General features: G+C 44.1%; 4 protein-coding genes across 17 annotated transcripts; 2 read left to right on the forward strand and 2 right to left on the reverse strand.

Annotated features, from left to right (window-relative positions):
* The first annotated feature begins 555 nt into the window (after positions 1-555).
* On the forward strand, positions 556-48,918 carry RHBDL3 (rhomboid like 3). 2 transcript variants are annotated; one of them, XM_047831589.1, is made up of 9 exons: positions 556-695; positions 2,220-2,243; positions 16,901-17,059; positions 20,981-21,205; positions 24,137-24,285; positions 26,598-26,710; positions 32,146-32,246; positions 42,104-42,164; positions 45,352-48,918. In XM_047831589.1, the coding sequence occupies exons 1-9, from the start codon at positions 585-587 to the stop codon at positions 45,621-45,623; spliced, it is 1,215 nt and encodes a 404-aa protein (XP_047687545.1). In that variant the 5' UTR covers positions 556-584; the 3' UTR covers positions 45,624-48,918. The 2 variants fall into 2 exon arrangements, with proteins under 2 accessions (XP_047687545.1, XP_047687546.1); XM_047831590.1 differs by lacking the exon at positions 2,220-2,243.
* A 2,384-nt stretch (positions 48,919-51,302) lies between these two features.
* On the reverse strand, positions 51,303-62,010 carry CE1H17orf75 (chromosome E1 C17orf75 homolog). The gene is made up of 10 exons (XM_047831802.1): positions 61,798-62,010; positions 61,021-61,101; positions 59,817-59,942; positions 58,798-58,941; positions 58,501-58,558; positions 56,375-56,494; positions 55,583-55,647; positions 55,293-55,429; positions 54,066-54,169; positions 51,303-53,455 (listed from the first exon to the last, which is right to left on the reverse strand). Exons 1-10 carry the CDS (start codon positions 61,935-61,937, stop codon positions 53,240-53,242), a joined length of 1,191 nt encoding a protein of 396 aa, XP_047687758.1. The 5' UTR covers positions 61,938-62,010; the 3' UTR covers positions 51,303-53,239.
* A 4,207-nt stretch (positions 62,011-66,217) lies between these two features.
* On the forward strand, positions 66,218-90,775 carry ZNF207 (zinc finger protein 207). Of its 13 annotated transcripts, none has more exons than XR_007146686.1 (14): positions 66,218-66,415; positions 67,800-67,926; positions 71,967-72,105; positions 73,469-73,639; positions 73,765-73,840; positions 74,352-74,399; positions 75,465-75,535; positions 77,563-77,720; positions 78,873-78,965; positions 79,983-80,225; positions 80,826-80,985; positions 81,119-81,302; positions 84,390-84,444; positions 88,250-90,775. XR_007146686.1 is itself a non-coding variant. In XM_047831794.1 (14 exons), the coding sequence occupies exons 1-13, from the start codon at positions 66,375-66,377 to the stop codon at positions 84,398-84,400; spliced, it is 1,485 nt and encodes a 494-aa protein (XP_047687750.1). In that variant the 5' UTR covers positions 66,218-66,374; the 3' UTR covers positions 84,401-84,444; positions 88,250-90,775. The 13 variants fall into 13 exon arrangements, 10 of the variants coding, with proteins under 10 accessions (XP_047687750.1, XP_047687751.1, XP_047687748.1 ...); XR_007146687.1 differs by having other exon boundaries at positions 88,253-90,775; XR_007146688.1 differs by lacking the exon at positions 88,250-90,775 and adding an exon at positions 81,520-81,602 and having other exon boundaries at positions 81,119-81,265; positions 84,390-84,430.
* A 36,488-nt stretch (positions 90,776-127,263) lies between these two features.
* On the reverse strand, positions 127,264-127,691 carry LOC125151968 (40S ribosomal protein S15a-like). The gene has a single exon (XM_047833554.1). It carries the CDS (start codon positions 127,654-127,656, stop codon positions 127,264-127,266), a length of 393 nt encoding a protein of 130 aa, XP_047689510.1. The 5' UTR covers positions 127,657-127,691.
* Between the last annotated feature and the right edge of the window lie 15,060 nt (positions 127,692-142,751).

The following is a 142,751-nucleotide window of genomic DNA, read 5'->3' on the forward strand; positions in this document are numbered from 1 at the left end:
CCCCCCCCCCCCCCCCGCCCGCACATCCCCCCCCTCCGCCCCGGGCGGTGCAGCCACTTCCCCGCCAGCCCCGCCGCAGCTCTGCCCCCTCTCCTCCCGGGGCCGCGCCGCTCTGACCGATTTGGCTCTGGTGGTGGCGCCCGGGGGGGTGGGGGCGGGGGACGGCGGTCCCCGGGAGCAGCCCCGCCCCCGCCCGCGCGCCGCCCCCGAGGAGTCCGCGGGGAGGAGGAGACTCCGGCGCAGAGCTGGGGCCGCGGGAAGCGGGAAGGGAGCGCGGGGAGCCGCGCGGCCGGGGCCGGCCCAAGGGCGCCCTCGCCTCTGAGCCGGGCGTGGGGGCCTGGGCGGAGGCCGGCGGGGCCGCGAGCGCGGAGAAGTTTGGCGGCGAGGGGCCGGGCGTCCCGGGGTGGCGAGGCGGCGACGCGGGGGCCGGGGCCATGGGGGCGGGCGCGGGTGGCGGGGCTGGCGCGGAGGCGGCGCGGTGCGCACAGGGCCCCCGGAGCGGCGCGGCCCGCGCCGCGCAAAGTTAGCCCGGCGCGCCGGGACGAGCCCCACAGCCGCCCACCGGCCCTGGACCCCGCGTCGGCATGGGAGAGCACCCCAGCCCGGGCCCCGCAGTGGCCGCCTGCGCCGAGGCGGAGCGCATCGAGGAGCTGGAACCCGAGGCCGAGGAGCGGCCGCCGGCGGCGCCGGAGGACGTGAGTGCCCCCTCCCCCGCCTGGGCAAACTTTCTGGGGGGCACTGTGGGGGAGCTGCCCCCGTCTCTCCCCCGCGGGGCAACTTGGAGGTTTCAAGGTGACGGCGGGAGCGCCCCGGATTGGCCGGGTCCCCGCGGGCGGGAGAGGGCGGAGGGACCGGTCTCCCCCAAACGCGCGCGCGCCACCCCCCTGCTCGGGCTCCCGCCGTTTCGCTGCGGGACACAGCCCCGCCGCTGCGCTGGGGACCCGTCTGCTGCCGGAGCCCCATCCCCGCGGCTGGTGCAGTGCCCGGGACACGGCGTTTTCCCGCAGAGGCGGCCGCGTCACAGCAGTGACTCCCCCTCCCCTCCCACTCGCGACCTGCGGGCTCCCTGAGCCCGGGGAAGGAGCGGGCGCCGCAGAGTCCCCGGAACCCGGCAGCGCCGACCGGTCTGGCGACCCCCTTCTTCGCTTCCGGATTAGCTCCCTCCCTGCACCTGCCCTGTCGCGACACTGATTGAAATTCAAGCCGGCCCCAGCCCCCGAACCTGGCCGGAGGAGGAAGAGGGGGAGTACTGGGAGCCCAGGAGTCCCAGACCGAGTCGGTGCCTGCGACGGTCCCCCGGGCGAGGATGGGGAGGGGCTGCCCCAGAGGGCTTCCCTGCCATCTGCCGCCGGAGTCTCCTTCCCTTCGGTTCGGGGAGCCAGCGGCGGAGCCCGCGCCGGGGAGTCCTGGGAACTGGAATTTCCTAAGCTACTCCCTCCCCAGTTTAACCTGCAGACAGAGGGGAAAAACTGGGCAGACGCTCTGCCCTGCCTTAGCCCTCTCTCAGAGTGGGAAATGGAGGTGAAGCCAGGCCCCCCAACCTACTAAACCTAAGCCGGCAAGTCTGAATGAGTGTGCCCCAGGGGAGCTTAACATCCTCCCTTCCCTCTGGCTCCCGCAGTTAAACCTCTCACCAGCTTCTGGCCCCAAAGCCCGGTACTCACCAATTAGACTCAGCCTTGGAAGGGACCACTTAGATTTCAGTGCTTTCCAGAGACCCCTCCTCCCAAGCTGCAGGCAAAATGCTAGCGTTTGTGCAGGCTGAGGTTTCCTGAGTAGGGGTCTCTGGCCCCTAGCACGTTGGGACGGTTCTGGCGGGTCTGATGGGATTGCACCTGGGTCAGCTTTCCCAGGTGTGGGAATAGACACGGCTACAAGCTTTAGGTGTAAGTTATTAGAGGCCCTTGGGGAGAGTTGAATGCCTTTATTTAGTAATTGTTGAGAATCACCCTTGTTCTGTTTATCCCTTTCTGCGTGTCTCCAAGTGAGGGACACCCCCCACCCCCAACCTGAGTTCCCTCCCTTTGCTTAGTGCATATTCACTTGGGGAGCTCTTCCCACATTTCCCCTGGTGTCCTGTGGCGGGTCCCTGAGTCTGGGCAGCAACTGGGAGGCAGTGTCCGAAATCTCAGGGGGGCTAGAGAGTCCTTGGTGATAAGTGTGTGTTTCTCTCTCTCTCTCCTCTTCCTCCTCTTGTGCATGGCCTCCCTCTCTACCAGCACTGGAAAGTCCTGTTTGATCAGGTACGTGAGCAGTTAAATCCCCCCCCCCCCCACTTCCTTCCAGCCCTCCCCACAATCAGTCTCCCTGCCTGCGTGGGCTTCCCTAGCTCTGCACTCCTGAGATGCTGACGTGGGGTGGGGGCGTGGCTTAGTGCATCTATGAGACCGAACACTGCTCTCCACTGCTCTCCAGGTTTCAGGAGTAGGCGGTGGGCTCCCCTGAGAGATCCTTGCCTCCCTCCTTCTCCCAGCTCCGCCTCACCAGAGCCAGGTTTAAACCACATAGAAATTGGACAATAGGTATCGAAAGCCAGGGACATTCTCTATATGCCAGGGGATTGCAGTTGGGGCTGAGGAGGTGGGGGAAGGGCTGAGGTTAACATCCCCTCTCCTTTCCTACCTCCACCTTCAGAGATCCACGTGGAGTCAAATCTCTACCCTCCTTGGAGGATGACTCACAGCATGGGCTCTTTTGAAAGCTGTCTCTAACTTTGCGGCACGGATGAGAGTTAGGGGAAATAGTACGTGATTGTTTGCAACACCTAGCGTCTAGGTGTGGGGGGTGGATTTGGAAATGCCACCTTTGGAATCAATTGATGGACAGTTGACCTTCGGCAAGGAAACAGTTTCTTCTTTGCTTGGTACTCCTGTTGAAAGCTTTTGTGTATTTCCCTCTCCCGCTCCATTCCTCGATGCAGAGGATAGGCAAGGGATGTCCCAGTGCAGGGGGAGTAGTGAACGCTGTGGTCCCGCGGTAAGCATGATTGTGCCACGAAGTCTGTGCAACTTTAAGAGCCCTGTCTGGTCGGGCCAGAGGGCACCTGTTGGATTGGAGAATGAGATAGAGCTTTAAAAGTAGCTCGGACCAGACCTTGTCCTGTTGCACGCAGGGGAAGCTTTTGAAAGCTTTTTTAGTAGGGATCTGAGCAGTGCTTTGGGAAGGTCCTGTGTGATAGGATGGAGGCAAGGTGGGTTGCAGGCATGAGGGAAAGTAGTCAGGGGTCTGCCTCAGTGACGTAGTAGACGTAGACGAGGTAAAAACGGAAAGGAAGAGGGATGTGACCGCGGGGGAATTGGAAGGCTTACTGCCCCTGAGTCAATGAGTGAAGCACATAGATAAGTTTGAGATTCTGAACCTGGGAGGAAAAAGGGAAAGTCAGGGTGGGGGTCAGGTGTTGGCATAAATGACAGCTTTGGTTTCGGACCAGTTCGGTTTGGGGAACCCACTAAACGCAGGTGCCCAAGTGGGACTGAGACTTGGAATTACAGCTGAAAAGTCATGGCAGGCCTGGGGTGGGGCTTGGGGGGTGTCATCCGCTTTAGCATGAGGCCTGGCTGTGGTCTGGGGAGCATCCACTCGGCTCCTGTCCCAGTGGGGTGGCACATCTCTCCCTCTGCCCCCACATGCCACCCACTCTCCCTCCAGTTCCTAAGAGCACAGCCGCTGCTGGCCTGCCGCCCTGAGGCAGGAGGGGCCGCCTGCTGTCACCCATACTAAGACCAGCAAGCTGCCAGCCCTTCACACCTCCTGCCAGATTTAGAATCAGAACCTAGAACAAAGTGTTTCATTTTTTTCCCTCTGTGTCTCTTTCTCATTCGATTAGTTTTCTGTGTGTGTGTGTTTACATTTTAAAAGGAACTGTTTGGGTGAATGGAGGAAAACTTTTAGTAGGAAGACTTTGGAGCCGGGAGAGGGGAGGCTGTGCAGAGAGCAGAGAGGATGTGTAGCAACTAATAGCGGGTGGTCTGTGAAATCCATTTTCTCCTGCTGGAGGGAGGTCCCTAGTGTCACGACGAGGAGCATGCCCCTACTTCTGGGAAGGCCCACCCAGAAACCTTTCCAGACAGACAAAATTAATTCTAGGAAGAAAACTCCCAGACATACTCAGGGCAAACCATTTTTTCTCACAGTAATTTCTTCCCCATCCCTCACGTGACATTAGAAGCCCATTTCTGTTGCCTGCCTTCCTGTGGGTGCTTTGTGTTTAAGGAGAGCCGCTCCTGGGCAGGGCTTGACCTCTGGCAGATTTCCTCTGTGTTCCTTCTCCCTCCTTTGTGAAGCTGCCTGGGGCCATTCCCGCACGGGGCTAACTGGAGAGTAGGTAGGAAGCTTCACAGAAGGATGCGGAACTTCAGGATGCTAGGTTCTTCAGAAAGCTGAAGGGTTTTCCCCCTGCCTCTTCCTGTGGGCCTGCTTAAAGGTGGGACTCCAAGGATTGGTGAACCTGGTGCACTTAGGAAAGAATGTTTGGCTGGGGGTTGAGGCAGCGCCCCAACCATCTCTTACAGATCTAGACAGCCCTGGAGCACCTGGATGGCTTGGTGGGTTGAGCATCCGACTCTTGATTTCAGCTCAGGTCATGATCCCAGGGCTGAGGGATCAAGCCCCACATTGGGTTCCATGCTGAGCATAGAGCCTGCTTAAGATTCTTCCTCTACCCCTCTCCTCCACTTGTGCACGCATGCTCTCTCTCTCTCTCTCTCAAGTTGAAAAAGAAAGGGAGGGAGGGAAGGAGGGAGGGAAGGAAGGAAGGAAGGAAGGAAGGAAGGAAGGAAGGAAGGAAGAGACAGCTCTGACCAGTTGAACTGTGGTGGCGTGGGGCACATGACACCTATCAGAGTCCCTCCAAGCTGATGTGTTCACCTTCCAGAGGTCGATGGGATGAGAGGCTGGCCCCAGTCAGTCCTCCTTTCCCTCCTGGGTCACGGAAACACCAGTGAGCACCCAGTTTCAAACTGGGACCTGCTGTCTGGTTCTTTAGCACACAGAGTAGCTTTGACCCAGCATGAAGCTAATTAAGCCCCAACGACTGAAGCTGTGCCCTACGCCTGTTGGTCCTGTGTGGTCACCCCCCAACTAAATGGCCAGGATGCCTTTTGTGGGAGTTCCAAGTGAAGAAAACAGGTGACCCCTGTCCCTTGGAGGTTTCCCTGCCCCACCAGGTGTTCTGGGAATCTGGCCCGCTCAAGCAGGAGAGTAACGTGTTCTCCCTCTTCACCCCACCCCTGGTTTCTTCCCCGAGGGTCCTGGAAGTTCTAGTGGGCAGGACACCTAGACATCATCACTCCAACCCCTAGACGCTCCATATACTTTCTTTCCTATGTGTACTTCTGCTGAGGGAATCGTCTTCTTATGTACTTGGGATTTTAATGGTTTCCCTAAATATTAGATTTTAAAGTAACCTAAATATGAATCTGTGGTTATAGTGTAATATGCTGTAAAGTGTCTTATTTTCCTATAGTTGGATCTGTTGAGCTTTTCCTTCATGATTCTTCCTATTGCTTTGGACCCGAGACAGTCTTCATCTGTCTTTATTTTATTTTATTTTATTTTATTTTATTTTATTTTATTTTATTATTTTTTAAAAGTTTATTTGTTTAGGGGCGCCTGGGTGGTTCAGTCGGTTAGGTAGCCAACTCTTGATTTTGGCTCAGGTCATGATCTCACGGTTTGTGGGTTTGGGCCCCGGGTTGCGTTCTGCACTGACAGGGCAGAGCCTGCCTTGGATTCTCTCTTCCTCTCTCTCTCTCTCTCTCAAAATAAACCAATAAACATTTTTTATTTTATGTTTTTTTTTAAATGTTTATTTATTTTTGAGAGAAAGAGCGCCAGTGGGGGAAGGGCAGAGAGAGAAGGAGACACAGAATCGGAAACAGGCTCCAGGCTCCAAGCTATCAACACAGAGCCCAATGCAGGGCTTGAACTCATGAACCACGAGATTGTGACCTGAGGTGAAGTCAGATGCTTAACTGACTGAGCCACCCAGGTGCCTGATTAAACATTTTTTTAAAAGTTCATATACGTATTTAGTTAAGTAACCTCTACACCCAACGTGGGGTTCGAACTCACAACCTTGAGACCAAGAGTCACTCGCTTTTCTGACTAGGCCAGCCAGGCACCCCATTCTTCATTCCTTCTTTTTTAGATTTTATGAATATGCACTTGTATTTCCTACTACTTTTTCTATACTAAAAAAATCATCGAACCCTTGACTCTATCCAGACCTTTTTCCTATCCAGTTATGCCAGCATCACTTTTTTTAAAATTTTTATTTTTTAATGTTTATTCTTGAGGGAGAAAGAGACAGAGTATGAGTGGGGGAGGGGCAGAGAGAGAGAGGGAGATACAGAAACTGAAGCAGGTTCCACGCTCTGAGCTGTCAGCACAGAGCCCGACGCAGGGCTCAAACCCACAAGCTGTGGGATCATGACCTGAGCCAAAGTCGGACGCTTAAGCAACTGAGCCACCTAGGCACCCCTTGCCAGCATCACTTATTAAGAAACACTTCCTTTAGGTGTTGTTTGGAAAATTTGATCACTTGGTAAATTTTTATTTGTGGTTGGATTTATTCTTTTTTTTTTTTAATGTTTATTTTTGAGAGAGAGAGAGCACGCACGCATGTAGGGGAGGGGCAGAGAGAGAGAGGGAGACACAGAATCTGAAGCAGGCTCCAGACTCTGAGCTGTCAGCCCAGAGCCCGATGCAGGGCTTGAACCCAAGAATCTCAAGATCATGACCTGAGCCAAAGTCAGACACTTAACTGACTGAACCACCCAAGCGCCCCAGGTTTATTCTTTATTTCTCATCTATTCCCCTGATATTTGTAATTGTGCAGGTAATGTACCCTTCAGTCTTTGCTTTACCTTATTACATAGGTTCCCTCCAGGCTCCCTTTTTTCAGGTGACGCTTGGAAAGTCTCACTCTCAGTCCCTTCCTGAACCCTGGGGAAGTGCCCTCAGTGGTCCAAGGTCAAATAGTGAGTCAGTGGCAGATAGAGGACCCATGAAGGGCTTCCAGGCTGGGAAAACCATTTTTGGGTTCATCCTTAAAATGCCTTCAAGATTTACAAATGTTTAATGAGCAAAAGTGTTTGGGGGCAGAGTTCTGCTAAGTCAACAAAGCACAATTATTTTTGAGCACAGATGAGCAAGAAGAAAAGGAAAGATTGAAAGTAATTTGATTGTGCTTGTGTGTGTTCTCCCCCTTCCACTGAGAGCGTGCATTTCTCAGAACCCCCAGAAGAGCCCCAACTGCTAATCTCCCAGAAGGAAAGCAGACAAGTTTTGACTGTCCCACCACTGAAATTATAAACATGCTGCAACCAGCTTGAAGAGCAACTTAGGCAGCCTCTTGGGTCCAGAACCCTGGATTTGGACTCACAGAGACCTGGCTTCAAGCCTTACTGACTTTGTGATTGGGGGCAAGTGACATTAGTGCTCTCAGCCCGATTTCCTCATTTGTAAAACAAGGATAGTAATCTTTTAAAAAAATTTTTAATGTTTATTTTTTGAGAAAGAGAGAGAGAGGGAGAGCATGCACAGGGGAGGGGCCGAGAGAGACACACACACATAGAACCTGAAGCAGGCTCCAGGTTCTGAGCTGTCAGCACAGAGCCGGACATGGGGCTCCAACTCATGAACCACGAGATCATGACCTGAACTCAAGTTGGACGCTTAACCGACTGAGCCATCCGGGTGCCTCAAACAAGGGCAGTAATCTTGAACTCCAGTGGAAACTGTGGAAATTAAATGGAAATGGAGACTCTTCATAATGTCTGATACCCAGTGGACATTTGACAACTGTCTCTTGACTGGGACTCAGACTTTACTAGAAGAAGCCTAGGGCTGCTTCTGAGATCCAGGCCCCCACCAGGAAGGCAGTGGCCTCCCTAAACCAGCTCCTTTCCAATCTGGTCTCCTCGAAAGAGAGCCACTTCTGAGTCCAGAGGACTTTTTTGCTTGCTCTCCCCAAGTATCTCCCCTGCTCAGCCCCCTTTTCTCCAGCTTGGGGTCTTCCCTTGGCCTGACCCTAAAGCCTACCTCATTTGCAATTCTCCCGCACGCTGGCTTAAGTTCTGGGAGTTGAAAAGAGGTTCACACGGGGCTACTGAATGGATTAGTGAGGGGCCATGGAGAAAACACCTGCCCCAGAGACAAGGCATTGATGGCGGCCCCCGGAACACATGATTAGCCAGCAGAAAGAGGTTCCCAGAGAAGGACAAAGCCGTAGATTTGACTGGAGCCCTTGCTCAGGCTCTGTACCTCCACTCCATTATCAGGTGGCCTCCAGAGCCCTTGAGGCTATGGAAGTCCCTCCACCACAAAGCCAGCTTCCCTACCCTGCTCCTGTCCCAGTGACCCTGGCAGTCATGCTGAATTAACCCTTGTATCCCTGACCACTCACAGAAGTACATGTGGTAGCAGTTGAGCAGTGGGGCCAAGGGATCTGAGACTGTGTGCTGCCTGCCACATAATAGGCAGCCGTCCTGTCAGAGCTGGGACTAGAGCCCAGCTCTGCTCCCCTCTGACCTGTGTTCCCACCACCAGGCCATGCAGACTTCCATTTGCTCACTTGGCGTCCTGAGTGACTAGGACAACGAAGAGGACACACATCTGGCTCAAGTCCCAGTTCTCCTGCCAGCTGCGTGGCAATGGGCAAGCCAGGCAACCTCTCCAAACCTCAGTTTTCTCATCTGTAAGCTGCCTAGAATAATATCCTTCCCTCAGGGTTGTGGTGAGGCTCCCGAGAGTGTGTGTGTGTAGCACTTGGGGCAGTAGGGGCAGTATGCAGGGAGCACCTGAGAAACCTGGCAGTTGTATCGTCTTACTGGGACTTAAGGAAATGGACACTGTTTTCATTTCAAAAGAACATGTGACGTGTAAGGGTCACAGGTGTGGAATCAGCATTCAGATCCCCAGGATTCCGGTGGGGTTCATCCTATCCTATCAAGCTGGCTTCAGGGCAGGAGCTGGACATCCACATTCCTCCTGAACTTTCCGCAGGAAAAGAAGAGAAGCTTTGGGACAAAGGCTGGCTGGGGTGGGGATGATGCCCAAGTGTCCCCTCTGGTCACTGCCTGGCTGCCTGCGTGGCTGAGGGTGAACGGTCCCGCCAGTCAGGTGACCAGAGCCCAGAGCCAGCCTCCTCGACCTGGCAGTCCACTGTGAGAATAGGGCACTTTTCTGTCTATGTGTATCTTGAGTTGTGAGCGCCCCAGGGGGAGCCACCACCTCTGCCCCCCCAGCTTTCCTGAAGCACGTTGCAGGTTTGAGTCAGTAAGTATTTCTTCAAGAGAGCAGATATTGAGTGCCTACTGCATGCCCATATCTCCTCATCTCATTTTGATCTCTCAGCCACCCTGTGAGGTGAGTGGTGCTAGACCTTCTTTACAGAGGAGGAAACTGAGGCCTGAGGGGGCGGGGCCTGCCCAGAGCCTCAAAGCCGAGGAGGATCCTCTGCAGAAGGGGTTGTATGTGTTTCTCCACAAGGTGGCTTCTGAAACAGGGTGGAGGGCCCAGGAGGTGGAGGAGTTTGGTGACCCTTTATCCTACCTTATCCTAGCTCCCCACCCCCACTCCCTCCTCTGGGTCTCTCAGCCTTCTCTTTTCTGGGAAATGAGGGACCAAAGGGACTCTTTGGTGGCTTCTAGGAGCAGCAGGAAGTGGGTTTAGGCTGAAGGGAAGGGAGGGATGGGACAGATGTAAGCCCCTGCCCATACCCAATCCTACTGCACTGACCCCCCCTCACCCCGCCTGTGACCTGTGACGGCCCCCCCTCCCTGCCAGGATGCCCGTCTTTGTGGCTGATGCTGTGACTCAGCTTCAGTCCCCAGGCGGCTGTGATGGCTGTGCCTGGATGAGTCAGCATGGGCATTATGTCTGCTCCTGGGGACCCAAGAGACCTGCCTCTGAGTCACAGCCCCCAGCTGTCTCCCCTGCCCCCCGAGTCTCCAAGGCCTTCTTTGGGGGGCTCTGAAAAAGAAGCAGAGTCTTCCAAGGGGCTTTCAGGGTGGAAAGAGACAAAGCCTGGAGGAAAGAGGGGCCCCACCCCTCATTGCCCTCCTAACCCCAGCATCCTGCATCCCAGGGAAAGTCTGGGAGCGCTCCCCCTCCAGTCCAGGTGTTGAGCACATTGGATGGTTTCTGGAAACATGCCCATTATCCAGCGACTCAGCCTGGACTCAGGCCAGGATGCCCGCTTCTCTGCTGAGGGAAGGGTGTTCTAGCTCCCTAACCAACCTCACAGCTCCGTTCAGCTGTTTGACTTATGGGGAGGAGGGTTGCTCAGCGGCCCTCCTGAGTGACCCCCCAAGGGGGGGGGTCTGGGCAAGCTGTTTATCTCTGTGTCCCTCAGTTCCTATGTCTGTTAAATGGGACTAATCACACTCACTCCAGGGTTGACGTGAGAAGAAAAGTAATAAAAGATTTGTGAAAATCAGTATTTCAGAGTGAAGAGAAGTCAGGGGAACAGTGTGAGGTAGTTTTCTCCCTGAGAATTAGCATCCTCGTTTGCAAGGAGGGAAAACTGGAAGAGAAAGCTGCTAGTCCCATAACCTCACCTCCTGACCTCAGCAGCTGCAGGCCTGGACCTAATTTATGGGGCAGTAAATATCCATAATGGGCCCAAGTTCCCTGGTGAGCTCTGGCTGTTGGGTGGGGACAGCTCTGCTGAGCATAAGCCCCTAGGTTGCCTGGTTAATTGTGCAAGGACCCAGCAGATGAGCCTTGGTAACCGCCCCCCAAGTGAGGAGGGGCAGCTGTTCATATTTTCCCCTGCCCACCCCGCACGCATGCCATGTGGTCATTTCCCAGGGCTCCTTCTGTCTTGAAGGACAGCGAGGGCACGCAGTGGGGCCAGGGATGGGAGCCTTCCCTAGATTCCAGGTCCCGACCTTCCAGACTGCAAGGCACTCCGGATGCTGCCTTCTGTGTCCTTGGAGGTGCCCACACCCTTCACTGGCATCCTGGGGCTCTCTAGATCAAGGAGAGGGAGAGGGTCGTCCTAGGAGCAGGAAGGAAATTCGAGTGCTGGGAACAGGGACCAGACGTGTAATTGTCCTGGAAATGCAGTTTGTACAATTCACACATACATAATAGATAGAAAATAAGTGTGTGTGAGCCTTTCTTCTTTCTCGGATTCTTTGCTGCTGCTGGGTAAACTCTGAAACCTTGGCCTGGCTCCCCAGCCAGCATGAGGGGTGGGGGGGGGGGGGGGGGGGAGGGAGGAGTGGCGCCGCTGTCCTGGGTGCTGAGCAGACAGATCCTGGCTCCCGCAGGGCTGTTCTCTGAGAGCTCAGCCCAGCCGTCCCTTAGGCCAGTCCTTGATTCTTCAGCCTCTCCCTGGTGACACCCCCCTTACCCCTTGGGCTGTGGCCTGGGTCCCGCAGATTTCTAACCGCTGGGGGCCTCCAGACAAAGTGTCAGTTGACTTGAGGGCCTTTGCCACTCAAGTGATGGAGGTGACAGGCTGGTTCGGAACCATGGACAGGGGGTCAGGTTCCACAAAAGGAAGAAATTACTACTCTGTAGTGGACTCATGCGTTTTTCCCAAAGGGTGTCTCATGGAGTGTTGGTGTGAAAAATATGATGCTCAAAGGTCCAGCAAGTTTGGGAAATGCTGTGCTGAGCAAAATCAGGTCTCTTCACTGTGACCCCTTAGTATGCTTTTATGCATCAGGCCCTTCCAAAAGTGTTTCCCAAACTTACGGGACCTTATTTGAGGCACCATCTTGGGCCTGATGTTCACAGAACCCGAGCCAGAGGCTATATTTCGCATGCAGGATGGCACAGAGAGACAAGGAAGGGCAAGGCTAGAGCAGGTTCCCATGGAGGAGCCCAGAACTGTTCCTGTCTTGACCACTAAATCACTCTGTAACCTTGGGCTACTTTCTTTTGCTCTCCACACCTGTGTTTCCCTGTCCAGGAAATGCGGTGTGGTGCCTGGCACGTAGTCGATCCTTGGTAGATATTTGTTAAATGAACCGAGGAGAGGATTAGACTGGGCTCTCTCACGCTTTTTTTTTTGTAGCTACACTGTCCTAATGATGGGAGAGTGCAGGCTCTGGGCCCCTTCGCCCGGACGTGAATCCATCTGCACCAACGATGGGCTGTTCAAACTTGGCCAACTCAGCTCTCCACCTGCTTCGTTTTTCTCCCCTGTAAGATGGAGCTCATGATAGTGTCTACCTGAGACGGTTGTTGTGAGGGTTAAATGGGGGACTCTATATAATTTATCATCCAAATTGGGACCATTTTGAGGGGGAAAGGGGCGCTGGTAATAATCATGCTCAGACAATAGGTATAAGCCTATTGACTGTCTCAGCCAAACCAGGACATAGGGTGACCTGAGGTTTCAATGACGTAGTGCCTGAAACCTAGCAGCCATTCTACATATGTAGCTTCTATCATGTTGTCGTTCAACAAGTGCTGTGCAGAAGGCCAGGACAGGAAACAACTCAGAGTGGGGTTGCCCTAAGTTTCTGCAGAGCAGTTTGAGAACCATAGAGATTCCTTTCAGCTCTGCTGGGCCATACATTATGATCCCCTGGCCTGCTGCCCTCCTCCCCAATGTCCCCGGGTCTCCCTGACAGCAGAGACCTCACCCCCTCCCATGTGAGCTGCCTCATCCTGATCCCAAATTTCCCATCAGCCCTTTGACGGAGCAAAGATAGAAGACTGGCTGCCTCTGTGTGCTGTGTGGGTTGTGGATTTCTCTTTCCCCAAACCTCATTTGCATATGGTTTGCTTATATGTGCAGCCATGGGGATGGACTTCCTTACATCACCCTGAGAAGGGAGAGTTCCTACCATGTGACTGGAAGAGAAACTGAGGCAGTGTGGTTAATGATCTGCCCAAGACAGCGCAGCAGGTGGGGCAGGGCTCCTTTTGAAACTCCCCCTACTCCTTTGCCCCAAAGAGGGAAAGAGCCTTAGGTGGTACAGGACGTGATTCCCAGGCTTTTTCCCAGCCTAGGTCGTAAGTGCACAGGAAGGGATCCAGGGCAGGAGACAGGGTACATGACAGAGCGTGTGTGGGGCCCCGGGCGGGGGAAAACTGGCAACCTGGGGGATTAAGGGGCCAGAGGGCTGGGTGCTGCTGGGATTAAATGTCCCTGAGGAGCCTCTGGCAGCTCTTTTCATGGCGGAGGCAGGTGGGCGGGGAGCCTGTGGGAGGGTCAGCTCTCAGTCTGTGCCTTTCTCCTCCCCCTGCTGCCAGCATCCTCCACTCAGGCTGAATGTGGACTTGGCCTGCCCCCTCCCTCCGCAGTGCTGGGGGCCCTATTCAGGAGGCAGCTGCGAGGATGCTCCTGACTCCTGGCTGCCTGCTGGGCCCCTGCAGCCCTTTCACAGCCACTGCCCCCCATGGCCCCCACATCAGCCCCCCCCCCCCCCCCCCGTCACCGGGAACCCACCCAGCCAGACCTCATCCAGAAGGCGACCCACTGCTAACAGTGGATGAGTCCAGGGCACAGGGCACATGGCAGGGGGGAGCTTTGGGGTCCTCAGTACATTATTAACAGGGAAAATTGCATGTGTAGGGTTTATTTTCCCCAAAGCTCCAGACCATGGATCTTATCCCCCATACCTGGCCTTGAGGGAGGCCCAAGGGCAGGAAGTGAACCCAGGAGGGGCAGCCAAGCCCCCTGACACGGGTGCCCCCTGCTTCGCTCTGAATGAGGCAAGTAGAAGTGGACACCAAGTCCGTGAAGCCCTCGGCCCTGGAGAGCGGCTGCCCCCACGTTTGCTTTAACCTACTACAACCTGAAAGGACATTAGTCATGCTTGATAGATGGGGCAATTATGGCTTGAGATGTTTACCCTAAATTATATAAACTAGTTAGTGGCTGAAACAAGAATGGGATCCCTCGTTCCTTGTAGCCTCCTTTCAAAGCCCTCGGCTTTCTCCTGGGGCATCAGGACCTACCTCTGTCCACCTTCTGCTTGTGTCTTCTCTCTGTGACTGTTTCTCCCTTTGTCTTCCTCTCTCTGCACCACCCCCATACCCCATGCCCACTGTCTGCCTCTGCTGTCCTCTTCCCCAGGTGGTGGAGGTGGGGGGCAGAAGGCATCCTTTGTGGAGCCAGCCCCTTCCCTGTGTCTCTCTCCCTGCTAGGCACCCTTCTTCATCCCTGAGGCGTCGTTATTAGGGTAGCGATGACCCCCATTGTCTGGCTTGTCTGGCCCTGGCATGAAAGGTAGAGTTTTGGCAGAGAAGGAAGACTCGGCCTGTTTCCAGCTCATTCTCAGTAGTCTGGAGGCTGTAATGTGCTTGGGGCAGGACTGGCAGGGGGTGGGGGCTCCCAGAGCCACAGGGCAGCCCCTGTCACTAGGACAACAGCAGGGAGCCCTGGAGGGGGAGGGAGAGCTGGGGAGCAGGTGGTTCTTTGTCTGGAGCTGAAACAAGGGAAAGGGGCCCTTGCCTGATCCCAGCCCCTCCACCCCACTGCCCTCCCAAGCCCCTGGGAAGCAATTGGTGTCACTGCTCTTGAATGAGAGGGCTTGCTCCCCCCAGACCATGTCAGGAGAGACTCTATCCTATAAGCATATCAGTGCCCCCCCCCCCCCACCACAATGCTCATAGAGGGTGGCAGTGGGGAAGAGTGGATGTTCCCAGGACACAGGGCTGCTTCTCAACTTCCACCCCTCATCCCTACCATCAGCCCACCTAGCACAAAGGGGCCTGTGTGAGGCCAGGCTGGCGAGTCAGATGTCCTGCATCAGCCCTTGGGGATGCAAGGGGTCCCAGGCATCAGAAGGAGACCCTCGCTGCCTGTCATTGCCACTTTCCTTCTGCAGGCCTCACTTTCCTAGCCGAGCAATAAGGAGGTCAGAACTGTTGCTATGTGAGGCTCTGTCCTGCTTTCAAAATCTTTGTTTAGGATGGGGCCGTGAGACCCCTAGAGCCCCCTCCTCCCCCTCCTCTCACCACGGTGATCCTTCACTTTTGCTCCAGGGCAGCCCCTGGAGGCTGAAGGTCAGTGGCCACCAGTGCTGCTAAACTGTCTGGGTGGAGAACACCGCCTGCCAGGCACATCGTCTAACCTCTCTGTGCATCCCCCTGTGCCTCTATTTCCTCCTCTGTCCTATGGGGATAGTATAGTAATAAGACCTCCTTCAGGAAGGTGTCATGGGGGGGGGTGTCAAAGAAATTATACACATAAAGTGCTTAGGGAGGTATTTGACCCCATGAGACAGTCAGCAAACGTTAGGTGTTTTCATCCTTAAAGATCTTTGTGGCGCAGGGAGTGGCTGAGTTTCCTGAAATACTCAGTGGTGTGAACTAAATAGGTGTCATCCCTGGAACCTGGTATTTGGACTTCAGGGTGGGGACACAGGCAGATTTTTAAATAGACCTCTTTAGAGATGTCCTCCCTCGTTGAGTTCTGGAAAGAATTGAAATAGCCCATGACTTGTGAGTCTGGGCTGTTTCTCTTGGATTGTCTTAGAGGTACTGCACGCGGGAACAGCCTTCCTAAAATAGTCTCCGTTGACCTTATCTAGAAAAGGGGGAGAGGTGCCTGGATGGCTCAGTTGGTTGAGCCTCCAACTGTTGATTTCGGCCCGGGTCATGATCCCAGGGTCGTGGGATCGAGCCCCACATCGGACTTTGTGCTGGCAGCACGGAGCCTGCTTGAGATTCTCTCTCCCTCTCTCTGCTCCTCCCCTGCTCACGCCCTTTCTCTCTCTCTCTCTCTCAAAATAAATAAATTTAAAAATGAAAAAAAAAGGAGTAAATGTGGGTTTGGTCACCTGGACTCCCCTGTCGCACACACACGGACGCCCACTGTTTGCTTTCTAAAATCTAAGCAGCTCACCACAGCGTGTGTAGGCACAGCGAATTCATGTGGGGAAGCACTCTCTGAACAGGACAGCTCTCAGCAGTGGCGACAGACAGTTGGCATCATTCTCTACCAGGGCGTGTGCTGTGCGGGGGACCCCGGGGCGGCTCTGTGAGCAAAGAGGGGCTGTGGAAGAGGCACGGAAAGGCTATGGGCTTCTCTGGGAGAGACGAAGAAGACCGATAATACCTTCCCTGGAAGATCAGTACCTGTCTGTCCATCCCAACACCCACTATTTATACACCCAAGAAATGTTTGCTGAGTGCCGATCATGCCCGACTCCTGCTAAACGCTGGGGTACGCGGTGCGGCCGGTGCCAGTGACCCAGCAGCCCGGTGAAGAGACGCAGGGAGGAGAGTGAAGGGCCGGGGGGGCTGGCGGCCCGAGGTCTGTCCGATGTGCAGGGGGCCAGCAAGAACAGCCTGCGTCCCGGGGAATCCCGAGACTGCACGGAGTAGCTGGGCAGGGTGAGTGGGAGTCTCCCTGGGAAACGAGGGTGGAAAGGGACCCCTGGGAGGGGGGGTGCAAAGCTGCACCGGGTCTCTGGGGAGCCCCCACCGAAGCCCATGTGTATGGCTGTAGGTGTGCCTGCATGCAGGTGTGAGAGGCGCCTGCAGTCAAGTGCAGGAGGATTTGCAAGGCTGGGCCCCTGCTCCCCAGGCCCGGGGCCTCAGCATTCCCCACTGGAGTCCCTCTGGCCCGCACGCCAGAAGTTCCTCCTCTTCCTTCCCTTCTTGCCTTTTCCTTCTTGCTTTCCTCTTGTCCAGCGTCAGGATTAGGGGCGGACAGGATGGAGCTTGACCTCTCTGAGCCTGTTTCCCTGTCCATGCATGAGATGGTTGGGTTGGGCGATCTCCAAGGGCTCTGGGGCCTTCTAGGACTTTTAAGTGGTTGTCCATGCCCTGTTTGGATGTTTCCTCTGGGGGCCTTGGAAATGTCCCAGAGGCGTCCTGGGCCTCTGTTGGCAGAGGGCTGGGGATAGGAGCCCGTGCATGGGGATGGAGGTGGGACACCTGCAGGGCCCCACTGACCCCACTGCTGTGTGTGCTTCTCCCTCAGTTTGACCCTGGGAACACAGGCTACATCAGCACAGGCAAGTTCCGGAGCCTCCTGGAGAGCCACAGCTCCAAGCTGGACCCACACAAACGGGAGGTGCTCCTGGCTCTCGCCGACAGCCAGGCGGATGGGCAGATCGGCTACCAGGATTTTGTCAACCTGGTGAGCACTCTGGGGCTCTCACTGCTGGGAGGGACCTGTTTGGGGTGTATGGCTTAGAAGACCAGGGGTGGTCCTGGGTGACTCAGTCCGTTAAGCATCCAACTTTGGCTCAGGTCATGATCTCATGGTTTCGTGAGCTCAAGCCTCACTGCCGACTCCGTGCTGACAGTGTGGAGCCTACATGGGATATTATGTCTCTCCCTCTCCCTCTGTCTTTCTGCCCCTTGTGGGATTCTCTCTCTCTGCCCCTCCCTCGCTCACTTGCACCCTCTCCCTCTCAAAAAACAGAAAACAAAACAAAACAAAAGATCTTTTTGGGCAACGAAAGGGAACTGTTGACTTGCAACATTGAAAAAGTCCAGGCTTCAGAAGGTGGAAGGACATCTCTGAGGACCTGGTTTCTCATTGTCACTCGGTTCTGCCTTCTGCAGCGTCAGCCCATACTCAAAGAAGCCCCTGGCAGTTCCAGACTCTCCATGTGGCAGCAAAGTGGCTGCAGCTGTTCCAGCCCTTACACCCTCAGGCCCTCACCATGCAGAGGACGAGAGGGACTCTTCTGTTCCCGCACAAGGCTTGGGATTTCCTCCCGCCTATTGGCCTAGATTGGGTCAGTGGGATGTGTTGATTGACGTAGGCCAATCGGTGCCCATCCATGGAGCTGGGGGTGGGGTCAGTTCCACGGAGAGGAAGGGCTAGGAGTAGGAAGTGGGAGGTTATCATTGGAAGAAGAGCTGGAGAGTGGATGCTGAGAGCAATGGGGCACTCGGGTGAAGGCCAGACCTCGACAGACCTGCTGGCTGGGTACCTACCGTCCTGGGTAGTCGGAGGGGCTGGAGACAGGCGGCCTGTGAGCCCTGCCCACTGGTCCAGTGTCTTGGAGTAGACACTTCTCCCTCAGTAGGAGGTACTGCTTTGCTGTCATGGGGGCCACTGTGGTGGGGTTGGAATGGCATTCAGGGGGGCTCAGCAGGAAGCATCCCAGCAGGGATGCGGATGGACAGGACAAGAGTAGAAGCTGTATGAACTAGCTGGGTCAGTACAAGGCCAGAAGCCTCCTCCCGGTTTCCCTGTTGGTGAAGTGAAGATAGTCACCCCTTTTCTTGCCATCCGTGGAAGGGCAAGAGTGAAACGACTCTTGCCAGGGTGAGCGAAGTCCCCCAGGCTCCTAGAATTCAAAGGCACCGGTGATGGGGGGTCAGTACTGCCCGTGCCTGCCATTGTGCCTGGTGAGCTCTCTGACGTGGGTGTCCAGGCTTTGGGGCTATTTTAATTGCCTGGTGATGGAGACCTGCCTTTGCTCGGAGGGTAGCATGATTGCAGGGAGCAGCTGTAGGGTTTTTAGGGCTGTTCAGAGTGGAGCCAGAAAGCAGACCTCTGACAGGGTGGGGGACGGAGCTGAGCTAAATGGAGGAGTCAGGATTCACGGGATGGGTGGTGGGGGTGAGCCCTGTGACCTGGAGCCCAGCAGTGGCTCGGGCCAGTCCTGCGTGGGCCCATCCACATCCACACCCGGAGTGCCAGCACGACTGCCACATGCCCTGCTCAGTCTCAGGCCAGAGGGAAGGCTTGGCTGGGCCCACGAAATGCTTCTCTCCAGCCGAGGATCTGTGGGTCTTCTGCGTGAACCCCAACGGCAGATTGCTTGTTGCTGTCAGGATTTCTGTGTTCACGCTCTAAGCCGGAGCAGCCAGCCAGAGCCTGGATTTGTGTGAGCAGGGCTGCCTGGAGACCGGGACTAAGGGGGGGCTCGCCAGGAGGGGAGCTCTGGGTAAGGCAGCGTGCCCAGAGAGGACCTGGGTCCTGCTCCTGCCCCTGCCTTTGCCACTCACCGAGAAAGATCCTCTGAGCCTGTGTTTTCTCATTTGTAAAATGAAGCCAAAGGATACCTTCCCTCTTCAGGATTGTTGCGAGGATTAAATATCCTGGAGTATTAGAAAGATTTTGTTATCTCTAATGTTTCTTTACCAGCTAAACCCGCCTGCATCCTTTGTGGGCCCTTCCCCAACCCAACCCAACCCAGGTAGAATGAACCCGCCTTATCCAGAGCCCCCACAGTGCTTTGCCCAGGCCTCTCTTCTAGCACAGACCACGTTGCATTACACCTGGGTGGCCAGGGTTGTCGTGTACGGGTGTGCAGCTTGTGTACTGTACAAGGATGCCTGCCAGTGAGGTGAATGGGGACTGCAATCCGGCCTGGGTTTTGTTCACCAAGGCCTAGAATGGGTTCATCCACCTGGAAGAAGCGGCTCCCTTATCTAACTGGCACAAAATGGACTCTGGAGTCAGATGTAGCTGGATTTGAATCCTGACTCTTTGGAGAAAATCCTGGTGTTTGGGAAAATTACTCACCTCCAAGCTTTAGTCCCCATCTTCGTAACGTGAGGATAATGCTGTGCACCGAATAATTCACATGTGCCTCTGCTTGTAAGCTCCATGAGGCCTGAGACGCGGGGTGGCCCTAGACACATCAAGGGTGCGGGCGAATGGCGAGTGTGTGTGCGCAGTGCTCGTGCTGAGCCCACGTTGCCCGGCTTCAGGGTGTGGCTGTGGGTGTGCTGTGAGTATGTGTGCTGTGCCCACTTGGGGATTGGGAGAGAGGATGGTAACGGGGCTACAAAACAGTTTGACAACGTGATCCTGTCTCGGGTTTGCAGTGAACACGAAGCCCCAAGATTGCCTCCATTTACAGAACTCCTGCACCAGCGAGAGGAACCAGATCCGAGCTTTGTAGGCATGGAGGGGATGAGAATAGGGGATCAGTGGGAGGGGTTCATCTGGAAAGGCCTCCTGGAGGGGGTGAGCTTTAAGCCAGATTTTGAAAGCGAAAGACCGTGGAACCCGGGAATGGTGCAGGGGTGCTGCAGACAGAGGCTCATTCTACCTTAAACCCCTGTGCCTTGGTCTGGCCTGGTTCACCAGCCAGCCCTCCCTGGGCTTCTGCCATCAGGTTTAGCCAAATGTTCCCTGATAGGGCCACAGTCCCAGGAATATGTTGATAACCCCCACCCCAGCTACCCAGTAGGGGTACTGGGGGTGGGAGAGCTTTATCTCCCCGTAAGAAGGATCTGGAGTGTGGTCCGTGGAGGACGGGTGGGATGCCACAGAGGCCCCAGGAGCCTAGAAGTCAGCAAGGCTGGCCGCCTGGTTTCTGGGAGTCAGGCTGACCACAGAGCGAGGCCGCCAGGACTCCAGTGAGGATGCATCGGGCAGCCTGAGGCTGCGGACAGTAGGGCCGGTCCTCAGACAAGGCTCTATGACCAGTCCCTTGGCGCGCCAAGCATTCCAGGCACTCAGGAGTGATGACCTTCCACAAACACAGCTCTGGGTTCTCGTTCTAGAGACCTCTCTGCAAACTGGTCCACCTCACCAGGGCTGCCCACCTCTTCCCAAGCTGGCATCTCTGAGGACTCGAGCTCCTTCTCATCCTTCAGTTCTCGCTCAGTTACCCCCTCCTCAAGAAAGCCCTCCCTGACCACCGTGGGACAGGGCTGGGCTGCCTCCTGCGTGCTCCCCCAGCAGCCTTCACGCTGAGCCGCGATTGCTGGTTTCTTATTTGTCTTAAGCACCATTGTGTCCTCTGTGCCTGGCAATGTGTTGACACTCACTTGTGACGGATGGATGATGGGTAGGTGGGTGGAAGGAAGGTACGGTGATCATGGGTACAGGTTCTGAGTTTGAACTTGGACTCCTAAACCTCTCTCTGATTTTGTAGAATGAGGATGTTCACCGTCCTTATCTAACAGGTAGATTAGTTAAGAATATCCGAGGAGCCCAAAACAAGTTGCTTTAGAACATCTGCCACGTGGGACCCCAGTGTAGAAGAAAGAGAAACGTGGGATGAGGCCTGGTCGGTCCAAGGTACGTGCTGAGACCCCGAGACCCCAGTTCTGAGCCCTTCCCCCCGCCCTGTTTCCCACGCAGATGAGCAACAAGCGGTCCAACAGCTTCCGCCAGGCCATCCTGCAGGGCAACCGCCGACTCTGCAGCAAGGCCCTGCTGGAGGAGAAAGGGCTGAACCTCTCCCAGCGGCTCATCCGCCACGTGGCCTACGAGACCCTGCCCCGGGAGATTGACCGGAAGTGGTACTACGACAGCTACACCTGCTGCCCCCCGCCCTGGTTCATGATCACGGTCACGCTGCTGGAGGCAAGCACAAGGGTGGGGAAGGGGCTGCCCAGCCCTGGGGTGGGGGGCGCGGAGCGGGTGGGCAAGAGGGTGTCTGAGATCAAGACAGGAAGGGCAGCGTCTCCTCCACCACAAGGCGGCGGGTGAGGCCGAGTTGCCAGTCAGGCCGTGTTACAGGGCCTGTGAGTGTTGTTAGAACCCCGGGACCACAAGGATATTCCGAAGATTATTATCGCTGCAGCAAAATCCCCATATGACCACCCCCTACCAAAACAGCAGCAACAAGAACAATGTCCTAAGCTTGTTGACATGGGGGATTTGGCCAGGCTAACTCCTTAAAACTAAGTTATTTGAGTTCCTCCCCGGTGAGGAACGTGGACCAGTCGTTTGCTCCCCCAGGACTCCATCCCCCCCGCCCCCCGCCTCCCGTAGAGCAGGGATCACCAGGCCCGCCTCCTCCCATAGAACTCCTCTATTTAGCGCAAGAGTGCCTGGTGGCGCTTTCTGAACACAGAAGCATTACTCAAAATGCATATGGGAGGGAGTGTTTATGAACAGGTAAATGTGGGCTTAACGTATTTTGAAAGAGCGTTCTCCCCTTAGGGAATCATCCATCCCTATCGTTATTCTAAACGTCTCCTGCTTATGCAGTAGAAGTCAAAGGTACCGTTTTCTGAGCGTGTGCCCCTGTGTGAGAGACTGAATTCTTTTGGCTGCTGAGCCTAGAACCCGTGGGCCCCCAACCCCAGCTCCTGAATGGTGTTCCGTAGTCTGCAGCAATTCTCTTCCAGAGCCACGGGCCTAATTACCACCACGGCATATGTTCCTATAAAGCTGATGCCGAATCAAATGGCAGGATCATTAAGCTCCATGGCGATCTTCTTTTTTTCCTGAATCAGAATAGCTGGTCTGCAAGGCCAAGCGCTCCTCTGTTTGTTGTTATGGCTTCATCCAAGCGCATGTTGAAGATGCGATGTGTCTGAGATATTCTTGGAATCGTTCTCCAAATGCTTACTGTGTTGGTCTATTTATTAAATTCTATTTGAGGACCAATAATAATGAGCTGCCTTGGGAGCTGTATTTGCTGCCAGACCACCCGTGTCATGTAAGATGGACAGAACGGCTCCCCAGAGAACCCAGGGGAGTCCATCTGCTGGAGGGTGGGGATGGGGGCGCTGGGAATGGCACAGGTCCCGCCCAGGAGGCCCGAACCCCACACCGATTACAGCCTCATTCGCTGAGTACATGACACGCACAGCTGGCCCTTCCTGTGCTTCAGCACTTTCAAACCTCATGACCGCCTGGAAGCGTGGGCATCCCCATTTCCAGATGAGGAAACCAAGGACCAGAGCGTTCAAGTAATTTGCCCAAGGTCATCCAGAGAGGCGTCCGGGTTGGTTTCAAATTTCCAGAAACTGCAGCTCTGTAAACTCAAACCACCAATCAAGAAGAAAATGCTGAAATAACTGTTTCAGAGTACTTGTACTAAAGCCCAAAGCTTTCGTTTTACATATAGTTTCAGTAACTTGGTTTCCTGGGTCCATAACAGGGAATGGGAGGGACATGGTGGGAAGTTACTAGAAGGGGCCCACAACCAGCCAGCAATAGGGAGTAAGAACCTGGCTGTCATACCTGGTTTACAACCTGCTGACAACCTGGCAGTACGGGTGAGAACAAAAGAAAATTTCAAAGCTGACCTGAGTCTTAAAGAGACACGCAAATTGGGGCCATTTACTGTAGGACTGAAAATCCCAGGGACGCCCGGCTGGCTCAGTCAGAGGAGCTTGCGACTCTGTCTCAGGGTCATGAGTTCAAGCCCCACGTTGGGTGTAGAGATTACTTGAATAAATAAACTCTAAGAAAACAAAAAAGGCACGTGGGTGGCTCAGTCGGTTGAGTGTCCGACTTTGGCTCAGGTTATGATCTCATGGTTTGTGGGTTCAAGCCCCATGTCAGGCTCTGTGCTGACAGCTCAGAGCTTGTTTCAGATTCTCTCTCTCTCTCCCCCCCCCTCTCTCTCTCCCCTTGCCCCTCCCCCGATTGTGCTCCCCCTTTCTCTCAAAAACAAATAAACATTAAAAAGAAAAAAAAAAGAATGGGGTGCTTGGGTGGCTCAGTTGGTTAAGCGTCCAACTTCAGCTCAGGTCATGATCTCATGGCTTATGGGTTCAGGCCCTGTGCTGACAGCTCAGAGCCTGGAACCTGCTTCGGATTCTGTGTCTTCCTCTCTCTCTGCCCCTCCCCTGCTCACGCTCTGTCTCTGTCCTTCTCTCTCTCTCAAAAAGAAACATTAAAATTTTTTTTTAAAAAGGAAGGAAATTTGGACACATGCTATAACGTAAGTGAATCTTGAGGACATCATGCTAAGTGACATAAGCCAGCCACCTGTGTGAGTCCGCCTAGATGAGGCACCCAGGGGAGTCAAATTCATAGAGACGAAGTAGAATGGTGGTTGCCAGGGCTGGTGCTTAATGGAGACAGAGTGTCACTTTTGCAAGACTTCTGTGGATGGTGGCACTGACAGCTGCACAACATCGTGAACACACTGGATGCCACTGAGCTGTATGCTGAAAACTGATGAAGGTGGTACATTTTATGTTATGCGTATTTTACCGCAACTCAAAAAAATCACCTTGTGTAGAATTGCCTCATCCCCCAAATGGGTATGTAAGTTTTTGCTGCAATTAGTTGAAACCCCCCCGAGCCTTTCCCACCTCGCACCGAGGAGGTGCGGGCAGAGCCCACGTGACCGTTTAACACAAAATAACCAAACCGAAGTGGGGTGAGAGGTGGCCGAGAGCTAGGCAGGGTGCCGGCCATAGGGGCTGTCCCTCATTCTCCGAGGAGGAAAAGTGACAAGTTCCTGCAGGGGATTCCGAACGTTAGCACCAGAGGGGCTCCTGGCCAGTTTCGCGTCTAGTAACAGGCCCCTGCCATTCTGTTTTCATCCAGGTTGCCTTTTTCCTCTACAACGGAGTGTCGCTGGGTCAATTCGTGCTGCAGGTAACCCATCCACGATATCTGAAGAACTCGCTGGTTTACCACCCACAGCTCCGCGCGCAGGCATGGCGTTACCTGACGTACATCTTCATGCACGCGGGGTGAGTGCCTGCCTTCGTTCGCTCTGGATAGAGTCCCCATAGGAAAACAAGAGGTCCAGAGAGCCTAGAAGGAAATATGTTTCGGTTTGTTTTTATCTTCCTGGACACAGGGTTTGAGGTGGCTCCTTGAAACTTACCTAATACCAGAAGGTAGTTCATTACTGACACAGTATGGAAAAGGGGAAATAGATGGAGGAAAATGCTAAGTTTAAGCCCACAGTGAAAGCGGTACAAATGTAGGCTACAAGTTCGTTCTGAGCTTCCTAGTGCCCAAAGCAAAAAGGGAAGTGTCAGATACCAAGTTCATGATCCATAAACTGTGTGCGTGTCAATGCCCCCAGAAGTGGGATAAAGGACAGGTTTCTTGAAAGTGCCTTTCTCCCAAGGTGGTCTCCATGGGTGGTGAGAGTCTTTTTGAGGAATTCTAGCAATAATTATAGTATCTGTTGATGGGATTCCCTGCCCAGGCTGCCCAAGCCTGTGACTCCACAGTGGGTAAGACTGCTGCCTTATTTCCAGGACTGACCTCTGGCCTTCCTTGATCTTTTGGGGTGAGGAACAAGAATGGACAAAGCCTCCAAAGCCTCTTTGTCCATTCTCTGCCTCTGAGAGCTAAAAGCCTGGAGGCCAAAGTGTACAGTGCACAGAGGCTCTTAGCTGAGGCCCATAGTGGTGGCCTCAGGCCTTTCTCTGGCTATTGCTTCTAATGGGGCAGTGCCTGCCTGGGAGAGCCCTTGGGGGAGTTTCTAGGTCTGTGATTTTGAGGGAGGGAGGGGCTCTTGGCTGGCGCTGCAGCCGACAGGAGATAGGGACAGCTGGCCAACATCTGGGATGAGCCCAGCAAGGTGACCTATGATCCAGGGGCCCACTCTGGACCAGTGAATCCAGTGCGGTAGAGAGGAAGGAGTTCGGATTGGGATGCAGGAGCCCTGAGTTCCCCTCACCGGGTGTCTTCTAGTCTCAGGCTCTTGCCTGTAAACCAAGAAGACAGGACCGGAAAACCTCTGCAGTCTCTCTATGAATCTGATGCTCGCATCCAGCTCTTTTCCAGTGCGTTTGTCTGACACTTCTAACCCTTCGGCTGGCAGTCAGGGCTGGAAGATTCCAGGCATGATAGGAGTGTAGAACAGAGCCCCATCTGTCTGAGCTACCTTGCAGGTGCCCTCCTGGGTAGACAGGTGCTCACGTGTGCCCAACGTGGCACAGTGATTAGTCTCCAGGCAGGGCCTTGCAGACCAGGACCAGGGCTGTGACCCAGGCCAAGGTCCAGACCCCTCATGATGTGCTCTGTTACCCTATAACTTAAACATCTCCAGGAAGCTGTGCAGGTGCTGTAGGCTCAATTTACGTGAGACAGTGGATGTTAAAGTGCTTTGTAAACTTGAAAGCACACACTGATATAGCAATAGTAACATGACAACTTTTTCCAATAACATAGGCGTTCGGCTAGACACCAGTTAGCAACAAGATCTGGTCGTAGATGTATGATAGTATAAAAAGGAAAGTATTCATAGGGTGGATTTTAAGGGATTTCATGATATTTGAAGGGATAACTTTGAATTATTAAGTTCTAAGAGATATCTCTAATACTTACAATTGTTTTTTTTTTTTTTAACTTTATTTATTTATTTTTGAGAGAGCGAGAGAGTGAGCAAGGGAGGGGCAGAGAGAGGGACAGAGAGAATCCCCAGCAGGCCCCATGCTGTCAGCACAGAGCCCGACTCGGGTTCCATCTCATGAACCGTGAGATCATGACCTGAGCCGAAATCAAGAGCTGGATGCTTAACTGACTGAACCACCCATACGCCCCTCTAATGCTTGCACTTGTCTTGAAAACATCTTTCTCTTTGAACATCAGTAGCTCTTACAAATGTGTAGTGAGCCAGAGTAACTTCGTGGCCTGGTGAATGGAGCAGATTCTGCCCATCAGGAACCCGGGCTGTGTGACTGGAAGCCAGTCAGTGTCCCTCTCTGAGTCTTGGCTTCTCATATGTGAATGGATGGATTTGCTGGATCTTAACCGTGGTGAGGCGCCTTCTCACTATGGCAGGTTCAGGCATTGCCAAGCACTGCCCAGGCCCTGCACTGTTCCTTCCTGTCCCAGGTGGCAGGCAAGGTATGCTGTTTCCAAGACGACCTGTCTGCATTGTAATTCCTGTCCCTTAGACCCAGACCATGAGCTCCTCAAGGTAGGTATAGGGTCTTATTCCCTGCTGGATCCCCAGCATCTTGGCATACAGTGTTTGTTGAATGAATGAATGAGTGAGTGAATGAATGAATGAGTGTATGAATGGAGTGGTCTTTCTGTACAGGATAGAACACCTGGGACTCAACGTGGTGCTGCAGCTCCTGGTAGGGGTGCCCTTGGAGATGGTGCACGGAGCAACCCGCATTGGGCTTGTCTACGTGGCTGGCGTTGTGGCAGGTAGGCAAGTGGGCTGCAAGTCCACAGGGGTAAACTTCCCCAGGGTGGCTGGGAGACCCCATGGGATTGGGCAAGCCTCCGGCCTCCAGCAATGCAGGACTCCCATCGCCAAGGCTCGTAACTACCAGGGTTAGCGAACCTCCTCTGGAAAGGGGACTACCATCCAAAGAGGGAGGCATGTGATGGCAAGGGGAGGAGACCACAGGATGTGAAACAGGCAGATTGACCGGGGTTTCTGTCTTTATACTGCCATGTTGTAGCTGTGTGAGTTTGGGGAAATTCCTTAACCTCTCTCGGCCCCCTTAAGTTTTAGGAGGGAACTAATAAGATCTGCCTGTAGGGTGTTAGGAGGGTGGAGTGAGGTGACAAATGGAGTAACAGTGCCATATAAACTGCACAGGCACAGTAAGATCCCTGTAGGGACATCCAAGGTGTGGGTGGAGCCAGGCCCACCCACCAGGCCTACACCTGTCCCCTTGATTGACCCCCTGCTGACAGGAAGCAGGTCTGGCCTAAGAGGTAGTGAGCACTCACACCAGCTGGAGGAGACTGGGGCCCTAGCTGACTCTGCTCACACGGCGAAGGACCATGACCTTGAGGATGGCCGGCCCTGTGGCCAGTGGGACGCCCCCTCTCCTTCCCTGGAGGGAGGTTAGGCTGGCTGGCGTGAGCCGGGGAGAGCAGACTGCATTTCTGCAGAAAGAGTCTGCACCAACCGGGTTTCTGAACAGAGGGATCTCCCTTGTGATGTTTCCAACCTTATAGCTGGCTGCTGCTTCTCCTTCTCCTCCTCCTCCTTCTTCCTTCTTCTTTTTTTTTTTTTTTTTTTACAAGGTTTGCCACCTCAGCCCTTCACCTTGACAGCTGTGCCCAAGGGAGCTTTGTGTGTATGTTTAAGTAAGATCTTAATCCTTTCTGAGTGGCATTAAAGTTGTCATCAGGAGAGCAGGGCGGCATTGACCTTGTAAACAATGAGCAGACAGGGACCCTGGGAGTAACTGAGGTGGCTTCAGGAATCCAAGAGGGAAGGGTCCCACCCCACTCACCCATTTGAGGCTGGTCTGCTAGTTCAGGAACCCTCAGCTTGGGAGATTGGCCCCTCACCTTCTTCATTTCTCTGTGTGCTGCGGGTGAAAACTTGGCCACCTCGGACAGCACCCACATGAGCTTCCCCAGCATCCAGCACCTTCCACATCCTTTAGCAAAGGTCTAATGAGGATCTCTGTGTGCCAGACTTAGCCACCCACGCAGTCCCCGAGTCTTGACATCTGGAGATTCATAGCCACATTTTCTATACCTACATACCCAGAGACCCAGATGGTTAATGGTGAGGAACAGGAAAGACACTCATAACACTTGCAGTTAGTAGTCAATTAGATGGGAGTGCCAATAACCCAGAAGACGGAAGTAAGATTCAAGATGACTCAGGCCTCACCCAAACTGATGACACCCAGCAGGAAGGCAGTGCAGGTGTCACTCACCAGTGACCCCGGTGCAGAGTGGGATGGTGCACAGACAGAAGGGATCCTTGCCAACCAGACAGGAGGGGGTGGGGCTGTATCATAAAGCAAACAACATGTACTATTCTGTCTGAGGCATTGATTCAGACCAGAGGTCACTCTGGTCACCATAAATCATGTCATTGATCTTCTGGACTGAGTTGATTGATCTGCCTGCACCCCTTCCTTCCCTGTCTACTCTGTGTGCATCCTAGCTCAGAGAGGCGGCTCCATTCACAGCCAGCCAGACCCTGACCAGATAGCCAGTAGTTAGCAAGTGTTGGCCATGTGCAGGCAAGCAACCCCTCGAGGCAAGTACTATTACTCTCCCCTTGCTGCAGGTGCAGAAACAGCCTTAGGGTGTCTCAGGGACTTGCCTGAGAAGACCTAGCTGTAAGTGGCGGAACTGGCCCCAGACCCAGGCTGCCTGACCCCAAAGGCTGTGCTTCAAACCACTACTGTATGTTATGAGAACCAGAAGGCAGGCCTTGTCCTTGTGCATGTTATTTATTGTCAGAAACCAAGGGAAGTCTTTTTTTTTTTTTCTAATGTTTTATTTTTGAGAGAGAGAGAGAGAGCAAGCAGGGTAGGGGCAGAGAGAGAGGGAGATAGAGAATTCCAAGCAGGCTCTGTGCCATTATCTCAGAGCCCGATGTGGGGCTCGAACTCACGAATTGTGATATCATGACTCGAGCGGAAGGTGGGTTGGACACGAACCAACTGAGCCACCCAGGCGCCCCACCCAGAGAGGTTTTAATAGACATCAGACCCCACCATTTAGCTCCTGCCCAATGAAAATATTGCAAAGGCAAGGCCATCACATTTTGTAGCAATGACAGCCAACCTCTGCTGAGCACATCTGATACTCTGGGCCTGTGATAGAGGATGCACATACGTTTTTCCTGTATTGGCAAATCTTATGAGGTGGGTACCGTCACCCCCATGTCACAGGTGGTTCAGAGAGGTGAAACGACTAGCTCAATTTTCTTAGAAGGACGAGGGAAGTACTAGAAGTGAGTGGGAGCCCCATGCTTCTAACCAATGCTTGACGTGTCTCTTGCTTCTAGCTAACTATCACGTGGCTAAAATTTAGGTACTTTAAAAACCAGTATTTCAAGGGCTCCACCCAACTTTTTTTATAGATTATATAGATGATACACCACGTGTGCATCCCCAGAGACTTAACTCAGGGTTTGGCATATGTTAAGCAGCAAATATTTGTAGAACAAAGGAGAGAATACATACATAAATAAAGTTATATTGCTCAAAGGTAGATGTTCTGCTGATTTCTATTTGGATTTTTTTGTTTTAATGGCCAAGGGAGACGTTGGAAAACACCTGCTTTAAATTATTTCAGGCTAACATTATCGCAGCTGTGCATTATGATAAAGTCACCAATTTATCTGCGTGCTGGTGTGGGCCCAGAACTTTTTCAAGAGAGTTCATAGTCCAACCAGAACTAGTCCCTTGGCCTGTGCAGAGGTGCGTTTCACTCCATCTTGCCATTCTATCCCCATCCTCTGCCCCATGACGTCTGGGGCATTCATACTGGCCTTATGGAACTGTCATCCATGAGGCTAGGTTCCACACAGCTCGTCCGGAATCCTGCGTGGCCCAGGCTTCCTGCCCTGGGATGACCTTTATTACTATATTGATATGTATGCATGCCCTTGTTCCCAGTCCCTCTAGTCCAGGGCTAACCTGCAGCCACTTGAGGAAATCTTTCTGCCATACACGAGTCCAGATTGTTACTTTCGGGATTCTAGAACCAGGATCCAAACCTCGGATCCTGGATCCCAGAATCTCGGGCTGTTGAATCTCTCTGATCTGGAAGGAACTCTTGAGGTCCCTTCCAGTGGCTGCCAAATTTTACTCCCCAGGCCCCACCCCCACTCAGCCATAGGCTGTCCGAGCTCTGCTCCATGGGGGTAGGGGTGTGGGTAAGGTTTCCTTTGAAAAGAAGGTTTCACTGCTCAGAAGTTGGTAAGCCTTAGACCTCTTTATGTCACAGAAAGCTGAAGCCCAGAGAATGCAGGGGCTGTGCCCAAGGTCACACAACTAGCCAGCCACGCCCCCATTTCAGACTCCTGCCACAATCCCAAATTGACCCTTGACCCCGGGGTCGTGGACCCCTCTCCATAGGTAGGGTGAGAGAAAGGTCAGGGTGGGGAGGCTGGACCCTGGGGGCTTCCCCACCGCCTCCCTACCGCTGCGGATGCCCCTGCACCCCGGAGGCCGACAGAGCAGAAGCTGGGCCTGCGAGAGGAAAGAGGCCAGCCCAGGGAGGCTGGGGCTTCCTCTGTCCACGCGGTAATTAATGAGCGGCTCTGTCTTCAGCGGCCAGCCCTCCACAGCCCCGCAATGCAGCCTTCCTTGCGGGCCCTGCAGAGAGCGTGGGAATCCTTTGTCATGCAGATCCCACTGCCTGTCTGTTTGCCACCCTGGGATTTTTTTTTTTTTCTGTTATATATGGCTGACCCCTTGGCTAGGCAGTAAAAAAAAAAAAAGAAAAAAGAAAAAAGAAAATGATCTGACAATAGATCAATACCTAATTAAAGCCAGAGGGAAGGCATGAAAGGGGAGAAGAAAGATTTATAGTCACCCTGGGAGGGGAGAAGGACTTGGGAGTTCTCGGTTCATGACAGTGCTTTTTCCTGGGAGATCACATCCCCCTTGAGACCAAGAATTTGCCATAGGGATCTCCCAGCGAGCTGAGGAGCCTTGAGAGAGGTCTGAGGGGGCAGCGAGGCGGGGGAGAAGGCGGATGATGTTCTGGGGGCTCCCAATGCCCAGGTGTGTCGGGCGCCCGGGTTCCCGGGTTGAGCCCAGCCTCCTCCTAAGTGCGGACCCTACACTTGTGTGGAGCCTGCAGTTTGGCACTTCTGCCCATCTCCACCCAGGCAGCGGCTAATTGGCTCCCGAGCCTGCGGGCATTTTCCAGTGGTGGTTTCTGCGCACTCACCCAGGCCAGCCACCTCAGCCTCTGAGCCCTGGGCTCTACCTCCTGGTTATTTTTAGTCTCTCGTGTCCTTCCCTGGAAGCCAAAGCATTGATCACACTTAAATGAGACCAGAACAATACATTTCCCTTCTCCTCTCTGCCCAGCTTCCCTTCCAGCACAAAAGTTTGTCATCCCCCAGACCAAAAGTCTACCCCCTTCTCCCCCCAGAGGGTATGACATCATTTCTCTCTCTTCCCTGGGACTTTTCAAGGACATTTTTCCTCCAGCGGAACCCCCACTCTGGAGATTCTGTTGGCCTTTTGTCACTCGGCCGGAGGGAGGGAGGTCGGAGGTGAAGCCAAGCGGGTTTCTAGATGCCGTTGAGCAGAGAAGTGCTCTGGAGCGATGGTGGAGGGTGGAGGCTGACCTCTGTCTGTACCAGTTCGGGGAGCGGCTGCCGTTGAGGCCGCGAGTGTGGACTTTGTGTCGGCAAAGTTGGACTCAAGTCCTGGTTGCAGCCCTTCCTACCAGTGACTCTGGGCTCAGCCTCCTCGCCTCTGCATTGAGGCTGCTGTCACCCTCCTCAAAGGGCGGCCTTGGGGGTTAAACGGGCCGATGTAAGTAAAATGCGTGGCCACCGCGCCATACACGGTGGCCCACGTGTGGCAGCTAACCCTGCAGTAAGTACTGCTGCCGTTTGTTATCGCTCAGAACCCCGAGGTAACGCCAAGCGGGGCAGAGTTGCAGTGACAGGCAGGTGGTCCCTTCCCTCCACTGGGTCTTCTGTAAAAGAAGTTCGAATCAGGTGGCTCTTTCAAGCCATGAATTGAAGCTTCTAGGAGGCCCCAGGGCGACACTGGATGAAAGGAAGAGATGGAGCCTTTGCTCTGGGGTCTTACCCCCCCCCCCCCCCAGGCTGCTGCGTGTGAGGGCCTGGGGCAGGGGTGGGGAGTGCGCGCCAGCACCCTTGAATTCCTGATGTCTCTCTGTACCAGGGTCCTTGGCGGTGTCTGTGGCTGACATGACTGCACCAGTTGTGGGCTCCTCTGGAGGGGTGTATGCACTCGTCTCTGCCCATCTGGCCAACATCGTGATGGTGAGCACCTGCTGTCCCAACGTGCCTATCTCGGCCTCCCCTCTGCATGTCAGTCCTCGCCGGGGATCTTCTTCGACTCCCCAGCTCAGGCCCAGAAATGCCAGGCAGACCTGGCTGGTATGAGGGCTCACTGACACTCCTCACTTTTTGCAGGCTGATTTCAAATGGGGCTCTTCCATATACGATTCCATATTTTTTCCTTCTTGCCTATGAAATTACCCATTTCCCTATGCTACCCCTTTCCCATTCAGCTTTAAAAAGTGTTACAGTAGGGGTGCCTGGCTGGCTGCGTCAGTAGAGCCTGCGACTCTTGACCTTGGGGTCGTGAGTTCAAGCCCCACATTGGGACTAGAGCTTAGTTTTAAAAAAGAAAGACAATGTTAGGTGTCCCTGGGTGGCTCAGTCTGTTAAGCACCCAACTCTTGATTTTGGCTCAGGTCATGATCTCACAGTTCATGAGTTTGAGCCCCGCATTGGGCTCCACGTTGACAGTGCAGGGCCTGCTTGGGATTCTCTCCCTCCTTCTCTCTCTCTGCCCCTCCCCCTTTCTCTCTCACTCTCTCTCAAAACAAACAAACATATTAAAAAAATAATTGAGGGGCGCCTGGGTGGCGCAGTCGGTTAAGCGTCCGACTTCAGCCAGGTCACGATCTCGCGGTCTGCGAGTTCGAGCCCCGCGTCGGGCTCTGGGCTGATGGCTCAGAGCCTGGAGCCTGTTTCCGATTCTGTGTCTCCCTCTCTCTCTGCCCCTCCCCTGTTCATGCTCTGTCTCTCTCTGTCCCAAAAATAAATAAACGTTGAAAAAAAAATTAAAAAAAAAAAATAATTGAAAAAGGGCGCCTGGGTGGCTCAATCAGTTGAGCCACCGACTCTTGATTTCCTCTCAGGTCATGATCTCTTGGTTCGTGAGTTCCAGCCCCACATTGGGCTCCATGCTGACAGTGCAGAACCTGCTTGGGATTCTCTCTCTCCCTCTCTCTCTACCGTTCTCCTGCTCTCACACTCTCTCTCTCGCAAAATAAATAAACTTTAAGGGGCGCCTGGGTGGCCCAGTCGGTTAAGTGTCTGACTTCGGCTCAGATCATGATCTCACAGTTCATGAGTTCGAGCCCCACATCAGGCTCTGTGCTGACAGCTCAGAGCCTGGAGCCTTCTTCGGATTCTGTGTCTCCCTGTCTCTCTGTCCCTCTCCTGCTCGTACTCTGTCTGTCTCTCCCTCAAAATAAATAAACGTGAAAAGAATTTTAAAAGATAAAATAAAAAATAAACTTTAAGAAAAATAATAAAAATTTAAAAATACAACTTAAAAGAGTATTACAATCCTTGACCACTAGCATGCATCGTAATTGTAATTCGTTGCTTGTCACAGATGATTAAAAGTAAAGGGATCTCAGCAAAATTCTCAAAAAGGAAAGGAGCCTCTCAGAGGTTAAATGATTTGTCCACAGTCACAGTGAAGATTGTGGCAAGTCGGGACTTGAACCCATACTTCCTGACAGCTACTCAGGTGTCATTCCCTTACACCAGCCTCTCACAGTGTCGGGACATGGCCATTCCTTTCCCAGGCTCTTTTTTGCCTTTTCCTGAAGGGCATTCTTTTGTTAAGATTTTGTTTTCTAAGTCATCTCTGCGCCCAACACGGGGCTCGAACTCACAACCCCGAGACCAAGAGTCACACGCTCTGCCGACTGAGCCAGACATGCCCCTCCTGAAGGGGATTCTAGTGTACTAGCTGAGAGCCCAGGCTCTGGAGCCAGTCAGCCCAGATCTGAGTCCTGGCTACTTACTTCCCAAAGAGGCACCTTGGGCACATTACTTAACTGCGCTGTGCCTCAGTTTCTACATCTGTGAAATGAGATGATATTGATAAATGAGATAAAGTGAAAATAATCTATTCAATATAAAGGTTAACTCCCTCCTCCTCCAAGAAGAGGCCAGGGTTGGACCCTGAATGGAGACAGAGTCTTTAAGGAGAGAAATAGGAATCCGTCTGATAGTCCCAGAGGAGGCCAAAGTCCTTGTTTTAGAGGCAGTCGGGAGGAGGAGTCACCGGGAGCGGCCCTGCAGGCCCGATGCCCACCAGGGAAGGCCCAGGTTCTACTCATCCCCGGTGCCTGGCCCAGGGCTGGCCAAATGGCAGGTGGTGCCAAGTAAATTTTTTTTAAGATTAAAGAAAATGTTGATTTTGAGAGAGCGCACACGTGTGCAAGCAGAGGAGGGGCAGAGAGAGAGGGAGAGAAAATCCCAAGCATGCTGCGCGCTCAGCACGGAGCCCCATCGGGGCTCGGTCCCATGACCCCGAGATCATGACCTGGGCCAAAATCAAGAGTTGGATGCTTAACCGACTGAGCCACCCAGATGCCCCAGTTTTGTTGTTGTTTTTTTTTTTTTAAGTAATCTGTACCCCCAACGTGGGGCTCTAACTTACAATCCCGAGATCCAGAGTCGCACGCTCCTCCCACAGAGCCAGCCAGGCGCCCTCCTCCCACCCCCAACTAAATTTTGAATGAAGGAAGGAAAGAAGGAATGAGCAGTGTCTAGAAACGGCATCGCTTCCCCCCCAGGGTCCTCCTGTTCTCACCTCCCTCCTCTGTCACTGTCTTCACCCACGTGGAGGATGTGTGAATCCTGTTACAACGTCTGGAGTTCCTAAATTCTCCCATTTCTTCTTTATTATTTATTGTCACTGTCACCTGCCAGGCTCAACACACCATCCCTTTTCTTTTCACCAAAGTCCCCTTTGTACATCGAGAGAGAGAGTGAGCGAGCGGCAGAGGGACAGAGGGAAGGAGAGGAGGGTGGGGGGAGAGATGGACCGACAGACACCAATGACACTTACTGACTCATCTGAATTTTGGCAACTTCACGTGAGCACCTGAAGAGACACAGCAGGTGTAGGAAAGCTTGCGTGGACGTGCGAGTGTGTGTGTGTGTGCACGTGAACTTACACACGCGTGCATGCGCGCGCTCACACACACACACACACACACACACACACACACACACACACACACACACGGCCCGGTCCGCTGAAGATCCTGACAGCACAGGGCTGCCTCACACAACCCTTTTAAATGGGTCATTCTGTATCGGTGCCACAGCTTTCCCCAGACACAGCTTTTTCTCTGGATTCCACCTCTGCCGCTCCCCCCTCCCCCTGCCCCAGTTCCCTTCTGGAGGGGATGGAAATGCTAACAAATCCCCCTCCCCGCCCCCCCCCCCAGATGTGTACGTGTGTGAGGGGACCGACAAGCACAACTAAGAAGAAATAAACAGTTCATAGAGAGGCCCTGTTTCCACCCCCTTCCCTGCAGCATGGGAAACAGCCCTGGGGCCCCAGAAGTTCCCATGGTGAGGGCAGATCACCCCAAGAACCACGGGGTGGGGCATGGGGCTCGAGGAGGGAGGTGTGAAAGCAGTTTTGTTCCCGTTTACGCTTCTTTCTGGCAAGCAGCCCATGGCCTGTGGTGGTGGAGATGAGCAGTCCCATCCAAGAGCCCACTACCCTTCTAGAAGGACGTGGCTTTCGCCGGCCAATTGGGAGCGTCGCAGTCCCCGGAGCATGACATATGGTAGCCTTTCCCTAGAAAGTTGTGTGGTGCTTATCTGATGGTGAAACAAACCTCGTTTTCTCATTAGAAAGGTTGGTTTCCTTTCATCAAGAGGCCGCCTTTACCCAAATTAGCTCAGCGCCCAGCACTTGAGAGATGCATTAGCACGAACCCTATACGTTGGCCATTTCTGTGGGTCAGAAGCATTTAAACATTGGCAATTTCCATCTAATAGGTATGCTAGAATTTTGAATTCCCAAATGAAGACTTGTGTGTGAGTGTGTGTGTGTGTGTGTGTGTGTGTGTGTGTGTGCGCGTGCAGCGAAACACCTTGTCAGAACAGACAGGAGAAACAGCATGCTAGTCAGAGAATCTAGACGTGAGTGCTGGACCGACCATCTTAAAAGCTGTGAGTTGCTTCATTTCTCAGGGTCTCCGTTCTCTCATCTGCAGCCCCTCTTTATGGGGTAGTTGTGAGACAGACATGGAGAGTGGATGTGAAAATGCTTTCCATGTGGCAAATCACCACACAGCTGGGGGATTGCGTGTGGGTGCGGGTGTGTGTTTACATATCCTTGAATACGTATAATTTTCTGTGTTTATCAATTTTGCCTGTTATCTGTAGGAGCAATTAGAAAATGTGTCCCTTTTACATCATACACAAAACAGAAAAAGTGTTCAACACTTCTGTTCTCAGGACTAAGTGAGGATTCTGCCTTAAATGAAAGCATGTCTTGTTTTTCATGAAAACTCTCTGGGTTCCAGGGGTGCCTGGTTGGCTCAGTCGGTAGGGCGTGACACTCTTGATCTCAGGGTCATGAGTTTGAGCCTCATGTTGGGTGTAGAGATTACTTAAAAATAAAATCTTGGAACACCTGGGTGGCTCAGTCAGTTGAACGTCCAGCTCTTGGTTTCGGCTCAGGTCGTGATCTCACAGTTCATGAGATCGAGCCCCACGTTGGGCTCTGTGCTGACAGTGAGGAACCTGCTGGGGATTCTCTGTCTCCCTCACTCCCTGCCCCTGCCCTGCTCACGTGCGTGCGCATGCTCTCTCTCTCTTTCTCTCAGAATAAATAAACTACGTAAATAAATCAATAAAATCTTTATAAAAAAACCCACTCTGAGTTCCAAAAAGCTTACAGTTTACATCAAGGATTAAGTTCAGAAAATATTTCAACAAAAAAACCGGATGGCGTAAAAAACTTGCAATCAAGACTTCTTAGTTTATTTTTTTATTATTAAAATTATTTTTTATTTTTTATTTTTAAATTTTTTTTAAGTTTATTTCTGAGACAGAGAGAGACAGAGCATGAGTGGGGGAGGGGCAGAGAGAAAGGGAGACACAGAATTGGAAGCAGGCTCCAGTCTCTGAGCTGTCAGCACAGAGCCCGACGCGGGGCTGGAACTCACAAACGTGAGATCATGACCTGAGCCGAAGTCGGTCGCTCAACCGACTGAGCCACCCAGGCGCCCCTATTAAAATTTTTTTTAATATTTATTTATTTTTGAGACAGAGCGTGAGCAAGGGAGGGAGGGCAGAAAGAGGAAGACGCGGAATCTAAAGCAAGCTCCAGGCTCTGAGCTGTCAGCACAGAGCCGGACGCAGGCTTTGAACTCGCAAACTGTGAGACCTTAGTTGAAGTGGGACACTTAACCGACTGAGCCACCCAGGCGCCCCAAGCCTTCTTAGTTTAAAGACTAGATGTGTTAAGATACACATAATTGAATAATTTATTAATTGCCTTTTGCTGGGGCCCACAGGCCAGAGTTCCGTGATTCCATGTAGGAGATATTTACTTACACTCTCTTCTATACGATAGCTGCTTCCCTAAAATGTTCGAGATCTCAGTTTTTGCAATGGGACCATCTTGTCAAAGCACAAAGAGAGAGCGTTGTCTAAAAGACACTGGAGATCTCTATGTCATAAGGTTCATTTCATTACTAAAAATCCTTTCACAGGAAATCAGTCCCCAACTTGTCTGTCATGCTTTCCCCTTTCCTGTGCTGGGTCTTTTTGAGGTCTTTTGACAAGATAGGTGAAACTATGAAGCTCCCGCCTGGGTTCCAGCCTCTGAGCTCTTAACTGGTTGGGTGAACGAGATGCCCAGGGGACTGGTTACCCCCTTGTTTGCTGAGGGTGGGTTCTTTCTCACCCTGCAAGGCTCTGGGAGGGAAAGAAATGAAAAGGGGCTGCAAGAGACTCGTGCCCTGGGGCCGCAGGCATTACCACATTTATAGCCTCAGCAGGGCAGCAGGGCTGCCCTCCTGTTGTTTCACTGCAGTTTGGAGGGAATAATGGGGTGGGGAAATGAAGCAGCTGGTGGGAAGGGGTGACTGGAGTTTAACCCCTCAGCTGCTGGGAGAGGAGTCATTTCCCCACGTCCACTCAGCTTTGGAGGCAGGTGGACACACAACAGCCAGTGGGGACAGACGGCACAGACAGAACATGACCCTCAGAAGTGTGGGCAGATGGAGCCCTGGACTGAGGGCCCTAGGGACCTCGACATTAACTTACCATGACCTTGAACCAGCCCTCCTTGACTCCCCATTTCTTCTTTGCTAAAGTGCGGGAGATGTGACTGGACCAAGCCGGTCAACTCCAATGCCTTCAGGGCCAGTTAGGGACTGTAAGTGAGGCTGGCCTGGGGAGCGCTGGGGTGAAGCTGGAACTGCCCGGCTAGTCCAAGGTCATTCAGAAGGTTTAAAGGTGCTGTGCCGGGCAAACCCACTGTCTTTGCCTCAGGTCTAGATGATCACGTCAGACACTTACGTGACACTCAGCACACGCCAGGCAGTGTTCCTGGTGTTTTATGCGTATGAATTCATTTTACCTTCGCAACCCGTGAGGTAGGTAATTGAGGTAGGCACTGATGTTGGCCCAGATTTACAAATGAAGACCTTAGCCAGAAAGAAGTTCTGAGCCACCTCACCGCTGGCTTTGCCAGACCAAAAATATGGACGGTGTTTTTGAAGACAGACCCCAGATAGGGCCTGAAGGAGGGAGGTATGGACCTCAGCTGAAGGAGAGTGGCCAATATGTTCTAGACTGATTTTGCCTGATATTATCACTCAGGACACAGTGAAAGAGACGCTGTCTTAGGTAAGATATTCTTCCTGAGATTTTTTTATTTTTTATTTTAGAGAGAGAGAGAGTGAGTAGGGAAGAAGGGCAGAGGGAGAGAAAGAGGGAATACCAAGCAGACTCCGCACTCAGTGCAGAGCCTGATGTGGGGCTTGATCCCACGACCTTGGGATCATGACCTGAGCTGAAACCAAGAGTTGGACGCTCAACCCACTGAGCTACCCAGGCGCCCCCAGAGGGTTTTTATGAGGAAAAGGAATATTGGGAGTGTTCTGTATCACTTTTTTTTTTTTTACATTTTAAAAATTTTTATTTTTGAGAGAGAGACAGAGCATGAACAGGGGAGGGGCAGAGAGAGAGGAAGACACAGAATCTGAAGCAGGCTCCAGACTCTGAGCTGCCAGCACAGTGCCCAACGTGGGGCTCAAATCCACAAGCCATGAGATCATGACCTGAGCCAAAGTCAGACGCTTAACCGACTAAGCCACCCAGGTGCCCCTCACTTTGGTTTTTAATTGTGGTGAAATACAGCATAAAATTTATCATCTTAACTTTTTTTTTAATGTTTATTTTTGAGACAGAGAGAGGCAGAGCATGAACAGGGGAGGGTCAGAGAGAGAGGGAGACACAGAATCTGAAACAGGCTCCAGGCTCTGAGCTGTCAGCACAGAGCCCGACGTGGGGCTCGAACTCACCGTGAGATCATGACCTGAGCCGAAGCCAGAAGCTCAACCGACTGAGCCACCCAGGCGCCCCTCATCTTAACCATTTTTAAGTATACAATTCAGTTGTGTCAAGTACATTGTCACTGTTGGGAAATCATCACCATCCATCTCCAGAACTCTTCATCTTGCAAAACTGAAACGCTGTTACCCATTAAACAACTCCCCGTTCCTCCCTCCCCCAGCCCCTGGCAACCACCTTTTACTTGATGTCTCTATGAATTGGCCACTCTCTGTGTCTTGTAGGAGTGGACTCATGCAGTATTTGTCCTTCCGTGACTGGCTTATTTCCCTGAGCATAATGTCTTCAAGGTTCGTTCGTTAGAACATGGCAGGATTGCCCTCCTCCTTAAAGTGAATGACATTTCCTTGTATCTCTGTCTGTCCATCTAGGGATACTGGTTTGCTTCCACTCTCTTTTGGTTGTTGGGAATCAGACGGCTAGGAACGTGGGTGTCACTGTTAGGAGAATTAGGATCCGTGGGTGGACATGACAGGGAGGCAAAGCCTGGCCGGATGATAGCAGGAAGAATTTTTTCAGTGGTTAGAGCCCCTTCACAGGGCTGCCCCAGGGGTGTCACGGGGCTGGGAGGGCCATTTTGTCAGCGGCTCAGCAGTGTGCCCTCCTTTGGGAGGAGCTGGTCCTTCCGTCAGGGACTCCCCAGGCCCTGCCCATCCTACGGTTGCATCCCGGAGAGGAGCTGAGGGGTCGCCCGCCGCCAGCTAACTGCTCTAGGTTAGGTTGGGTTGCCAGATCCAGTGGAGGGCATCGATTCCCGTTGTTCCCTGTCTTCTGGTGGGGCTTCTCTGTGGGCAGTCGCCAGCAGGTGACAACGTCGCCTGCCATCGGCCTGTTAGCATAGAACACGTCAGCAGGCGAAGATGAGAATTCCCCACCTGAAGAGCAGCCATGTGTCGCCACCTTACCTTACGTGAAGAGGGCTCTCCAGGCAGTGAAGAACAATGGGGAAAAGGGAGGCGATGGGCAGGAAGCCGAACGCCTTCTGCAGGATTTCACCCTTTTTTGGCAGATGCCCCGCAGCCTGCTTGCTCCACCGAAGGTTCCATAAACGTTATCGTATGTGCCAGTGCTCAGGGCCTTGGTAAAGTTTAACACGTTTCCCCAACGTCAAAGGAGTGCGAGACGTGCCCTCAGCTGGGCCTGGGCCAGGCAGCAAAGGCAGAGCGGGTGGGTGGGAGGGAACAGAAGCCCCTGGCTCTACCCAGTAGCCTCCTTCCCTGTGGCTGGTGTGTTCCAGGGAGATTCCAGACTTGCTTCTGTGCGTGCCTCTATAAATGACACGGTGCTTTGAATGCGCCGCGGGAGAGCCCCTCAAAGGAACCCTGTGGCAAAGTCTTTTGTAAAGTGAAAAATCCTTTTGTAAGATGAATAATTGTACTCTGTCTATCTGCTTTGGAGGTTCAGAGTGTCCTGAGATTCTCAGGGGAAAGAGCGATTTGTTTGAAGGCCATCTGGCTCCCCCTTTTTCCAATGCCTGATCTTGTACAGCATCCCCCTCCAAGTGACGTAAAGCCCCCGTTTGGAGCTCTCAGTGATGGGAAACACACGATCCCCCAGGGTGGAGCGTTCATCTTTGGACGGCTCTTGCTTATTAGAAATGGAAACATCCCGAGCCTAAAAAAATTCTCTGATGTTTTCATCCATTGAATCCTTCACTTACAGATCACACTGAATATGCCCTTTCCTTATGGTGGCTCACTTGATACTTGATAACAGTGAACTTGACCCTGGGTCTTCTCTTCATCTGTTTCTCACATGCAGGATTTTGGTTTCTTTCATCATCCTGATGGTTCTGCTTTGACTTTGCTTGGTTTCCATCCTGCATCCCTTTGGCAAACGTGAGACCTGACAATTAAGGCAGCTTTCAGGTGTTGTCAGCTCGTGTAGAGGGGGCAGGGACCTTATCTTCCTAGATCTGGATTCTCTCCCTTTTCTTTCTTTCTTTCTTTCTTTTTTTTTTTTGTTTTTTTAATTTTGAGAGAGAGAGAGAAAGAGGGCGGGGCAGAAAGAGAGAGAGGGAGAGAATCCCAAGCAAGCTCATCATAGAACCTGACGTGGGGCTCGATCTCACGAATTGTGAGAACATGACCTGAACTGAAACCAAGAGTCCTATCCTTAACTGACTAAGCCACCCAGGCACCCTATGACGTCAGGTTTTCTTTTCTTTTTTTTAAACTCTTTTTTTTTTTAATGTCTTATTTATTTTTTGAGAATGAGAGAGCGTGCACACGCGTCCACGGGGGAGGGGCAGAAGAGGGGGAACAGAGAATTGGGAGTGGGCTCTGCACGGACATGCTGACAGCAGCAAGCCCCAGGCGGGGCTCGAACTCATGAACCCTGAGATCACGATCTGAGCCAAAGTCCGACACTCAACCAACGGAGCCACCGAGGAGCCCCGATGTCAGGGTTTCTTAAACAAGATACACCCGCGGAGGCGTGGTCCGATCTGGAACTAATGGAACTTTCTCCTTTTGCTGTAGAACTGGTCAGGCATGAAGTGTCAGTTCAAGCTGCTGCGGATGGCTGTGGCCTTGATCTGTAGTAAGTACTGACGGGGCAGGCTGGGTGGTGTGGAGCCCTGCGCCAGGCCTGGAGGATATAAAGATAGCACAGTCCCCGCCCTCGAGGGGTGTGTGATCAAGGGAAAAAGGGAGACATGTCAATGGTATGTGACAAAGTGGGGCTGTTAGAGAAGTCTGGCCCACTCTGCTACCACGTAATCTTTCTTAAACTTTTTATGGACTTATCACATGGAACCAGAAAGGTGCGGGATGAGTATCCAGCTCAATGACCAGCACCCAGATCAAGAAAAATAACTTTTTTTTTTTTACATTTATTTATTTTTGAGAGACAGAGTGAGACGAAGTGAGAATGGGGGAGGGGCAGAGAGAGAGGGAGACACAGGATCGGAAGCAGGCTCCAGTCTCTGAGCTGTCAGCACAGAGCCCGACGCGGGACTCGAACCCGCAGACCGTGAGATCATGACCTGAGCCGAAGTCAGACGCTCAACTGACTGAGCCACCCAGGTGCCCCAAGAAAAACAACTTCTTAATAATTTTTGGGTCATGGAGTCAGTCCTTTGAGATCTGTTAGAAGCTAGAGACCCTATCCCCAGGATAGTACGTATGTACACATGTGCGTGCATGCGTGCACACACACATACTAACTTGCAGTTTAGCAGGTTCACAGGCTGTAACTAATCCTCGAATCCCTGTGTCCAGGGTGTGGTGGGGCTCTCATCGGGAGAAGTCAGTTCTGCCTGCAGAGGTCATTTTGAGTGTCCAGAACAGAGACCAGCTGCAAGAGGACATTTCCGGCAAAGAAAGATACAGTGTATGGAGGGAGGGTCATGGCTGTCAAGTCAGTTGGCGAGACTGACACGTGAGGTTTGGGACTGTGTGTGTTAGTGGTCAGAGATAATAGGAGTCAGGTCATGAGGGCCGTAAATGCAAAGAGAGAGGTTGGAGTTCATCCTGGATGTGCCAGGAGGCTGCTGGAGGGCTTTAAGCACGGGAGTTACTGGCAGATTCAAGATTCAGGAGACCAGTCAGGCTCAGAGTAGAGAAGGAGTTGGGGGTGGGGAGTGAGACCAGAGGCCTTATAAGAGGCTCATTTGAGGTGATGAGCCTCTTCCAGAAGCGATGGAGGCAGAGAGAAGAGGGGACACACGGTCTGTCATTCAGGCCTCAGAACACGGCCATGAAGAGGGTATTTTTTTTTAATTTTTTTTTAATGTTTATTTATTTTTGAGACAGAGAGAGACAGAGCATGAGTGGGGGAGGGGCAGAGAGAGAGGGAGACACAGAATCGGAAGCAGGCTCCAGGCTCTGAGCCGTCAGCCCAGAGCCTGACGCGGGGCTCGAACTCACGGACTGTGAGATCGTGACCTGAGCTGAAGTTGGATGCTCAACCGACTGAGCCACCCAGGCGCCCCGAGGAGGGTATTTTTTATAAGGCTTGGTTTACAGGTAGACACTGGGGACACACTGCTGGCCCAGGGCCACCCAGCTGGCGGTGATAGAGGCAGAATTCAAAGCCAGCTTGTGCCATTTCTAATGCCCGCTCTTTAGCCAGGCTGGGCAGGAGCACCTGGGCTGTCTGCCTGGGTCCACCTGCTACGTGGGGAAGAGGAGGGTGGGCCAGAACAGCCATGGGCCTGTGTGGACTGCACTTCAATCCACTTGCACATCGCTTGCTCGAAGGCCCACAGATTCTTTGAGCCAGGTCATTGGGGGACGGTGGGGTGCAGTGGAGTGGGGGGGGGGGGGTGAATGTTGCTTCCCTGTCTGCTCAGACTCTGTTTGTATGCAAGGAAGGGAGGGGAAGCCTGAATCTTGCTGTTTAAAACAGTCTAACTCTAAGCATCATAAAAACAAAAATGCTGATTTTGATGGTGGGGACCAGTGTCTTTCAAACCTCCTTTGTGACACCCAGGGCCTGCTAATAAGCAAAGGCAGGAAGATACCCCAGGGCCTGGGTTGGGGGGGGGGGGGGGGCTGGTCAGGGAGGACACAGTGTTGGTTCTCGGCTGCTCCTTCTCTGCCATCTATCGGCCATCCTTGGAATTGCAGGGCCCAGGCCAGAAGATTAGGCCATTCCCAGGGGATGCTCATCCCTGGAGGTGCTGGCACCCCCGGAGTGGTTAAGGCGGAGAAGAGCATAGTGGCTCATTAAATGGCCCCTGAACAAGTGCAAAATTCACCTCAAAGGACTTCCTTGCAATCTGTCAAATTTGCCTTGGTCTCCTCATCTGTGAAATGGGGATGAGAAGGCTTGCCCTGAGTGTTGTTTTGGTGGTGGGCAATGAAGTGGCAGTTTCCCAGCGACTGTCCTTTTCAAGAGAGCACATCCCGTTGGACTGGCTGACTCAAGACGTTCATGCAAGAAGAATGCATTGGAGAATTGGATGGGGGCTTTTTAGACTCTTAAGAGAGAAATTCTAGCACTCTGTTGGCACTGTCTATTCCCAGTCCTTCGTTGCCCTTTTCTCCTTCCATCCCGTGTTTCCAGTCACAAAAGCACTGGTTCTGAGGGTTTTCTAAAGGTTTTGAAGCAATACATGAAAACACTTTATAAACCGTAAAGTGCTAGCACATATTGAAGTTGTTATTGATGCTCCAGCAGTGCGGCCTGGTAGTTAGAGGCTGAGACTGTACAGATGGGGAAACTGAGCCTCCAGGACCCGTGAATGCAGAGGAGCAAGGGTCTTTGGGTTTTGGCACAAGCTGTCCCCTCTGCCTGGAATGCTCTTTCTTCTTAGGATCTTCTCTTGATATTTCACATCTCTGCTCAAATTTCATGTCTCTAGGGAGATCTTGCCTGATTCCCCAAACCAAAGGATCCCCCTCCTTAGGCCCAGCATTGATTGAAAGTCACCTGTTTTCCCCCCATAGAATTTTTCTTACTGGAATTATCTTATGTCTGTAATTGACGCTGGTCGATTGCCAGATCTGTAAGCCCTGGGAGAACAGAAGTTGGTCTGTCTTCACTACTGTGTCTCCAGCGCAGAGAACAGACAGTGCTCAGCCTAATGGGTAGTGAATGAATTAATGGGTGGGTGGCTGAGGCAGGAGGTTGGGTGTGTGGATGGATGGATGGGTGGATGGATGGATGCATGGATGGATGCATGGATGGATGCATGGATGGAGTGTGTGAGCGAGCGCAAGGCGTCTCTCTCAACCCCTGCCCAGTGGCCCTCCTGTGACTTCTCTGTCCTTCCTCCTTACAGTGAGCATGGAGTTTGGGCGGGCTGTATGGCTCCGGTTCCACCCATCAGCCTATCCCCCGTGCCCTCACCCCAGCTTTGTGGCGCACTTGGGCGGCGTGGCCGTGGGCATCACTCTGGGCGTGGTGGTCCTGAGGAACTACGAGCAGAGGCTGCAGGACCAGTCTCTGTGGTGGATTTTTGTGGCCATGTACACAGTCTTCGTGCTGTTTGCTGTCTTCTGGAACATCTTCGCCTACACCCTGCTAGACTTAAAGCTGCCACCGCCTCCTTAGGAGACTGGGGGACCGAGGTCAGGGAGGGGAGGGAGAGGCAGCAGCAGGAAGGAACATGTACATTCTTGTTCTCAGCGCCAGCTCCGCCACGCTGAGGAGGAGAGGACAAGATGCTCGGCCGCTGTGATGTTTGCGTTCAGGTTTGGACAATGGAGCCTCTTTTCTGAAAGGTGCCTGCTGGATGAGTTGGATGTGGTTACCATTGTTTTTCTACACTGTTCTGAGGACATCGGGCCAAGGCGAAGCCCTGGGGTGCCCTTCCCTTGGGCTGAGCCTGTTCCGTGTGTTTAGGGGACCCCTCTCGTCACAGATTGGGCTTTCCTTCCCCCTCGTCCACACACTGAGATGTCAGGAAGGCCCGAGGATAGAGTAGCCAGGCGGACTCTTGTCCAGCGCAGGCCAGGAAATGTTCCCTCCGCAGCTACTAGGTTTGGAGCTCTGGAGTGGAAGAGGGCCAGGTGGTAGACATGTTAGTTTGAGTCTAGAGGAGCCCAGGGTCCCCGCTGTTGGTGGGCACTGGGACATGGCCTCTAGTGCCTGGGGTAGGCGGAGGAGGGAGATGCTGTAAGTCCAGGCCTCGCTCCTGCCCTGGAGGTGTCCAGTGAGCGAAACCCAAGAGGAGGGAATAAACTTCATCCCAAGCCCCACCCTGGTAAGGGAAGGCCCCATACCAACTTTGGCCTTCTCCCTCCCTGTCTTCCAGAATGCTGACATCTCACGTCAGTGCCCCAGCGCCCCGGGGCCTGCCTTGTTTTTAGAGCCTTTTCCTTCCTTTCCTCACCCTACATTGTGCCTCTCCTTTGTTCATGGGGACGTGTGTGAGTGTGTGCGTTGTATGTGTGTGGTGGATGAGGACGCCTGTGTGATGGTAGGAGATGCCACGGAAAGAACGTGAGGGGAGTTGGAGGCTGCGGAGGAAGGCTGTGGGGGGAGTGTGGGTGTGCGGAAGGGTCTGCGTGAAAGGAAAGAAAGCACTGAGAGGTGGGAGGCTGTGACTGCCGAGGATCTTGCTTTCAGCAAAGCTAGCCCCTTCCTTCCCGTTCCTCATCCTTTCCAGGCATCTCCCTGAGCGCCACTGACCAGTGGGAGACTTGTCCACAGCGGAGGGAGCCCTTGGGCCCTCCCAAGGACCCTCAGGATGCCGCAGTTTGCCTTTGCCCAATTCCGTTCTTGTTTTCCTCTGGAATGACCTTCATGTGTAAAAAGGTTCTGTTCTCTTTCCCTTAGGAGGGCAGGAGCTGTGGGGGTGTAAGGCCGGGGCAGGAATGTTGAAGCCATGTGTCCATCTGAGTAGGGGGGACAGGAGGCTGCAGTCAAAGGAATTCCAATTTAGGCAGAAAACTGCTTCTAGAGAATTGTTGGGGATTCGGATGAGGGTCCGAGGCAAGGGCAGCCCATAGACTCAGATACTCAGAGCCCAGAGGGAACTTGGCAGGCTCATCCCTTCCTCTGCCGCACAAGTGGGAAAGTGAGGCTCAGGGAATGACTCCCAGGCAGGAGCGAGTGCAGGCCCTGAGCAGAGGGGAAGGGGAAGAAGGCCTTTGACAAAATCTGTGATTCCCTTTATACTGCTCGCGGAACTCCCAACCACTGACAACCCAGAAAGACGAAGAACTCCCGTCTGGGAAGCAGAGGGACTGGGTCCGCGCAGGGACGAGGGCAGGAGCTTGGTCCAAAGTCAGCTGGGCCAGGCAGTTGGGGATCTTGGGCCACTGTGGCTTCCTGTCCTCCGTGATCACACATGAATGAGCAGGGTCTTCATTCAGCCCCAGGCTATGCCAACCGCTCCCCACCCCGTCTTTGCCCAGTGCTAAATACATCATCCCGGTCCCCACATGTGGCTGCCAAGGTCATGCCGCACTCAGGCTGACACAGTACTGAGGACTGCCCACCCGAGCTGGCGTGGGCCCAGATCCGTGGCGGAGCTGCATCTCCCTCGGGCATCTTGTCTGTGTCCTGACAGCCTGTGTCTGCCCTCTAGAGAGAAGGGGTGTAGTCAGCTTCCTAGGAGGAGACCACGCTGGGACTGGGGGCCGAGAGGACTTGAGTGAGGATGGAGAGGGCGGCCCTGGCCATGGGCCACAGCCCCTCAACCGGAGCAGTGCTGTCCCTCCCTGGAGGAGCGGGGAGGCAGGGCTTCCCTGCAGGTACCCGGGTGCTCTGGGTTGTGGGTGGAGGGAGCAGTCACCCCTGCCTTCTCCGGGTGTGGCCTGGAGAGGGTCTTCCCCTCTCAGGGGCGAGAAGACTGTGAATAGAAGGCTCTAGCAAGCCCTCAGAGAAGCACCCGGGTCCCTCAGGTCTCCAGACGGGAGCTTGCTCCCGAGAAGGACTGTCTGAGGCGGAAGTCCCATTTGCCGTCCTGTCTGAGACGCACGAAGGGAGCCTCACCTGACTTTAGGCCACCAGCCGCAGCTGTTCCCTGTCAGCAGTGTCCAAAAGTGACCCCGAAGCTCGTCAGTCTGCTTAACACCCCCCTCTCCACCCTTGCCCAACCATCAGCTCCAAGCAGGGCCACCCAGTGGTGTCAGCAGTCACTCCACACAACCCAGGTCTCCAAACCAGGGCCAGAGACAATCGTCTGGTAAGAAAGGTTTCCTTTTTGGTGTCTGGCTTTCTCACCCTCCCCCCCCCCCCCCCCCCTTCCAGGGCCCGGCCAGCAGCACATCCCCATCATCCCTCCTTCGCGGTCCAGCACAGCCCCTGGCCCAGTGTGGAGGGCAGTGTGCTATGGGGCCGGGGAGGGTGGCTGGTCTTGCATCCATAGGATACAGAAATTGAAAGCCGGGGATCCCCCAAACAGCAGCCATAGATTTGCCCGCTCATTAAACAGAAGAGGAATCACAGAAACTAGGGAAGGGAAAACAAATCTTCAAAGGAGAAATTTTGCTTTAATGACACCATTAATCATTCATTTTTTTAATTAGGAAAAGCTCCCTAAAGAGGCATTTTTGCCAGCTAATAGGACTCTCCATTTCCACGAGGACTGTTCCTACCCAGAGGATTAGGAGAGTCATTGCTCACAAACCCAGATCTTCCCCCACAGTGTCCAATTTCGCTTGCAAATAATGCAGATTCCCAGGTGCAGCGGAAGCCATCTCCTGGCTGCCTTCATGTTGCTCCTGGGGCTGGCCGGAAAGCACCGACACTCCTCTGCCTTAAAAACCGTGAATTCCACCCCCAAGGACTTGAGTAAGTGGAAAACAAAAGGAAACACAAGCTGCAATGTTTGTTTCTAAATATTTTTGTATTGTGTACATTCTGTATATTTTTGTCGTAACATATTATTCGAGCACAGATTCCATTAAAGATTTTTTTTTTTTTTAAGCCATCGGTTATTCAGGAAGTGGCATAAAGGGCTGGCGTGGGAGCCCTGTTTCATCTTTGGAGGTGGGAGGTGGGGTGGGGGGACAGCAGTGGTGCTGGGCCTGTGATGTGCACAAGACAGAGCTGGGACTCGGCGCTTGGTGCTGCTGCTGGTGCTTCCAGTCTGGTGGAACCGTTTTTGAATTGCTGAACTCTTTGGAATGGTTGATGAGAGCTAGGTTTTCTCTTGCCCTAACACTGCGCAGGTAGACAGTTTTGTGTACAATGTGGAGGGGGGAGGTGGTCTGCAAATAAGGAAACTCACTCAGCTTCAGGTCAAGAGCTTTTGTGCCAGCTGTGCTCGTGGGGGTCCCGTCTTCCCCTTCTACCCTTACACGGTGGGAGATTAATGTTTTGACTACTGTTATTGTCGTAATCTTTGAAATACCTAGGTACTTCGTTCTTTACCCCAGTAGCCTAGTCTGTAGGTCTTTCTAGGGGCAGTCAACATTCTGATCTGGAGGAAGGGATAGGGAACGTTCTCAGAGTGAAAGGACATGGTTCACGTACAGAAGGGGAAAACAAGAAGGGTGTAAGCGTGAAGGTCCAGTGCTTGGTAGGTTTAACAACCAAATGGGCTTTGAATGGATGAAGTCTGAGGAAGTGAGTTGTTTACTCCAGCTTTTCTAAACCAATGACAGCGTATGTGGTTTTGCAATTCATAACCGTTAAATTTCATTCGGGGATTAAACTACTCTGTTAAATTCAGCACGGGAGTCGTTTCCCATAATGTTCTTTCACATCAGTTTCCTGTATGTTATTAAAAGAAAAAAAACATTAAAAAAATTTTTTTAATGTTTATTTTATTTTTGAGAGAGAGAGAGAGAGACGGAGCATGAGTGGGGGAGGGACATAGAGAAAGGGGGACACAGGATCCAAAGCAGGCTCCAGGCTCTGAGCTGTCAGCACAGAGCCTGACGCAGGGCTTGAACTCATGAACCGTGACATCATGACCTGAGCAGAAGTTGGACACTGAACCGACTGAGCCACCTAGGTGCCCCCCCCGCCCCCGCCAAACCACATTTTTAAATGCTGCAAAAGTCATTCTAGAACAATTTGAGTACAGCTCAGGCTGAAGGTAAAAAAACTCATTTCTCTTTCAAGTGTGGATAACTAACTTCCCTAGAGGGAAAATCAGGACCCTGTCTGAGCACCCGTGCACCCCCTGTACCCCATCAGTTCCAGGCTCCAATACCTGAGGCACTGACAGACAAGCTCCCTGAATAGCCAAAAGCTGTTTAGATGGCTTTGCCTTTGGCTCCCTATCACTTCCCCCTTCGCTTTTCTGGTTCCTCCCTTCTACCAGATTCTCATTCTTCCCATAACTTTGTAAGACATTAACCAGTGATAAGGTAATTATGAAGACAATTTACTGGTTACTTAATATGTGCTGGGCACTGGATGAGGCATTTTCAATGTATTATTTTCATTTAATTGCATAGCTACTTGTGTGAAGTGAGTATAAATACGCCCATATTTACACATGAGGGGAAGGCTTAGAGTTTAGTGACTGGCAGGTGCTTTATGGCATAGATGGCTTCATACTATGGTTCCAAAGTTCATGCTCTCAACCCTCAGCTGTTCATCGGGTGTTCAAGGACACTGAAATGTCAGGGAGTTTGTTTAAAGATCCAGTCTCATTGCATTAGTAACAGTAATGAACCTTGGAATGTTTGTTCGGTGTTCACTTAATAGGATCTCTTTATCAGCCCTCCTGGAAGTGGTTTACAAGAAAATCCACAGCTATGAATTCATTACTGCTCCCTAATCACCCCTGACCCCCAGGATCTAGCACCGATGCCAACTCAGAATGATACGAAGTCTGTGACCCATTTGGGAAGGCTAGCAGTTGTAGAACTGGGGCTGCCCTTCTAGACCTCCAAGTAGAGAGACCGTTGATGTCAGGGGTGGGTCTCCACTACTGAGAAGACGCATGGTTAGGAAAACGTGGTCCTAACTGAATCTTAGCTCCCAGATGCCTGCAGGCTTTCCTTGCATCCAGTATACGCGCTCCTCCGGTAAAGGACATGCGTTCTGTCACGTTAGTAATGAGTGAGAGTGAGGGGAAGTGACCTGCACTACTGGGTCCTACAGCTGTATTTCCTTGGACAGTGAGTAAAACACCGTGATGGAGACTGCCCTTACACTGCCTGATGCCTCCTGCGAGGTGCAGAAAGGTGTATGCCGGCAGGTGGTGTGATTTTCTTCAACAGGTTCCTTAGCGTAACAGGTGTAATTTGCCCATAAACTTGTTGCGGATGAATAAAAATGTCAGCGTTGAGAATGGAGATAGTTAAATAAAAATGACTCTGTCGGTGAGAAGCTAAGTCAGTTTATTATTATTATTACAAATCTAATTATAGGTAAACTGAGGCCATTTTTTGATACATGACAAACATACATTTCCTCTGTGTGTCGAGCACACAAGTAATACATAAATGTATTCCGTGCCTGGACAAATCCTGTTTAAAAACTTTAAAAGTTAATTCATTAGCTTATTAAAATTTGAGTACAGTACATGTTTCTGGTCATGAGCTCTCTGAGTTTCTTCTCATGGCCAACCAGCTATCCAGTTCCAGGTCACCATTGTCCTTGCCTACAGTAGTGATAGTTCGTCACAGGCTTTAAAATAAGACTGTATGGTATACAACTGTGTAATGTAGTGAGACTGCATCACAAAATAAATACATATAAGTACACATAAGGAATGTACAGTTATACCTTGACTATATCCATAAATAGCTTGAAGCAGGTAATACATTTACTTTTAAAGGCCATTTACATCATGGGCTGTTGATATGTGAATTTGAAAATGAAAAATATTTTTTTTTAGACTCCAAATGTTGAGGTCCTAATGTTGTCTATTAAAAAAAAAATGATTTCTAAATGAGCAACAGAGTACATTAGAAAAAGTCAGATTCGAGGGTAGTGCCACAGAATTGCCTGTTTCCCATAGTCGTTCTGTAAGTAATGCTATAAAAAATGCTATTTGGAATTTTTTTTCCTATACTGCCTACAATCCAAGTTATTAAAGTTTAAAACCATAGGAGAGCCTTTATGAAGATCCTGAATTGTATTTCTCATTAAAGGAAAAGAAATGGCTTGGTGAGTCATGTTCCTCGACTTCTGTAGAAGAGAAAGCAGAAGGCCATCGTCAGTCATTCTGAAAGTTAAAACTCAGCACTTAAGTGAATTTAGATGAGTTTAGGAGAGGATTTTTACGGGCTTGTGTTCCTCTGAGCATCCTGACGGCAGTGAGAATGGGACTTCTGATCTTCTAAACAAAAATCATTATCAAATGGATTTATTAAAGAGCTGCGCAGAACAAACTGCCATCATATGTGTGTAGCTACGGTTGGCTTCCGTGGGAATTATAAATGGCTCCAGATGAGGGCACGTTCAATTGATTCAGAGTAAAACAACGTGAGGCTTGTAACAAATATACAAAAAACTGAAATCAATGAGTAACTGTGATATGAAGAATCTGTTTGCGTCCTTCATGTTACAGTCTGCTTGTAGAATTTATGTACTGTTTCTGTTTTAACATCTGAAAACTAGCATTTTCATAGAAAAGACAAAGTACAGGCTGTTGGCAAAATACCTGTGAACAAATGAATGATGGGGGCCACTTCCGCAGTAGCTTTCCATCCGAGGTAAGGTTTTATCTTGAAGCTAGTGCGTCTATTTTTAAAGCTCATTTAATTTCTTACACACTCATGATTTGTGTATTGACTTAAAAGCTGGTTTTATCATCCATACCATTATCAATCAGACCAAAAAATCTATCCAAGCACCCACAGGATGCACAGATCTATCTTTGAAATGGTGTTGGAGGGCTAATCTTGTCCTAGGACTAGGAGGACATTTTTTTCAAGAAGCTATAATACATTGAAGAAAGAAGTATTACAATTTTTCTGGGAGGAAAAATTGCTAAATACTGCAGCCAACTTCTCAGAGAAGCCACAGAATTACTGTTCAAGATTTTTGAGCATCAACCCCCTGAAGTCTAGAATTTATGGGGCCAGTGATATACTAAAATTCCACGACTCTAACGCACGTGTGTCTGGGACTCAGTGAAGACAGTCCTCGGATTTTTATGTCTAAGTAAGTTTTACAAGTACAAAATGAAAAAAATCTAGAGTGGGTTTCAACTAATCTTAAGTAGCAATCCTATGACAATTATGACAAGTGCAGTTTCAAACACCAAGGCTTCAAGGTACGACTTCACAATACAATGATCTCAAAACGTGTGATCACAAACTTTGGGCGAGGGCTTCTTTCATAAATTCCTCGAGGACAGCCACCACGTTCTTGGCCTCGGGCATTTCTTCGTGTTCCACTTTAACAATCTTCAGAAGGATATCTCCACTCCCACAGTTCTTCAGGAACGTGTAGCATTTAAACAAAGCATAATGATTCATTTCTGCCTGACGGATAAATCTCTTCAAATTATTTGTGTCTTGTATGGCCTAGAAAAAGATTTCCCAGTTAAATATGTGCTTAGTGAGATAATAATGAAGCCTGAAAAATATCTCCTATCCAGCTGAGAACTCAACTTACATTGCTGAGATGTTTTTTATTTTAAATATTTCTATCATTCTTACTGCTAATATGCTTTGCCCATGGGAGAACAAAATTTCTTATGAAATTACTTTATAAAAATACTTTTAAAAATACTTTTAAAATCAACTAAATAAAGTAACAACATTCCTCCCCATCAGAATTCTGAACCCTTAGGCACCGAACTGGGGTGTGTGTGCATGGGTGTGTGTGTGTGTGTGTGTGTGCGCGCGCACACGCGTGCACGCACAGTTCCCAACTAAGATACATCACAAATTAGAAGACTGATGTGCCTGAGATGCAAGCAAGCGTTCAACCCAATCAATTGGAAATGCAAGGATATAAATGCAGAAGCTCCTGAAAAATATAAAGTAAATGGCTTCTGGAGATTCTGGTTTTGAGAACGTCCTGTTTAACAGACATCACAGCCGTAAAGCAGATCTGTTACTCTCTCACTGGTACTAATGAAAATTCAGACAAAAATTATATGTGGCATTTGGCACATAGCCAATTAATTACCTTTAGTTTAAAGTTCTCCAGTACTTGTCGAAAAAGAAAAGGGTTACCTCCTTCGGTGCCATTCAAAAAAGCCTGCATCCAATCCTCACAAAACCGGTTGCTTCCTATAAGGTATTTTAGAAAAATTAAACGAATAAAAATGAAATCCTACAAAGCATAAGACATTTGTTCTATTTATTTTATTTATTTATTAACAGGTGTAAATGACATATATTAGTTTCAAGTGTACAACATGATGATTCAATATGTGTGTACGTCGGGATTTTCTTTCTTGATAAAAACACTTATAGTGAATTATTTAAGACTTCTATAACAGTCTAAAAAAATAATTTACTCAACACCTGGCTAAGAAATACCAACTGGCGGGGCGCCTGGGTGGCTCAGTCAGTTAAGCATCCAACTTCAGTGTAGGTCATGATCTCGTCATTCCCAAGTTCAAGCCCCACGTCGGGCTCTGTGCTGACAGCTCAGCGCCTGGAACCTGCTTCAGATTCTGTGTCTGCCTCTCTCTCTGCCCCTCCCCTACTCACACTCTGTCTCTCAAAAATAAATATTAAAAAACAAAACAAAACAAAAAACAACTGGCTGGAGCCCTGTGTGCCTCTTCCCAATCACACTCCCCTCCTTTCCCATCAGAAAGGATTATTATTCCCACTTATTTATTTTTAAATATTTTTTTTTTTTTTTTGAGAGAGAGCATGAGCATAAGCGGGAAAGGGGCAGAGAACTTTTGCCACATACTTCTTTTTTATCTCTAAGCCCTAGATAGTATTACTTTGCATACGTTAAAATGTTATGTATTTTTCTTTAATAGCTGATTCACTAAATAGTATGCTTCTGAGCTATACCAAGGCACACGGCTCTAGTTCATGCATTTTTGCTGCTATGTAGAACTCTACTGTACAAATGTAAGTTTTTCAATCTTCCTGTTGATAAACATTTGCTTCCAGTCTGCTATTTCAAATGACGCCTATGAACATTTTTGTACTTGTTTCCTTATGCACACATATGAGAATTTCTCTATATACACAGGAGGGGAATTGCCTGGCATGGCAGGATTTCCATGGATTCTATTCTAACCAGCAATCCTGGTTCTAGGATTGCTATTGTTTTTTGGTGAGTTTGAGATAAACATGCACAACTGCACAAGGCAGGACGGATAAATTTGTATCATGTGTTTTCAGTGCAAAAACAGGCTCCCAAGAGTGCCTCAGAAGTTGCGCTCACCTGCATTGTAGAACTGGGGCTGGGAGCTACTACAATCGATGACCACAGATTTACGCGGCTCCTCTGTCATGGCCATGCACAAAGATGTCATGGTGCCTTCGTGGATGAGGCCTTGAAGACTGGCTACGCTCAGAAACCTGCCGTACACACAAGTTCTTTTCCACACACAGTATTACAGGATAGGAGGGAGAAAGCAAATTCATTCTGGGGTGGGGGTGGGGGTGGGGAGTTAAAGATGTATATCAGGCTTGCTGTGGAAAAGTTTCCCTCCTTGCAAAACTGTTCTTTACCTGTTAATGTCTCTCTTTGTTTTTTCATCGGATTCTTTAACTTCAACAGGGGTATAACTGAGAGCCTACAAGAGAAAAATAAAGCCTGATTGATACATGTATCAGTTTTCCTTATTGAGCAGCTACTTGAGACTAAACTTCAGCTTCCCCAATAACCACTGGACTAGCTCAGAACTCTACAGAGCCTTGTTTAGAGGCGTCAGTGGGCAGTCTAAAATGTGCTTTACCGCCCTGGTCTCATGGACCATCCAGTCTCCACTGAATTTACCCACCACATATTTACATAAAAGCCTGGCCATATACTCTAGCCTTCCCCATTGCCTGGATATGTTAATGCATTTTTCATTTTTCATCTGGCATTTTTTTTTTTAAGTAAACTCTATCCCCAATGTGGGGCTAGAATTTACATCCCCAAGATTAAGGGTTGTACGCTTTACTGACTGAGCCAGCCAGGCGCCCCTATTTGGACATTTTTATATGGTTAAAATCACTTTGGATTTTTATTTTCCTTTTCAAATTGTTTTGGAAATTATACCTCTCCCAGATCACTTCAAAAAGTATTATTTAAAAATGTTTATCCTATTAGGAAGATTTAGTATTTGTGATTCTACCTTAGGAATAGAACTTTCTAGATCTCAGTAAACAAAGTGGTCTATCCCGATTGCAAGCATAGTTTGAATATTCAGGAGGGAAAAAGTAATGTTCAGAGACAGTGAGTATGTCTTTAAATAATCCAGACTCTGTCAACGTGACTCTCAATTAAAGAAATGCTTTTTTTTGGGCAATACTCACGGCATGCAGCAGAAAGGTAAGCTTCTCCTGAAAGAGAAGAACCACCCTTTGGATTGGGCATACAACATCCTCAAACCAGCTGCTCAAGTAGGATTTTATATGGTTCTCCAGGCCCCTTTCCTAGATTAAGAAAGAATGTTATTTGGTTTAATATAAGCCTTCACTTTAGTGGACTTAACATTTTCTTCATGATATGTAGTTATCTATTTATTTGTTGAGAGAGAGAGAGAGAGGGAGCACACACACAAAGGTAAGAAAGGCAGAGGGGGAAAGAGAGAATCCCCAGCAGGCTCCCTACTCAGCACAGAGCCCGATGCAGGTCTGGATCCCACTACGCTGGGATCATGACCTGAGATGAAATCAGGAGTCAGACCATCAACTAACTAAGCCACCCAGGTGCCCCAATTCATGATACTCTTTACAGTGTAAAGAACTGGGAATAGACACTTCCTTTTTTCAAGCTAACACGACCAACTCAAAAAAAGGAATTGTGATATAATTTTCCTAGGCTTGCTGAGCACAGTGGGGATTAATTCTGTACTGAATTTCTTAAGGAGCACCTGGCTGGTTCAGTTGGTAAAGCATGGGATAGGACTCTTGATCTCAGGGTTGTGAGTTCAAGCCCCATGTTTGGTGTGAAACCTACTTTAAAAACAAAACCAAACCAAAAAAACACACACACTTAGAAATGCATTACATAAAACAAAGAGACCAAATCAATAGGGTTCCATGCTATGTTGTCACTGGGAAATATCGAGCACTTACTTGTCCATCTTCCCCCCCCCCACCCCCCCCCCCACCCCCCAGTATACTGTGTGCACTCTGGAGATTTTCTTCTTTTAAGATTTTATTTTTCAGTAATCTCTACACCAAAGGAGAGATTGAATTCACAACCCCGAGATAAGAGTCATGCTCTACCAGCTGAGTCAGCCAGGCCCCTCAGGAGATACTCTCTTAATAATTCTTGTCTCTCCAGCACCTGGGAGTGCCTGAAACATCCACATGTGAGCTTACAAAGCACCTGCTGAAAGGCTGAAGGAATGAGATAGCTCATTCACATGCGAACAGGATCAGAGAAGGACACACAAGTTAGCTCATCAAAGCACTCCAGCTGTCAGACATGCTGCATATCTGGTTTTCTGGGCTGTGCATATCTGGGCTGAGCATATCTGTTTTTCTGGGCTGTGCTGCTCACTGGGGACTAGCAGAAGAGCTCCACTCTGGGAGAGCAGCTTGCCCCGGACTCAGTGCTCTGGCTCACTCCTATGCTCTCCTTCCTGCAGGAACTTGTAAGCTCATGACAAAAGGAATTGTTACCACGTGTAATGGGTAGTAAAGTCGTAATTCTTTTTTTTTTTTTTTTTTTTTTAAATTTTTTTTTTTTTTTTCAACGTTTATTTATTTTTGGGACAGAGAGAGACAGAGCATGAACGGGGGAGGGGCCGAGAGAGAGGGAGACACAGAATCGGAAACAGGTTCCAGGCTCTGAGCCATCAGCCCACAGCCCGACGCGGGGCTCGAACTCACGGAACGCGAGATCGTGACCTGGCTGAAGTCGGATGCTTAACCGACTGCGCCACCCAGGCGCCCCTAAAGTCGTAATTCTTAACGACTTTAGCAACTGCCACAAGTGGAGTGTGTAGTTTTTTAAAGGTATGGATAAATTAATCAATACAGATGTGTCTAATTCACAAAAGATCGATTAATGAAAAATGGAATTTTTCTAAAAATCTTTGATGTTGAGTTCAAGGGCAGTTAGACCACTATATAGCATGTCTTTGGTGCCAGAGGCTTCTTCATGGGCATTAGTTCTGACCAGAATATAAATCTTAGGGGCCTAGAAGCCAGGAAAAGAGCATACTCTTCCTTCTTGGCAAGTTAACCATATACACTGAATTTAATAGAGCATATCTTTCATGGATACAAAATATTAGAAGCAGTCTTGTGAAACTTAGAGCACTTACAGGACTAGGTTCCCTGCTTCTCTTAACAAGTACCCTTCTAGCCCATAAAGCAGTACATTTTTAGAATCTGTGTGTCTTTGTATCCACCTGTTTGGTTTCATAAGTACAGCAGTTATAGTATGTTAATCGTCTCAAGCTGAATAGTTAAAACGATCATCTTACCTCACAGTTCATGTTATTTTTTAGGCCTTGAATGTACTTGTCCAATTCAAGCCTGAAAGTACGTTCTTAAGGAAGCAATAAAGGATGGATCAAGACAGTGTTTTTATCTCTCAATGGGAAATATAAAATCTCTCAATGAAAACTGTAAATTCAAAGACAAAGTGGTCGTATGAAGGTATGAAATGAAGCAAACACTTAAGGGGTAGAAAAGCTCTTTAGAGGTTGGTAGTAATACTCCTCCACCTGGCTTCCCATGTTTTTCTTCCTGATACCATCAAAGACAAAAGAAAAGGATATAGCTCAAGTCCTTTTTCAGACCCTCCTAAAAAACAGACCACATACTCTGAAGCGTTACGTTCAGAGTCCACTGTTGCTGTTTCAGGAAGGAGTTTTTCTTGCTGGAAAAGACAGTAATAACAACCGACCCGGTAATCTGGAATCCTGGAAAAGAAAAACAAGTAAAATGTAGTATTTTGCTAACTCATGCACCTAGTTTTACGGACTGCTCTGAACCCTGATCATCTGGATCTGGCAATACTGTTAGATTGCAAACGGGGTCGGAACTTCCTAGACTTTTCCTTGGTTTACTTGTAGTAGCAGAAGAAAATTAACATGCACCATCACGGGCTTTAGCGAAAGCAGCACCTAACAATTCCTTTGAATTCTCCTCTCTTACATGAAAAACACATACAAATTCTCTTGTCATTCTTGGTATATCCACATTTACATAAATATAACCATGTTCTCTCTCTCCCCTAAACCCTGACGCTCCAGGCAGATACAACATGTTTATCCTGTGGCTTTATCTTTGGCCTGTGGCTGTCCTCTGAGGGGACTTGATGCTAAAATCATATTCTGAAGTGAACTATAGTCGAGGGATTTAACAGAAAGATGGCTGGAATTCAATGGAGGACACCTATGTTTACACCTGAACTCCATCAACATGACCAGCCTTGTGATCTTAGTGTCTTTGACTATATTTGCTTCTCTGCTCTTTGACCCCTTTGTAGAGAGAATGGCATCAAAGTTTGTGAAAGCACTTTACAGACTGTCAAGTGTACAATTTTCGTTTTGGTAATTAACTCTCTTCTTCCAAGTGCAAGACTAAATAAGTGCACTTAGGAGGCAGAGTCTGCCATTCAAGTAATTCCATTCCACAAATGTGTGTGTGTGAGAGAGAGACCCAGTGCTCAGGCCGCCAGGGAACAAAGATGCACTTTGCAAGTCTAGTAAGAGCTGATCGTTTGGAATTTCTCATCACTTCTCATATTTAGCCCAGAAAGAAAAATTCAGGACACAGCACATTTTACACTTACCTCAGCTCCACAGATGCAACATTACCCAGCCCTTCAAACACTGCTCCCTTAGAAAGACGCTTAGCAATGAAACTGCGCAGGTCTGGCTCCGCTTCAGATGGCAGATTAGTGTCCACCAAGGAGAGGCTTGACAAATAAATAAAAGACACACATCCCTTACCAGTGGACTAATGCACGCACACCCCGTAAGGCAGAATATTACCAAAAGCCCCAATCTCTTTAAGGACTTGAAAAAGCTTATGTTTCCTGTTGGCGAGCCTTCTAGCAATGTATGTCACCAAGTAGGATCTACATCATCAAACACTTAAAATAATCCTACCTTTCCAGCTCATTCTCTCTAGTATTAGGACTCCACTGGAATCCCCTCTACTCACCTTACCTACTTTTCACAATACAATACTATTGCAACACCTGAAGAATTCCTTAAACCATCCATCATCCAGTCAGTGAACATATTTTTGTAGTATACCCTACTTTGCATCAAGTGTTAAGGTTCATTAATTCATCCATTCATTTATTAAATAGGTATTAAATGTCTACCCTAAGGGTTCCTGGGAGGCTTAGTCGGCTGAGTGTCTGACTCTTGGTTTGGGCCCAGGTCATGATCTCATGGTTCGTGGGATTGAGCCCTGCGTCAGGCTCTCTGCTGACAGTGTGGAGCCTGCTTGGGGCTCTCTTTCTCTTTCTGTCTGTCTGTCTGTCTCTCTGCCCCTCCCCCGCTCACACTTTCTCTTGTCTCTCTCAGAATAAATAAACCTAAAAACCAAACGTCTACCCTAGTACCTACCTAGGTGCCAGGTAGGGAGATACCAGTGAACCAGAGAGACAACAATCTCCTGGAGTTTATATTCTAGGGCATAGCAGAGAAGCTCTGAAAAGGTATTGAAAGGGGGGGGGGGGGGAAGGGAGGATTTTAAATCGCTTTATACCCATATGATATTGAATCTCTAATGCAGTTTCCAATCAAGAACTAAGATTCATTGCCTCTGGCTAATCAGCAGGGGCACCACCAGTATTTCGATCTGCCCAGCCTTGAATGAATGAACTAATGAGGAAATCCAGATGAGGTTCCTAGGGGATTGGTGGGCTTGATGGTTTGACTTGGGGAAAGCCGAATGGAAATAGGGTACCCACTGATATCTAGAGGACAGAGAGATGCACGGAAGATAACCACACACACGGGTTATGGCCAAGATGTTTTTACCTGAAATCATCACCAGAGGGAGTTCCTGCATTTGTGCCACTTGGGCTTCCATCGTCACTGTCCCCTCGCTGCTGTGCCAACCTGCACATGGCAAAAGCAATACAGCTATCAATTATGGGCTATAACTCAAGTGGAGTATGGCCCCTATCCCTGCAAGCATGGTGGGGGTGAACAGTCAACTAAAATGCTGCAAGGTGGAAGTGCATGGATCCTCCATTGCCTATCCTCATGGCAGGGAAAACCCATGAGACAGTGCTGACAAGAGCCGCTTCTCTCTCCAGGCCGTTAAGCGCTGGAGGAAAGGTTAAATTAGATATCCACAAAAGTCAAAGAAATTTCTTCTAAAAACCAGACTTTACAGGGCCCAGAGAGCCCCAGGGATGTCTGCCCCAACAGAGGAAATAGAGGCAGCGAGGGCAGAGGATAATCGGGGGGGAGGGGGGGAGGGGGAATGTGTGGGGTTAATGGAAGAAAACAGGTGATAGTAACAGGAAGGACAGGGGTAGAAATTGACGTTATAGAGCGTGCGAAGCACTGCGCCAAAGGGAAGGGGCGACAGGAAAGGGCTGAGAAGACGACAGGGACAGTTGGGGAGCAGAGGCTTAGGAGGGGCACGACAGTCCAGGACGGTGGCCAGGAAGAACGGCGTGAAGCGAGCTTAGGACCAGACACTCTAGCTAGCCGAGGGGAAGAAGGCTTTTCGAGCTGCCACGGACGGGATGCGGGGTCGAGATGCGGGGCCGGGGCGGGGCCATAGGGACGACCCGGGCGCTGCACCTGCTTCCGCGGTAGCTGTAGAGGCAGTAGTGGCTGCTGGGCGGTGGTTCGGGTCTTCGCTCCTCGGCGGGGCCTCCCTCCTCGCTGCTCTCTAGCTCCTTTTCATCCCCATCCAGAGACTCTTGCAAGGAGGGGAGCATCGCGGCGGCGGCGGCGGCCTCCGAGCGGCCCTGTGTTCCCGCCAAACCACTCCCCCGCTGCCGTACAGTCCTGCGAGGCCGGGCTCGTGCGGCTCCCAACCCTCGCACACCTGCGTTCCGCCGGTTTCCCGGGTCGCAGGTCAGGAAGCCGGCTGGCCTAGGAGCGCTTTTCTCCGCAAAGGGGCTCGCGGGTGCGCCGAGTCACGCAGAATCTTTTACCATTCCTCTTTTGGCTCCTTTTCTCCTCTGGCTAGCGTTCAAGACGTCTAGGAGACTTAGCTAATACATACGGTGCAGCTAGCTAGCCACATGGAAAAGGTTGAATCTGCCCTCCTCCCACCTTTCAGGGGGGCGTGGACACGCATTCACATTCACCAGTTTGATAAAAGATTTAAAAGAATTTTAAAATGCTCCTCCCAGGTGAAAATACGGGAGAATTTTAAAGATTCTTGAAGAAGGCCTTTCTAAATGTTTGAAACACTTAGAAGCCACATGGGAAAAGATTAATAAATCTGACTAGGTAAAAAACTAAACACTTCTGTGTGGCTCAAAGTCAAAACACAAATGACCAACTAGGAAAAATATTTGCAACATATATAATAGATGAATGGCTGTCGTTCGTCAGGAAAAAAAAAAAAAGACAGTAGGCAGTTCACAGAAGAAATAAAAATGAAAAATAAGTAAATAAACTGTTCAATTTCAAATGAGATTGATGGTATATTGTACAAGTTTTCACCTGACAGGTTAGCAGAGATTTGAAAGTTTGACGGTACCTTGTGTTGAGATATGTGAAGAAGCAGTCAGTCTCATAAACAGTTGATAGGAATAAAATTACTACACGCGGTTAATTTTAATTTTTTAGGATTTTTTAATTTAAAAAAACCCTCTTTTTAAGTCTATTTATTTTTGAGAGAGACAGAGACAGCATGAACAGGGGAGAGGCAGAGAGAGAGACAGGTAGAGAGATAAGAGAATCCCAAGCCAACTCCACACTGTCAGCACAGAGCTGGACACAGGGCTCGAACCTACGAAACCATGAGGTCATGACCTGAGCCCAAACTCCGAGAGTCCCACGCTTAACCGACTGAACCACCCAGGTGCCTCAATATTTTATTAAGTAATCTCTACACCCAATGTGGGGCTTGAACTCACACCCCTGAGATGAAGAGTCGCATGCCCTGCCAAATGAGCCGGCTGGGCACCCCAATGCATATGGTTTAGAAAGGAATTTGAAAATACTTGTCAATATTTTAAATGCACATACCCTTTGACTATCAGTGCAACACCAGGACATCATCAAATGGATACATGCATATAAGTGTGAAAATACATGAGTACAAAAATATTCCTTGCAGCCTGGTTTGTTATGATGAAAAACTAGACACAATCTGAATGTTGGTCAATAGAAGACTGATTATGTAAGTTTCGGTGCATGCAGTGGTAGGCAGAATACCCACCCCCCAAGATGTCCATGTCCTAATCTCTGGCAACTGAAAATATGTTACCTCACACAGCAAAAGGGACTCTGCCGGTGTGATTAAAGAACTTGAACTCATGGTTCATGAGTTCAAGCCCCACTTCAGGGTCTGTGCTGACAAAGCAGAGCCTACTTGGGATTCTCTCTCCCCTTCCCTCTCTGCCACTCATGCTCGCTCTCTCTCTCTTTAAAATGAATAAATAAACTTTAAAAAATATTAAGGAACTTGAGGGGCACCTGGGTGGCTCAGTCGGATGAGTGTCCAACTTCAACTCAGGTCATGGTCTCAAGGTCCATGAATTCAAGCCCTGTGTTGGGCTCTGTGCTGACAGTTGGGAGCCTGGAGTCTGCTTCAGATTATGTCTCCCTCTCTCTGCCTCTCCCCTGCTTGCACTGTCTCTCTCTCTCAAAATTAAATAAACATTTTTAAAAAATATTAAGGAACTTGAAATGGGAAGACTTTCTTGGATTATCCAAGTGGGCCCAGTGTAACCCACAAGTCTCTCTAAGACGGAGGCAGGAAATCAGAGAGGAGAAGGCAATTGTGACATATAATGCAGAGACTGAAGTGATTTGGTAACCAAGGAATTTGGGCATCTACGAGAAGCTAGAAAAGGCAATAAATGATTCTCCCCTAAAGCTTTCAGAAAGAATACAGGCCTGCCAATTCATTTCAGAATTGAAATGGATTTTCAACTTTTTTTTCATGTTTATTTATTTTTGTGAGAGAGAGAGAGAGCACAAGTGGGGAATCGGCAAAGAAAGGGAGAAAGAGAGAATCCTAAGCAGGCTCTGCACCGCTGGTACAGAGCCAGTTGCAGGGCTCAAGTCCACAAACTGTGAGATCATGACCTGAGTCGAAGTCGGATGCTTAATCCACTGAGCCACCCAGGCACCCCTCCATTTCAAACTTCTACCTCCAGAACTGCAATATAATAAATCTGTATTGTCACTAAATTTGTGGTGAATTTGTTATAGCAGCAGGAAGAAATACATGTGTACTAGAAGACTATGCAACTATCAAAAAGAATGAATTAGAATATGTGCACATATAGAAAGACAATCCAGTATTTAAGTTGTTGTCCTGGCACACACAACTGAAGGAGAAAAGGCATGCACACCGGGAAGGGCAGAATGTGACTACTGCCAAGAAAGTAATGCAGACAGGGTGATCTTACGGAATCTCATCGCTGGCTTCTTGACCATCTACGAACACAATCTGAGGACGTTAGTCTTTGCGAGTTGGTCTGTCAAGTGTCAACAGCAATAATCATATGAATACAGCATTTATACTTTAATAGTTGTCATTTAGTTAGCAGTAACCATGGGCCAGGTTATTTATCTGTTTTATTTCCTTTATCCTTGACCGACTCTGTAACAGAGGGGTTTATCCTCACTTTATAGATGAGAAGAAAACTGAGGCTCAGTCAATGTAAGTGATCAATCTATAATCTTAACTGCTATTTTGTATTGTATACTCCTGCTCGGGTCTTCGAAACAACCCTACCAAAAGGGCTCTTATTATGTGATGCACGGAAGCCTTCATAATTTAGCCTGTAATTCCCCCTCTGTCTTCATTTCCCATCACCCTCTCCTTGCTCACTCTGTCCTGATCACATTTCCTGTGTTTCTCAAATATTTCAACCCTCTCCCCCCCGCGCCCCCCCCCCCCCACCCCAGTGTAACAGTCTTTTAATTTGCTCTTCTCTCCGTCTGGAATGCCCCCAGATATTTGCATGTTTTTTTTTTTTCTTCTCCCTCGTTATTATTCGGTTTTCTGCACAAATGCAGCCTCCTGAGACAGAAAATGCCCTGTACAAAAAAACATCCCACACAAATCTCTGCTGTCAAACCATCGGTTTCTACCGTGTCCCCTCATATTGTTTAGTTCTACTTCAGTGCAGTTATCACTCCCGACATGACGTACTTAGTGTTTCCTCTACTAGAGTGGCAGCTTGCTCACCGCTAAAAGCCACATTCTGAGGGACTGGGGGTTAGGGCTTACTAATTTTTCTTTGTGAGTGAAGTTCAGCCCGTAACAAAATCATGCGATCTGCGAATACGGTTTTACTTCTCCCTTTCCAGTCTGGATTCCCTTTTTTCTCCCTAGGATAGTCTCTTGCCACCAGCCCCACTACTATGAGTTCCGTTCCGAAAACCCCCGGTGTGTTTCAGGCGCTAAGCCTCAAAGACTTGCACGTTTTGCTCCTTCAATGACATCCTCTCTCCTCCACCTCCCTTGCTCCCATTAACTTTTCAGTTCAGAAAACCTTTCTTGACTCCCCCGTGGCCTCCAAGGCCCTGTTCGTGTGTTCCTCTTCTGTCCGCAGCCCCTTGTATTTCCCCCATCACAGCGCTGACCACACTGCCTCGTTTACTCATCTGTCACCAACCTGCAAGTCACCAGGCAGAGACTGCGACTTCTTTGACTTAGCAGGCAAATGCCCAACCATTAGTACAGCAAGGATTAATCCGGGCAATGAAACAAAATTAAAAATTGAGCGTTCTCTCATTATTCTTTATTTGTAGTCTGCCCTTAATTACGCTGGCAATCTTCCCAGGTTTTTTTGTTTGTTTGTTTTTTTCCTTCAATTCGCGAGTGTATCGGTGCACCTCGGCCGCACTTCGCAGCTCTCTCACAAAGGAAACCGGAGGAATCAGCCAGCGCAAGCAAACAGGGCCGGGACACCTTAAACGGACAAGATGGCGGCCGCCCGTCAGCCGCCACGAGTCTCCACCCACTCAGGGAGGAGGTCTGCGTCATGTGACCCTTCCCTGCCTGGCTCCACCTCCGGCCGCAGTGCCTGACGGGAGCAGAGCGGCGAACGAGGGCGTCGGCCATTTTGTGTCTGTTTCCTGTGGGACGCGGTGGCGGCCGTTGGGTCGGAAGAGTGAGCGATTTTTGCCTCGTTTTTCCTGTTAGTTTTCTCCCCCTTTCACTTTGTCGGTAGAGCGCAGTTATGGGTCGCAAGAAGAAGAAGCAGCTGAAGCCGTGGTGCTGATATCCTTTGTGGGTTTGAAGTCGAGGCCGAGCGGGGGCGCCGGTTGGTGGTGACTGGGACTGGGAGGCCTTGCTTTGGCCTGTGGCTGAGAGTGTCTGGGATGTAGGCCTCGAGGTGGGTGGCTTGGTGGCTGGAGCCGGATCTGGGAAGGTTTCGTGGGAACTGAATTCCCTAGGGCGAGAGGCTCTGGCAGTTGTGTGGATCGTGGGACTCCGTGACTCAGGAGGTTCTTGCTTCGGTGCGAGCGTTGACCTAACCACTGGGAGGCGGCTTGGACCCCTCCACCAAGGACAGTGTCCCCTAAGGATATTCTGCCACATTCTGTTGTTTTGGTGACGATTCAACAAAGGGACTTTCTTCGAGTATAATACGCTGATTGACTCTGGAGGATTAGGGGAGAGCTTCCGGAGTGTGTCACCCACTTTTTCCGTTTAATTGGGGAATCGGTGGTTTAGGGAAGGCTTGTGTTAGTCAACCATGGTTTCTTTCTTTCTTTCTTTTTTTTTTTTTTGGCCGGGGGTGGAGTGGGGTGGGGGAGAACTAGCTTCCGCGTCTCACCCGCTGGCGCCTTAATCTTCAAGAAGCGTAAAGGGTGGAGTTTCTTGTGTCTATCACCGAGCTTCGTAAGACTGAAAAAAAAATGCTTTTTATTTTTTAATAAAACGTGGCGTCTTTTTAATACTTTTTTCGGGAAGGGCTAATACGGTTTACGTTAAAATTGATTTACTTCTGTCTCGTACCTAAAAACGGTTACGGAACTGCATTTGTTTATATAATGGTTGAAAGACGGTCACGAATTTCTTTAATGAGCTTTTAGGAAAGTCTGCCCAGTGAGAGAAAATTTCTCAGTTTTATTAATGTAACTTATCTGTGAGTTTAGATACATGCCATGGCAACATATTCGTAAGAAGTTGCAAACAACTTTGTGGATTATTCATACGAAATTGTGTCATTCTTACTGTGAGTTTATTCTTGGATCTAAATAAAATAAATATTCCTAAATTCCATATGTTAGATAGATTTTTAACATTTTGATTATTTTGTTTTCTAGTTAATGAGTTCTGTTTTGAAATCCATTCTTGACATAAACTTGGGGATTTTTTGACATTGAACTGTCCAGTCCACAGCGTGCATTTGTAAATTTTGAATATTGAACAGAAGTTATTTTACTTAAATCTTTGTAAAATGCGGGGATTTTACAGTAATCTTGCTGATTACTGAGATGTGTTCGTTTAGAGATGGTGAGAGATTATGGGCATAAAGTACCTTCTTGGTTTTAACTGCTCTCATGTTTTAATGTTCCTCTTCCTAGTCTCTTAATATGACAGGTTTTTTTAATAGTGTCATTTTGTGCTATTTTTGTACCTTAACAATATTGATCAGGTATTGTAATAGAGATTTTGATGATGAGAAGATCCTTATACAGCACCAAAAAGCAAAACATTTTAAATGCCATATATGTCATAAGAAATTGTACACAGGACCTGGCTTAGCTATTCATTGCATGCAGGTAAGGATTTTTTTTTCCTGTCTTTAACTTTTAACCCCTTGTGTGGAAACAACATGAAAAAAAATTATTTTAACAGTTGTAGGGTTTTGTTCATTGTGAAAGATTAGATATGGTCAGTCAGCTTAAAAAAAAACCTGTTTTTTGGCCATTAAGTTAAATAATTGATTTTTTTGTGTGTGTTTGAAGAAAACTTATGTTCATAGTGTTTATCTTTAAGTTATTAATAATATTTTTTATTTTAGACTGGGGACAAGTTGAGGTCCCAGAGTATCTCCTCAGTTACTTGAGTTAGAGAACAAAGATCAGTGATTTAAATTTTGTGGTCTGACCAGTTCTAATCCCATGAGAATAATACATAATTAGCTACCTTTACTCTCTGCCATTGAAGGATTTGTTACAATTTCTTGCCTGAGGATAGGCTTACTTCAGTTATTACTCCTTGGACCTCTTTTGGAAAGGTAATGTGTTTCATTTAATGATGTCTGGGTTTCTTGAGCTTTTCACTACTTAGGTAGGGAGAGCTTTGCAATTTATGTTTTTAAGGATCTAGTAAGTGCCTTTATGTCTTATTCAACATTTCTTCTACTTTGGCCAGTCCTGGTGCTACCTGAATTTTTGCCTAATTGGACCCTAGAGAGAGATGAGATGAGCAAATCCCTATTTATTGGAAACTACTGTTGGTAGGAGGCGGGGAGGTAAATTAAAATAAGATGTTGTTTCCCCTAGTTAAAAAATAAGTTTATTTAAAAAAACAAGTTTATATAGATCCTCTTCAGTTGTGTCACTGTAATAATAACTTAATACCCATTCAGAAATATTTTAGGGCCTGCTGTGTGCTAGACCCATAACTTTCCACTGTGGCAATCACTAGTTACATGTGACTACTTAAAAGAAAATTTAAAAATTAAAAATTAAAAATTTAATTTCTCCACATTGTAACCACATTTCCAATGCTCAGTCACATGTGGCTGGTGGATGACTTGTATTGGATAGTACTGATACAGAAAGAATATTACAATTATCACAAAAAATTTCTGTGAGACAGCATTGTGCTAAGACAAGTGTTTTAGACACTAGGTGTACAGCAGTGAAGGAAACAGTCACCATCATGGAGTTTAGATTTATATTGTGGAAGAAAACACTGCAGTATTTAGTTTGCCTTTTCACGATAAGTGATAGAGAAAGCTAAAACTAGGTAAGAGGCATAGGTAGGGCCACAAGATAGGAAAGACCTGAATGAGAAGCTGATATCTGAACAGATCTGAACGAAAATGAGAGAGAGCTTCCAGAGAACAGCAAATGAAAGACCCTGACATACAGGAGCATTCTTCTATATTGAAAAAGAAAGGGGAGCAATGTGCTTTATATAGAAGGGTTTACTTATTGTAGGCCATTTTCTTTCATTCTGAATGAAATGCAAGGTTGAATAGAGAGAGGTGTAGCATATTCTGGTACCTTTTCTTTTTCTTTTTTTTTTTTTTAAATAAGGATTCTCCTGGCTATAGAGTTGCAAATAGACAGACTGCAGAATGCAGTGAGAACACTTAGGATGACTGGAGTATTCCAGGCAAGAGGTGATGGTGACAGAGACCAGAATTTGCTGATAGATTTAGATGCAGAATATAAGAAAGTGAGGAGTTGCAGATTGATCTGAAGGTTTTTGGCCTGAGGACTGTGAGAAATGACTTATCGTATACTAAAATGTTGAAAGCTGCAGGAAGACTAGGCTTAGAGATGAGGATGTCACGATTGTGTTGTGTTGTTAATTTTGAGACGGTCTGTTGACTATCCAGTTGGAAATGTCATATAAACAATTGTATCTGTAAGCCTGGACTTCAGAGAGGTTGGAGCTGGAGGTAGAAATTTGGAAGGATGCTGTGGTGAGCATAGCTATTTTAATCCATGATACTAGATGTCGTTTCCTATGAGAGAGTAGAATATAGATCTAGAATAGGTGCAGGGACTTCAGCTTGGGCCACTCACAGCACTTAATGGTTAGAAGATTAAAAGAAACCATTCAAGGACATTGAAAAGGTAGGAAATCCAAGAGAGTAGTGCCCTGGAAACCAAATGAGATGATTAAAGGAGTTACTTAACAGAGTGAAATGCTGGTGGTAGGTCTAGGAAGATGAGGGCAGAGATTGGATTTAATCAAAGTGGAGGTCATTGGTCACTTGCCAAGAGTGATTTCCTAGAGTGATGAGGATGAAAGCCTAATTGGAGTACTCTCAAGAGAAAATGAGAAAGTAGAGGCACTGTTTCAAGAAGTTGTACTATAGAGAAGAACAGAGAAATGGAATGGAACTGGAAGGAAATCAGTTGAGAAACTATTTTAGTGACATTGTTGATTGACCAAGTGCTTTTTTTTTATGGTTTTAGTGTAATTTCACAGCAACCTGTGAAATGGGCCTGGCAGTTAAATCAGACACATCCTCCAATTTTATAGGTGATAAACTTAGGACGTTAGTAATTTAGATGGTTCACATCAGTGCTTGCTCCACCTATCTTTTCAACCAAGATCATCATTATTTCTACTAGGCAAGGTTGTAAGAAGTCTAATTCTGGCTAGGATATTGTGAGGTAGTTAAGTAAATCATGTTATTTTTCTTCTCTTTCCAATAGCTTTTGATTAGTATATTCTTGCCCTTATCATTTAGAAATATAACAGAATAGTTAATGTGTATGAATACAATTTTATTACTTTGAGGAACATAGGAGTTCCTTCATCAGCATTTGTCAAGAACGGTAACATGCCAAAAAACTGGCGTGATTAAGTCTCTTGTTGAGAAGCTTTGTTCATGGATCTTTTAATCACAGTAAGGAACAATGGTTAAAGATCAATCAAAAATTAAGATAATTTCTGAATTTGATTTGCATGTCTCTGTTTAAAGTCTTTGAGATATATGTCTTAAGAAGAAAACACTTAGTTTTCTTTACTTTTCTGTTCTTGCATGAAAATGTTTTGGGAGGAAAGAGAAACTGAGTATGAGACAAATATGTCCCCTAAAGCAGTGGTTCTCAAGCTTGGGCATGCCTCAGGATCACCTGCAGGGCATGTTAAAACAAATTGCTAGTCTTAACCAAGAGTTTTCTGGCAGAGGGGGTGGGAGGCCCCTGAGAATTTGCATTTGTAATGAGCTTTCAGGTGATGCTGATAGTCTAGGCAAAATACTTCGACATTTTTTTAGCCTAAGTTAAGGCAAGTTGCTGAAGAAACCAAGACTGACAGGAATTTTACCATATTGGCAGAAGTTACCCATGTTTGAGGGTTAGAAACATTTGATCTAGCAAAAACCATTAGTAAAAAAAATCGTAGGTTTCCAGTGTTTTATAATAAAATCTCTTTCTCTTTGTAATCTGTCAAATTTAGTGTAATGACAGGATCACTGCTGTGGCAGTGTTAAGTGCCTCAGGTAACGCATTAGTTCTGGATATGCTAATTATAAGTGCCACTTTTGCAGTTTGTAACTACCAGCTTATCTCAAGATCAATCTTGGAAATTTTATGTTAATTCTTCATATAGTAAGAACTTTCATAAGCTGTGCTTAAGTCAGACTTGAACCTTCTCTCATTTGAGTGGGACTGCCGGTTCATTGCTGATAATTCAAGCAAGCAAGATTACATGGTAAACAATGTTTATTGAGTCCTTACTATGTGTTAGACATCCTGCCAAATGCTTTCTGTATTCACTATGTTTTATTTAACATATATAATTTAGTACCTGTAACGTAACAGATATTAAATAGTTTTATGTATTTACTTACATAATTATATAAATTGTATGATTTAATGCATTTATTCCTAAAAATGATGCTAGATGTTAGGTAGTGTATATAGGTTGGATAATCTTAAATCAGAGGATTTGCGTAGTCTCACATACCTAGTAAGTAAGCAACAAAACTGGGGATTGAATCCAGATAGTCTCACTACAGAACAAGTTATTCTTAATGATTATACTAAGTGTTCTCTGAGTAATTTCAGATTGCTCTTAAAGGACTTTATGAGACACTTTATCTAATGGAAGTTTGTTTTAATGTTAGGTGCATAAAGAGACAATAGATGCTGTACCAAATGCAATACCTGGGAGAACAGACATAGAATTGGAAATATATGGTATGGAAGGTATTCCAGAAAAAGACATGGATGAAAGAAGACGACTTCTTGAACAGAAAACGCAAGGTAAACCTTAGGATGGGTGCTTTTTCTTAACACAGCTTCACTAATGAGAGTATTACTACTACTTTGAGGTATAAATTTAATAGTGGATGTTATTCAAAATTCCAGTTTTGAGGTTTTTTTTTTAATACTTATTTGAGAGAGCAAGCATGTGCGTGAGTGGGGGAGTGGCAGAGAGAACTCAATAACTGAGATGATGGTCTGAGTTGAAATCAAGAGATGCTTAACTGACTTAGCCACCAACACTATTTTTTTCAAGTTTATTTTGAGAACAATGGAGACAACACAAGTGGGGTCGGGGAAGAGAGGGAATCCTTAGCAGGTTGCATGCTGTCAGCGCAGAGCCCCATGTGTGGCTCGAATCCATGAAACTGAGATCATGTTCTGAGCCAAAATCAAGATTCAGACGTTCAGCCGACTAAGCACCCCAAGCATCCTGAGTTTTATTGTTTCTTATGTCTTAATGTTTGGAGTTGTATATTTGACTTGTATATATGTAATATCACATGGATTATTCCAAACACTTTATTATAATATAGTTTTGTTCATAACTGCATTCCAAGTGGAATTAGCAAGTGTTGAGGTTTCTGAAAATGAAGGTAGCTTGTTTTGATTTGATTATATAACCACTAATAGTAAATTTTTTGGTAATGCTGTTGCTTGACTTGGAATTTACAATCACTTATTATCCAAATGGTAGAAGTTATCAATTATGAAAAAAAAATTTTTTTAAAGTAAGCTCTACACCCAACATAAAGCTTGAACTCGTAGCCCTGAGATCAAGAGTTAAATGCTCTATTGACTGAGCAAGCCAAGTGCCCTGAAAGTTTTTGTTTTCAAAAGCATTGTAGAAAGGTCAGACCTCTTTGTCATAGTTTACCTTTTGAGATGGAATAGAAAGCTGTTTTGTTTTTGTTTTTCAAAAAAAAATGAGGAAAATTATTTAAAGTTTATTTCTTTTGAGAAAGAGAGCACAAGCAGGGGAAGGGTATGGGAGGAGGGACAAGAGAGAATTTCAAGCAGGCTCTGCACCATGAGCATGGAGCCCATTGTGGGGCTCGATCTCCCGAACTCCAAGATTAATGACCTGAGCTGAAGTTGTATGCTTAACTAAGCCACCCAGGTGCCCCATAGGAAAATTATTTTTTACCTGTCAGAATAGGGAAAGGATGTTAACCTTCTTGCTTAATAGAGATTGAAAACGCATTTGAAGAGTAAAAAGAATAATATTGACTGAATTTCTTTGCAAGAAAAATCTCATGAGCTAATTACAGTGAAATAACTTTTTTTGATGTTGAATGTCTTAAGCTTGCTTAGTTTTTTTTTTTTTTTTCCCATGGGAAAAATTAATTAAAACTTTTGTTAGCAGAGAGTCAAAAAAAGAAGCAACAAGATGATTCTGATGAATATGATGATGATGACTCTGCAGCTTCAACTTCATTTCAGCCACAGCCTGTTCAACCTCAGCAAGGTTATATCCCCCCAATGGCACAGCCAGGACTGCCACCAGTCCCAGGGGCACCAGGAATGCCTCCAGGTATCACATAAGGGTTACGATTTAACATTCTTAGGACTTTGGTGATATGGTATAGAAGTATTAAAATTTTTCTCTTAACCCTTTAATATTTGTGACTTTTTTGTTGGTGAAATTTTTACTTATAGGCATACCTCCATTAATGCCGGGTGTTCCTCCTCTGATGCCAGGAATGCCACCAGTTATGCCAGGCATGCCACCTGGGTAAGAAAACTTTTAATTGACTTGTGGGCTTGTGCCTAGTAATAATCTTTTCAACTTGGGTGTTACATGAATTGTAAAATGTTACTTTGCCTTTTTTCTTTTTTTTTTTTTTCTTAAAGGTATGGGCTCCCTAAACTTAAACTTGTCTAAAAAGGGGTCTACCAATAAATTTAAGGAATATAAATTTGCCTCTGAAGAGAATAGATTTTTGGGTTTTAGGATGTGTGTAGGCAGCCATCTACTTCAATTGCCTCTGATGTAATTAAAGTAGTTGGTTGTAGATTTGTGTTTCTGAGATTCAGAACTGTCCATGACACTTTGTAGTTGTGACAAGAAGCAAACTCTGTAAATGATTTATTTGTCAAATCATCAAGAACTAAAATGAATATGAGGTGCTCGTGCCTATCACTTTTACTTAAAAAATTGTTGGATGTGAGAGGTATACAATACACTTTCCCACTGTATTTTGAAAATCACAGTTAGATTTTGATTTTGTCATACATTTTCACAGATTGCATCATCAGAGAAAATACACCCAGTCATTTTGCGGTGAAAACATGTAAGCATCTCATTCATAATGTAATTCAGGAGGTATAATCATAATGTCATTTTTTTTGTGTGTTTAATGGTATCTATTCAGTTGACTTCAGAAATTTTCTAACCTTCCTCACTAAAACTTCTAGAATGTGCAAGCTGGTTGACACAAGTCTTAATGGAGGGGAAAAAAAAAAAGACATTTGTGAGGAACTAGTAATAAATAGACCCATATAAATAAAGCATTTTCTAAACGTGCAGCTGTTTTTCGCCAGACTGCTAAAGTAATGGAATTTAGTAAAAAGTGTTGATATTTAAGAAAGAATAGATACTCTTTTGCCAAATTAACATGCGTTATTATAGAAGGTAATTCGGTTTTCTTGTAATGAAATCTATATATAGAAGTTAATTTTCTAATAAAGTTCTCAATTAAGAATTCACAAACTTGTAAATGTTTTAAGTGAATGGACACTGGTATTTGAAGGTGAGCTCTTTTAGGGGAAGGAAAATAAATATGGGTTATGTCTTTAGTCATGGTTTAGTGTTAGGTGGCCGTTAGAAATTAGGCAATTGTGTGAGGTTACTTTTGACTGTCATTAATTTTGGTGGTAGTTTTTTTGTAACCCTCCTCCCAAGAATCTTTACTCCACGGTGTATATTCAATATTTTCTTTTTGAAAAATATAATGACTCTAAAATAATTTTTATTTTTTATTTATATTCTGTACGGGTATTTTCCAAATGAGACCAAAGGTGATTATGATTTCCAATTACACATATTTTAGATGAGGCCTCTTGTCTGTATTGAGGGTATAATTGTTCGTAGTGACCTTAAATGTATGAAAATGTTTTGTAAGAGAGACTGGTTTTTCCCCCTTACTTTACTGATAAACCCAAGAGGTTTGATGGTTTTTAGAAGACTTACTTTGATAGAATTGTTCTAGTGTTGTGTGTTCTTTCAGCTTGATTTTCAATATTAGGGGTCAAATTCAAGTCTTTTATTTATTGTTTCAGGCTTTAGCCAAAATGTTTTCTAATAGTTTATACTGTTGATTAACTTGGTTTGTTTCTTGAAATTTGCTTTCTAATAGAATGATGCCAATGGGTGGAATGATGCCACCTGGACCAGGAATACCACCTCTGATGCCTGGTATGCCACCAGGTATGAAACATTAGACAATAACCTTTTTACTAGGACTGGCATGCTTTATTCTTAAGTATTGTGGACAGTAGGTTTGTGGACGTTGGTGCAATTTTAATATTAAAATTTAGTTCTTTTTTAAATTGATTGGACAAGTGTTAGAATGGATCCTTTTGAGTTTTGAAATAGTAAACAGGTTTCAAAGCAATCAGAAATGAGTCACAGAACCTATGCACCAAAGCTTATATACCTAAAAGGGGTTTTATTTGTTAGGAATTTTTTAGATAAGTAACGGAGAGTCTTAGAAAATAATAGGGAACCGTAACAAACTGTATTAAACAATGTAGGCATTTATGGCCTCCCTCAATGAAAAGTGGTAGATTCAGTGGCTGGGGATCTCAAGAACCCATGTGTTTAAAATTTTCTCCTTTGCACTTGAGCTTTTCTCCCTGGGACATGTTGCTCAGTTGTTACAAGATAACTCAGGCAAGAAAGGGTGTCAACAGCAGTGGGCTCTTGTTTTAAGTTTATTTATTTTGAGAGAGAGTGCACGTGTGCACACGTAAGCCAGGAAGGGACAGGGAGAGAGGGAGAGAAAAGCCCAAGCAGGCTCTGCACTGTCTGCACAGAGCTTGATGTAGGGCTCCATCACATGCTTGTGAGATGATATGAGCCGAAATCAAGAGTTGAATGCTAAACTGACTGAGCCACCCAGGCACGCCACCTTTTTGTCATTAGGCAGCAAAATAACTCTCCCAGAAGCTCCTTAGCCTCTTACAGTTGACCAGAAACAGGGCTAATGGACCCTTTAGCTGAAACGGAGCCTGTGTTAAGAACTATCTTGACTCTATCCTATAATGTAGGGAACCAAATTTCATTAGCCAAGTAGGTGTGCCACACAGGCCTTCATGAGGCTTTCTCAATTGGTTGCCTTTTTTTTTAAATATGTAATCCTAGCAAGTTTGGTGTGCAGTCCATAGCAGATTAAGTATTCAAGTGATAGTTGACGTAAAAGTAACAGGATAAATGAGGCAGCGGCAAAATGTGCATCATTGCCAGGACAGGCATTAATTTATAGGCAATTGGGGCGCCTGGGTGGCGCAGTCAGTTGGGCGTCCGACTTCAGCCAGGTCACGATCTCGCGGTCCGGGAGTTCGAGCCCCTCGTCGGGCTCTGGGCTGATGGCTCAGAGCCTGGAGCCTGTTTCCGATTCTGTGTCTCCCTCTCTCTCTGCCCCTCCCCCATTCATGCTCTGTCTCTCTCTGTCCCAGAAATAAATAAACGTTGAAAAAAAAATTAAAAAAAAAAAATTTATAGGCAATAGCTCCACGTGTGTTCTGAGAGAATTTTAGGCATTTAAAGGAATGTAGAATAATAACCAATGTTCAGTTGATAATGTGAAGTTAGTAAAAGTTTTTAAGTTATGTTTAGGAACTTTGAAGAACGTACTAGTAATGGATTTTTAGGAAAATTTACTTGAACTGCTTTAAAGGAGGAGTGCCTGGCTGGCTCAGTCAGTAGAGCGTGTGACTTTTCACCTCAGGGTTGTAATTTTGAGCCCCATGTTGGGTTTAGAGATGACTTAAAAATCTTTTAAAGTGTTTGCAAGAATAAGTTTCCTGAAAAAAAATTTATGGGTATATGACCTATCAAAAGTTTTTACAATAATTTCAATTGAATTTGAGTTTAGAGACCATCCAGCTGTTGGATGATTGTAATAGTTCTCTTACGTGTTTCACAAGGTTTGCTAAATCAGGAAGATTAGTAACTTACTTTCTACTTTTTCTATACAAGGAGTCTCTAGTGGTGTCTTTCACTTTCCAAAATTCTGAAGAGGTACAAAGGAATAGAAAGGTTGAGGCAAGATTGTTCCAAGGAACAAATGCCTAAGATATTTGGACTTCATTGAATTGAGCAGTTCATCAGTAACTTTGTAGTGTAGAATTGTTTTTTAACATGGTATATTTTAACAAGAAAGTCTTGGAAAAATACTTTTTCTGAATTAAAAGTTTCAACAACTCCCTTTCCCCAATATTTCGTCTTTACAGGTATGCCCCCTCCTGTTCCCCGTCCAGGAATTCCTCCAATGACTCAAGCACAGGCTGTTTCAGCGCCAGGCATTCTTAATAGACCACCTGCACCGACAGCAACAGTTCCTGCTCCACAGCCTCCAGTTACTAAGCCTCTTTTCCCCAGTGCTGGACAGGTAAGGTGAAATTTCTGAAAAGGAGTGCACTTGTATTTAAAGGTAAAGTTGTAGTTGTTTATAGAAATCCTTTAAATCGTCATAGGTCAATTTTTTGTTGATAATCATTTTCATACAATTTATTAAATACAAAGGAGTGTCCTACTCTCTTCCATGTTTGCACACATTGATTTCTTCTAGTCAAAAAAGATTGGCTGGAGCCCAATAGTGTAGTATGTTTTTTGTTTTCATAGCTGTGAATTCTGGTCATTCTTAGCTTTAGTTAGGAATGAAAGTTTAATTTCTGGGGACTTAAATACATAATAGTGTTTAGAGGTCCTCCTTCACATCTTGAACTATGAATGGAATGAAATCAAAGGCAAAGGTGAAAATCCTAAGACCTTAGCAAATCATTCGTTGGACTCTTTAATGTAGAACAATGACGAAACACAATGCTGCACTTTTGCAGGAAGGCATCGTTTGACCTAGTTAGACTTCTCTTTCCTACTGACCTTGTCTATGTTCAGAACTCAGAAGCTAAAGATGCTTTTGTTATATATAGTAACTGTATAATGGTGGTTACTTTTGGGCTTTTCCCCCAAGTTGTATTCAAAATTAAGCAGATGTAATCCATTCAGAATTAAGGTCGGGATGTATGTTCTTGTTTTTTTCTTTTCACTTTAACGTTATCCCATAGAGGTTTTCTTTTCTCAGTTTTTTTGTTTGTAGTTGCTAAGTTAAAAGTACTACTTTTTAAGTCCCTTTTAAATACATTACGTTTTTGAGGTGGGTGGGGATTTTGTTTATTGAGAGATGTCAAACTTTTAGCAAAAATCATTCAATTAGATTGAAGTGTCAGTAACGCATCTTTAGTCTCAGTTGAAGGTATCATTTTTGAAATATCACAGTGCAAAACACATCCAGTTTTAGAAAAGAAACTGGTTAATAACTAGGTTTATTGGTGTAGAATTTAAAAAATTTTATGAGGCTCATACTGTCACTTTGTTTATTGTAAATGCATTAACTGCCTGCCTCTTAAAATAAATCTGATTTGATTGCATTATATTTTGCATTTATAAAAATGCAATCTATACTAAAAAAAGTCTACCACATGGCTTATTTTCACCCATTTGTTTGGAGACTTTTCATTGTTTCCTTTCTTTTATGCTACAGATGGGGACACCTGTAACAAGCTCAAGTACAGCTTCATCCAATTCAGAAAGTCTGTCTGCATCTTCTAAAGCTCTGTTTCCTAGCACAGCACAAGTACGCAGGAAGTTGCAGTTTAAAATTGTTAAAATGGCTTTATAAACTTAACCCTTTGGACCCTACTTTAAAACTAAATCTTTTCTGAAAAATATACTATGTTTAATTTTTTTTTTAAGTAAAGTTAATGGTATAAAAATCAATGGTATTTGAAAATTTGAACTCGTACCAATAGAAAAAAATGTACCCCAAACTCCTATGGTTCTAAAGGGTTAAAAGCATGTAAGCAGTAAATGCATTATAGTGGCCAATGGTTAGCCTGATGCATGATTAAGCTTTTTTGATTTATGCTGTTTAATCTAATGCATCACATACAATGTAAGGAAATTTAGTACTCTGCGTTTGGTTCTAAAAGTTGGCCTACTCTTCATATTTCAGTTGTTTGGTATTTTGAAAAGTAACCTATTTACTACTGGTAACTTTATGTTTAAAAGTTCCTACTAAACCCTTTTGTCCGTGATAATCATCTAGCCGTTGTTAAGTGGGAGGACATTGTATTATCTATATAAAGAAAATTTCTGAAGGACATTTTTTAATATGTCATCACTGATGCAGTTTATGTTATGCTTGGTAATTGAAATTTATCCAAGCATTTGTATTCTGTAATTTCTGAACTTTTTTGTTTTGAACTGCTTGGTAGATTGATTAAACAACTAATTTAGAATAGTAACAATAGAGCATACTATTGTGATACAGTGTGTTTCATCAGCCTGAAATAAATACACAGCTTTGTAAAGCAAATAAACTTTGGTGAGAAGGTAGATAAACTCTTAGAAGTTACATATGCAGTCTTTATTTCTGCTGCTGAGTTTTGGATGTGACTTTGACCCAGCATCTTTAGATATTCTTACATATTATCTTGATTTTTGTGGAGTTTTTATTATGTTAACTTTGTTTTAATTTCATTTAAAGTTTGGTCCTTTATCGAATGTTGGTGTCTCACTTTTAGGTTAATTATAGTAGATATACTCACTTTTGGGTTTTGAAGTTTCGTTAATGAAAGATTGTGTTTTACAGGCTCAGGCAGCTGTCCAAGGACCTGTTGGTACAGATTTCAAGCCTTTAAATAGTACCCCTGCAACAACTACAGAACCCCCAAAGCCTACATTCCCTGCTTATACACAGTCTACAGCTTCAACCACTAGTACAACAAATAGCACTGCAGCTAAACCAGCAGCTTCAATAACAAGTAAGCCTGCTACACTTACAACAACCAGTGCAACCAGTAAGTTGATCCATCCAGATGAGGATATATCACTGGTAAGTTTTTCACATACAGGTTTTTACTAGCATAATTTGAATATTGTTGTAGCATCTCATCCTCCTCTTGAGAAGTGTTAATTTGTACACTGGTGGTCTGATAATCTGATTTAATGCTTACGCTGTGGTTTTTATCATTCTGATTTCTAAGAACCACAGAATAAATATTGCATGCGTGTGTGTTTTGATTTTAGACACACTCCTCCTACTCCCAGACTGTTTCTTAAAGAAGACACTAATTTGGGTTCTTGCTGTCAAAAATCATATTAGTTAACATAAATTTGTAAATTAAACAAGTGTGAGAGGTAGAATCTACAGATCCTTTGAAACTTACCTACCTTTCTCACTAGACCCTTTCTTGCTGAGGCAGGTGTATATTTCCTGGAAAGTTATTAGCCATTCTTCAAATATAAAAATAGGTGAGGTTTTCTTGAGGCATTGAGATTTTAAGTAGTCAGTCTGGTTTGTGGAGCGAAAGTAATGGTTGACAAGGGTACATTTGTTAAAGGTTACTGTGTAAGATTTTAGGTGTTTGCCTTTTATGCTTAATGATTCTCTCTGCATTCAAGTGTTTAACATTGTGTTCATTTTTATTCATAGGAAGAGAGAAGGGCACAGTTACCTAAATACCAACGTAATCTTCCTCGACCAGGACAGGCTCCCATTGGTAATCCACCAGTTGGACCTATTGGAGGTATGATGCCACCACAGCCAGGCATCCCACAGCAACAAGGAATGAGACCCCCAATGCCGCCTCATGGTATTTCTTTTTATGTTTATTTAGTGGATTTTCTGAGTATACACATAAATTTATCTTCAAAATACATTGCATTTAAAAGTACAGTGCACAGACCAACTCAATCTATTTTTTGTGTTTTAAATGTGTTTTTTAGGTCAGTATGGTGGTCATCATCAAGGCATGCCAGGTTACCTTCCTGGTGCTATGCCACCGTATGGGCAGGGACCGCCAATGGTACCCCCTTACCAAGGTGGGCCTCCTCGACCTCCGATGGGAATGAGACCTCCTGTAATGTCGCAAGGTGGCCGTTACTGATCTTACTTCATCCAATCTAATAGGTTTGGAGATTAAACCTTTTCTCAACTTGTGCTGTTTATATAGCCAAGCTTCCGTCAATAAGGCTTCATTGTGACTTTAACAAACATTATCTTCCCACATACCAGGAACTATTGGACATTTATTTTACATGGGAAAAATTATTTGGAATAATAAAGCAGGAACTTTTCCTGAAGTTGCAATTTATACTGTATGGCTTCTTTTTCATGTTTCATCTAGGTTTTTAGAAGTGAAGTATAGTAAATTTGGTTCGTTATATTGTGAAGGCGCTGGAATTACATGAACATACCACCTTAATAAAGGCAAGTTCTGTAAGCTTACATTGCTATTTGTAAAGTTATGCCTTCACAGCATTTCAGATGCTGTTGGACTTCATGTCCCCAACCTAGCTTGGTGAGGGCTGTAACTGTTTCCGAGACCTGTACATTGGAAGTCTGAATGTATAACAATATTTAATGTATTTAGAGTTCCTCATGTTGCAGGGTTTAAGAAATCTGACCCACCAAGGTCATGTGACTTTTCTGTACTGTTAAACTTCATTGTAATAAAATGAGAGAAAAACTTATGCCTTTTTATTCATAACCCAGCTGTGGACCACTGCCTGAAAGGTTTGTACAGATGCATGCCACAGTAGATGTCCACAAAATAAAATTCATAGTTACCAATACAGTTTTGATACATCATTGGATTCTGTCTTTGAATTGTAGGTTGTTCCTTAGCTGCATGTTTTAAACTGGACAGTATGTATAGACTTGTATGTTAGTGCTTAAGTTGACAGAAAAACTTAGTTACATATGAGCCATTACATAGTGAGTATGAAATCTTTATATTGTGTCACCTTTCCATGCCCTTGGTGTCACTACATGTTAGATGTCCTAGATATTTAAAACGTAACTTTAGTGTGCCCTCTTTCCTGCTGATAAGGTTTAGAGCCTAGTGCCAGACCCATTCATTTCCTTCTGATTATTTTTGAGACTGCAGTACTGCGTGGACCTCAGAAGCTTTTCAGGTGCAAACTTCTAGAAGCTTAGGTGCATGCAGTAAGAGTTTTTTGTGTGTTTTGTTTTGTTTTGTTTTTTACTGTTAATGGATTGGAATCTTTTCTAAATGTAATGCCAAATAATCTAAATGTGCCTCCGTTAGGATGCTTAACAGATGGATACAAAATTTTTTATTATGTTCCTGGAAAATTACATTATTTCTTTGATTAGATGGTTATCTTCTGTTATTTAGCCTAAATGGCTTCCCTATTAACCTTTTCATCTTGGAAATTTGAATGTTACTGTGTCCTGTGAAGAACTTTTTTGTAGAGGTGACTGCTATTCATATCTTGTATTGCACGTCTCATACAGTAATACCTCTTGTTGACTTTTTGGCATCCATTTTTAAAAATCTTTTGCAAGGCAGTTTCGTGGTTATTTAAAGTATCAAGTGATCTGTACAAAGCATAATTATTAATATGATGAACTCAAGTTGAGTTTTTCTCAACCTAAAGTTAAGACTTAAAATGGTGATAAGTCTTTATAACCTATATGTGAAGGTGTAGATATGACCCGAAATCAGAGTTTTTGTCTTTGAAAAAAAGTTTTAACCTTGTAGGAAGATGTTGAAAACTGTTTTAATCATCATAAGAGTCTGTATTTAAGTGACAACTAGAAGAGATTGATTTAAACAAAACCTACAAATATCTACAAAGCTGAGTGCTAATTTAAATCACATATTTTGCTCCAGTGAAATGTTTTATAGCTTTTTTCTTATGATACCATTGAGGTTCAAAAATTCATAGCTTGAAAAGGCAACGTCCATGTATCACTGAGAATGCATTTGTTCCGTATGCCAGCAGCGAAGCCCCATACTTTTTCTCTCACCTGCCTACTAAGTAGTTGTGGGATTAATACATATTTCTTAGATTTGGCAGCACGTTTATCATATTGCCAAAGAAGAACCTGTGTTGAAAATTTGTAAGGTAAAAAGGGCATGATTAAATTTAGAATGATTAAATAGGAAATGTTTTCCCAAACCACGTCTCAAGCATTTCATGTACAGGTTTATCAGCAAAATACAAATGGGTTAGTAATGTTTCAAAACTTTTATAAAGTTTTATTTACATTTAATGCAAAGATGATATATTTTATGCCAAGGTTTGTTTCTTTCTGAAGACTGAAGGGAGAAGATACCAGTACTTTTAAATAAGTGGTATAATTTTAATTAAAAGTTAATCCAAAGTGTTACGCATGGCACTAAAGCACACCGTCTTCCTGTGTCGTGTTAGGTATATATAGCTCAAGTGGTGCCCATTTTGGTATTATTTATAGTGTAATTTGTGCATGCATCAGCATAATTAAGCTTCTAGAAAATACCTTTTACCTAACTGCTTCTGGGGTCCATAGTGTGGTTAAAACATGAGTGTAACAAATCATGTTGAAATAACTCTTAACTTTGACTTACTCTGCTTTTAAGTAATAGGGGGGGTTGAGTTGACGTAAACTATCTGCCCTCACAGAAGACAACCTTTAGGACTTGTTACATTCAGGCAGGCATTGTAATTGCCATAATTTAGGAAGTTGTAAGGCTAGTGGGACTGCAAACGTTGGCTGTCCCTTACGTCCACTCCTATATCCTCCTTTTTAAAAAAAAACAAAGTGACTTAACGTTTTGTCTGGCACTAGTTTCTATTGTGTGTAGATTTTACCTAACTGTATGACAGAACAAGACCAGCAGGTGAGGATCAACTTTTGAATGGCTGCTGGAATTCTCATTTAATCTGAGTACTTCTATATTTTAGTAATAATCTCAGACATTTTCCATTAGGATTGGGGAAAATACTCTTCGTGTACTCCTGTTCCACTGATCGAGTTATATATTGAGCGTAAACTCAGCTTAATTGAACTTAGTTATTTGGGGGGAGAGCCCCAACAAAAATAAGTATGGGTTCAGAGTGGAATTATAGCAGACATAGCTTTTTTTAAAAAAAAAAGCTGCTCTTTTTTCCTTTGCTTGCTTGATCATTGGGATTTTTTTTTTAATGCATGTCTTTTAAATTAATTGGGTAATGTTTTTCTAAAATTAAAATTTTCTTCTTCCTATAGCCCTGCCATAGGACAGGCTGAGGCTGAGTCTCAGTGTTGCCCTGTTCAGTCTGAGGCAAGTGGGATTTATTTTATTCCTTATAGGGGCTTTCACAGCTTTATGGCTGTTGGATATTTATGTCCCCAAACTTGCAGCAAGTTTGGTGAAGGCCCCTAAATTTAATTAAACTTAGGATTTTTATACTCTTTTGGCAGAGAAGGCTCTATATTAATATTCACGTTTGACTGTGGTGTTAATAAACATAAGTAAAAATATTTGATATATGTAATTTACTTTGTGTTAACAGCCTCAGTAAAGCTGGTATTGCTATATCGAACTTCAGTAAATTAACAAAATTTGACGGTTTGATTTGGAGGCATGAAATGTTTCGTTCAAATTTTCCACTTTCACTTTTAGGAAAAACTTGTCATTTTCTTACCAAACTGTTAAATTTAACCTCATGGATAAGTTTGATCATTGGAAATGCCACTGGTTACTGAAATCTGCATTCTTAATCCCAAAGTCAATGCTTTGAACATTAAGGTTGAAAGGTCATGTGGAAATGCTTGTGATTTTTTTTAAATATTTTCATACTTCACCACATTAGAGCAAATGTTAATGTAGAGCCCTGTGAAAGGTGGGAAGGTGGTGTGTGTGTGTGGTATGTATGCATATACACTACACATTGATAAAATAAAAGTAGTACAGACCTGTCAGTATGGGTAGATTTCTATTTTTCAAGTAGCCAAACTGAAATTGAATCATGTGGTAAAGTTAGTACATTGAACTGTGGTTTTGGAACAGTCATTTTGAGGTTCATTTTCAGCCTTAGTGAATGATATTTTATGCAATGTGCACACATTAAAAGTATCCACATTTGTTCCCAACTAAAATTTGCTTATATTTGGTGTGAAACATGTTTATGTGTGTATGTTGTGGGGGTAAGAAGGAACTGGAAGAGAGGCCAAAACATGAACCTGGATTACTTTTCGTTCTTTCCTGTGTCTAAGCAACTGTTCTATCCAGATAGCATTTTCTTTCAAACAGTAACAGCATATAGTACAATGTTTAGCTAACCCAGGATTGTTTTCCTCGTGGTTTTAATTCTTGGAAGCATAAAGAAAAATTACTCATTACGTGAATTCCAAATTTTCAGTGTGTAATTAGAATATATGATTTTTCTCTGTAACTGAATCATGGAAAAAAGAGTTTAATGTTTGAAGAAAATTTGGTTACAACAAAAGAATACATTCATACGTTTGTTCAGTAATTATACCTTTTACATCTCCTTAACTGGAGATGTTTTCTGTTGCATCCACCATCCCCCAGTATAGTGAAATGTTCGAGTGAGGCTGCTGCTTGTGCTAATCTAATAGTGATAGTTGAAATAATTATAATTGAAATAGGCTCTTACATACTTGACTTCTGGGAGTTGGAGGGTCTCAGGGTGGCATAAATTGTTGAAGTTAATTTTCTTAATATCTCTGAAGTAGTATGATTTTGAGAATTACATAACTTTCAGGTGTCTATTACTTCTACTGGTGAACTTGGTAAATGAAAGGAAATGTGATAAAATTTTGTTTTGAGTAAACTGATACTTGTATTGGTTAGGGGATATAAAGAATATTTAAAATACAAAATTTTTGTATAAATCAGGTATGTCTTTTTAAAGAGGCAGTATTTATCTGCCTAATATTAAGTAACCTTTGTGTGTTATTTCAAAACAAAATCGGTTTTCTCTTAACTGTAACTTTTATGGAAAAGTCTTCTAAAAGGAGAGCTTCAGTTATAAGACTATTGACTCTGAGGCAGTTTTGTAAGTAAACATTTCCCTAGTTACACTTCTGCTTGCTATCTCATGACTTGAATATTAGTGAAGGTTACTCTCTTTTTTTTTTTAACCCTTTCTCAGTATTTTATTTTCTGTCATCTGAATCATTTTAATAAATGACTTTTTTTTCCTAGCGTAGAAATCCTCTTTGTGCTATTTCTTGGCAAAATAATAAACAGTTACTTTAATGATGTTGTGTATAGTGTTATGCACATAGTGGATATTCACAATTTTGTGATTACTGTTGAATTTTCAGAACAGTACTTTTAATATCTTGCTCTTAGGCAACCCCTATTATGGATCTAAATCAAACTATTGTGTAGGAAATGGGGAAAGCGGGATTTCAGGTTGAGCACCCTAATACTTGAAATATCTCCAACTTTACCCCAGTGTCTTCATGTTCTTACTTGGCATTTTTGTTGAGAAATAATCAGCTTGAAAGTTGCAATTTTTTTTAAAGATTTCTTCAGTAAAACTCAGGAGAATTGCTTCTTATAAGCATTGTTTTTTTGTTGTTGTTCTGAGCTCTATACATTCTTGCATAATAATTTGGCCATAAAGGGAAGAGCCTTTCATTTTCTAACCCTGGAAAAATAATAGCTTGAAACAATATATTTTGAATTTTTTAAACAATCTCTCTCTAAATCTGTTCAATTAATCTTACGTATCTTCGGGGAAATATCTTTATTTTACTAAAGCAGGATGTAGAAGTCATATTAAGGCAGAAATTGAAGATCTAAAGGAGCTCTTCACTGAAGCTAATTTGAACTATTTCTATCTGAAGCAAATTGAATACTGTTACTATAAATCAAGACTGGTTCCTGGTTAGGTTCTTTAGAAGGCATATAATCAGCTATATTAGAATATGTTTGTGTGTATATTTTAATTTTGATCAAATTACAGAGAAGATACATGTGAGTAAACTATTTAAATGATTGATAACTTGGACCCCATCCATTAATTCTAAATGCTGTAATGGTGTGTAAGGTTGTATTATGGCACAGCTTCAGTAATATGCTGTGTGTTTGGTCAGGGGTTTGTGTAATGCTGTGTTTGTAAAGAGGGAAAGGCCTTTTTTGGAATTTTTGGCATTCTTACTGTGTCTGAGTTTTGTTTTTTTTGTTTTGTTTTGTTTTTAAGCATTATTGTATTTAAAGAATCTGTATGCCTTCACTTTTGGTTAAATTTGAGGAACTGGCAGCGAAAATTATTGATGCTCAACTTTGATAAAAATGAAGAATGATGTTCATACAGACCAGTATTATTTGGGGGAGAGGTCTAATTATATAGTGTTATTAGGCTTAAGAACCTTAAATGTAGTGAAAGTTAGCCCTCCGGGTTTGCATTTGTGATTAAGGTTTCATCGAATCCTTTATTCCAGTGTAGCTTATTCTTAACATTTTATTCCTAAATGCTTGAGCAATCAGATGGAAATAAAATATGCAACATCATTTCCTGTCTCTACTAATAAAACAAGTGAGCCAAGGGAAGAGTTACTGAAGTTTCTGTAGGTTTGAGTTAGAATAATATGGGGTGTGTATTTATTGAGCAAAGCCTTCCTTTTAGTTAGTAGTTTGTTAGTATACTTCGAGGAGAAACAATAGGTTTCCTTTTCAGCCCATGTTTTAAATCCACAATCTCTAATAAAATGAAATCAAGTATTTTGAAAATTGAATTTTAAACTAATAAAAGTTGCTTTCCTCTGTTCGAGTATGTCTACACACACTTAAATTTAGAAATTACCATGTTGAGATTTTTCCCCCCAAATCTATGCCCCCCCTTTTTTAGAGTAACCAAAACTTCCACATATACATATCGGAGTACATAGTTTATTAAAAGTGAGGTATGTCCAATAGATACACAGTGTTTTAAAGTCATTCTCATAAAGTCACTAAATAAAGAGCCAATGTAAGGTTACTTTTGTAAGACTTAGGGAAAGAGTTTAAAATGTATTAATGTCAGGCTCTGAGGAAATTTAATGCACATTGACTTTTTAAAACTATGGATTGAACTCCTCAGTTTAATACAATTTGTGTTTTTGTTAACTAGCAGCAGAATTTCAGCATTTGCTACTTACTGGTAGAGAAGAAAAATCCCACAGCCCTGCCAGTACAGGTTAGTTTAATCTGTAAGTACCTGATGTTCCTATTTTTTTCAAACATATCCATATAACCCACACAAGGAAGAAAGCTGTGCAGTTACTTAAATGTGAGTATAACTAATAATAGATCCATTGGACACTTTTAAACACTCAGTTCTTGGGCCAAAGTAGCTCTAGGTTTGCTAATAACCTCAGTTGTAAGAGAGGTGTATTACTGCTCCTTTATATCTGGTTGTGGTTGACCCTAAATAAATACATTGTACATAAAAGGAAAAGATGGTGAAAGTTTCAATTGGCTATACACACGTGTTGGCATGTGATCTGGAGTGCAGGGCTTTGGGTCCAGGCTCTACTGAAGCCACTCTCATGGTGGTTACTCATACTTATCTTTTAACTTTTTACAGTATGAATCAACCTAAGAAAAAAGTCAAGTTTCCTTACCTCTAGCAGTGATAAATGGTGTGCAGTCATAAGCTAGAAAATGTTTTCATACTGTGTATTTTGTTACATGTTTGTAGTAGCTCTTGCTGTAAATAAGTACTAATTTTGTTCACCTTTTTTTGTAAACTATAACCTATTCTGTTGTTGCACCACCACTGTGGGCTCATTTTACTTTGAATTAAGAATAACAAAACTTTTTAATATTCAAATGAAAACTGACTACCCATCAAGAAACCTAGACAAATTCCTTGTATGTTCTTTTTGAGGGGCAGTAAGGTCATAATGCCTTGTAAAAAACATGTTAAGGTTTTTATTACTGTCATTGGTTCTATCAGAATTCATTGTTGTCTTGAACCATCTTTGAGAGTTTCCTTTAACCTTTAAATATTATGCTTTTGTGTTGCTAAAAATTTTAAATGCAAAGGTAAAAAGAATAAAGCATACAATTTGGTTTGCACAAGCCTGAACCATCCTTCAACTCTGTAGCATTGACTAGGATGCATGGCTACCTCCTTTACACCCTAAGTGTAATGATGTCTAATTTGAGAACATCTATCCATAAAACTAGTTGATCTTTTATTCCTATTAATTGGGGGTGGTGATTAGCCACTGAAAACAGACCATCTTAGTGTTATTTTGTTTGAAAGTCATGCATTTAGTTAATTAAAAATCTCAATATATCAACTGATAATAAAATTTTAAGATATCCACTTGTTTTTTTGATATAAAATTGCCTAAGGGCTTAAGTTTCATTGCCTTTCACAGTTTAATCTATATAAGAAATGGCGTAGATACAGTGGAAATGGTTTTCCTTAAAACCATCTCTATAAAGCTGCCTTTCTGGTGAGTACTGTTTTATACTTATATGTCACAATTTTTCCTTTTAAGTTTAACTGAAATGGGATACTGATCAAAGAAGTGAGCAGTCTGAATTTGTACACTCTTTAGATAATATCTGAATCAGAAATGTATTTTATTTAAAAGTTGAATATTTCACTTCCTGACATTTCCCTAATAATCCAGGATCACTTTCTGACTTTGACTTAACAGACTAACTGGAAAACCTATTAACATATAAAGTGTTTCCTTTTAGTGAGATGGAAAAAATGTTTTTATTCAGAATTATCTAGTATTTTTACAAATATTAAGATTTTCCTTTTAGCTAACAACCAAAAGTGTTTTCTCAATGCTTTCACTTCCCACACTGCGTAGGTATAAAAGTTAAATAGCAGAATTTGTCTGTTCTCCGTGAAGCTGTTGTTGCAGTGATTCATGAGCTATTAAAGCCAAGGGTAGGGTTGAAGAAGGACTTGCCTGAAATGTTCCTGCAGACTAATGCTTTACAGGATTCCCTTTGAATGAGCTTAAAAATTTCAAGTGTATTTTTAAATCTCTCTAACCTTGCATGGAAAATGTGGATTAGAAATGCTGGTTTCTGAGACTGTGTATGCCAGCAGAAATTAGGCTCTGGGTATATTTCTAATTACTTTATGCCCTGTTCAGTACTTTCCTTCAGTGTAACACATGGATTTTTTTCCTCTCTAGTCTTAAACCACATCCTAGATGATGTCAATATAAGCTAAGGATGTTTTCATATTGTATTTCCTGCTGTTATCTTTGTAAACCAACAATGAACAGTAAGCTCCTAATACTTTTTAGTATGGAAAATGATAGTCTTCTCTAAAATAAACCTGAAAATTGATGTCTTGAGTATGTGATAATGGTGATGTATTCTTCTAGATAAGCACTAAACAAAGTATGGACCCTCAATTTATGTCTTTAAGATTTAAAGTGAAGTAAATTTCTAAGGAATTCTGTCCTTTCCTAGCAAGGATAAGCAGACATTGAAAATGTGGTAAGTATGTAACTGTGAATGCATGTGATAGTGGTGAGAGTAAGTAGCCAAATTTCCATAGCATAAAAATAACTTAGACATAAACAAGATTTCTTGAATTTCCTTTGCGACTTAATGTATGTGTGTCTAGCATTTTTACAAATTTGTGTGCACAATGATTAAATTGGAATGTACCTTACTCCTTTGTCTGGTTTCTTTTTGTTTTGTATGGTGCTTTAAATACTAATTTTATTTCAAGCTTTTTTCAGGGTAGAAATAAGTGGCTGATAAAGAAAATACCTTCAAGAAGAATTATTTAAATGTTCCTATTTTAAAACCCAGTGATGACTTTCAGTTTTCTTAAAGCCTTTTGTTTTTCAGCTCCAGTTAAAACTGACAATAGACAGCAGATCAGAAATGGGAGAAAACAAAAACAAAAACCTTTGTGCTCATTCTGAAATATTGTAGGAATTCATTATTGTCCGATAGTAAAATGTTGTTAAGCTAGTATTTGATTTTCATGGAAGCAGTGCTTTTTTAAAATAAGAGAAAAAGGTGATGAGGTTTGGAATCTCCCCTATTCTCCCTGGGGTGTTGTATTAAGAAGAAGATAGTAAATGGAAACATTTCACTTGATACATCATGGAAGGTGATTTATTTCTGAGTAATATGTCCATTTCTTTTCAGACTAGCATTGTGTGAAGCAGTTCAGGATCCCAAAGGGTTTGTAGTAAAGAGGAGGCCCTTCTCAGTTCAGTCTACAGGTTTTATTTACCTTAGCATTATACTGGTAAGGAGTAAAATGGAAAAGCAAGTTCTACAAGGGGTATGATGGTAAGGGGGACCTGAACAAGCAAGGGAGAATAAATGGCTAGTCCATTTGTATGGTTAAATGATCTAGCTAAACAAACAAATTGGGTAGCAAAGTTTTTAATGTGGGTAAATGAACTTATTTAATGTTGTAATTAAATTTTAACTCTAAAAATTTACCAACATAAAAGCTCTAGTAATTAGTCTATTTTTATGGTTTGGGGGGAACAGATGTTCCTTAGTGTATAGAACCATACACTAAGATTAAAACTCACAAAAGGCACTGAAGTTTTTTGTTTCTCTTTGAGGTAGTCTGGCAGGGGGGGGGGGGTGGTTTCCTAGGCTTTGAGAAAACCAAAACTACCATTTAAGAAATGGTGTTTTTTATTTTGATAGTTGAAGCAATTTTCAGTCTGTGTTTTCATCTAAAAGTTGAAGGATATTTGCTTCTTGCTAAAACTAAGCCTCTTTATTCCAGGGTTATGGTTGCCCATTAACATTTGAGTGCCTGTTCTTTACAAAAATAAATAAAATCTTTCATTTATTATTTATGATACTACTTGTCTAAGCCCATTTTATTAAGTTGTATCCAGAACAGTTTATATTGAGAATGATTAAAATAATAAGCATCAACTGTCCTGAACAGTTTTTTGGTGTGGAAAAGACAGGGCAGTTATTTTTATTAGAAATGGTGTGTCTAATGGGAGAAAATAAGAGGTAAATGAGGAAATTTAGACTGTGGGTATATGGGGTATGTGATAAAGTGTTAATTGAAGTTGAGCAGGTAGAATGAACCACAAGTGGTGTAGTCGTTTAGACTAAGCATAAGATTAGAGCCTGGTTTTATGACCGTAAGCAAGTTATTTCTCTCAAATGATGATAGTTACAAATTTCCTAGGCCTGTGAGAAAATGTAAAGGCACTTAGCCTTGTCACACCAGTGGAGATTGCAAGGATGGGGTGGGTGGAGGCAGGCTGGAAACCTAAACATTTTTCATTTAGGAAATGCATATGAATGCCTACCATATGCTTGGATGCTATCCTATGTACAGATAGATAGGAAATGGATCTGAAAGGGGACCTTGGAGCTGAGGGTTTAAGTCAGCCCTTGCAGAAAGTCTTGCTGGGTGACCATATGCCAGGCAGAAGGGATAGTTGGTGTAGAAACCGGAAAGCATCACCTTTTTTGGAAGAACAAACAAATAATGAGTGGTGGGTTAGGAGGGGTTGTGGTGTAGTATGAGGATTTTGGAAAGGTTAGATAATAAGATCACACAGGACTGTGATTTGAATTTTATTCCAGTGAAGTTATTGAAGGACTTTGAACTGGTGAGTAAATACATCTTTGGATTTTTAAAAGTTCACTCTGTGTTGTGTGTGGGTTGGGGGTCAGTGGGCATTATAAACACTAGTTAGAAAGCAGGAAGAACCCTGACTCAAGACAGAACTCAGCAACTTGTGTTACAAATTACTTTTCATTGGAAAAATTAGATGATGCCAACCCTCTTTTAGGAGCAGTGAAAAAGGCAACAAGGAGATTTGGAATTTAAACTTTTTTACAAATGTCTGATCTGCAAGACTTTCCTTTAGGAAATATGTGCTGAGATCTAGTAAGATACTGAGACGTAAAAACAAAACCAAACTTATGTCTTCTTTAGAGTTGGGTAGATACTAATAAAGTCAAAATGCCTCCCAGTGGATGTCAATTTTGGAGAAAGGTAATTCCACGTGCATTGTGTCAGGATAAATGTGGCATTTGAACTAGGTCTTGAAGGATTGTTAGGATATGGACACATTGAAAATAGTGTTCAGGAAAGAGGAAAATCCAACAATATATAGAGTTACGTTAAAGAGCATAGGATAAGGTAATTTGAGGCTAATGTGTAAAGGTCTTGAATACCACATCCAGGATATACGTTTTCTCTAGGAATTGGAGTGATTTAAAGAAGCTAGCACTGAATAGAGCTATGGTTTTGGACTTCACATCTCAGAAGTACCCCAGATCTGCATTCCCACATCACCAGAGGCTGCCATAATTTCCTCATTACTATTGGCCTGGTGATGTGGGGGCAGTAGGATTCAGAAATTATTATTAGTCCTGACTGCTATTGAGCTGGACAAGTTAAAAGAATTTCTTGGGGTGTCTGGCTGGCTCAATAGAGCATGCAATTGGATTTCAGCGTCATGAGTTCAAGCTCCATGTTGGGCATAGAGTTTACTTAAAACACTTTCTTCTGTTCACCAAGTCTAGCTTAAAATGTTTTAGAAATCCCGTGTACCTCCGATCTTTGTTTTCCTTGGTTACCTTCCTGTAAATGCCTCAATTTTTTTTTTTTTTTTGCCATTTTTCCAATGGTAAGACCTTGCTCCCCTCCCTCAATAACCTTTCTGTTACGCCCACAGAAGTCCTGTTGCATATAATTGAACTCCCCTCTTATCTGAATTATGCATAGAACCTTCCTGAAACTTGGTTCTCCAGTGAGGTACAATGTCTAATATTTGTTTTGAGTGAATGTGCTATTCATCCTTCCAGATTATTTGTACCTGGAGTTTGAGAGATCAAATCGGTGAGGGCTCATTACCTAAAATGAAACGAGTCATTTATAAAATACATGCATTCTGTTTGCCCTCATGATGTCTTTATCCCTCTGCCTTTAATCCACAGACTCCTGAAGTTCCCCTTCATTGAAGTCTTTGGTATATTGTGTCGTGGGTGCTCAATAAATTTGAATGAATGGTTAATATTCTTTCTCTTTGAATATTAGTTTATAGTGCTGTACTACTGAAGACAATCATGTAACCTTCCTTGCAATTTGGTGTCTAAATGTATAATTGGTAATTAAGGTGTATAACGTGTAAGACTACATTTCAGTGTTTGCTGGGTTCCCGATGGTGCAAAGCAATTCCGTATAAGGATCTAGTCACCTTTCCCACATCTCTTCAAATCTTTATCCATTGCCAACATCACCTGGTGCCACTACACATGCACTTGTCTGATGACTTTGCCCCCTAATTCATGAAGATAATAAAATCCAAGGCCCATAGCTTTTAGATGCCCTATCTATGAAGTAACCTACAAATACCTACATTTACATTTTTTATTGCTTTGGACTAGGTATCCATTTTTAACGGCTGAGCCTTTTTGCTACATTCTGTAGTAGCATCACCACTTTTTTTTTTTTTTTTTTAGAGCAGTTTTAGATTTACAACAAAATTGGAAGGAATGCACAGGGATTTATCTTACGCTTTCTGCCCTCACACATGTATAGCCTCTCATTGTTTACCAGAATGGCACTTTTTAAACCAAGGAAGAACCTACATTGATCTGTCACTGTCACCCTGTCGTTTGTACCGTAGGGTTTGCTCTTGGTGTAGTGTGTTCGTTCTACATGAGTTTGGATAAAAGTAAGATGGCATATATTTGTCATAACAGAGTTTTCATCCTAAAAATCCTCTATGATCTGCCTGTTCATCTCCCTCACTCCCACACTTAGCAACTACCTATTGTATTTTCTTTTGTTACCGATTCATTTTCCTTTTTTGTAAGAATAGTTGACATGTATTAGTTTCAGGTGTCCAACATAGTGATTGGACAGTTACATCTGTTATGGAATGCTCACCATGGTGAGCATAGTTACCATCTGTCAGCATACAGTTATTACAGTATTATTAACTGTATTGCGTGTGCTGTGCTTCATCCCATTGACTTAAGCTGGAAGCTTGCATCTTCAATTCCTTCACCTTTTTTGTCCATCTCACCTCCCTCTTTGGCAACCACCGGCTTGTACTCTGTATAAGTTTATTTCTGTTTTTGTTTTTTAGGTTTTATGTATAAGTGAAATCATACATGTTTACTTTTCTCTCTCTTTTTTAATGTTTATTTTCGAGAGAGAGTGCATGAGTAGGGGAGGGGGCAGAGAGGGAGACAGGATCCAAAGAAGGCTCTGTGCTGACAGAGAACCTGATTGGAGGCTCAAACTTTCAAACCAGGGTATCATAACTTGAGTTGAACCACTTGAGCCACCCAGGCTCTTCTGCCTTTCTGTCTTCACTTAGCATAATACTCTTAAGATTCATCTTTTGAATGGCAAGATTTCATTCTTTTTAATTATGATTGAGTAATGTATGCACACTATCCATTCACCTATTGATGGACACTTTGTTTTCCTATCTTTGCTATTGTAAATAATGCTGCAGTAAACAGAGTTACATACAACTTTTCAGAATAGTGTTCTTGTTTTCCCTAGGTAAGTAATCAGAAGTGGGATTGCTGGACTCTATGATACTTGTTTTTAATTTTTTGAGGAACCTTCATACTGTTTTCCATAGTGGCTGTACCAACTACATTTCCACCAGCAGTACAGAAGGGTTTCGTTTTCTCATCCTCACCAGCACTTTGATCATTTTTTGTCTCATAGTTTTGCTTTTCCAGAATGTCATATAGTTGGAATCATACAATATATAGCCTTTTCAAATTGGCTTGTTTCACTTAGAAATAAGCACTTAAATTTCCTCCATATCTTTTCTGTGAGAAACTGCCAAACCATCCTCCACAGTGTCTGTACCATCTTCCCATTGCTCCATTGGTCTCTATCTGGTGTTGTCTGTGTTCCAGAGTTTGGCCATTTTAGTAGGCACACAGTGTTATCTCATTTTACTTTGTATTTCCTGATACCATATAATGTGGGGCATCTTTTCATATGTTTGTATCTTGGTAAGGTGGGTGTTAAGGTCTTTGGTCCATTTTTTTAATTGGGTTGCTTATTGTTGAGCTTTATGAGTTTGTTGTATATTTTTGACATACAGGGTCCTTTATTAGGGACACCTGGGTGGCTTGGTGGGTTGAGGGTCTGACTTGATTTAGGTGATGTTGTGGTTCCTGAATTCAGCCCCGCATAGGACTCCACACTCTCCCTGTCTCTCTGCCCCTCCTGCACTCTGTCTCTCAAAATAAATAAAAATTTTAAAAAGTCCTTCGTCAGATGTGTGTTTTCCAATTGCTTTCTCCCAGTTTGTGGCTTATCTTCTAATTTTGTTGATACAATTTTTTGCAGAGTGACTTTCACCTCCTTAGTAGTCTCTACATTATTTTTTTTGGTGTATCTTCATGTTTCTCATTATTTTAATGATTCCTCTTTTCCTTAAGGATAAAACTTGAATGATTGGAGTGGCATTAGGGGTAGGAGTAATGAATGACACTCATGTTTTACTTCTCTATTTGGTTTAGAAGACCTTTCATAATCTGAAAATCTGTTTGTCTTCCCAGCTTCATTTCTTGTCATTCCAATCCCTGTGGTTCTCAGCCCAAGCTCTTTTTTCTTCCTGTATCTCCAAATCTCCCTATTTACCTTGGTTAACTTCCACTTCCTCATGTACCAAATTTTAGCTTGGACGTTATTTCCTTTTATAAACCCCCAAGTCTTCTTGATGACCTTCATTTGTGCTTTCATTGATCCAGTTGTTTAACCTTTAATTTTACTTGTTTGTACTGGGTACAACCTCCTTGAAGGCAGGAGTATGTCTTATTCACTGCATTCCTAAAACCTAGCTTAGTGCTGCATGGTGCTTAATTAAAAAGGGGTACTCAATTGCTGAACCCAGTTAACTTGCCAGTAGTGGCAAGTTATTCAAGTGGCAGTTGATTCATCACAACAGACGAGAGGTCCATATAGGTGCACACCTTTATTTGAACATTGTGCAATCTAAATCTGACTCATGAGTCATGCTGTTATTTTTAAGTAGGCTCTAGAAGATACTTATTGATTGGCCAAAGAATAACCGATTTTAACAGCAGAGTTCTCTTGGATAGAGCTGTTGTGAAAAACAGTGTAATTTGTATTTTTGCAGGAAGATGAGAAGGATTTTTTTTTTTCATTTTTGTAGGATTTTTGTGAAGTAACTTTTCCTGTGTGATGTCTGCCAGAATAAAAAGTTCCTGTTTCCTGGGACACCTGGGTGGCCCAGTGGTTGTGTCTGACTTTGGCTCAGGTCATGATCTCGAGTTTCTTGAGTTCAATCCCAGCATAGGGCTCTCTGCTCAGAGCCTGGCACTTGCTTCAGATTGTGTCTCCCTCTCTCTCTCTGCCCTTCCCCTGCTCATTCTCGGTCTCTCTCTCAAAAATAAAAGAAAGTTCCTGTTTTCCTACTTGGTGAAAGATTAGCTCTAGTTTAGTTTAAACACTTTATTTTGGGAGAGAGTTTGGTGCCTGGGCGGCTCAGTAGGTTAAGCGTCCACTCTTGGTTTTGGCTTACGTCGTGGTCTCACCGTTTGCGAGTCCAGCATCAGGCTCTGCACTAACAGTGAGTGCAGAGCCTGCTTGGGATTCTCTTTCCTGCTCTCTCTGCCCCTCTCTTTATTCTTCCTCTCTCTCTCTTTCTCTCAAAATAAGTAAATATAGGGGCACCTGGGTGGCTCAGTTGGTTGAGCGTCCGATTTCGGCCTAGGCCGTGATCTCGCCATTTGTGAGTTCAAGCCCACTTCGGGCTCTGTGCTGACAGTTCAGAGTTTGGAGCCTGCTTCAGATTCTATGTCTCCCCCTTTCTGCCCCTCCCCTGCTCATGCTCTGTCTCTGTCTCAAAAATAAACATTGAAAAAAATTTTTTAATAAATTCAAAAACCAAAAGGAAAAAAAAAAAGTATGAGCATGTGCAAGTGAGGGGTGGAAAGAGAATCCCAAGCAGGCTCCACACTGAGTGACCGGCCTGGGGCTCAATCTCATGAACCTTGAGATCATGACCTGAGCTGAATACCAGAGTCACGCTCAACTGACTGAGCTACCCAGGCACTCCTTGCTCTAGTTTAGAATAAAGGTGGGCTAGGCTAGGGATTGCAAGCTAAAATACCTCCAAGAACCAGATAAGTAATGGAAATGAGTCAGGCCAGTTGGAAAGTAGTGAACTCTTGTCCTTCTAAACAAGGTCCATGCCATGTGTAATCTTTAGGTTGCCAGATTGCATTTTTCTAGGGAATGTAGAAATCTTTTCAAGTTTGGCAAAAAGTTTTGTTTGAAAACTTAAGGAAAGCCTGAGTGGCCCAGTCAGTTAAACATGCAGCTTCAGCTCAGGTCATAATCTCAGCGTTGGTGAGTTTGAGTCCTGCCCCGCCCCCGTGGGCTCTGCTGACAGCTCAGAGCCTGGGGCCTGCTTCAGGTTCTATGTCTCCCTCTCTCTCTCTGCCCCTCCCCTACTCGCACTCTGTGCCCCTATCCCTCTCAAAAATAAACATTGAAAAGATTGTTAAAATGTGAAACCCACTTGGGGCGCCTGGGTGGCTCAGTAGGTTGAGCATCCAACTTTGGCTCAGGTCATGATCTCATGGTTTGTGAATTCAAGCCCCACATCAGGCTTGCTGCTGTCAGCATGGAGCCCACTTTGAATCCTCTGTCCCCCTCCCTTTTTGCCCCTACCCCATTCATGCTCTTTCTCTCTCTCTCTCAAAAGTAAACATTCAAAGAAGAAATAGAGGAGACCCACTTGCAGGCCAGTTGTATGGGTTACCAGTGTGGGACCTCTTGGATGTAAGCTGATATTTGTGGGAATTTAGTGGCTGCCCAAAGCAAGAAACTCAGTCCTAGGGACAAAGATTTGATCATAGAGAAGAGGCAAATGATCTGTCAGCATGATGGAGCACTATGTGAGCAGGACTGAGACTGCAGTTGAGCCAGTAATTGGCCACTGTGATCCAGCTGCAGGTTGCAGGTGGGAATAAATGCAGGTGTTCAGTATTATTTCAGTTCCTAGGAGGATTTTTGGGCAATGCAGTACACCAAGAGTATTGAGATCACAAAAGTAAAACTTCAGAACCATCAGTGAACATGTTTGGGTGGGAGAGAGCATATCTTAGAAATAGTCTATTGACTTGAGTTTATTACTTTAGTTTTTGAAAAAGAGGTCATTCTGCCTGTGGTTCATAGTGCCTTTGCAACTGGCACTAAATGGTTCATCCCTATGATATCTCCCTCAAAAACCTTTAATAACTGTCCGGGTATGGACAGTAGTCTTTCTCAATCAACAAATAGTGATGAGACCACGTATTTCACTCTACTAGTTCATGATTACCAAGAGCATATAATCATTTACCTAGTCCCTGGAAATTTGTACAAAGTTCATACTGTCTTTTTAAAAAATATATATATCCTTTTTTAAAAAATGTTTTTTAACGTTTATTTACTTTTGAGAGAGGGAGAGTGAGAGAGCAAGTGAAGAAGGGGTAGAAAGACAGGGAGTTAGAGGATCCAAAGTAGACTCTGCACTGACAGCAGAAAGCCTGATGTGGGGCTCGAACTCATGAAAGATGAGTTCATAAACTGAGCTGAAGTTGGATGCATAACTGAGCCACCCAGGTGCCCCCATACTGTCTTTTTTAAAAATAAAAATTTGGGGGGCGCCTGGGTGGCTCACTTGGTTGGGCGTCTGACTTCAGCTCGGGTCATGACTGTGCAGTCTTGAGTTTGAGCCCCGCGTTGGGCTCTGTGCTGAAAACTCAGAGCCTGGAGCCTGCTTTGGATTCTGTGCTTCCCTTTCTCTGCCCCTCCCCTGCTCACACTCTGTCTCTCAAAAATGAATAAACATTAAAATTTTTGCTGGGGTGCCTGGGTGCCTTGGTTAAGTGTCCAACTTCAGCTCAGGTCATGATTTTTCAGTTTGTAGGTTCAAGTTGTACGCAGAGCCTGCTTCAGATCCTCTCTCTCCCCCTCTCTCTGCTCCTCCCCCACTTGTGCTCTCTCAAAATTAGAAGAAAAAATTATAAGGGACGTCTGGGTGGCTCAGTTGGTTAAGCGTTGGACTTCAGCTCAGGTCATGATCTCACAGTTCATGAGTTCGAGCCCTGTGTTAGGCTCTGTGCTGACAGTTTGGAGCCTTCTTCAATTCTCTCTCTCTCTTGGCCTCTCCCCTACTCGTGCTCTGTCTCAACAGTAAACATTAAAAAAATTTTTTAAGGTAGAAAATAGGGAGAACATGTTATTGAAGAAAGGTAGAATTAATATTTTGGACCTCCTAGCCGCTGCTTACAAACACAGTAAACTAGTTCAATCACTTTGGAGACCAATTTGGCAAAATTCAGTGAAGTTGGAGATGTATATATTCCTAGACCCTCTGTACAAGGAGATGTACCAAACCTTATTGTGGTATTATTTGTAATTGAAAAGTTGGAAACAACCGAAATGTTCCATCAATAGAGAACTGGATAATTTAAGGATATATAGAAAAATAGAGTTAAAATGAACCATGAGTTATGTGTATCACTATGGAAAAAAAAATAACATTGTCCAGTAAAAGGTTGGGTAAAGGTATGTACCATATTGATGACCTTTAATTAACATTGGATAACATGCAACATGATAGTATTTATGCATTGGTGTATGTGTAACAAGTATGAAGACTTACATGTGAATGAGAATACTAAATACACATTTAGGATAGAAGTTACCTCTTGTGGGGTAGGGTGGATAACGTGTTTTACCTGTATCTCATATTTTCTTGATCTGGAACAAATAGGGGCGCCTAGCTGTCTCAGAGAAGCATGTGACTCTTGGTCTTGGGGTCATGAGTTTGAGCCCCACATTCAGTGCAGAGAGCTTACTTTAAAAAAAAAAAAAAACAATAGTTTTTCCCTGGCTTGTAAACATAGTTATGTGCATTTTTCACTTTTTGTTCTTGTTTCTCTGAAATTCTTTTTAGAGGTGAAGGAGATAGGGGTCCCATAGTAATATGACGTTTTTATTCTTTATACTGGGAATTTGTAATGTAAATTTCTAAAGTATTTAATCATCACAGAGACTTAATAAAGCCTCATTTTTTTCTTAAAGTTTTAGATTTATTTTTGAGAGTGTGGGGAAGGGGCAGAAAGAGGGAGAGAGAATCCCAAGCCGACTCTGCACTGTCAGCATGGAGCCCAACAAGGGGCTCAAACTCCCGAACCGTGACATCATGACCTGAGCTGAAATCAAGAGTCAGACATAACCAGTAGAGCCACCCAGGCACCCTGAAGCCCCATTTTATATTAAAAGTTTTCCTTAAATTTCTGTGCATTAGAATTTTATCAGGGGCACCTGGGTGGTTCCCTTAGTTAAGTGTCCAACTTTGGCTTAGATCTTGATCTTGCAGTCCGTGGGCTCAAGCCCCGAGTTGGGCTCTGTGCTGACAGCTCAGAGCCTAGAGCCTACTTCAGATTCTGTGTCTCCCCAACTTGTGCGTGTGCACTCACTCGCTCTCAAAAAAAAAAAAAAAAAAAAAATTTATCAGGAATGTCCTACCTTCCTGGAAATGAACTCTTAGTTTGCCAATTTATTATACTTAACATACCTTCCACGCTTTCAATAATCAGCTTTATGTACAACCAAATGGCATCTAGTGATTTCCTTCTCTCCAACTCCGTAATTGCTGTACTTTTTATGTGTTTTTTTGATGTCAAGATTTCTAAAGAGTATCACATACAGTGTTTTAAATTTTACAGGAGCCTAGGAGTGTCTGGGTGGCTCAGTTGGTTGAGTGTCCGACTTTGGCTCAGGTTATGATGTCTCGGCTGTTGAGTTCAGGCCCCGCGTTGGGCTCACTGCTGTCATCACAGAGCCTGCTTCCAGATCCTGTGTCCCCCGCACCCCCCACTATCCGGCGCCTCTCCCCTGCTCATACTACTTCTTTCTCTCTAGAAAATGAATAAACGTTTAAATTTACAGGAACCCAACCAATACATTGGCCTTAATTTTATTGCTGACAGAACGTATCTAAATGTGAAAGAAAAAAGGTGATGCATCTAACTTCAGAAATTCACATCCTGTTGAAAATTGTGTTCCTGTAAGTTTGTTTCAGTTTGCTCATCTCCAGGCTGTGCTCTAGTCTTCCACTCCCCAGGGCTGAGGTAGGTGCTCTCTTTGTATTCTCCTAGAACTTTGCTGTACTTCCAGGAATGGGGATAATAATGAAACTTGCCTCATAAGATTATTGTGAAGGTTAAGATCAAACGTGGTCCGTCATGCGAAGAATTTAAAATTGTTCTTAGCTCAGTAAAAGTAGCTGGTTTTTTTCCCACTTAAAAAATTTGTTTTTATTCTTAAGTAGGGTTCTCTCTCCTGTAGGGGTCGAACTCATGACCTCGAGATCAAATGTCTCATGCTCCACTGACTGAGCCAGCCAGGCTCCCCTCTTTCCTTTTTTTTTTTTTTTTTTTTTAACATATCCAACACATACAAAAGAATATACAAACATGCTTATCATACTTTTGCTTTTCTTTAAGTTGAAGTATAACTGACTACTTTTACTTGTAGAGTTTTATTATTCATTACTTATATATAGATACAAGATAGATATGGTTCTGTCTGTCTCTAAGCTGTGGGAGATTGGAATCATGGGATGCTAAATGATAATAAGGTTCATCCATGTTGTCTTGTTTAGCCGTAGCACATTTGTTTCCACTGTTGTATAGTATTCTGTTGTGCGATATACCAGAATTTATTGATCCATTTTCGTTTTTTTTTTTTTAATTTTTTGGAAGTTTATTTATTTTGAGAGAGTGAATGGAGGAGGGGCAGAGAGAGAGGGAGAAAGAGAATCCCAGGCCGGCTCTGCGCTGAGCCCTATGTGGGACTCAAACTCACGAACTGTGAGATGATGACCTGAGCTGAAACCAAGAGTAGGACACTTAACCAACTGAGCCACCCAGTCCCCTCGATCCATTTTCCTTTTGATGGACATTGGGATTCCGTTTTTTTCCTTTATAAACAGTATTGCTGTAAGCATTATAACCTCTGTCTCCTGGTGCACACATGAAAGGGTTTTTCCAGGGGTGAAATTGCTGTGTGATAGAGAATGCCAGTAATAAACTTTATTAGAAAATGTCAAATGGTTTCCCAAAGTAGTTGCATCAGTTTATACCCCACCAGTGATATATAAGGGTTCCCATATAAGAGTGTCCTCTTTGGGGCACCTGGGTGGCTCAGTTGGTTCAGCGTCCAGCTTCAGCTCAGGTCATAATCTCATGGCTCCTGAGTTTGAGATCTGCATAATACTCTCTGCTCTCAGCACAAAGCCTACTTTGGATCCTCTATGTCTCTCTCTCTCAAAAGTAAACACACACATAAAAATACCTTCTTCAACATTTAGGGTTCTAGATTTTTATTTTTAATCTTTTTCCCTCCCTCCCCACTTGCTGGTTTTCACATTTTTATTTAACATTAAAAAAAAATTTAATGTTTACTTTTGAGGGAGAGAGGGAAACAGAATCCCAAGCAGGCTCCAGTCTCTGAGCTGTCAGCACAGAGCCCGATGCAGGGCTTGAACTCACAAACTGTGAGATCATGACCTGAGCTGAAGTAGGACACTTAACTGACTAAGCCACCCAGGCATCCCTAATATTTTATTTTTAAGTAATCTCCATACCCAACATGGGGCTTGGACTCACAACCCCAAGGTCAAGAACCACATGCTCCACTGACTGAGCCAGACATGAGCTCCAAGGTTCTCACATTTAAATATTTTTTTGCCAATTAACTGTGCATAAAATACCTTCTGGTCTCATCTTTCACTTTTTCAGCTAACTTATTCTCTCTGATCCTCTTTCTTTTCTCATACAAAAAAAGATTTTTTCTTTGTTCTGATTACAAAATTGACTCATACATACTCATTTTTCAACAAATAATTGTGTGCCAAAGTGTGCTGCAACATCCTAGGGGAGAGATGAAGACAGCAATGAAAAAACAGGCAAGCCTCTCCCCTCACGGAGCTTCCATGCCAGTGTCAGAGATTAGCAAGAGGCAAAGGAAGAGTAAAAAGCTAATTTTGAATTTCTGATACTGATAAGATGCTGTGAAGGCACTTCACAAGGTACTAAGGTAATAATGGTAAAATAATAGTGGTTGGTGGGGATGGAACTGCTCTAGACTGGATGATCAAGGAAGGCCTTTCTGAGGAAATGAATGAATTATATGTGAGCTGTATCTGAGTAATGAGAAGGAGACAGCTACGCAGAGAAGGAGTTAGCTTAGCCATGTGAAGAATGAAGATAGGCTAAGAGTGTTGCAGGCAGTGGGAGCATGGGTGGGAATCATGAGCTGAGAAACGAACTCGTAAAGAAAATGGAACTACCCTCAATCCGATCATCCAGAGATAGTGTGTTACATTTTGATGCATGTTCTTCCAGACATAGCTGTGTGTATTTTGGTCTTTCCCTCCAGGTTCTGGCATATTAAGTGGTAGACTTTCTGTTTTTATTAGTGGTTACTTTTTTGTATTTTAAGATAATGTTCATATATATACCTTGATTCATCAAGAATGAAATTGATTCACTCTATTAAATGTGAAGAAATTATCATAATTTTATTTTTTCCCATCCTCCTACCCAACCTCTTGGGTTTTTTGTTTTTTTGTTTTTGTTTTTAGTATTAGTGGATTAACATTGTGGGCTTATTCATGAATTGTAGCATATTTAATTTTTTTAAGGTTTATTTTTGAGAAAATGCAAGCAGGGCAGGGGCAGAGAGAGGAAGACAGAGGATCCAAAGTGGGCTTTGCACTATGAGTTTCTGTAGTGTAGTGGTTACCACGCTCGCATAACAACAAAGTGGACTCCACACTGACGGCAGTGAGCCAAATTTGGGGCTCAAACTTGAGAACTACCAGGTCATGACCTGAGCCAGAGTCGGAAGCTCAACTGACCGAGCCACCTAGGTAGCATATTTCATTCTGCTTCATAGCCATAATTACTAATTTAGCTTTAAAAGCGTAAACATTAACTGTTAGTCCTTTGATATCACAAATTCCTTGGGGCACCTGGCTGGCTCAATTGGCAGATCACTTGACTCTTAACTTCAGGATTGTGAGTTCAAGTCCCACGCTGGACATGAAGCCTACTTAAAAAAAAAAAAAAAAAAAAAAAAAAATCCAAACCAAAAATGTGTTTTCTTTTTTCATTGGTTGGTTGGCTGGATGATATATTCAGGTGCATTTTTTTTTTTTTTCTAGTTTACTTTTTTTTTTTTTTTTAAGACTATTTATTTTGAGAGAGAAGGAAGGCATGAGCAGGGAACAGGCAGAGAGAGAGAGAGGGAGAGAGAGAATCCCAAGCAGGATCCACGATGTCAGCATGGAGCCCAACATGGGGCTCGATCTCACCAACTGTGAGATCATGATCTGAGCCAAAAGCAAGACTCAGTCAGACGCTTAACTGACTGACGCAGGTGCCCCCAGGTACATTTTAGAGAAAACTGTATATAGTTGATGTGTGTATGTATTTGTGTATATACATATATACACATATATGTGCGTATATGTGTATATATATATGTATGCACATATATATGTATATATACGTGTGTGTGTGTATATATATATAGTTTATTTTATTTTGGAGAGAGAGTATTAGTGGGGTTGGGGCAGAGAGGGGGACAGAGGATGTGAAGCAGGCTCTGTGCTGACAGCACAGAGCCCAATGTGGGGCTCAAACTCATGAACTGTGAGATCATGACCTGAGCCAAAGTCAGATGCTTAACTAACTGAGCCACCCCATAGCTGGTATATTTTTTGACTTTTTATATTTGAGAACATTTTTCTGTTGCCTTCAAACATGGTCAGCAATTAGGCTGGATCAAGATTTCCTATCAATATTCTGTAAGTTTTGTACCTACTGGTGTCTAATGTTGCCAAGAATGAGACCACACCCCCCCTTTATATATAAACTAATTTTTGTCCGCATTTTTTTTTAAGTTTATTTATTTTGAGAGATGGGGGAGGGGGAAGGGAGGGACAGAGAAAGAGGGAAAGAGAATCCCAAGCAGGCTCCATACTGTCAGTGCAGAGCCGGATGTGGGGCTCGAGGTCAGGAACCCTGAGGCAAAATCAAGAGTTGGATGCTTAACTGAGCCACCTAAGCACCCCTGTCTGTATTTTTGTATGATTCTTTAGATTGAAGTAAAATTGGTATATAACATTATATAAGTCTAGGGTATATGACTTTTAAAAAAGATTTTATTTTATTTATTTATTTTTTAATACAATCTATACCTCCAATGTGGGGCTTGAACTGAAGGCCCTGAGATCATGGGTCACATGCTCTACTGACTGAACCAGCCAGGTGCCCCATATGTGACTTACTTGATATATATATATATATATATATATATATATATGCGCACATACACACACACACACACACACACACACACACACACACACACACACATACATGCTCTGTGCTGATAGCAGAGAGTCCAATTTGGGGCTCATGAACTGTGAGATCATGACCTGAGCCAAAGTTGGGTGCTTAACCGGCTGAGCCACCCAGGTGCTCCTAATATGCTTTCTTTTTAATCCATAAAGCTCACTGCCTTAACCAAGAGCTATATTTTGTTCATCAGGTTTGTGTTTGTTTTTGTTTTTTGTTTTTTTTTTGGTGTAAGATCAAGCTGTGACCTACTTAAACAGACACATAAAATTAAGTTAGAATTCTCAGAGTTCCTGTACAACCCATGGAGCATTTTTAAGCTAGATTGAAGAGGTATGTACTGGTTGGAAGGCTCAGAGTAGGGAATGGCAAATCTCTGCAATTAGTAGGATCTACTAGCTTCCTGGAGGGCTATTTTGAGAAATGTTTTGAGGCAGACTACGCTTATTGGGAAACAGTACTGTGACTGATTAGTGATGTCTGCCTCAGTGAGGGAGAGTATAGTGGTATCTAATATGCCAGGACACTGCCATCTTGCCGTCCCAGCAGGTAGCTTAGATTGTCCTCATGAAGAGATTAGGGACCTGGTTGGAGACCAGTGAGAGCCCTTTGAATCCAATGATGCCAACCTGCATCGAAAAGCAGCAGAGGCCCCAAGGATTCTAAGACCACAGACCCAGAGGACTGGCACTGCTCTGTGTCAAAAGCCGTAGAAACCCCCCTATGGCCTACAGCATAATGTCCAAGTGCCTTCTTAGCCTTTTGTGGCCTCCATACCTTCTTTAATATATCCTGTGGTATATTTACCCCAAGCCAATCCCTGGTCCCTATACATTTTTATAATCTTTTCTTAGCGTTTGTCTACTCTGCCATGGTGTGTGGAATGTTCTTGGAGAATTAGGATGTCAAAGTTGGAAGAAATCTTAGATATCACTTAGATATCCAGGGCTCCCAGCCCTGGGTATATAGCAGAGTCACTGGGAAAGCTTTTAAAAAGTATTTTCAGGGGTGCCTGGGTGGCTCAGTTGGTTAAGCCTCTGACTTCAGCTCAGCTCATGATTTCACAGTTCGTGAGTTCGAGCCCCGCATTGGGCTCTGTGCTAACAACTCAGGCCTGGAGCTGCTTCAGATTCTGTGTCTCCCTCTCTCTCTCTGCCACTCCCCCATTCACATTCTGTCTCTCTCTGTCTCTCAAAAATGAATAAATGTTAAAAAATAATAATAATAAAAATATATTTTCAGTTCTCAGCCCTAGGGTTTTTTACTTAAGAGATCTGGGACACAGATTTGGCATGTGCATTTTTATTTTGCAAACGTTATTTCTGTGCATTATCCTTTACTCTGTACTCATATGATTTGCAGTTTGTTACACTTTTCTATGTTGCTACCATCTCCACAATTACTGTTAGGAAAGCTGAATAATAATTTGGATTATTTAGTTATTTCTTGATTGATAACTTAAGTTTCCTAGATTTTACTTTTATAAATGACTATGCTGTGGCTATCTTCCTACATGTAATACATGATTTTTTAAATGAGCCAAACTGGACATTTGACATAAGATTAAACTAAAGCTTAGGGAGGTAGGAGGCTTGCTTCTTGTCGTACAGCCCAGGAGGGAGGAGTAAAGCTTGAACCTGATCGTCTGACTTCCAATGCAGTGCCCTATTTCTCACACCTAGTCTTTCCTGTCCTGTCTCTGTACAGCCAGAGCCTAGTCTTCCCACAAAAGTTTGTATAAATATCACTTGCTTCACAAAGTCATTCCTCACTCACCTAATTGGAAGAAATTTGTCATCTTCAATGTCCTTCCCAAATTACCTACAGTGCTTTTTTCCATTTTCACTTTTGACCTTATTGATAGTGACACTTTTATGTCTTAGCTCCGTTGCTAGAAGCAGTATGCACAGTGGCTAGGATTTGGGACTCTGGAACAGTGTGGGGTTCTAATTTCCTTACCACTTCCTAGCTATGTGATCTTGGGCAAGCTACTCAACCTTTAAACTTGAGTTTTCTCACCCTGAAAATGGGGTTTAGTGAGAGACCAAACGTAAAACACAGTATCTGGCACACAGCATATAGTTTATTTTAATTTTTCTTGTTAATGTTTTTATTAATGTCATTCATGGCAAGCTTCTTGAAAGCCAGATCTAGTGCTTGATACATAGTATGGGCTCAATAAATATTTGATAAGTGAAGAATAAAATCAATTCTTAAGGTATGTAATCGCCCCAGACACTTCAAATGATTGTTGGTTTGTAAGATACCATGCTTAAGTATCTCATATATGACACTGCTGGTACCCTTCTAAGCAATCATTGACACTCACTTTGCTGGCAGCAAGCCCAACTAGCTAGTACCTTGTCAGTAGAGCTTAGCCACTCAGAACCCAGCACCTTAGGGTGATGTATATTCTAATTGGGCATTTCTGGTCCAGACACAACTTTTGTGAAGCCAACCCATCAACATTTTTATATTTTGGAGTTAATGAAAAGGAACTTTTATTTAGAAGTTGAGATTGTTATACATGGATTTGTTTTTGTAATTTAGTGACCAATCTCTTAGTTTTACTTGACCAAGAAATTTGGATCTGAAGATTTCTTTCACTGTTTTTTGTTTTTTAAAAAGTTAATAGTTTGTACCATTGAGTCTAGGGTATGTTGTTTTATTTAAAATTTTTTTCAATGTCTATTTATTTGGAGACACATAGGCAGAGCATGAGTAGAGAAGGGGCAGAGAGAGAGGGAGACACAGAAGCCAAAGCAGGCTCCAGGCTCTGAGCTGTCAGCACAGAGCCCGACACAGGGCTTGAACCACAAACTGCCAGATCATGACCTGAGCCGAAGTCGGATGCTTAACCGACTGAGCCACCTAGGCGCCCCTAGGGTATGTTGTTTAAAAGTTTTAATATTTTAAGGAAACTGACAGGAGAAAAAGGAATGAAGCTGTCTTTAATAATACCTTGAATTGATATTCATATCTTTCTGTATGCAAATTGTTGCTTTCTTGAGACATTAGGTTTCTGTAATTTGCTGTTTGTGGATTAATGTCCACTTTTGATACTAAAAAAAAAAATAGAGCTAGAACATAGCACTGAGGTAATTGAAGTTTGGTTTCATGGATCTTCAGCCATCTTGATGATAATGGTCTAACGCTCTGAATGTATGAATTTCCCTGTCCGACCCCGTCCCTAATCTCTCCACTGCTGGGAGATTGCCACCCCATCTCAAGATCCAGCTAAACCTTAGGGTCAGGACCAATGTGCTCCTGCACTCAGCTGTTGAACTCATTCTGACTTGAATGTAGTTTCAGTGTCTGAGTCCATGTCCCATTTCCACCTTCTCTGCTCGTACTCGAGCTTTCAGAACTGACCCTCTTTTTGCCCACTCATTTGTTCTGCTTCACTCTCAGCACTGCTGTCTCTGAGTCCCCAACCAGCTGATGCCCCCCCCTTCTGTCATATCTCTTATGGTTTTTTTTTTTAAATGTGTATTTATTTTTGAGAGAGAGCAGTGGGGGATGGGGGCAGAGAGAGGGACACAGAGGATCTGAAGTGGGCTCCTTACTGAGTGCAGAGTCCGACAGGGGCCTCGAACTCAGCAGCCGTGAGATCATGACCTGAGCTGAAGTCGGATGCTCAACCGACTGAGCCACCCAGGCGCCCCTCTCTCTCATGATTCTTACCGAACTGCTAAACTGGCTCCATTCCCACATACGACAATAGAGCAGACCGAAGAGACATGGGCTGCAGCAAACCAAAGTTGATATCTGTGCTCCTGCCCCCACTGCACTGTTGCCACTTCATCTGTGATGGGACCTTTCTACCCAGTACTGCATCACGGAGCTTTTCTCACAAGCTCATTAGATGGGCCTGGATGTTTTTTTCACTTCTTCCCTTCTGGTTCCAGTGAATCTGTAGAACATTTTGGGATGCTGGCAAATGAATGATTGAAATGGGAAGCCTTTTCCAGTTCCCTATATGAGAATTTGGCCCTTCCTACTCTTTGCATCCATAACTCTATTATTTGCCTCGGTTATGGTAAAATAATGAAGAGAGTATATGTAAAATATAATGTGTGTGTGTATATATATATATTATGTATATATGTATATATATATACACACATATATAAACATTTAAAAAATAAAAATGAGACTCTTGTAATCAGAAAAAAACTCGTGTGTGTGTGTGTATATATATATATATAGTATACATTATACAATATATCAGGTGTGTATGTATATATATATAATATACACCTGATTTTTTCTGATTATAAGATTCTCATCTTTTTTTATTATTTATTTATTTATTACATTTATTTATTTTTTGAGAGACAGAGACAGAACACGAGTAGGGGAGGGGCAGAGAGAGAAGGAGACACAGAATCCGAAGCAAGCTCCAGGCTACGAGCTGTCAGCACAGAGCCTGACGCAGGGCTCGAACTCACAAACCATGAGATCATGACCTGAGCCGAAGGCGGACACTTAACCGACTGAGCCACCTAGGGACCCCTTTTTATTTTTTAAACGTTTGTTTTTGAGAGAGACCGAGCATGAGTGGGGGAGGGGCAGAGAGAGATGAAGACACAGAATCGGAAGCAGGTTCCAGGCTCTGAGCTGTCAGCACAGAGCCCCACGCAGGGCTTGAACCCACAAACCGTGAAATCATGGCCTGAGCCAAAGTCAGACACTTAACTGGTAGAGTCACCCAGGTGCCACAAGATTCTCGTTTTTTTTTGTTTGTTTTGTTTTAAATTTTTTTTTTCAACGTTTATTTATTTTTGGGACAGAGAGAGACAGAGCATGAACGGGGGAGGGGCAGAGAGAGAGGGAGACACAGAATCGGAAACAGGCTCCAGGCTCTGAGCCATCAGCCCAGAGCCTGACGCGGGGCTCGAACTCACGGACCGCGAGATCGTGACCTGGCTGAAGTCGGACGCTTATCCGACTGTGCCACCCAGGCGCCCCAAGATTCTCGTTTTTAAAAATGTAGAAATAAAGTATGGCTTGTGATTGAGATAGTAGAATGAGTCCATGCTTCAACATAGTCCCTCGGCCTCACACACCCAGGAGAAAATGGAAAAAGAAAAAACAGATAAATTCATGTGACTAAAAATGTAGAAGAAACCCCTAGTGGTGAGTGGGGCTTACTTTAGGACTCAGACTCTGGGTCTAAAACCAAGGTGGCTAGGAGTGTGACCTCTTTTGGTAAAACAGACCACCTTGAGAGCTCCATGACTGAGGTGAATGAGCTGGAATAGGGAAGTGAAGCCAGGGCCCAGGATTTCAGCTTGTGGAAACAGAATGGTTGAGTCTATTGCTTTGTGAAAAACTGGGCCCAGTGACAGTGAGAAAGGCAAACATGGTGTGTTTGTGTTTTAACGTTTATTTCTGAGAGAGACAGAGTGAGTGGGGGGAGGGGCAGAGAGAGAGGGAGACACAGAATACAAAGCAGACTCCAGGTTCCAAGCTGTCAGCACAGAGTCTGACGCGGAGCTCAAAGTCATGAACCGTGAGATCATGACCTGAGCTGAAGTTGGACACTTCAACAGCTGAGCTAGCCAGGTGCCTCTTCTCAGTTGTTCTTTCACATAAAATCATGTTCTTTGAAAAAAGTGGCTAGTTCAACTCAACGATCACACATGTACTTTTCCATGAACCCACTCTCGTACTTCTATGTGCAGCAAAAGTGCATTATGCATATTTCCCACATCACTCAGAGTTTTAAAAAAGACGTATTCATGGGTCAAAGTTTGATAAGATTAAACAGTTTTTATTGCCTCATCAAGGGCATTCTTAAGTGTAACTGTTTTTTGTTTTTTCTTTTTGGTGAATGCATGACGATGAAGAATACAATGACCACTGGGACAGTTTGGTACCAGTGCTGGCATTCATGCTCAGTTGCCAGCTGTTTTACTCATCATTGCTTTTGTATCATCAGTGCAAATGTCAGCAGTGTGGGGGGAAAAAGCAAAGTCTTAGTATTACTATAAAAATGTTTTAACCTTGTAGATTTTTGAAATTGTCCTGGGAAATACTCTGAGAACTGCTCTAAATGGTAATAGACAAGACAGAGCACTTGTTCCGTGGTGTGCTAAGAACCATCAGGAAGAAGACAAAGATAGCTGCAGAACATTTAGAATAAATGTTAAGTGTGTCCTCTAAAAACGAGTACTACTGAAAAAAAAAAAAAAGACATCTATGGTTTACAAACAAGAAGAGCTATAAAAGAAAATACAGAAATCTATGAATTCAGTAGAAGGCAAGAAAAGAGCCTAAGAAAAAGGGATATACATAAGACACTAATATGGGGAAGTAAGTCCAGCTATATGAGTAGTCACAGTAAACGAACTGTGTAAAAGATGATCATATTGGATTTAAAAACATCTATATGCTGCTTAAAAAAGACAGCTAAAAATGAATAATGAAAAATGTTGAAAAGAAAATCTAGGCAAGTACTAAGTAAAAGCTTGCACAGTATTATTATTATTAGACAAAATAACATTTAATGCTAAAACCATTAATTGAGAGGAAGGACATTACCTAGTGACAAAAGAGTGATCTAGTAAGAAGATATTATAGTTAAAAATTATGCATTTTCTGGGGCGCCTGGGTGGCTCAGTAGGTTGAGCGTCCAATTCTTGATTTCAGTTAGGGTCATCATTTCGTGGTTCGTGGGTTCGAGCCCCTCATTGAGCTTGGGGCAGGTTCCTCTGATCAGCTTGGGATTCTATCTCTCTCTCCCTCTCTCTGCGCTTCTCCTGTGCGTGCCCTCTCTCTCAAAATAGTATGCATTTTCCAATGTGTTAACTGAGAATTACAAAAAGAAATTGACAGATTCACTGGTCATGGTGGAAAATTCTGAAGCAGCTCTATCAGAAATTGGTAAAGAAAACTCAGCTTACAAAGAACAAAAGCTTTTTTTTTTTTTTTTTTTTTTTTGAGATTAAGTGGGAGAGAGAGAATCCCAAGCAGGCTCTGCACTGTCAGCATAGAGCCAGATCAAGGGCCGGAATCCATGAACCGTGAGGTCATGGCCTGAACCGAAACCAAGAGTTTGATGCTCATCCAACTGAGCCATTCAGGCACCCCAGAACAAAAGCATTCTTATCCACAAATATAGTAGTATATTTTATTTTCTTGTTTGTTGTCTGTATTCCCAACTAGAATTTAATGAGTGCAGGGATTTTTGTCTGTTTCTTGCTATTTCCCCAGAATCTAAAGCAGTGCCTGACACATCACAGGCACTCAATACTTGTTGAATGAATAAATGAATGAAAGTTTCAACATCAGAAAACTTACCAACAGGTTAAAAGAGGAAAATCAGGGGTAAGCTCAGTCAGTTAAGCAATCTGACTCTTGATCTCAGCTCAGGTCTTGATCTCGGGGTCATTGAGTCCAAGCCCCATGTTGGGCTTGGTGCTGGACGTGAAGCCTACTTAAAAAAGAAAAAGTCATATGGTAAGTTCATATACAGAAAATGATTGGATAAAATTATCCGTGATCAGAACTCTTAGTAAACAACTTGAAAAGAACTTCTTTCGCTTGCCAGCAATAAAAAACCTAGACTTAACATCATAATCGATGGTGCAACTGTAAGGAGCATTTCATGCTATCCCCTATTCAACTGCATGCTAAGACAGGAAAAAGTACTAACGGATATAAAATTGGGAAGTAAGAGCAAAGCTGTCTTATTTGCGGAGGATGTTTACCCTGGATATTCAAAAGGATGTACAAATTGGTGAAACAATTAGTTCAATGAAGTAACTATTATATATTTTTAATGTTTTTATTTTATTTTTAAGACAGAGAGGGACACAGCATGAGTAGGGATGGGGCAGAGAGAGAGGGAGACACAATCTGAAGCAGGCTCCAGGCTCTGTGCTGTCAGCACAGAGCCCGATGCGGGGCTCGATCATGATCTGAGCCGAAGTCAGATGCTCAACTGACTGAGCCACCCGGGCGCCCCAAGTAACTATTATATGAAGGTCAGCATTCTCACACACAAGTAACAATTAGTACATATAATGGCAAAATGAACCAGTTTATGATGACCTGAAGTATAAACTACTCCAAAATTAATAAAAGATCTTTTTATGAAAAAAAATTATACTATCAGGAGACAAAGAAGTCCTCACTATTTGGAGATAGATTTGTAGATGGGAAGACATATCAGGAAAATATCAATTCTTCCCAAATAATCTGTACATTAAATGATTTATGCAATGATTTTCACTGGAACTTGACAAGCTTAACCTAAAATGCGTATGAAAAAGCAAAACAGCCCTGAATGTTAAGACCCCTTTAAAGGAGAAGAATGTGAGGGACAAGATGAATTATAAAGCCATAGTTGACTCTGGAATGTAGCATAGTGTCTGACACAGTACTCCATGAATTTTTGCTGGGTAGATTGAAAATTAGGGAATGAATGGACTTCGTGGACACACAGATGTTACGGTAACCTTGGGTCCTACCTGACCTTATATTACCTTTTGTCTGGAGTCAGGATTAACTCTGGAACTGGTAGGGTTGCAGGAGGGCTGAACTTGAAGGTGAGGGCTACTCAGATTGCAAAGATCAGGGAAGGTGGGCTCTGACAAAGGGCAGTACAGAGAGCTAATTTGTTTCATTTGTCTACAGATACTTTAAAGTTTTTTTTTTTTTTTAAGTTTGTTTTTGAGAGAGAGAATCCCAAGCAGGCTCTGCACTTTTAGCATAGAGCCCGATGTGGGGCTTGATCCCCTGGTCTCATGAGACCTTGACCTGAGCCAAGATCAAGATTCAGACGCTTAACCAAGTGAAACACCCAAGCACCCATAAGTTTTTCTTTTTAATACAATTTTCCTGGGGTGCCTGGGTGGCTCAGTTGGTTGAGCGTCCAACTTCAGCTCAGGTCATGATCTCACAGCTCGTGAGTTTGAGCCCTGTGTTGGGCTCTGTGCTGACACCTCGGAGCCTGGAGCCTGCTTTGGATTCTGTGTCTCCCTCTCTTTCTGCCCGTAACCCAGGGCATCCTGTCTCTGTCTCTGTCAAAAATAAATAAACGTTAAAAAAAATCTTTTTTAATATAATTTTCCTAAGATCAACTTAAAAACAAAATACTTACCTTTGAGAGAGAAAGAGAGCATGGGGGATGGGTAGATAGAGATGGAGAGAATCCCAAGCAGTCTCTGTGATGTGAGCACAGAGCCTGATGCAGGGCTCAGTCTTATGAACTGTGAGATCACCACCTGAGCTGAAGTCAAGAGTTGGATGCCCAGACTGAGTCACCCAGGTGCCCCCTTTCTTTTTAAAAATTTGTTTTGTTGGGGCGCCTGGGTGGCTCAGTCGGTTAAGTGTCCGACTTCAGCTCGGGTCATGATCTCACGGTCCGTGGGTTCGAGCCCCGCATCAGGCTCTGTGCTGACAGCTCAGAGCCTGGAGCCTGTTTTGGATTCTGTGTCTCCCTCTCTCTGTGACCCTCCCCCGTTCATGCTCTGTCTCTCTCTGTCTGAAAAATAAATAAACGTTAAAAAAAAATTTAAAAAAATTTGTTTATGTTGAGAGAGCGTGGGTCGGGGAGGGGCAGAGAGAGGGACAGGAAGAGAGAGAATCCCAAGCAGGCTTTGCAACATCAATGCAGAGCCCGATGCAGGGCTTGAACCCATAAAACCGTGAGATCATGACCTGAGCCAAAACAGAGTTGGATGCTAAACTGACTGAGCCACTCAGGTGCCCCCTATCTTAATAATTTTTAAATGTACAGTTCAGTGGTATTAAATACATGCATAATGTACAACGATCACCACCATCCATTCACAGAACTTTCTTCATCTTGTAGAAACTGGAACTATATCCATTAACAACACAGCCCCACTTTCCGCACCTCTTACCCAATCCCTGACAACCACAATTCTACTTTGTCTCTATGATTTTGATCAAGTACCTCATATAAATAGAATCATGCGGTATTTGTCTTTTTGTGGTTGGCTTCTTTTACTTAGTATAATGTTTCCAAGATTCATCTTTGTTGTATCATATGTTAGAATTCTCTTCCTTTATAAGGCTGAATAATATTCCGTTATATGTATATTCCACATTTTGCTTATGTAATCATCCATCGATGGATACTTGGGTTGTTCCCATGCTTTGACTGTTGTGAATAATGCTGCCTAAAACATGGGTGTTCAAATATCTGTTTGGGATGCTGCTTTCAATTCTTTTGGGTATATATTTAGAAGTGGAATTGTTGGATTAAATAGCAATTCTATTTTTTATTTTTTGATGGATCACCATACTATTTAACACAGTGACTGTACCATTTTACATTCCCACCAACAGTGTACCAGGGTTCTAATTTCTCCACATCTTCACAAACTTGTTATTTCTGTTTTTGTGACAGTGGTCATCCTAATGAGCATGAAATGGTATCTCATTTTTTTTTTAATGTTTTTTAAAAATTATTTTAAAATATTAATTTATTTTGTAATTTATATCCAAGTTCATTAGCATATAGTGCAACAATGATTTCAGGGGTAGATTCCTTAATGCCCCTTACCCATTTAGCTCATCCCCCTATCCCACAACCCCTCCAGCAGTCCTCTGTTTGTTCTCTATATTTAAGAGTCTCTTATGTTTTGTCCCCCTCCCTGTTTTTATATTATTTTTGCTTCCTTTATGTTCATCTGTTTTGTATCTTAAATTCCTCATATGAGTGAAGTCATATATATTTATCTTTCTCTGACTAATTTTGCTTAGCATAATACCCTCTAGTTCCACTCACGTAGTTGCAAATGGCAAGATTTCATTCTTTTTGATTGCCGAGTAATACTCCACTGCATGTATGTATGTATGTGTGCGTATATACACACATATACATACACCACATCTTTATCCATTCAACTGTCAATGGACATTTGGGCTCTTTCCATACTTTGACTATTGTCAATAGCTCTGCTATAAACACTGCCCCTTTAAAATAGCACACCTATATCCCTTGGATAAATACCTTGTAGTGCAATTGCTGGGTCGTAAGGTAGTCCTATTTTTAATTTTTTGAGGAACATCCACACTCTTCCAGAGTGGCTGCACCAGCTTGTATTCCCACCAACAATGCAAAAGAGATCCTCTTTCTCCACATCCTCGCCAACATCTGTTGTTGCCTGAGCTGTTAATGTGAGCCGTTCTGACCGGTGCGAAGTGGTATCTCATTGTGGTTTTGATTTGTATTTCCCTGATGATGAGTGATGTTGAGCATCTTTTCACGTGTCAGTTGGCCATCTGGATGTCTTTGTCTGTTCATGTCTTTTGCCCATTTCTTCACTGGATTATTTGTTTTTTGGGTTTTGAGTTTGATAAGTTCTTTATAGATTTGGATACTAACCCTTTATCTGATATGCCATTTGCAAATATCTTCTCCCATTCCATTGGTTACCTTTTAGTTTTGCTGATTGTTTCCTTCTCTGTGCAGAAGCTTTTTATTTTGATGAGGTCCCAATAGTTCATTTTTGCTTTGGTTTCCCTTGCCTCTGGAGACATGTTAAGTAAGAAGTCCCTGTGGCCAAGGTCAAAGAGGTTTTTGCCTGCTTTCTTCTCGAGGATTTTGATAGCTTCCTGTTTTACATTTAGGTCTTTCATACATTTTGGGTTTATTCTTGTGGATGGTGTAAGAAAGTGGTCCAGGTTCATTCTTCTGCATGTCGCTGTCCAGTTTTCCCAGCACCATTTGCTGAAGAGACTGTCTTTATTCCATTGGGTATTCTTTCTTGCTTTGTCAAAGATTAGTTGGCCATATGTTTGCAGGTCCATTTCTAGGTTCTCTATTCTGTTCCATTGATCTGAGTGTTTTTGTGCCAACGTTTATTTTGTTTTTGAGAGAGACCGCAAGCCAGGGAGGGGCAGAGAGAAAGGGACAAAGGATTCAAAGTGGGCTGCAAGATGACAGCAGCAAGCCTGATGTGGAGCTTGAACTCGTGAACCATGAGCTGAAGTCAGATGCTCAACTGACTGATCCACCCAGGTGCCCCTCATTGTAGTTTTGATGTACATTTCCCTAATGATTGGTGATGTGTAACATCTTTTCATGTATATATTAACTATTTGTATATCTTCCTTGGAGAAATGTCTTGTGCCCAATTTTGAATCAGGTTGTTTTTTTGTTTTTGAGTTTTATGAGTTCTCTATGCATTCTGGATATTAAACTCTTATCAGATATTTGATTTGCCAATATTTTCTCCCATTCCGTGGGTTGCCTTTTTACTCTGATAATAGTATTTTGTTTTTGTTTTCTTTTTCCCCAAGTTTTTTTTTTTTAATGTTCATTTATTTTGAGAGAGAGTGTGTGCGAGTGGGGGAGGGGAAAAGATTGAGAGAACGAGAGCAAGAGCGAGAGAGAGAGAGAGAATCCCAAACAGGCTCCACACTATCAGCACAGAGCACAGTGTGGGGCTCGATCTCACCAACTGTGTGATCATGACCTGAGCTGAAATCAAGAGTCAGATGCTTAACCGACTAAGCCACCCAGGCACCCCTTTTCCCCCAAATTTTTATTTGAATTCCAACTAGTTATCATACAGTGCAATACTAATTCCAGGTGTAGAATTTAGTGATTCATCACTTCCATACAACACCTGGTACCCATCACAAGTGCCCTTCTTAAGACCCATCACCCATTTAACTTACCCCCGCCCCCACCTCCTATTCCAATAACTATCAGTGTGATAACAGTATCTTTTGGTGCACAAAATTTTTAAATTTTCAGGAAGTCCAGCTTGTCTATTTTTTCTTTTGTTGCCAATGCCTTTTATGTCATATTCAAAAAGTCATTGACAAACCAGCGTTGTATCCAAAGCATTTTTGCATGTGTTGTTTCATTTGTTCATCAAAGATGTGTAAAGAAGGTTTGTTTCAATTCAGTGATTATTTATAGGGCAGGGTTATTTTTGTTTTATTTTTGAGAGAGCGAAGGATAAAGGGAGAGAAAGAGAAGCTTAAGCAGGCTCGACAATCAGCACAGAGCCTGATGCGAGGCTCGGTCACACGACCCTGGGATCACGAACTGAGCCGAAATCAAAAGTTGGATGCTCAACTGACTGAGCCGCCCAGGTGCCCCTTGTTTCGTTTTTTTAATGGAGCAGATTTGTGCCAGGTTTTGTATTGGCTCTTGGGGAACCAAAGATAAGACAGAGATGCTGACCTGAAGTAACATCAACAGATAACTTGGGGATATACCACCAGAAGTGTAAATGTGAAAACAGTGATTAAGGGAGAGACACAGATTATTGAGATATGGTAATGATAGATGGTGATGGCATTCATAGGCTTTGTTATGTTTTCCCCCCTTTGATCTCTAGCTTTTTCTGAGCTATAATTAGAATATAACATTGTATAAGTTTAAGATGTACAATGTATTGATTTGATGTGTACCATTTGTATTACAAGAAAGAATTGGTGTTTATGTTATTTTACTTTTTTAATGTTTATTTATTTTTGAGAGACCGAGTGTGAGCGGGGAGGGGCAGAGAGAGAGGAGACACAGAATTTGAAGCAGGCTCTGTGCTGTCAGCACAGAGCCTGACATGGGGCTTGAACCCATGAACTGTGAGATCATGACCTGAGCCGAAGTTGGATGCTTAACCGACTGAGCCACCCAGGTGCCCAGGAATTTTTGTTTATTACACCATTTTGAAATTATATTTCACAATTGATAATGGCTGATTTGGTATGTTTTTGAAAAGTACATTTTTCACAGTTAAAATTTTTTCATCTGAACAATCTGAGTTATGTGTTAAAACATTCAGCCTAGGTCACCCTCCTTGATATTGTGATTAATCTGTGTGCAAAATTTGGCCCCTTGCATCTAAAGTGCAATTTTGCTTATTAGAAGTGTTTTATTTTCAAAAAGTGTTTGTTTATTTTGAGAGAGAAAAAGCACGTGCATGAGTGGGGGTGGGGCAGAGAGAGAGAGTGAGAGAGAGAATCCCAAGCAGGCTCTGCACTGTTAGCACAGAGCCTGACATGAGGCTCAGTGTCACAAACTGTGAGATCATGACCTAAGCCAAGATCAAGAGTCAGATGCTTACCTGGCTGAGCCACCCAGGCGCCCCTGTTAGAAGTATTTTAGATGATTAATGCCTTGTAGGTTACTGTTGTTATTTTATTATTTTTTTATTTTTATTTATTAAAAAAATTTTTTTGTAATGTTTTTTATTTTTGAGAGACAGAGACAGAACATGAGTCAGGGAGGGGCAGAGAGAGAGGAAGACGCAGAATCCGAAACAAGCTCCAGGCTCTGAGCTGTCAGCACAGAGCCTGATGTGGGGCTCAAACTCACAAACTGTGAGATCATGACCTGAGCTCAAAAGTCAGACGCTTAACCAACTGAGCCACCCAGGCGCCCCCTTGTTGTTATTTTTAGATCTGAAATAGATGAGAAATAAGACATGAAAAGTCTAGCAGTTGAAGTACATGAAACAAGTCAAATATCAACAAAAACAAAAAAAAGTCCTTGAGGTGAATAACAGAAAATCTGTGATTATTATCATTATTATTAACTCCACAGGGATGTTGAGATGATCAGCATATCAATAATATAATTAAGTGGAAATGGATTTTAAAATTTGGGAAATAGGGGAGCCATTGCTTTACGGTATGTCTCTTATTTATATGCAGAAAACCTTTTTCTTTTTTTCCAGTTAAGCATCAATGATGAATAAATGGTCCATTCATATTAATTATACATCAGTCATACATTATGATTGCATTCATATGGTGATATTACATAAATGATGGCATTCACTGGGTACTCTTAAGGCAGCACATATACATATTACACTGATACAAAAGTATGCAAATTTATTGCAGATTGTTTTGTACATTGTATAGAATTCCTTGTTCATATCAAAGTGAGCCTGTAAACACTGTAACAAAACTTTTGTAGAATTTAGCTTTCTAATAGAATGGAATCTCTAACAGAAGACTCTACCGAATGCAATGATGGAATTATTTTGAGCAATGCTATTTTTTTTAATCAGTGTTTTTTTTTGTTTTTTGTTTTTTTTTTTTTTAATTTTTTTTTTTCAACGTTTATTTATCCTTGGGACAGAGAGAGACAGAGCATGAACGGGGGAGGGGCAGAGAGAGAGGGAGACACAGAATCGGAAACAGGCTCCAGGCTCTGAGCCATCAGCCCAGAGCCCGACGCGGGGCTCGAACTCACGGACCGCGAGATCGTGACCTAGCTGAAGTCGGACGCTTAACCGACTGCGCCACCCAGGCGCCCCAGTGTTTTTTTTTTTTTAAGTTTATTCGTTTTTGAGAGAGAGAGGGAGGATGAACATGTGGGAGAGGGGCAGAGAGAGAGGGACAGAGAATCTGAAGTGGGCTCTGCAGCAGAGGCCCAGGTGTGGGTCTCCAACTCACAGACTGAGAGATGGTGCCCTGAGCCGAAGGCAGATTTGAGCAATGCTACTCTATCAGGGAAAGCTGGCCTTTGGGGTGGTCCTGAGGCTCTGCTTTCTCCTGACCGAAGCCAAGTTGAGGTTTTCCACCAGGACTGGCCTGTGGGTGACAGATGTGTAATACCTGGTAGGCGTGTGTTAAGGTGGCTGACAGAACCTTCTCTGGTTGCTTTTGTGGAATTGAGGTGCAGATTTTATCTGTGACTAATCATGATCCCACATGTGCAGGTATTGTGAGATAATTGGTAATGTTTGGAAAATCTCATCTTGGTTTGCTAATTTGACCTCCTTTTATGTGCCAGATTTGGAGATGAAAGTGGTATTGTATAGTTGAATGAACAGAAGTTCTGTCATCAGAGTGATTGGGATTGAAATCCTGAGTAACAACGTAAGCCTGGGCAAGTAGCGTCTTTGAATCTCAATTTCTTTACTTGTAAAAATGGCACTAGTATTACTTCGTAGGGTCTTCGGAAAATTGAATAAAATCTTAGTGTGGTGCCTAGCATACAGTAAGTACAATATTCTGTCATCAATAATACAAGCTTCAGGACCTGGCTGGCTCAGTTGGTGGAGCATGCAACTCTCGATCTCAGGGCCGTGAATTCGAGCCCCACGTTGAGGACAGAGATTGCTTAAAAAAATAAAATCTTAAAAAAAAATAGTAATAATACAGGGGCGCCTGTGTGGCTCAGTTGGTTAAGCATCTGACTCTTGGTTTCAGCTCGAGTTGTGATCTCACAGTTTGTGGGTTCAAGCCCCACTTCAGGCTCCGCACTGACAGCTTGGTTCCTTCTTGGGATTCTCTCTCTCCCTCATTCTCTGCCCCTCCCCGCTCTTTCTTTCTCTTAAAATAAATAAACTTTTACAAAAAAGTTTTTTTTTAAATAATACAAACATCTACAGCAATGTTTGGCATATTTTATTTGTATCTCAAAGGTATGTAAACTCAATACAGATGAGTTCCCATCTAATGTTAATTTCTCATTGTTAATTTAGAGCAATTTTAGTGAAAATGTTACCATGTAAATTATTAAATTTGTGTGTTGTTAACAATCATCTAAGAAAATGCAAACATTGTGGTAGCCTGTTTTTAGTTTTGTTGTTAGATTTCTTTTTAAAAATTTTCTTAATGTTTATTTATTTTTGAGAGAGAGAGAGCAAGCAAGGGAGGGGCGGAGAGAGGGGGACAGAGGATCCAAAGCAGGCTCTGTGCTGTAAGCACAGAGCTGATGCGGGGTTCTAACTCGTGAACCATGAGATCATGACCTGAGCCAAAGTTGGACACTTAACCGATGGAGCCACCCAGGTACTCTAGTTGTTAGATTTCATTTTAAATATAAATGTCTCTTTCTTAAAATTTTTTTTAATGTTTATTTATTTTTGAGAGAGAGTGACAGAGAGTGAGCAGGGAAGGGGCAGAGAGACAGGGAGACACAGAATCTGAAGCAAGGTCCAGGCTCCGAGCTGTCAGCACAGAGCCCGACATGGGGCTCAAATTCATGAACTGCAAGATCATGACCTGAGCCAAAGTTGGATGCTCAACTGACTGAGCCACCCAGGCACCGCTGTTTTTTTTTTTTTTTATGTTTATTTACTTTTGAGAGAGAATTAGAGCACAAGTGGGGGAAGGAGCAGAGAGAGAGGGAGACAGAATCCAAAGCAGGTTCCAGGCTCTGAGTTGTCAGCACAGAGCCTGATGTGGGGCTTGAACCCATGAACCTCAAGATCATGACCTGAGCTGAAGTCAGACACACAACTGACTGAGTCACCCAGGAGCCTCTGGATTTCTTTATTCTTTATATTAAAGTTAAATAAACACATGCTTATTTCTATTGCTTTTATTTTTTATTTAAAAAAATTTTTAGAGTTTATTTTTGAGAGAAAGCGTGAGCAGGGGAGGGGCAGAGAGAGAGGGAGACAGAATTTGAAGCAGGCTTCAGGCTCTGAGCTGTCAGCATAGAGCCCAGTGAGGGGCTCAAACTCACCAACCGTGAGATCATGGACAAAGTCGGATGCTTAACTGACTGACCCACCCAGGCACCCCATTTCTATTGCTTTTAGCTATTTATTTATTTATTTATTTATTTATTTTAAGTTTATTTATTTTTTTTTTTTTTGAGAGAGAGCTTGAGTGGAGGAGGTACAGAGAGAGAGAGAGAGAGAGAGAGAATCCCAAGCAAGCTCTATACTGCCTGTGCAGAGCAGAATCTGACGTGGGACTTGAACTCATGAAACCACAAGATAATGACCCGAGCCAAAACCAACAGTTGGACACTCAACCAACTAAGCCACCCAGGCACTCTGCTTTTAGGTGTTTAGACTAAAATTGTTATTGAAGGGGAATAAAGACCAGGCTTTATTTATTTATTTATTTATTTATTTATTTATTTATGTATTTATGTATTTATGTATTTATTTTAAAATTTTTAACTTTTTATTTATTTTTGAGACAGGGAGAGACAGAGCATGAACAGGGGAGGGTCAGAGAGAGGGAGACACAGAATCCGAAATAGGATACAGGCTCTGCGCTGTCAGCACAGAGCCCGGCGCGGGGCTCGAACTCACAGGCTGCGAGATCATGACCTGAGCTGAAGTCGGCTGCTTAACCGACTGAGCCACCCAGGCGCCCCTAGACCAGGCCATATTTATAAAAGTTGTGAAAGAGATCTTGTAAAGTATAACTAAGATTAAGCAATATTAAGTCGATATAAATGATCCAGAATGCAGGGGATGAGTGGAATGAAAAGTGCTCTTGAAAAGCCTTATGCCTCAAAGCTAAGTGTCTATTTTTAAACAAGAATAACCCGAGGTATCCTGAAAAAAATTATAATGGAAATTTGGTTTGAGATATGGCTCAGGGAGCATTTGTAGATGGAGTGCAGAGAATTCTGAAGACGAGCAGTACTCCCTGTGAGAAATATTAAGGCGGACTGTTTGAGTGGAAAGGAGAGCTCAAAAATGACAGTATAAAGGTAGGAAACACAAAAGCAGTAAAAGTGAATGTCTCTGTAAAAAATCCACCAAGGGGGCGCCTGGGTGGCGCAGTCGGTTGAGCGTCCGACTTCAGCTAGGTCACGATCTCGCCCTCTGTGAGTTCGAGCCCCGCGTCGGCTCTGGGCTGATGGCTCAGAGCCTGGAGCCTGTTTCCGATTCTGTGTCTCCCTCTCTCTCTGCCCCTCCCACGTTCATGCTCTGTCTCTCTCTGTCCCCAAAATAAATAAAAACGTTGAAAAAAAAATTAAAAAAAAAATCCACCAAGGAACTCACACACAAAAAAGAATTTAAAATACAATAACATGTATCTAAAACAGGAGGAGGAGAGGAGAGAAGAATGGGTTCAAGCTTAAATGACCATCAACAATATAGGCAGCTGTATGCAGAAGAGGTTATATACAAACCAAATGCTAACCAAATATCAAAACCACCATTGGAATGCAAGCTGGTGCAGCCACTCTGGAAAACAGTATGGAGGTTCCTCAAAAGATTAAAAATAGAACTACCCTACAACCCAGCAATTGCACTACTATTTATCCAAGGGATACAGTTGTATCGAAGGGACATATGCACCCCAATGTTTATAGCAGCACTATCAACAATAGCCAGAGTATGGAAAGAGCCCAAATGTCCATCAAAGGATGAATGGATAAAGAAGATGTGGTGTAGGGGCGCCTGGGTGGCGCAGTCGGTTAAGCGTCCGACTTCAGCCAGGTCACGATCTCGCGGCCCGTGAGTTCGAGCCCCGCGTCGGGCTCTGGGCTGATGGCTCAGAGCCTGGAGCCTGTTTCCGATTCTGTGTCTCCCTCTCTCTGCCCCTCCCCCGTTCATGCTCTGTCTCTCTCTGTCCCAAAAATAAATAAACGTTGGAAAAAAAAAATTTAAAAAAAAAAAAAAAAAAAGAAGATGTGGTGTATATATATACAATGGAGTATTACTCAGCAATCAAAAAGAATGAAATCTTGCCATTTGCAACTACGTGGATGGAACTGGAGGGTATTATGCTAAGTGAAATTAGAGAAGACAAAAATCCTATGACTTCACTCATATGAGGACTTTAGGAGACAAAACAGATGAACATAAGGGAAGAGAAACAAAAATAATATAAAAACAGGCAGGGGGGCAAAACAGAAGAGACTCATAAATATGGAGAACAAACTGAGGGTTGCTGGAGGGTTTGTGGGAGGGGGGATGGGCTAAATGGGTAAGGGGCACTAAGGAATCTACTCCTGAAATCATTGTTGCACTATATGCTAACTAATTTGGATGTAAATTTTAAAAAATAAAAAGTAAAACAAGTTAATAAAAAAAAACCACCAGTAAACATGCAAAGAATAAAGAGAACAAAATCCAAATATATTACTAAAGATAATCAGCAATACATGAAAGAAATACAAGAAAGGATCAGAGAAAATCTCTGGGAACAACAAAACAAGTAATGAAATGGCAATAAATACATATCTATCAATAATTACTTTGAAAGCCAATGGACTAAATGCTCCGAGCAAAAGACATAAAGTGACGTAATGGATAAAAAAACAAGATCCATCTTCTATATGCTGCCTTACAAGAGACTTATTTTACTTTTTTAGGTTTACTTAGAGCATGAACAGGTGAAAGGACAGATAGAGAGGAGGGAGAGAATCCCAAGCAGGCTCCACACTGTCAGCACAGAGCCCAATGCAGGGCTCAATCCGAGGAACCATGAGATCATGACCTGAGCTGAAATCAAGAGTTGGCACTGGGTGTTGTATGGAAACAAATTTGACAATAAATTTCATATATTTAAATAAATAAATAAAGAGTTGGACACTCAGCCAACTGAACCACTCAGATGCTTCAGGACTCATTTTACACCTAGATACGTGAGGGCCTGGAGAAACATTTGTCATTCAAATAGGTGTCAAAGGAAAGCCAGAGTAGCAATACCTACATGGGACAAACTAGGCTTTTTTTTTTTTTTTTTTGACAAACTAGTCTTTATTTATTTTTAAAATTTTATTTATTTTGAGAGAAAGCATGGGTGTGAACGGGGGAGGGGTGGAGAGATTGGGAGAGATATTTCCAAGCTGACTCCATGCTGACAGCATGGGCCTCACAGTTGGTGAGATCATGACCTGAGCCAAAATGTAGAATTGGATGCTTAACCAACTGAGCCACCCAGGTGACCCTAGACAAATGATTATAAAACAAAGACTGTTAAGAGACAAAACCACTATATATTTTTTTTTTCCTTTTTCCCTTTTTTTCCAGTGAGGCGTTTTATTTGTATGAATGTATTGCATCGCTAGAAAAAGAATCCCAGGATTTTCCCTCCTGTGTGTTTTTGTCTTACTTCTTCATGGTCCATGATGCCAGCTGAGGTTGTCAGCACAATGAAACCAAACTGGCGGGATGGGAGCAGATTATTCTGCCATTTTTCTAGATCTTTGAGTTGTACATCAAACCTGGGGCTGATCACTCCACACTTGTTTAATCTGCCTGTGAGGTTCGCAACAATTTTCCCAGCTCTGTGACCATCGATGATTTCAGATTCGCCAATGTAACCATGCTTCATCGTCACAGTCAGAAATCGGACAATGACTTTGGAGCATGGCCTAATAAGAACCTGGCGTTTGCCTCTCTTTTCAGCATTGTTAATGCTCTTGAGAGGATCTGCCAGGACATTCATGCTCACCATAATGGTGGCACAGAAAGATGGTAGAAAGAGCTAGAAGGCCACTATATATTAATAAAGGGACAATCCAACAAGAAGATACAACAATTGTAAATATTTATGCACCTAACATAAAGCACCCAAATACAGAAAACAACAAACATAAAGGAACTAATTCATAATTATGCAATAATTGTAGGGACTGTAACACCCCACTTACATCAATGGATTGATCATCTAAAAAGAAAATCAACAAGGAAACAATGGCTTTGAATGGCACGCTGGACCAGATGGACTCAACAGATATATTCAGAACATCCCATGTTAAGAAAGCAGAACATACATTCTTTTCAAGTGCACATGGAACATTCTCCATAATAGATCACACATTAGGCCACAAAACAGGCCTTAACAAATTCAAGAAGGTTGAAGTCATACCATGCACCTTTTCTAACCACAATGCTAGGAAACTAGAAGTCAATCACAAGAAAAATTTGGAAAGACCACATATACATGGAGGTTAAACCACGTACTGCTAGACAATGAATGGGCCAACCAGGAAATCAAATTAAAAAATACATGGAAACAAATGAAAAATGAAAACACAACAATCCAAAACCTTTGGGATGCAGCAAAATCAGTCTTAAGAGGAAGGCATATAGCATTAAGGCCTCCCTTAAGAAGCAAGAAAAATCTCAAACAACCTAATGTTACACTTAAAGGAGCTTGAAAAAGAACAAAGGAAGCCTAAGCCAGCAGAAGGAAGGAAATAATAAAGATTAGAGCAGAAATAAATGATAATAGAAAGGGGGAAAAAAAAAAAAAACAGAACAGATCACTGAAACCAGGATCTGGTTCTTTAATAAAATTGAAAACCCTCTAGACAAGCTCATAAAAAAAAAAAAGGGGGGGGGGCGGAGAGAAAGGACCCAGATACAATCACAAATGAGAGAGAGGAGAAATAACAACCAACACCAGCCACAGAAATACAAACAATTCTAAGAGAATATTATGAAAAACTATATGCCGTCAAATTGGACAACCTGGAAGAAATGGGATAAATTTCTGGAAACATATAAACTATCAAAACTGAAACAGAAAATTTGAACAGACCAATAACCAGCAAATGAACTGAATCAGTAATCAAAAAACAAAAGTCCAGGGTTGGATGGCTTCCCAGGGGAATTCTAAGCATAAGGAAGAGTTCATACCTATTCTTGAGGTGCCTGGGTGGCTCAGTTGGTTAAGCATCCAACACTTGGTTTTGGCTCAGGTCATGATCTCACAGTTTGTGGGATTGAGCTCTGTGCTGACGGTGTGGAGCCTGCTTGGGATTCTCTCTCCCTCTCTCTTCACCCCTTCCCCACCTACATGCATGTTCTCTTACTCTCAAAATAAATAAACTTAAAAAAAATAAAAGTTCATACCTATTCTCAAACTATTCCAAAAAATAGAAAAGTAAGGAAAACTTCCAAGCTCATTCTATGAGGCCAGCATTACCCTGATACCAAAACTAGAGAATGACTCCCCTGAAAAAGAGAACTACAGGCCAATATCCCTGATGAACATGGGTGCACAACTTCTCAAAATACTAGCAAACCGAGTCCAACAATACATCAAAAAAATCATGCACCTTGATCAATTGATATTTATTACTGGGTTGCAAGTGTGGTTTCATATATGCAAATCAATTAACATGAAACACTATGTTAATAAAAGAAAGCGTAAGAATCATATGATCATTTCAATAGATGCAGAAAAAGCATTTGACAAAACATAACATTCATTTATAATAAAACCCTTCAATAAAGTAGGTTTAGAAACTGCTAGAACTGATAAATGAATAAAGCCAGGATACAAAATCAATGTACAGAAACCTGTTGCATTTCTATACATCACAAATGAATCAACAAAGAGAAATTAAGAAATCAGTCCCATTAACAATTGCACCAAAACCCATAAGATACCTAGGAATAAACCTAACCAAAGAGGTGAAAGAGGTATACTCTGAAAACTATGAAACACTGATCAAAGAAATTGAAGATGACACAAAGAAATGGAAAGACATTCTATGTTCATGGATTAGAAGAACAAATATTGTTAAAATGTCTATACTACCCAAAACAATCTATACATTCAGTGCAATCCCTATCAAAATAACACCTGTATTCTTCACAGAACTAGAACAAACAATTCTAAAACTTGTATGGAAACAGAAAGACCCCAAATGGCCAAAGCAATCTTTTTTCTTTTTTTTTTTCTTTTCTTTTCTTTTTTTTTTTTTTAGCAAGCGAGAGAGAAAGCATGAATGAAGAAGGGGCAGAGAGAGAGGTAGAGAGAGAATCCCAAGGAGGCTCTGTGCTGTCAGTGCAGAGCCCATGGCAGGGCTCAACCTCACAAACCATGGGATCATGATTTGAACCAAAATCAAGAGTCAGATGCCCAATCGACTGGGCCACTGAGGCGCCCCATAGCCAAAGCAATCTTGAAAAGCAAAGCTGGAGGCATCACAATTCCAGACTTCAAGATATACTACAAAGCTGTAGTGATGAAAAGATGGTACTGGCACAAAAGTAGACATATAGATAAATAGAACAGAATAGAAAAACCAGAAATGAATCCACAGCTATATGGCCAATTAATCTTTGACAAAGCAGGAAAGAATATCCAATGTGATACAGACTGTCTCTTCAGCAAATAGTGTTGGGGAAAGTGGACAGCAACATGCACAAGAAAACTGGGCCACTTACATCATACACAAAAATAAATTCAACATGTATTAAAGACCCAAATGTGAGACCTGAAACTATAAAAGTTCTAGAAGAGAACAGAGGCAGTAACTTTGACATGGGCCATAGTGACTTCTTTCTAGGTATGTCTCCTGAAGCAAGGGAAACAAAAGCAAAAATAAACTATTAGGACCAGATCAAAATAAAAAGTTTCTGCACACTGAAGTAAACAATAAGACTGAAAGGCAACCTATGGAATGGAAGAAGATATTTGCAAATGACATATCAGATAAAGGGTTAATATCCAAAATCTATAAAGAGCTTCTAAAACTCACCACCCAAAAAACAAATAATCCAATTAAAAATGGGCAGAAGATACAGATATTTTTCCAGAGATACAGATGGCCAACAGACACATGAAAAGTTGCTTAATATCACTTATTATCAGGTACATGCAAGTCATACCTACAATGAGATATCACCTCACCTGTCAGAATGGCTAAAATCAACAACAGAAGAAACAACAGGTGTTGGCAAGGATATGGAGAAAGGGGAACCATCTTGCACTGTTGGTGTGAATGCAAACTGGTGCAGCCACCATGGAAAACAGTATGGGGTTTCCTCAAAATGTTAAAAATAGAACTACCCTATGATCCCACAATAACACTATTGGGTATTTATCCAAAAAATACACAAATACTAATTCAAAGGGATACATGCACTCTGACGTTTACAGCAGCATTATCTACAACAGCCAAATTATGGAAACAGCCTAAGTGTCTTATCGACTGATGAATGGATAAAGAAGATGTGGTGTATATATACAATGGAATAATACTCTGCCATAAGAAAGAATGAAATCTTGCCGTTTGCAAGGACATGGATGGGGCTAGAGAACATAATGCAAAGCGAAATAAGTCAGAGAAAGACAAATACCTTGTAATTTCACTCATATGTGGAATCTAAGAGCAAAGGAAAAAGAGGCAAACCAAGAAACAGATTCATAACTATAGAGAACAAACTCGTGACTAGAGGGGAGAGGGGATGAGTGAAATAGGTGAAGGGGATTAAGGAGTGCACTTATCATGATAAGCACCAGAATTGTGTGGAGGTGTTGAATCACTATGCTGTAGCTCTGGAACTAATATCACACTGTATATAAACTAACTGGAATTAAAAAATTTTTAGTTTCTTTATTCTGAGAGAGAGAGAGCGCACAAGCAGGGGAGGGACAGAGAGAAAGGGAGAGAGAGAATCCCAAGCAGGCTCCACACTGACCAAGTGACCTGAGCCTGAGCCAAGATTGAGAGTCGGGCACTTAACCAACTGAGCCACCCAGGAGCCCCATGGAATTTAAATAAAAACTTAAAAAGAAAAAAAGATGAGCAGGGCTTTGAAGTACTGAGGAATTTTCAGGCGAAATATGGGTGTGAAGGATAATCCCTGTGAGTCTGCATGGAGAATTTACCTGATGGCCATATTTTCAGAACTGGATGACATTTTATTCATTCATAAAGTCCTCTTTCATTTGCCATTTCCTCCTGAGATCTTCCCCAGTTTTCAACAGCTAATAAGAATCCTTATTAGGGGGTTTGGGCAGCTTTCATTTATACCTTCTCTTATGAGACGTCATGCTATAATGTGTTTCATAGCTTTACATGAATGTGTCTCTCTCTTCAATCATGGTAGTAGGAAGAGCATGGGTTCTTAGGTTGGAATAACCGGAATTTGGATACTAGCTCTGATCTTTTCTAGCAGTCTGTTTATTTTTGTTGTTGTTACATAATACTTATTTCCATTTGATTTCTGGGAGGATTGAATGAAATAATATATGTAGAGTACCTTTACCATCTGATGATCTGTAGGCTACAACTTAATGGCATAGAATTCTGTTCTTTGCTCTCTGCTAAGGGTTCTAAGGGGGTCGTTTGAAAATGGGAAGTTTATAGATGACAGATGGGATTGAAAACCCAGGTGTACAACGAGTCTTCAGTAAAAATCCCTGTCTTTTATTTATTTATGTATTAACGTTTATTCATTTTTGAGAACAGAGAGAGACAGAGCATGAGTGGGGAAGGGGCAGAGGGAGAGGGAGACACAGAATCTGAAGCAGGCTCCAGGCTCCGAGCTGTCAGTGCAGAGCTCGATGCAGGGCTCGAACTCACGAACCGTGAGATCGTGACCTGAGCCGAAGTCGGACGCTCAACCGACTGAGCCACCCAGGTGCCCCCAAATCTCTGTCTTTTAATTGACTGGTTAAACTAATGGATGAAGAGAAACTATGTGACATCAGGAAAAGCTGTCGTTAGCCACTCAGATTATAAACATTTGCATTATATATTGTATAATGGAGAACTACCACCATTAGTACCAGAAATAATTTCTACTAGGAAGATTCATTCTGATGATACAAAATTCTTGTTTAAAATTTGGGCACCACGGGACGCCTGGGTGGCTCAGTCTGTTACACGTTCGACTTCAGCTCAAGTCATGATCTCACGGCTTGTGAGTTCCAGCCCCATGTCAGGACAGTTCAGAACCTGGAGCCTGCTTCCGATTCTGTCTCCCTCTCTCTCTGCCCCTCCCCCATTCGGGCTCTGTCTTTCTCTCTCAAAAATAAAATAAACATTAAAAAAGGGCACCTGTCTATATGTGTTATGGAATTAGCCAAGTCAGAAGACAGACATTCTAAAAATGTAGTTTTGGTGGTACTGGCTTAATACAGAATGCTTATTTGTCTTGTAACCATGCTGCTCTGTCAAGAGTTTGCACCTAAGCACCTGGGTGGCTCAACTGGTTAAGTGTCCGACTCTTGGTTTCAGCTCAGGTCATGATTTCACAGTTCATGAGTTCGAGCCCTGCCCCCCATTGGATGTAGACATTACTTAAATAACGGAAACCTAAAAAAATAAATAAATAAACATGGGTGTGAAAGACCCTCCCACCCTGAGATATACAGCACTCTGACTAGACTTCAAAGATCTGACGATGTGCTGGTTGCAGCACACAACACAGAAGTGTTGCCACACCTTGAAGAAATGTTTATCTGGCCCCAAGAAGCAAATACAGGGAAGAGTTTTCTGGAACTCCCTAGCTTGCACTCAGGGAAAGACAGGAAAATTAGTTGGCTAAGAAGGTTCTTCAAAAATGGACAGTGAAATGCTCGAGATGAATCTAGGTAATGAAAAGGTCAAGAAAAATTCACTCTGAAAAAGGAGAAATGGTGACTTCCAGAGAAGGTAAATCTACCACATGCCTGTGTGATTAAGATGCTGCTAAGAACATAGGCATTGAGCAGTGACATCTGAGTGCATGCCTTTTTTTGTTGGAGGTGTCCTCGGTGAGTTAAGTCTTTATTTTGTCAGTCTCCTTGACTTTGTCCAATTTGGACTGCCTCCATGTCTTTCTTTCTTTTTATTTATTTTTATTTTTTTTTTCAACGTTTATTTATTTTTGGGACAGAGAGAGACAGAGCATGAACGGGGGAGGGGCAGAGAGAGAGGGAGACACAGAATCGGAAACAGGCTCCAGGCTCCGAGCCATCAGCCCAGAGCCTGATGCGGGGCTCGAACTCCCGGACCGCGTGATCGTGACCTGGCTGAAGTCGGACGCTTAACCAACTGCGCCACCCAGGCGCCCCTCTTTTTATTTTTTTTAACTTTTGTACTTTATTTTCATTAAAAAAAATGTTTATTTATTTATTATGAGAGAGACAGAGTGCATGTGTGCATGGGGGAGGGGCAGAGAAAGAGGAAAAGAGAGAATCCCAAGCAGGCTCCTTGCTGTCAGTACAGAACCAGATGCAGGGCTTGATCCCAAGAACCGTGAGATCATGACCTGAGCCAAAATCAAGAGTCAGACACTTAACCAACTGAGCCACCCAGGCGCCCTGACTCGTGATTTCCTGATCCTGGATTCTTGGAAAGCTCCTTCACTTCTCTAAGCTAGCCTCAGTTTCCTCATCTATAAAACACAGATCTGTAGTACCTGCTATTAAAGGTTATTTTGAGGATGAAGTGAAGTAATGTATGTGAAATTTTCACTATCAGTTACTTGGTAAGCACCCCCATGCTAAAGATTTCCTAAGATTGATAGGCAGGTCATTATGTTGCTTCACTGCTAGCCTCTAGCTGCGACCCTGATAACACCAGCACTTCAGGCCTGTTCTTATTTGTAATCCTTATTTTTACCTTAAAAAAATTTTTTTTATTACATTTATTTATTTTTGAGAGACAGAGACAGAGCACAAGCGGGGGAGGGACAGAGAGAGAAGGAGACGCAGAATCCAAAGCAGGCTCCAGGGTCTGAGCTGTCAGCACAGAGCCCAATGCGGGGCTTGAACTCACAAACCGTGAGATCATGACCTGAGTGGAAACCAAGAGTCAGATGGTTAACTAACTGAGCCATTCAGGAGCCCCTGTAATCCATGTTGTTAATCATTTCGCTTCACCTGGTGGAGGAGGAACACACGGAGCAAGTTGTGGACATCACGAAGCCTTGTATAAATGGTTGTGATTCTAATAATGCCCCAGTTCATGCACAAAATGTGTTTCCAAACAAAACTTCCTAGCATAAAGTATGATTTCAGAGGCCCAAGGGAAAAATTGAATACTTTTCACAAAGAGACAGATGTGTAAGCAACCAGTTTTTTTTTTCTTTTTTTTTTTTAAAAACAGCATTATTGAGGGGTGCCTGGGTGGCTCAGTTGGTTGGGCGTCCCTTCGGCTCAGGTCATGATCTCGCGGTCTGTGAGTTCAAGCCCTGCGTCAGGCTCTGCGCTGACAGCTCAGAGCCTGGAGCCTACTTCAGATTCTGTCTCCCCCTCTCTCTCCCCCTCCCCCACTCACACTCTGTCTCTCTCTCAAAAATAAAACAAAAACATAAAAAAATTAAAAAACCCAGCATTATTGAGACATAATTCACATACCATACAATTCACCCATTTAAAGAGTCAAATTCACTGTTTTTTAGTATATTCAGCATTGTGCAGCTATCACTGCAATTTTAGAATATTTTCATCATCCCCAGATGAAACCCATACCCATTGGCAGTCACTCGCATTTCCCTCCAATACCCCCAGTCTTAGGCAACAATTAATCTGCTTTCTGTCTTTATACATTGGCCTAGTCTGGACATTTCCTATGTGGAGTCATGCAATATGGAGTCTTTATGACTGGCTTCTCTCACATAGTGTGAGTTTTTCAAGGTCCATCCATGTTGTAGCATCTATCAGGACTTCATTTTTATTGCTGAATAATTTTCCATTCTATGGAGAGGCCATATTTTATTTATCCATTCACCAGTTGGTCATTTGGACCAGTTTCCTCTGAACTCTCTCTATTGCATCTGGTCTTCACAGAGAAGGGGCTTCTAGAAGACTGGCTTGACTGTACTTAACGATTCAACTGTGAAAGCCCTGATACAGATATTTCCTATGTGTTTGTGATTTAATCAATTTTGTTACTTAAACCAAAATAGGAAGACCCAAACCACTCCTATTAGAAAATAACAATACTCCTCAATCCTTCTAGTGTATTTGATGGTGCTACTGAACTATTTACAGGTCCTGATGGCTCCCGATTTCAGATTGCTCACCTTTTGAGCTTTTTCTTAACATTGTAACACAAATAGGGGAACTTGGGTGCCTCATTTGGTTAAGTGACTGGTTCTTGGTTTCAGCTCACAGTTCATGAGATCGGCCCCAAGTCAGGCTCTGCGCTGACACTGTGGAGCCTGCTTGGGATTCTCTATTTCCCTCTCTGCTCCTCTCCCTGCTCACTCTCCCTCCCTCTCTCAAAATAAATAAATAAACTTTAAAAAAAAAACGCAATATGATAACACAAATATAGGCACACTGTTGAAATTGGGAAATGCAGATAGGCAAAATTAAAAATTACCTGTAAAACTCAAAGACAGCTGACCTTAACATACTTTTAAGAATGAATTTATTTGTAAAAATGATACATATTTATTATAAACTCAAAAAAAAGTAAACAATTAGAAAATAAATCACTTTAAATTCTACCTACCCATGGGATGCCTGGGTGGCTCAGACAGCTAAGCGTCCAACTTTGGCTTGGGTCATGATCTCACAGCTTGTGGGTTCAAACCCTGCACCTGGCTCTCTGCTGTCATCAAAGAGCCTGCTTTGGATCCCCTGTCCCCCTCTCTCTCTGCCCCACCCCCACTCATGTTCTCTCTCTCTCTCTCTCTCTCTCTCTCTCTCTCTCAAAAATAAACATTTAAAAATATGGGTGAGGGGCACCTGGGTGGCTCAGCTGGTTAAGTGTCAGACTTCTGCTCAGGTCATGATCTCACAGTTGGTTAGTTCGAGCCCCACGTTGAACTCTGTGCTAGCAACTCAGAGTCGAGCCTGCTTTGGATACTGTGTCTCCCTCTCTCTCTGCCTCACTCCTGCTTGTGCTGTTTCTCTCTGACTTTCAAAAATGAATAAACATTAAAAAAAATAGAAGATAATAAATAAATAAAAATATGGGGTGCCTGGGTGGCTCAGTCGGCTAAGCATCCAACTTTGGCACAGGTCATGATCTCACACCTTGTAAGTTCAAGCCCCATGTCAGGCTCTGTGCTCACAGCTTGAAGCTTGGAGCCCACTTGCACTCTGCCTCTCTCAAAAGTAAATAAACGTTAAAAAAATTAAAAATAAATAAATTCCACCCACCCAGAAGTAACTATTTTAATATTAAGTTAAATGGATTCTGGACGTCTTTTAGATTCTTTTTTTTTTTTTTTTTTTTTTTTTTTAGTTTATTTCTTGAGAGAGAGCAGGGGAGGGGCAGAGAGAGAGAGGGAGACATAGAATCTGACTGAACCACCCAGGTGCTCCTTTTTTTTCTTTAGTTAGGCTTCATGCCTAGTGCAGAGCCCATCATGGAGCTTGAACTCACAATTCTGAGATCAAGACCTGAGCTGAGATCAAGAGTTGGACACTTCGGGGCACCTGGGTGGCTCAGTCGGTTAAGCGTCTGACTTTGGCTCAGGTCATGATCTCATGGCTTGTGGGTTCAAGTCCTGCATTGGACTGTGTGTTGACAGCTCGGAGCCTGGATCCTGCTTTGGATTTTGTGTCTGCCTCTCTCTCTGCCCCTTCCCCGCTTGCACTCTACGTCTCAAAAATAAATAAACATTGAAAAAAAATTTTTAAAGAAGAGTTGGACACTTAACTGACTGAGCCACCCAGGCGCCCCCTAGGCATCTCTTCTTTTATGATAGATAGAAGGACAGAGGGATGGATGGATGGATGGATGGATAGAAAAGTATATAAATGAAATATTATACATGATGATTTTAAACAAAAATAATATTTTACTTGAGTTTTATGGAAGAGTTTCTCGTCCAAGATGGTGAACTGAGCACATCCTGCGGTTTCAGTCCTTCCCCCCAAACTCTAAAAATGATAGGAAAAAAAATATTTCATGTGTTCATAGATGAGCTCTAAAAAAATGCGCATTCTCAGAGATCGTGAGAAATTCTCGACTACAATCAGATGGGATTGAATTGAAGAGGGTAATGGCAGTCCAGTGTGCATGCAGAAATCCTATGTATAGTAGGACCAGAAGTGGGAGCCTCTGATCAGGCTCTATATTGACAGAGCAAAGCCTGCTTGGGATTCTTTCTTTGCCCCTCTCCCACTTATGCTCTTTCTCTCTCAAAATAAATAAATAAACTTAAAAAAATATGAAAAAACCCACACTCAGACACCAAAATCCGGCAATATGATGTGTACAAGAGGCACATGCAAAGCAACATAGAAAACCTAAATATTAAATAGAAAAAGACATACCAGGCAAATAGTAACCAAAAGTCATCTGGACTAGCAATTTAATAGCAGTCAAAATGTGATGTGGAGAAAAAAATTTTTAAGAGGAAATTTGACTTTTATAAAAGAGTCCATCTTTTATAGTCCATATAGTCTTTTATAAGTCCCTCTTTTTATAGAAGAGTCCATCTAAAAGATTAAACAATCACATAAATAGTCCCAACACTATTAACTTTAGGTGAGTACAAGATACTATTTCACTTAGATTGCCAAAAATGCCAAGTATTGGCGAGGATATGGAGAAAATGGTGTTTTGTCACACCACCTGAGAGAGGACTGGGTATGCTGATACGTGGTCATTTGCAATAGTAATTTGGCAGTATCTAATAAAACTGAAAACGAGCCTATCTATAGAATCCAGCCATGACATTTCTAGGTATACTGAGAAACTTTCACATATGTGCAAGGATGTCCATGAGAGCATTGTTTTTATTTTTATTTTGTTTTGTTTTTTAATTTACATCCAAGTTAGTTAGCACATAGTGCAACAATGATTTCAGGAGTGGATTCTCTAATGCCCCCTACCCATTTAGCCCATCCCCCCTCCCACAACCCCTCCAGTAACCCTCTGTTCTCCATATTTGAGTTCCTTATGTTTTGTCCCCCTCCCTGTTTTTATATTATTTTTGCTTCCCTTCCTTGTGTTCATCTGTTCTGTGTCTTAAAGTTCTCATATGAGTGAAGTCATATGATATTTGTCTTTCTCTGACTAATTTCGCTTAGCATAATATCCTCTAGTTCATTCACTTAGTTGCAAACAGCAAGATTTCATTCTTTTTGGTTGCCAAGTAATACTCCATTGTGTGTGTGTGTGTGTGTGTGTGTGTGTGTGTGTGTGTGTATACACATACATACATACCACATCTCCTTTATCCATCCATCTGTTGATGGACATTTGGGCTCTTTCCATACTTTGGCTATTGTCATTAGAGCTGCTATAAACATTAGGGTGGATGTGCCCCTTTGAAACAGTAAACCTGTATCCTTTGGATAAATGCTTAGTAGTGCAATTGCTGGGTCGTAGGGTAGTTCTATTTTTAACTTTTTGAGACACCTCCATACTGTTTTCCAGAGTGGCTGCACCAGTTTGCATTCCCACCAGCAGTGCAAAAGTGATCCAAGTCTTTCTCTGCATCCTCGCCAACATCTGTTGTTGCCTGAGTTGTTAATGTGAGCCATTCTGACAGGTGTGAGGTAGTATCTCATTGTGGTTTTGATTTGGATTTCCCTGATGATGAGTGATGTTGAGCATCTTTTCATGTGTCAGTTGGCCATCTGGATGTCTTCTTTGGAGAAGTGTCTATTCATGTCTTTTGCCCATTTCTTCACTGGATTATTTGTTTTTTTGGCTGTTCAGTTTGATAAGTTCTTTATAGATTTTGGATACTAACCCTTTATCTGATATGTCGTTTGCAAATATCTTCTCCCATTCCGTTGGATGCCTTTTAGCTTTGCTGATTGCATGAGAGTATTGTAACAGCAAAAGCCAAAGAATAACAATCTAAATATTCCTTAATAGTGGAGTGGATAAATCTGGGAGAGTGTGCAATTTATACAGTTAATAGGAATAAAATAGCTCTATATGCAGTTCACTCCACAATGTAGAATGAAAAAAGCAAAATGCAGAACACTATGATTGATAGGCTACCATTATGTGAATAAAAAATGATTATTCACACAAAGCAATACTGTATATCAGTTACTGATTTGTTTCTAGACAGAATGACAAGTGTTTGCTCGGTGAGAATGGTGGGGCTGGGAAAGCTGGCTTGAAGGGATGGTAGTTTTGTCTTTTTAATGTTTTATTTCCTAAGAAGATGAATAAAATTTGACACACAATTATTAATTTTGAGTGGTAGCAATGTAGGTGTTTTGTTTTATAATTCCTACTACTTTTCTCCACTTAATTTTTTTTGTCAGAAATTAACCGGCAAAAAAGGAAATTAAAGTAAAATTGAAGAGGGGAGCCTGGGGGCGCCTGGGTGGCGCAGTCGGTTAAGCGTCCGACTTCAGCCAGGTCACGATCTCGCGGTCCATGAGTTCGAGCCCCGCATCGGGCTCTGGGCTGATGACTCAGAGCCTGGAGCCTGTTTCTGATTCTGTGTCTCCCTCTCTCTCTGCCCCTCCCCCGTTCATGCTCTGTCTCTCTCTGTCCCAAAAATAAATAAAACGTTGAAGAAAAAAAAAAATTAAAAAAAAAAAAAAAAAGAAGAGGGGAGCCTGGCTGGCTCAGTCTGTGGAGCATGCAACTCTTGATCTTGGGGTGTGAGTTCAAACCCCACGTTGGGAGTAGAGTTTACTGAAAAGAAAAAGTAAAATGGGGGCACCTGGGTAGCTCAGTCGGTTAAGCATCTGACTTCAGCGTAGGTCATGATCTCACAGTTGGTCAGTTTGAGTCCTGCATTGGGTGAGCTTGAGCCTCGCTTTGAGTGAGCCCTGCTTCTCTCTCTCTCTCTCTCTCTCTCTCTCTCTCTCTCTCTGCCCCTCATGGGATTCTCTCTCTCTTCCCTCTCTCTCTTCCCCTCGTTCACTTAGCCATCTCTCTCCAAAAAATAAAAAGATAAAAATAAATCTCTATTAAAAAAAATTGGGGGAACCTGTGTGGCTCAGCCGGTTAAGCTTCCAACTTTGGCTCAGGTCATGATCTCATATGGTTCCTGGGTTTGAGCCCTGTGTCAGGCTCTGTGCTGACAGCTCGGGGCCTGGAACCTGCTTTAGATTCTGTGTCTCCCTCTTTCTCTGTTCCTCTCCTGCCTGTGCTTTTTATCTCTGTCTCTCAAAAATAGATAAACATTTAAAAAAAAGTAAAATTGAAGAAACGGTTGAATTTCAGTAAATATTCCTCCATTGGAAGAACTGTTATTTCCTAGACTATCTCTTTAAAGTTAAGAAGAGGGGTGTTAAAAACATTAAATAATTGAAATAATTGTGCATATTAGCTACTTTTTGGACACTTATACCTAACGTCTTACTACAGAAAGATGAAGAAATTGAAGTTAACACTGATCAGCTTTCCATCTTCTCTCTTCGTCCCATTGTTTTCCGTAGTTATATTGTGATTTGTCAAGGTTTTTAACATTTGCTTTACATCCTGTTTAGTCTCAGTACTATGTTTATATGGAATCAGAGCTCACCACCAGCAGTGCTCTCCTATTAGTTCATTGTTTTGATCCATCACTAAATTAGATTTAATCAACTTTGTTTTTTCTAAAAAAGTTCTTTGTCTTATATTCCCTGACTTTTTTTTTTTTTTTTTAATGTTGCCAACATCGTACCTTTCTGTTTCTCTTATATTTGAATATACTGACTGGGTATAATATTTTCGGGCCACATTTTCTTTCTTTTCAAATTTGTGAGAGCATGTCACTATCTTCTGGCATCGAATCTTGCCTTAGGTGTGAGGGAAGCTTGATTCACAACTCCACTTTACCCCTTTTAGTCAACTTGCTGGTGTCTTGTTGTCTAAAGAATACTTTCTTTAACTTTGGTGTTTAGTTACTTAACTAGGATAGAGAGTTCTATCATTCTGTGCCAATTTTTTTTCTTCTTGGGATATGATTTGTTATTTCCACCTGTAACTACTTTTTTTTTCATTTATAAAAAAGACATTTCAAAAATTATTTCTTTGAATAATTTTTCTATTTTATACATTAGGTTGTTTACTTCAGGGGTATTATCTTTATGGTAGTTGCCTTTCTTCTTTATTATCATTAAAAAAATTTTTTTTTAATGTTTGTTTATTTTTGAAGGAGAGAGAGAGAAACAGAACGTGAGCCAGGGAGGGGCAGAGAGAGAGGGAGACACACAATCTGAAGCTTCCAGCACAGAGCCTGACACGGGGCTCAAACTCATGAGCTGTGAGATCATGACTTAAGCCGAAGTCAGCCACTTAACCATCCAGGAGCCCCGACTTTTAAAAAAATTGTTTAATGTTTATTTGAGATTGAGAGAGAAAAAGCGTGAGCAGGGGAGGGGCAGAGAGAGAATGGGAAAATCATGACCTGAGCTGAAGTCAGATGCTTAACCAGTTGAGCCACCCAGGTGCTCCTCTCTCTTCTTTATTATTATCTCTAGGAATAATATCTCTAGGAATTCCCCAAAGCCTGTAAACTAATGTAAATTACACTCATGGAACAGTGATATTGGAACAGTTTGGAAGAAGCAAACTCACTCTAGATCTCCTAGGAATAACAAAGATAAAACCCTGTTGAAGATGAGCTCATATTTCAAAATTACAAACACATGAGAAAAAAAATCCTCCAGGAGGGAAATTCAGCAAACACAACAAACTGCAGAACTGGGTCCCCAGGAAGATCAAATAATTACCAGATATAGATTATAGACTTTGGTTTCTATACTTAAAAACATAAAAGAAGGAACCCAGTGCATAAGAAAATAATGCAATATTTCAGAAAAGGACCAAATAAATCTTGTGGAAATGCACATATAGATTTCAATTTGTTTAAAATGAAAGCATAGTAGTAGATGGAGCATATAGCAGATCAGAAGCAGCTGAAGATATAATCAGTGGGCTATTAATACATTTAAAA

The sequence above is a fragment of the Prionailurus viverrinus genome, chromosome E1 (genome assembly GCF_022837055.1).
Source record: "Prionailurus viverrinus isolate Anna chromosome E1, UM_Priviv_1.0, whole genome shotgun sequence".
In the NCBI taxonomy this organism is placed as follows: Eukaryota; Metazoa; Chordata; class Mammalia; order Carnivora; family Felidae; genus Prionailurus; species Prionailurus viverrinus.

Excerpts from the sequence above, each read along its gene's own strand:
- RHBDL3 (XM_047831589.1), top strand. The coding sequence starts at position 585 with ATGGGAGAGCACCCCAGCCCGGGCCCCGCAGTGGCCGCCTGCGCCGAG. Across the intron at positions 696-2,219 it reads CGCCGGCGGCGCCGGAGGAC|CACTGGAAAGTCCTGTTTGA; the intron begins GTGAGTGCCCCC and ends CCTCTCTACCAG. Across the intron at positions 26,711-32,145 it reads CGTGGCTGGCGTTGTGGCAG|GGTCCTTGGCGGTGTCTGTG; the intron begins GTAGGCAAGTGG and ends TCTCTGTACCAG.
- LOC125151968 (XM_047833554.1), bottom strand. The coding sequence starts at position 127,656 with ATGGTGAGCATGAATGTCCTGGCAGATCCTCTCAAGAGCATTAACAAT.
- CE1H17orf75 (XM_047831802.1), bottom strand. The coding sequence starts at position 61,937 with ATGCTCCCCTCCTTGCAAGAGTCTCTGGATGGGGATGAAAAGGAGCTA. Across the intron at positions 58,942-59,816 it reads GTTGCATCTGTGGAGCTGAG|GATTCCAGATTACCGGGTCG; the intron begins GTAAGTGTAAAA and ends TTTCTTTTCCAG. Across the intron at positions 53,456-54,065 it reads TGGAGAACTTTAAACTAAAG|GCCATACAAGACACAAATAA; the intron begins GTAATTAATTGG and ends ATCTTTTTCTAG.
- ZNF207 (XM_047831791.1), top strand. The coding sequence starts at position 66,375 with ATGGGTCGCAAGAAGAAGAAGCAGCTGAAGCCGTGGTGCTG. Across the intron at positions 67,927-71,966 it reads TAGCTATTCATTGCATGCAG|GTGCATAAAGAGACAATAGA; the intron begins GTAAGGATTTTT and ends TTTTAATGTTAG. Across the intron at positions 80,986-81,118 it reads ACCCCCAATGCCGCCTCATG|GTCAGTATGGTGGTCATCAT; the intron begins GTATTTCTTTTT and ends TGTGTTTTTTAG.